We start from the raw sequence: 144,179 nt of genomic DNA, 5'->3' as shown, positions 1-144,179 counted from the left end.
TCCCAGAAAATAAACATCTTCAAGGAGTATCTATATTTTATTGCAATGCATTTATTTATTTATTTAATTTTTAGCACAAGCTATTGTAAAAGATAGATCATAACATTCATGCATAACTGGCTAAAAAAAGTAATGTTTAAATTTATTTCAACAATGAAATTTCCCTCTGTAACTTATGTAAGCTAATAAGATATAAATGTATTTCAAAAGACAATTCCCATATTACTGATTTCTATAGCCCTCTTTAGATTTTTTGTAATTATAGAGAGACTTTTGATAATAAACAATATATGAGTCCTTTCAAACAGATATTTTGAAAAAGCACTTCCATTCGCATTAAATAGTTTGATAGCACATTACAGTATATTTTTCTTGCTCTTTTTTTTTTAGATCATTGATTAGTATACAGATTGTGGGAATAAAGCTAAGGTTCTAAAAATGTGTTCAAAAATATTGTTTAATGCAAATTTATATGCAGGCTAGTTTACTTATTTTTAGAAAACTAGAATTACTTAATAAATCTTACTGTGATTTCAAGTGACCTAATAAGGAATTTAGATAAAAGCTTCTAGATAATTCTGATGCAGAGGATTTATAAGGCAAATCTTCTTACATGTAATTAACCATTATCTAGAGGTCCAATGTATTTTTTTCACTGATGAAAACTGGAAACAGTATCTTCTTTCCTCCTAGAAATCTTTAGTCTGATATTTATCATTTCTTTGAATTTGTTGAATGCACAATATTAATTAATATATTTGTAATATAATGATGTTTTAGACATCACTTACTGTCTGAACTATTTTCTTTTATCTCTAAGACTAACACTTTTGCCCAAATTGTGGGATACAAAGTAAAATATGATGGCTGTATATTCTTATTTTCCTAGAGTTAACATGTAGAATATTTGAAACAAATGAACAATACCTTTTGAAATAGGTATGAATTTTGAAGTATACAATTCTAATCTTTTTCCTGAAAGTCACAAGAACCATTTTGTAAAGCCAGCAAAATTTATTATTTTCTTTTCTTTCCCTAAGACTTTTCATTGCTTTATTTTTAGAAGCTTATTTTGGGCATGAGTAAGATAAAGGCAAAAATTTTAGATATGTAGCAGAGGAAGCAAATAAATTTGGGACAACTGTCTCTTAAAGAAAATAATGGTTAAGTTATTCTTGTTCAGACTTTTAGTTGGCTTCAAGGAGATTGACAAAGAAAAATGAATCATGCCTTTATGCTAAATGGCATAGCCTTGAGAGAGATAATTTGGATGAATCAAACCAAATAATCTAGCTTCACGATTTTATTTTTATTTTTTTTCCAAATATTTCTTTATTGAGAAAAATTTCACACCTCTGTGGCATAGTTATACTTAGCTAAAGTCACAAACACCTTTTAATTCGATTTTTATTTTTACTTAACTATTTTTTTTTCAATCAGGCAGAATTTCATCACTTCTCCATTTGATTGCTGTAAACATGTTATCATTGGGCATCATTCCAGAACCCCATGGCTAAGCCTAAGAATTCCCTTCCAGTCCCACTTCTAGGACACCTCCCTCAGAGTCACTTTCTTGATTTGAGCTGGATCCCAACAGATCAGGACTCATTTTTCTATTCCTCACAGCTGTCACCACCTGCTCTGTTTCCTGGGGTCCCTCCTCCACTTCATCCCACCCAAGACTGGCTGTGGTGTGATCTAGTTTGCTTGGTTACCCCCTTCCTTTTTGTCACTGAAAATAAGCATGGAGGCTGTACACAGAGGCAGCTGAGTATTGGGATGAATCTACCATTCATCCATCATACTTTCATTGTCAAAAATGTAGCCCTGCAGGACTTCCCCTTACAATCCATAATCCTGTATGTTTTTTTTCAATCTTTTCTACAAGTATTCACCTTTTCAGTGAGTACTGCTTTCCCCTGAGAAGCTGCTTACTGTATATACAAGGTTTGTGGCAAGAAAAAGTTAAATAAGCAACCAGAGAGGTTGTTGGTGACATCAAATGGGGTATTCCACCTGTACTCCCAGCACTGGGGAGGCTGAAGAGCAGGAGGATCTCACGTTTGACTGCACTGACCTTCTGTACCCATTTATAGTTCCCAAACTGGCCTCTGTAAGCATCTGAATTCTCCCTTTCTGTCTTAGTCCATGATTGCGAAGGTCATCCAATCATGACTATGAATTTCCTATGCACTCTTAAAAAAAGATTCCTACGTAGAGTAAGGAGTAGCCTGTTGGAGTCTTGGATTCCCTATGAATTAGAAGATCCATTGTGACAACCTCTTCCAAATGGGCTCTTTAAACTCTTCACATCATACATACTCCAAAGACTACTGGTAACCATCTATGGCCAAGATCTGTCTCCTTTAAGCTTCTTTGAATAATCTCACATAGAAGGTCCTTCGGTTCTAAGATCATGGAATTTAAGTCTTGGATTTCTCTTAGTTTTCCCCATTTAGGATTTAATTATTAGGAGTCTTATTTTATCTGATCTGGTGACTCCACAGAATGCTTCCTTTAGCAAGTTCCTTTGATCCAACAAAGAAATGAGATTAGGGTCCTTCAAGGCAGCGGCCGTGTTATATCTCTCTAATTCCCAATGCCAGAAAAGGAGCTTCTGAGAATATATGTGCACCATCAATTTTTAATGGTTGTGATTAGTTCTTTAAGAAATAACAGTAAATACCTTCATCCTTTTAGTAATGTGATAGGCTATAGTTAGCCTGTAAGGGAACAGCATGGTCAGTGACTATTGCTCTGGTTTCTGGAGCCATATTTCTTGTATTCAAATCCTTGCTCTGTCACTTTGTAACTATGAGACCTTGGTCATATTATTTAATTTTCTTTTTCTTTTTTTTTTTCTTTGGGTCTGGTTGTGGGGCCTGAACTCTGGGCCTGGGCTCTGTCCCTCAGGTCTTCAGCTCAAGGCTAGCGCTCTATCACTTGAGCCACAGCACCACTTCTGGCTTTTTTCTTTTTGCTTATGTGGTGCTCAGGAATTGAACCCAGGGCCTCATGCATGCAAGGCAAGTGCTGTACCACTGAGCCACCTTCCCAGCCCCATTATTTAATTTTCTTAGACCTCAGTTGCCTTGACAACAGTACTTACCTCTTAGGGTTGTTATAAAGATTAAGTGAGCTAACATTAATAATAAACTTAGAATTGTGTCTGCCACATTAAGCACAACACTTGTTAAACAGACAAAAAGCTTATTTTAAAATAGGTAGCTAATCTTTATATACCCTCCTAAGTAGTATTAAGATACAAAGCTGGGGGAAAATATTTTTATATAGCCCAGCCAGAGTTCCAGAATGAGTTTGGCTTATTAAGAATTGCTTGGGGAGCCAGGCACTGGTGGCCTACACCTATATTCCTAGCTACTCAGGAGGCTGAGATCTGAGGATCATGGTTCGAAGTCAGCCCAGTCAGGAAGTCTTGTGCTGTGACTCCTATCTCCAAGTAACCACTAGAAAACTGGAATGGAGCTGTGACTCAAAGTGGCTCAAAGCTAGCCTTGGGCAAAAAAGCTCAGGTAGAGTGTTCAAGCTCTGATTCAAGCCCCAAGACTGACAAAAGATAAAAACAAAAATAAAAATGATTGGGGGTAAAAAAATGTTTCAATTTCATCATTAATAAGAATCATCTAGTAGATAATTAAATGTGATGTGGGTTACTATGAAGTTTAGCAATGAGAACATTTTGTTTATACAAAATTTCTCCAAAGTGGAAATAGGTCATGTAAATAAAGATGGAAAGTGCATGTTTAAGTACAGTGGAAGCACTAAAATGTTAGGGGGTGAGTGAGAAAGAGAAAAGAGAGAGGGAGGGAGAGAGAGAGAAAGAAAGAAGAGAGAGAGAGAATATCTCACCATGCAGTACCTAGAAGTCTCTCTGTAGTTCAGGCTAGGTGCACATCCTTAAAAATGTCCTACCATTCAACTATTCAAAAGAATACATGGTCTGGAAAGGTGGCTCAGTGGTAGAGCGCTTGCCTTGCGTGTGTGAGGACTTGGATTCAATTCCTTAGCACCACATAAGCAGAGAAAGCCAGAAGTGGTGCTGAGGCTCAAGTGATAGAGCTAGCCTTGAGCTGAAGACCTGAGGGACAGCACCCAGGCCCAGAGTTCAAGCCCCACGACTGACCAAAAAAAAAAAAAAAAAAAAAGCCTGCTATACACACACACACACACACACACACACACACACACACACACACACACACACACACATATAATGCTTTTGGAACAGTTCTTTTAAATGAATCATATTCAAAATAAGATAATTGACTGGGAATGTGGCTTGCCTAGCAAGCGCTGGGTTCGAGTCCTCAGTACCATATAAATAGAAAAGGCTGGAAGTGGTGCTGTGGCTCAAGTGGTAGATTGCCAGCCTTGAGCACAGAAAGACTCAGGGACAGAGCTCAGGCCCTGAGTTAAAGTCCCAGGACTGGCACAAAAAAAACAAACAAAAAAAACCCATAAAAGCTGGATGTGGTGGTGCATGCACAAATTTACAACTTTGTCTTAAAAATTCAAGAATAGGGCTGGAAATGTGGCTTAGTGGTATAGCGCTTGCCCAGAATGCATAAAGCCTTGGGTTTGATTCCTTAATACCACATTAACAGAAAAATAGCTGGAAGTAGCTCTGTGGCTCAAGTGGTAGAGTGCTAGCCTTGAGCACAGAGAGGCTGCAGGGACGGTGTCCAGACCCTGAGTTCAAGCCCCAGGATTGGCAAAACAAACAAAAATCAAAAAATAATATCAAAAAGGTTGTGTGTGTGTGTGTGTGTGTGTGTGTGTGTGTGTTCCAGTACTGGAGCTTGAACTCAGGACCTGGATGTTATCCCTTCCTTAGCTTTTTTCCTCAAGGCTGGCATTCTACCACTTGGCCACTATTCTACTTCCAGCTTTTTGCTGGTTAATTGGAGATATCAGTCTCATGTGCTTTCCTGACTGCTCTGGCTTTCAACCAAGATCCTTAGATTCTAGCCTCCTGAGTAGCTACAGTTACAGGCATGACCCACAAACCCCTGGCTCAAAATGGCAATATCTTGACTCAAAAAGATATCTTTTTTTTTTTTAAAGCAAGGAAATATGTTCTAAGTAAAAGGCAATTTTATCTTTCCTTTCACTGCCTCTTTAAACCTTGGAGGAAATTTTGGGTGGGTGCCTTGTACCTTTTTTGGTCATCACTTAGATAATGAAAATCCCAGAACATTTCATTTCCAGTAATAGTTGCATTTCTGTAATCACATTGGCTGGTCCAGTGAAATACTTTAAACTAGACTCCTATATGAATTAGTGCTTGCTTTTCCCTGCAGCTCTGCTCTGCCTGGAGGAGGAGGAAAGAGCAGGTTGGAGGATGCTTCTTTTCTCAGCTTCTCCTCCCTGGTCTTCTTTCTGCTGCTTCTTTGGGAAAAGAAGAGGGCCAAGTAAAGGAAATTGTCTTACTTGATTGACAACCAGGAACCTTCTGTTGGTGCCTTGTAGAAGTAACAAGTTCAGATTCTTATTTTCGTCTTTGTATGGTTTTCTCAGAGATTCCCCCAATTGCAGTCACTGTGATGTGGTCCATGCTGTTCTCAGGAAAGCCACTTATACTCTTAACCCTAAGTCCATGTGTGGGTGTCCAAAGGACACCCACACATGTGCTTTCTGTTGGAGTCTCATGTCCCTACAGGCAGCCCAACTGAGAAATGTTCTTTTACAGCTCATTTCAGGCTGGCTTTTGCCCCTGGGTGCACTTGGCCCTCAAGCCAGTACAGCTTATTCCCAGAGAAGGCTGGCCTCTTTCCCTTCCTGCCTCTTCAGGCCAAAGCCATAGCTCACCACCTGATCATTCCCAAAGAACTCTCCAATGGTGGCAGATTTTATCCAGCTCTGCCCTAGAACTAGTTTTTTGAAGATTTGTCTTGAGGACACACACACACACACACACACACACACACACACACAAACACACACACACACACACACACACACACAAACATACACACACACACACACACACACACACAGAGGGTCAGCACAATCCAGTTTACAGAAAATTCTCCTCTTCTGACTTCAATAAAAAAATATTTTGCTCACAATATTGGCTAAGGTTCACAAAGCCAGCTTTGGATTCTTGCCATGGTAAGTCCTGTTGAGGAGGTAGCTACACTCTTTGGAATGTGTTTGTGCTTTCTATTGTTTCCTCTCACCATTTGAGACCGAAGTGGAAAGGAAGTCAGAAAAGGGTCTTACAACATCCTACTTCACTTATACATCTAGGGAGAACTTCTTTAAACCTAGTTGATAAATGAGCCACCTGCCTTTTAGGGACTGAGGGGCTGAAGAGAAGGCTATAAAGGGAGATATTTCATGGCATAGCTTCTTATAGCTTTTACATTTTATATCTTGTGCATTTGCTTCCTATTACATATATGTAATATAGTGTATATTATATATAATATAATATTTATAATCATCTTGTTCTAATTTGCTTCATCTTGCAAAGAGCAGAAGCAAATACAGAAAAAGATGGTGTGTGTGTGTGTGTGTGTGTGTGTGTGTGTGTGTGTGTGTGTGTGTGTGTTAGTACTGGGGCTTGAACTAAGGGCCTCATATTCTCCCTTAGCTTTTTTGCTCAAGGATGGAGCTCTATTATTATTATTTGAACCATATCTTCACTTCTGGATTTTTAGTGATTAATTGGAGATACAGCCTCTTGGATTTGTCTATCTAGGCTGGCTTTGAACCTCATTCTTTAGCTTAAGTCTCTTGAGTAGCTAGGATTATAGGAATGACCCTCTAATGATGCCCAGCTAAGATATTTGTTTTTTTTTTTTTTTGGGTCCGGTCATGGGGCCTGAACTCTGGGCCTGGGCGCTGTCCCTCAGCTCTTCAGCTCAAGGCTAGCGCTCTACCACTTGAGCCACAGCACCACTTCCGGCTTTTTTCTTTTTGCTTATGTGGTGCTGAGGAATCGAACCCAGGGCCTCGAGCATGCAAGGCAAGCGCTCTACCACTGAGCCACCTTCCCAGCCCAAGATATTTGGTTTTATTTGCTAATTAATTAAGTACCAGCACTGGGGATTGAAATCAGGGCCTGGACACTATTTCTTAGCTTTTTTTTGTTCAAGGCTTGTACTCTACCACTTGAGTCACAGCTCCACTTCTGGCTTTTTAGTGGTTAAGCAGAGATGAGACTCATGGATACTCCTGCCTGGGCTGGTTTCTAACCAAAATCCTCAGCTCAGCCTCCAGAGCAGCTAGAATAACAAGTGTGAACCCCTCTGGCACTCATGTAGGATATTTGTTTTACAATTAAACTCAAGGCAAGGAGTGAAAATGAAATCCTATTTTTTCAAGCTACAAAAAGCCTCTAAGTCTCCATGTATCTTACTTCTGTGCTCTTGGATTTGTTTTTGATTAAGTTATATTGTCTCCATTCTTTAGTGCTTATTTCTGCCTTGGTGTTGCTACCACACTGATAAATTCTATTCAATTCAGCTTTGCTAACACGGTTGAATAGGATTTTGAGTCACAAAGGTGCAAAAGGGGAAGGCAAACGAGAAGCCATCATAGGGCTATTGCTGAGCTCATGGACGATGAAGCAGGACCTTCACGGTCAGGTTCATTGTCATAGTACGCTCATGCTCCAGGAAGCCATCAGCAGGGCAGGAACACCTGCCAGCTTTTTGTCATGAGGGTATTTTGTGTCTCATTTTTTTTCAAGCTTTGAAAGTAAGTGTCAAAGATAAAGGAGTGCCTCCACAGTATTACATAACGGGTGACAGCTTTTGTTGCTGTCTACTTCTACCCTTGGGGTAGGACTACGTGTTTTTCTTTATTTCTTAGGAAAAAATCCATTCTACAAAACACTACAGGGAGATTTTGTACAGAAGATGGATTGGAAGATTACATCATATACCATACAATCAAATTGAATGAAAGTCTCATAAACGGTTCTGTTCTCCCCTTGAGTTCATCCAGAGGCACCCACTAGCCCTTCTCAGATAGCCTCCTCAGGCAGCCTTCTGAAGCCCGCTGGTTACAGTCAGCCTGCAGCCCCTAAGTTCTCTCCTTCAAACTCTGAACTCTCCTTTGTCTCCTAAAGAGCATTTTCAGCTCTCTTATCTCTTCAATTTTGCATCTGTTTCTCTGAACTTCTGAATGTAAAACACACACACACACACACACACACACACACACCCTTTTCTGGGCCTCAAGGTGTTAGTTCAGTGGTAGAATGTGTTCTTAGCATACCCTGGCTTCAGTCCACAGCACCAAAGAAACAAGTAAACAAAAACTTCCTTATCTCAAAAAAATTTTTTTCTGTCATATGACAAGAAATCAACCATAAATAAAAATAGAATCTAGATTTACACAACTGAATATGTTTGGTGTTACAAAGTCCTGGAATATTAGAGGTATGAGGTTAGGGATATAACTCAAGAGTAAAGTGGTTGCCTGGCTTGTATGAGTTCCTGGATTTGATAGCCAATAAAGAGGCCAGGCATGATGGTGTGCACCTGTAATCCCACCACACAGGATGGGAACACAGTAGGATTATCAGTATGAGGTCACTCTAATCCTAGGCAAGACTCTGTCAAAAAGATAAAGGAGGTTGGATGCTGGTGGCTCACACAGTGGGGCTTAAACTCTGGGCCTGGGTGCTATCCCTCAGCTCTTCAGCTCAAGGCTAGCACTCTACCACTTGAGCCACAGTGCCACTTCCAGTTTTCTGAGTGGTTTATTGGAGATAAGAGTCTCATGGACTTTCCTGCCCCGGCTGGCTTTGAACCCTGATCCTCAGATCTCAGCCTCCTGAGTAGCAAGGATGACAGGGTAAGCCACCAATGCCCAGCTGAAGCTCACATCTATTAATCCTAGCTACTCAGGAGACTGAGATATGAGAATAAAGGTTCAAAGCCAGGCCCAGTTAGACTGAACTCTAATCCCCAAGTAACCAGCAAAAATCTATAACTGGAGTTATGGTTCAAGAGATGGCGCACCAGCTGTGAACAAATAAGGCTCTGAATCCAAGCCTTAGTACTGGCATGAAAGCTACTATGGCCTTGATTTAACAAAGAACCTGAGACCTAGAATAAAAATCTAATAAAATCTACTAGTTATTCTCCAAAGTCTATTTCTCCTTCTCCAGCAGCAATGAGTTTAGTGTGGCTACATGACTAAACTCTCACCAATAGAATGGGAATAGAGGCCCCTTGCTTGAAAGGAAGGCGTTTGTTGATTTCTTCTGTTTGCTGCTTCTCTCTGGAGCTGGAAATTAGACTTCAGAGAGACACATTTGGCTCATTCAGCAAAAGGAATAAGTACTCTTACTTCATGGTTTGATAGCACCAGCATTACCAAGGAGCCCTAGAAGAAAGATGAATCAGCCTCTTTCCAGATACACTGCATCAGAGTCTAGAGTTTCATAATATGCTCAGAGAAGAACTGACCTAGAAGCTATCAGAGCCTTAAGATAGAAGGAATCAGTGTTCATTCTATCTTAGCCATTTTTTGTGTAGGAAAAGAGGAGATGAAATGCTCAGGACCTAACCCAAGGCCTTGCTTCAGCATTCTGTGCCATGGAACCACATTCCAGTTCCATTCTGACCACTTTGAACAATAGTTCAGTGGTATTAAGTACATTCAGATTGTTGTGAAACCATCACCACCAACTGTCTCCCAAATGCTTTTCATCTTGTACAATGGACACTTGAAACTCTATACTATTTAACAACAACTGCCCACTCTCCCCGAACCCAGCCCCTGGCAACTCCATTCTGCTTTCTACTTTGGGACTGTTAGGAGAGGAAAAGAAAACCCCTAACTTGTGTACTGCTCAGATTCCCCCCCTTTAGGACAAGCACTCGTTTCCTCAGCTGCTAAGAGTATTGGCAGGTGACAGCTTTAGCTGAGTCTCTCTCTAGACACTACCCTTCATGAAGAGATATCTGACCCCAAATCTTTCCAGAGTCAGTCAGTCAGTTGCAGCGAACCAAGGGATGCAGAGGTCAGTTCAAATACTGATCCCCTTGCCCCATCTTGGGGTAACTCCAAAGGACTATTGATGGACCCTTTCTTGAGTTACTGTGATTGCATTACAGTTTAACTTGTCCCTCTGTCTAAGATTACTACTTTTCTTCCTTCGTTGATTTTTCGTACCCTTGTCTTATCTGAGGGATAAGAGCTATTCACAGTAGGAAAACCTAGGACTCTAAAACTACTCTTTTCTTCCCACTTACCTCAATATCATCTCTAGCCTGTCAAGATAGTAAATCAAAAAAATATACATTTGAGGGCTGGAATGTGGCTTAGTGATAGAGTGCTTGCGTAGCATGCAGGAAACCCTGGGTTTGATTCCACAGTACCACATAAACAGAAAAAGCCAGAAGTGGCACTGTGGCTCAAATGGTAGAGTGCTAGCATCCCAGGACAGGCAAAAAAAAAAAAAAAATTGAGCTGAGTAATCTTAACAACTCAGAAGGTTGAGATATGAGAATCCCAGTTCAGAGCTAGCTCAGGCAGACAAAACCTTGAACCTTTTTATCTCCAATTAACTTGCGAAGAGCCAGAAGTGGAGGTGTGCCTCAAGTGGTAAAGCACCAGCCATGAGGAAGAAAACCAAGTAAGAACACAATTCCCTGAGTTCAAGCCCCAGTACCAGTACCCACACACAAAGAGGTATCATTAATGAAATCTAGCATGCATATATACTTTGTAACACACACATATATTAATCTTCTATTTTTATTTTTGTTCCAGTATTTGGCTTGAACTCAGCCTGAGTCTGTCTCTTAGATTTTTTTCCTCCAGGCTGGTGCTCTATCACTTGACTCACAGCTCCACTTTTGGCTTTTTGCTAGTTAATTGAACGTAAGTGTTTCACAGACTTTCGTATCTAAGCTAGCTTTGAAACATGATCATCAAATCTCAGCCTCCTGAGTAGTTTGCCAGGAGTAAGCCTCTGGCATGTGATTTCTTTCCATTTTTTTTTAACTCTATGTGTAACTATGTGGGTTTCACCTTCATTCACCTTCTTATATAGCAAGACAGCTGCCTCAGTTTCAGAACTAAGATCTTTGAATAGTTGTTTATAAAAACAGAGGAAGAGCAGTTTCTCTTCATGAGTTCCTTTTTTATCAGGAGAATAAAATCTTTTTCAGAGGAGACTCAACAGATTTTATTAGCAAGTCCCCCAAACAGTATTGGGTCCTGGCTCAGGTATAAGTGGAGTGATAACGGGCATTTGAATGGCTAGGTAATCATAATGAATAGCTGGCACTTGAAGTCCAATACCAAGATCTCTTGTCAGCACTTTGGTCCAAGTCAAGACAGTGTTTGCAGTCTGGAGCATTAAAGTTCTAGTGACTTACTGCTTCTTGGTCCTTTACTTGGTGATATAGCTTGACTCTGGAATATGCATTCTGGAATATTCCTGACTCTGCCAAATAGCAGCATGTAGTTACATTTCTTTATCACATACTGAACAAAAATCTCTGGCATTTGCAGAGCTTATTTTTTTATTTTAATTTTATTGTCAATGTGATGTACAGAAGGTTACAGTTATATAAGTAAGGTAGTGAGTACATTTCTTGTTGAATTTGTTACCCTCTCCCTCATTTTTCTCCCTCTTCCCTGCCCCAGAGCTTAAATTTTAACAGAAGCATATAAGCAATGTACAACAAAGTTAAATTTTGTAGTACTCAGAAGATGCTTTCTAGTAGAAAAATAGAGTATGGGAGATCTGGTATATTGGGAGGGTGAGGACACATCGCAGGACTGTTAGGGGAGCTTTATTGAGATGATGACATGTGTATTAAGACTTGAAGAAAATCAAAGAGTGAGCCATGTGAGCATACGAATCAGACTATTCCAGGCAGACAGAGAATCAGCTGCATCCTAAGCTAATATTACTGAAGCAGGAGAATGAAGGACGTTTTTATGGAAAAGTAATGAATGACATTAATGTGTCTGAAGAGAAGCCCAAGGATATTCATAATGTGGAACCTTGGTGGACAATCTTAACACTTGGGCTCGCTCTCTTTCTCTCTCTCTCTCTCTCTCTCTCTATACTGGGGCTTGAACTTGGGGCCTGTGTGCTGCGCACTCAAGGCTGGTTGTTTTACCACTTGAGCCATAGCTTTACTTCCAATTTATTTTGGTTGTTGATTGGAGATAAGAGTCTTGCAGACATTTCTGCCCAGACTGACTTTAAACCATGATCCTTAGATCTCAGACTCCTAAGTAGCTAGGATTCTTAGAGGCATGAGCCCTTGGTGCTATGATTTGTAGGTTGTTTTTTTTTTGTTGTTGTTGTTGTTTTTGGTCAGGGCCTGGTCACTATCCCTGAGCTTCTTTTGCTCAACGCTAGTACTCTACCACTTGAACTATAGCATCATTTCCAGCCTTTTCTGTTTATGTGGTACTGAGGAATTGAACTCAGCGCTTCATGCATGCTAGGCAAGCACTCTACCACTAAGCCACATTCCCAACCCTATAATTTTTTTTTTTAATTTTATTTTATTTTATTTGAGAACATACTGTACAGAGGGGTTACAATTACATGGGCAGGAAAATGCATACATTTCTTACCAAGCATTGCAGCCTCCTCCTTTGTTTACCCTTCACCTCCCTTCCCAGCCTCCCCCCTCCCCCCCACCCAATCATACCCCCCCCCCCACCGACATTGTAAAGCTGGTTTTGACATGACATTTTGTACTTCTCATTGTTGCAACAGGTCCACCTGAATCCTTAAACGACTTGTTTGTCCCCGTCTCCTCCACATGTTATACTGACATCAAATATAGTGAAAGCAGGGGTTACACTGTGGGGGAGGGACATACAAAGCAACAAAGAAATAATATTATAAATGCGTTAGAAACACATGCGTGAAAGAAACAAAAACATTAAAATACATATTTGAGGGTTCGTTTTCCTAACATCACATTCTCTGACTTTTTCCACTTGACTCAGGCATATACTAGATATTGCAAATAAGGGAAACCATGGGACCTATGTTTCTTTGGGCCTGGCTTACTTCACTTAATATAATTTTTTCCAAGCCTTTCCATTTCCTAACAAATGGGGCAATGTCATTCTTTCTGATGGAGGCATAGAATTCCATTGTGTATATATACCACATCTTCTTGATCCATTCATCTACTGAGGGGCATCTGCCAACCCTATAATTTTTTGTTGTTGTTGTTGGTCATGTGGCTTGAACTCTGGGCCTGAGCACTGTCCCTGAGATTTTCAGCTCAAGGCTAGAGCTCTACCTCTTGTACCACAGCACCACTTATATTGATTAATTGGAGATAAGAATCTCATGGCCTTTCCTGCCCTGGCTGGCTTTGAACCCTGATTCTCAGATCTCAGCCTCCTGAGTAGCTAGGATTATAAGTGTGAGCTACTGGCTCCCTGCATGATTTTTTGTTGATGTTTTTAAGGAACTTTTTTTTGTTGATTGGTTATTCTAGGAATTGAACCCATGGCTTTATGAATACTAGCACTATACCACTGATCTACACATCCGCAGCTCTTGGTTTGTTTAGGTATTTACTTATTCATTCATTTATTTAGAGATGGGCTCTCACATGTATTTAGAAATGTAGCCCAGGCTACTTCATGCCTGTGACCCTCCTACCCCCATCTCCTCAAAGCTGGGATGAGCCGGGCATCGGTGGCTCATGCCTGTAATCCTAACTACTCAGGAGGCTGAGATCTGTGGGATGTGGTTCAAAGCCAGCCCAGGCAGGAAAGTCTGTGAGACTCTTATCTCCAATAAACCACCAGAAAATCAGAAGTGGTGGTATGGCTCAACCGGTAGAGCACTCAGCTTCAGCTGAAGAGTGCAGGGACAGCGCCCAAGCCCAGAGTTCAAGCCCCAAGACTGACCAAAAAAAAAAAAAAAAACCCAAAAAACCAAAAACAAAATACTGGGATGAGAGGGCTTGGAATGTGGCTTTGTGGTAGAGTGTTTGTCTAGCAGGCATGAAGCCCTCGGTTCAATTCCTCAGTACTACATACACAGAAAAAGCTAGAAGTGGACCTGTGGCTCAAGTGGTAGAGTGCTATCCTTGAGCAAAAGACACTCAGGGACAGTGCCCAGGCCCTGAGCTCAAACCCTAGTACTGGCAAAAAAAAAAAAAAAAAAAAGACTGAGATGAGAAATACATGCCTCCCTATACCTAACATCATATCTGGTTGTTTTTTTTTTATTTCAGTGCTGGGTATCAAACCCAGGACCTTGTGTGTGTTAGGCAAGTACTTTACCACTGAGTCACATCCCTGTCCCAAGCTATATGATTTTAATGTTTCACACAGTGCATAGGTCTTGATTAAGGAAATAAATTGCATGGAAAAGCAATTTGAGTGTGTAATCTTACTACTATAATCTTACCTACTCAAGAGGCAGAAGAAGGAGAAACTCAGTTTGAGTAGGTAAAGATCAAGACTCCATCTGAAAAACAAAGGAAAAGCAAAATAAACAGAGGTTATAATTCAAGGTAACGTGTTTGTGTGAGGCCCTGAGTTCAATTTCCCAGTGTCTGTCGTTAAAAAAAAAATGTAAGCATCAATTCAATGCCTGGAAACTAAATGATAAATGACTAGGTACATGAACTATAATGACGATGATGATAATAACATTTCACCAATCTGAGGATACTCTCCCAATTTAACATGTGCTAGAAGTAAGTAAATCTTATCCCTTGAAACTCAGCTAAAACAAAGTCAAGTTTCTACTGCTCAACCTTGATTTTTATTTATAGCACTAACAATAACAGTGCCACTGTGAAGTAAAGGTTAAAATAAAGCCCCCACCATCTCACTATCTAACCATATGGTCTTTATTTTTCTACAAGTTTTCCGTTCTCTATTTTGTAAGTTAAAATAGTTGAATCATGACACATGTATACATATGTATCCTAGTTACTTCAAATAATATCATCCAACAAACTATCTTAATACACGGTTAATACATAGTTTCCACAATTATAATTCTTAGTAGCAGCAAAATTTTCCACGTTTACTTGTCTGCTTTCCTATTGTTGCTTATTTAGGTTGTTTTTAATGAATCATGATTGCAAGTAGGGCTGCAATCTCATACATTCATAATATTTTTCTGTCTAGAAACTACTGCCAAGAGCAGTATTTTGGGTCAAAAGGTATGAATATTTTTATAACTCTCAGTGCCTCATGCCAAAGTGTGGAAAAGTTTGTACTGATTTATAGGGTCAAAGGTTGGGGCTTTTCATAAGAAAAAAGAAAGCAAAGAGTAAAATCAAACACATCAAACTAGAGTCATTTAGAAAACAGATTTCCTAATACCATTTTAATGAAACTCTACCCTTAGAGGTTTTCAGCAGTTACAGTCTTTTTTAAATCTATTTGAGCTTCAGGTTACACTTAAATCTTAGCCAAAACGTTAGGACTGGAGTATTGTTGTCTACTTGTTACCTGTATTGAGAGTCGATTTCTTTTAAAGCCATTTTAAGCCATGAACTGGTGGCTCATACCTATAATCCTAGCTACTCAGGAGGCTGAGATCTGAGGATTGAGGTTTGAAGCCAGCCTGGGCAGGAAAGTCCATGAGACTCTTCTCTCCAATTAACCACCAAAAAGGTGGAAATGGAACTGTGAACTGTGACTCAAATGGTAGAGTACTAACCTTGAACAAAAAGGAGATAGCATCTAGGCCATATATTGAAAGGAAAAAAAAGACCCATATTTTCCTTTCCTTTCAATTTTTTACTGTTATTATAGAGGTGATGTGTAGAGGGGTTAGTCACATTTCTTTTTGGACAATGTCATCCCTTTCCTTGCCCTCTCCCAGTTTTTCCCTGCTGTCCTCACCCACAAGGTATATAGTTCGTTTCAACATAGTGTCTATGAGATGAGTAGCACCACTGCATCTGTTCAACCTTTGTCCCTCTGGTTCTGTGCCCCCTCTTACCCTCCCAAAGACAGATAATTGAACAAACAAGACAAAAAGAAAAGAAAACGAAAACAGCACCAAAGGAAAAAAACCCGTTGTTTCCATTTCTCAGATTCATTTCAATACATATTATTTTATATGATCAGAGGCAAATTGCGTCTTTGTGTTCCTCTCCTGAGATAATCCTCCTTTGGTCTCATGTGTGTGAATACCTACAGCCCTGTATAATGTATCATGTCCCAGTGTATTTTATTTTATTTTATTTTTTTGTTGGTCGTGGGGCTTGAACTCTGGGCCTGGGCGCTGTCCCTCAGCTCTTCAGCTCAAGGCGAGCACTCTACCACTTGAGCTACAGCGCCACTTCCATCCCAGAGTATTTTAGGTCTAACTTTTGCATAGGAGAGAAAATATGTGCTGTTTGTGTCTTTGAGCTTGGCTTTTCTTTTTATATTCTTAAAATTTTTTGTTATAAAGGTGAGATATAGAATGGTTACAGTCATATAAGTCAGGTAATGAGTATATTTCTTTTTGGACAGTATTACCCCTTCCCTCACCATATTTTTTTCCTCATATCATTTAAAAACTGTTTTAATTGTGTGTCTGAATCTAGCCATTATTTATTATTATTATTATTAGTAGTAGTAGTAGTAGCAGCAGCAGTAGTAGTAGTATATGGAGCTTGAACTAAGGGCCTCATACTCTTGCTGGTAATCTACCACCTGAGTCATACCTCTACTTCTATTGTTTTTTGCTGGTCAATTGGAAATAGTAGTCTCCTAGATTTATCTGCCTGAGCTTCAAACTAAGATTTTTAGACTTCAGCCTCCTGAGTAGCCAAGATTACAGGTGTGAGCTACTGTCATTCAATTCTAGCCTTTTTATTACACTAGGAGGTAACTTAATTTGTCCCCCCCCTTCCCATCCCTCCTCCTAGCTGAGGTGAGCTATTAAAAGAAATCTAAGATGTAGAATTAACTGGCCTTGGTGATTAACTATCTAATCTCCCTGCTTTCTGTAAGGGAGGAAAAACAGGTCTTCAGTGGGATATTGAAGTAAAATCTGACCAGCTGGTTCAGAGTGGGTTGGTTATATTCAGGAATAGCAGGAATAGATCTATCAATTTGGGACACAATAATAACCCAGTTAAATTCCCAATGTCTGTTCTTTCTTTTCCCTTCTCTTCCTTTCCCTTCTCATCCTTTTTTGATCAATTCGGTACTGAGGTTACTATTTGAGGTTGAGCTAAGTATACCTGGCTGGATGGAAGGAAATCCTAGCAGGAAAAACAGGTTTTGAGCGAGGTGGGTGTTGGAGCCGGAGCAAGGATGAAGATGGCATCCCCATGGATGTTAGCCTGGCTGGGGCTTCAGAAACTAAGGGGTGAACAAGAAGGAGCATAGTCAAAGTAATGTGGTTGCATGGATGTAAAGAAAACAATGCCATCTGCTGAAATTGTTTTAAGTAGAGGTAAGAGAGAGGGATAGAAGGGGTGAGAGGCTGGGATACATTATATATGATGGAAATGCACGATGAAGCCCTTCCTTGTGCAATTAATATATGCTAATAAACTGAGCAGGATCAGAAAGCACCTACTTGTGGGAAAGAATGATGGCAGACACGTAGTATATATATACATATGCATATGTATATATATACCTATACACACATGCGCATACACACACACACACACACACACACACACACACACACACACACACACATGCATGTGTGTGCTGGTGCTGGTGCTAGAACTCAAGGCCTCCAGCTCTCACTTGGCTTTTTCACTCAAAGGCCGGCACTCTACCATTTAAGGCACTCATCCACTTCCAGCTCTTTGGTGATTAATTGAAGTGTCTCATGTACTTTTTCGCCCTGGCTGGCTTTGAACTATGATCCTCAGATCTCAGCCTCTTGAGTGTTAGGATTACAGATGTGAGCCTCCAGTGCTTGGCTTAAACTTTATATTATAACTTCTTCTTTGTTTTATTTATTTTATTTTTGCTAGTCCTGGGACTTGAACTCAGGGCCTGAGCACTGTCTCTGAGCTTCTTTTGCTCAAGGTTAGTACTCTACCATTTTATCCAGAGTGCCACTTTCGGCCTTTTCTGTTTATGTGGTACTGAGAAATTGAATCCAGGACTTCATGCATGCTAGGCAAGCACTCTACCACTAAGCCATATTCTCAGCCCTATCTTATAGCTTCTTCTTCTTTAAATAATTTTTTTTATTGTGAGAATACTGTACAGAAGAGGGGTTACAGTTACATGAGCAAGGTAATGAGTACATTTTTTATCAAGCATTGTTGTTTGTTGTCTCCTCCTTTGCTTTTCCCCTCCCATCCCTTCCCTCCCATCTCCACAACTACACACTCCCCCCACTCCCACCTAAATTGTAAAGTTGGTTTTTTGACATAGCGTCTTGTACATCTCATTGTTACAATGGGTCATCTTATAACTTCTTATGAGTAAAAAAATAATTGTTTAGCTGGGTGCCAGTGGCTCACACCTGTATTCATAGCTACTCAGGAAGCTGATCTGAGGATAGCTGTTCAAAATCAACCCAGGCAGGAAAGGCCATGAAACTCCTATCTCCAATAAACCACTAGAAAACCGGAAGTGATGCTATGGCTTAAGTGGTAGAATGCTCGCCTTGAGCTGAAGAGGTAAGGGACAGTGCCCAGGCCCAGAGTTCAAGCTCCATGACTGACAAAAAAAAAAAAAATTGTTTGAGGGAAGAGTTTTTTGCTTAACTCTCCATTTCTGCCATAATATAATTTAAGTTGCTTTCAGTATTCCTAAGTAGACATTGTAAGTGCAAAGATAGGAGAAAAAATAAAAGAGACAATTTAAAAATCATACAACAATCTTTTTTAAAGTTGTACAATTTCCTCCCCTTTCCCCATTGATTATTTTGAGATAGGGTTTCACTTTTTGCCGGGGCACATGCCTCGGACCATGATCCTCCTATTTTATACTCTCCACAATAGCTTGGATGACAGGAATGTGCCGCTCTATCTCTTCTAGTGAGATGGAGTCCCTTGAGCAGGTCTGGAGCCACAATTCTGATCTCAGCCTTTTCAATAGCTATGATTACGGATATGAAGATAGTGCCTAGCTGCTTATCTTTTCTTTTCTCAAAGTTTGAAGACTTGAAAATAGTAGGCAGGCAGGGCTGCTTAAGGTTCTTGAGTAACCGCGGAATTCATTATCTGGAGTACTTTAACATCATATATTGTTAATATTCAAATTTTAAGTAACTTTCCATACTGACACTATACTTTTAGGCTTCAAGGAAGGAGTCAAGGCTTTCAGAAAAAGCAGTTTTAGCACCTGCTAGAATTTTAGCATACAGAGCTATCTCAGAACCTGATTTCTGCCACATACCACTCAGTATACATACACACACACACACACACACACACACACACACACACACACACACACACACACACACACACACAGAGTGCACTTATACATTTAGGATAAACCTATCATATAGGAGAGATACCTGATGAAAAAGGGAACTTAGGTTAAAAAGGGAACTTTGGGGAATGGTTAAATTTTGTTCTTTTTTTATAAAAAGCCCACAAAATTAGGTTTTAGTTTTCTTCTCTTTATTTTATTTGCAATGCCTAAAGTACCTAGGAGAGCTCTTGGCGCACAAAAGAATCAGTAAATACTTGTTGACTTAAAAAAAAAACTCACTTTGATATGCATCCTTAGAGACATATTTCCAGGTTCTGATTCCCTGTGGCATATGTAAAAATAGACCATGAACAAAATGTGTTGCAGAAAGAAACTTCTGGAATACAAAATGCTGGGTCATGCTCTTTTACCTTTTCTACCAATAACCACAGAATTACTACATACATGGAATGACAATTTCACCTTCTTTAATGCTTCCTATCACTCTGGTTAACGATGCATCAGTTTAAGGTACTTAAGTTTATAGTGTGTGAAAATAAGAGTTATTCCTTGAACCAAGAGTGGTAGTATATATTTGTAATCCCAGCAGGCTCAGGCAGGATCACAGGATCCAGGCTTGCCTGGGCTGCATAGTAAGAACTCTATTTCAAAAAAAAAGAAAAAGAAAAAAAGAACAAAAATATTTGTTTCTTGCTCATTAGTGTTTTTTTTTGTTTTTTTTTTTGGGGGTCTGGTCATGGGGCCTGAACTCTGGGTCTGGGCGCTGTCCCTCAGCTCTTCAGCTCAAAGCTAGCGCTCTACCACTTGAGCCACAGCGCCACTTCTGGCTTTTTTCTTTTTGCTTATGTGGTACTGAGGAATTGAACCCAGGGCCTCATGCTTGCAAGGCAAGCGCTCTACCACTGAGCCACCTTCCCAGCCCCTTATTAGTGTTTTCTTAAAAAAAAAAGGAAAAAAATTCCACAGAATCCAGGATCTAATAAATACAAAAGAAATATTTAGACATAAAATTCTGAGATAATTGTACACTGATTGGGACATTGCTTATTTGCATTTGTATTCATTATTCAATGATGTGGTTCTTTAAAGGCTTCTACTTTGACTAAGCATAATTTTCACTCAGAATAGAGAAAAGCATTTTGTATTTGCTTTCTGTCCAAACCTTCATTATTTTTATTTCCATAGCATTGTAGCTAAGAGACTAGACTCTGGCTTTGATTATCTTGTTTCAAGCTATGCCTTCGTTTCCTCCTTTCTATATAGGGATCATGTTCAAGTATAGAGTATTGCTCAGTAGTAGAGCCTAGATCCTGGAGGATCTGGGTTCCAGCCCCAGTATTTCAAACTAAATAAATATGAGCTGAGTACCAGTGATTCACATTTGTAATCCCAGTTACTCAGGAAGCTGAGATCTGAGAATCAATGTTCAAAAGCAACCCCGGTAAAAAACCCTTGAGACTCTTATCTCTAATTAACGACCCAAAAAATGGAAGTAGAGTTGTGGCTCAAGTAATAGAGTACCAGCATTGAGCAAAAAAGCTAAATGATAGTGCCCAGACCCTGAGTTCAAGCCAGTACTGGCACACACACACACACACACACACACACACACACACACACACACACACACATGCCCACACAAGCACACACAAGACCATCTATTTGCTAGGAGTATTCAACACATGGAAAATTATTTTCCAGATCTCAACTCTGAGCAAATATTTCACTTCTAGTGAATCATGGGAGTAACCTTCACTTCTACAAAGTACCTAGAGTGAGATGTGAGAAAGAACCACCTAGGCAAAATTTAGATCTGTGAACTGTGTTTATGGTTTAGGAATCTATTGTTAATTTGTACAACATGTTCTGATGGCAGAATGGCTTCCTAAATTTGAACTTGAACTTGACATGGAGAGAGGCAATCTGACACCTCTGTTGCAATCAGCCTATTTTCAACAGCCGAGAAGCAAACTGAAATAAAATGAATCTCAGAGTTTTTGGAAGGTTTATGACTGAGAGGATGATGTCATTTTTCCTTTCTGGTGCTTTTAAAACTCCATGAGGCCACTTGTGGGAGATGTGTACTTTAGTCCTAATGCACATGACAGGCAGAGAGATTGCACAGGGATGCTACAATACCCGAAACTGTTCCCTTTCTGATAAGAGCTGGAAATTTCTATTTTAAGTGGAGGCTCAGGAAGCAGTTCTGATAAATGTTTACTAAATTTGTTTAATTGCTATTGAATTATTTGTGTGTGTGTAGGGTCATAGGGGGGCTTGAACTCAGGGTCTTATGCTCTCACTTGACTTTTTTTGCTCATGGCTAGTACTCTACCATCTGAACCACACTCCCACTTTTTGCTTCAGTTACTTTTCAGATAGTATCTTGGGGGTTTTCCTGGGTGGGATTTGGACCAAGATCCTCTAACCTGAGCCTCTGTACCTGAGACCACAGAGAGGAACACTATGCCCAGCTTGTTGATTGAGAAAGGATCTTGCTCACATTTTGCTCAGGTTGGACTCTGGACTGTGATCCTCCTGTGATCTCTGCCTTCCAAGTAGCTTTGATTATAGGGGTAATATCACCATACCCTACTACGTATATATGTATAATTTATTTATTTGTTTTTTTGTCAGTTCTAGTACTTGAACTCAGGGCCTGAACACTCTCTCTGAGCCTCTTTGTGCTCAAGGCTAGCACTCTACCACTTGAACCAGAGTGCCACTTCCAGGTTTTTTTGTTTTTGTTGTTGTTGGTTGTGTGGCCTGAACTCTAGGCCTGGGCGCAGTCCCTCAGCTCTTAAGCTCAAGGCTAGCACTCTACCACTTGAGCCACAGCACCACTTCCAGCTTTTTCTGCTTATGTGGTACTGAGGAATCGAATCCAGGGCCTCATACATGCTAGGCAAGCACTCTACCACTGAGCCACATTCCCAGACCCACTTCCAGTTTTTGAGTAGTTAATTGGAGATAAGAGTCTCATGGGAACTTTTCTGTCTGGACTGGCTTCCAACTCTGATCCTCAGATCCTGAGTAGCTAGGATTATAGGTGTGAGCCACCAGCACCTGGCAGTAAATATAGTTTTAATATGCATATCTGAGTTCATATTCTCTGGGATGTAGAAACCAATGTAGAAGTGATTTAGATTTATTGTGGATAAAACCTGTGAAAGAAGCTCAGTGCCAGGGGCTCATGAATGTAATTTTTTTTTTTTGTCGGTCGTGGGGCTTGAACTCTGGGCCTGGGCGCTGTGCCTCAGCTCTTCAGCTCAAGGCGAGCCCTCTACCACTTGAGCTACAGCGCCACTTCTGGTTTTCTGGTGGTTTATTGGAGATAAGAGTCTCACAGTCTCTCCTGCCCGGGCTGGCTTTGAACCGCAATCCTCAGATCTCAGCCTCCTGAGTAGCTAGGATTACAGGCATGAGCCACCAGTGCCCGGCAAGTGAATGTAATTTTAACCACTCAGGAGCCTGAGAGTTGAGGATTATAGTTCAAAACAAGCCAGGGGAGGAAAGTCTATCAGACCACCAATAAAACCTATGGCATTTTTTTTTTTTTTTTTGTGGAACTTTGGCTCACGTGGTGGAGCACTAGCTTTGAGAGGATAAAGCTATGGGCCGGGCAGGTGGCTCAGTGGTAGAGCGCTTGCCTTGCATGTGTGAGGCCCTGGGTTCGATTCCTCAGGACCACAGACACAGAAAAAAGAGAGGATAAAGCTAAGGGGCAGCTCTCAGTCCAAAACAAAAACACTGGCACTGGCACCAAAACAAAAACAAAAACAAAAATCCCCGATAAAGATAGTAGACATAGAGAATGAAAGAAGGGAGAAGAAACCTTTAGACTGTGAGGAAGGGCCACAACCTGCGACTGAAGAGAGGGAAGAACTAAGAAGTGCACGCAAAGAGCTTTGGGCTGTGGAGTAACTTTGAGAAAGTCTTGGCCCATCTAATGGCAAGCTGCAATGCCAAGATGGCCTGGTTGTAGGCCCAGATTGTGCTTTGTCACTAGCTGGGAGCTGTCCAAGGAGAGTGTGCCTTGGATTTGAAGGCTGTAACAAATCCCAAAGTTTCCATAGCTAGAAAATGTCAGCTGACTGCACTCTTTGGCTACTGTTTTCTTGAGAGGATCTCTGAACAGAGTAATTCCATGGTGAATTACTAGTGTTTAACACTAGGAAGAAAACAGAATATCATATGAGTTGGATTTTGTCTATCCTTGACTAATGAGACACAAGTACTCTTTCACCAAATTTGCAGGTTTTGTTTGCTGACAAATGTTCAGATGGTCAGCTTCATACTTTCCCCCTCTGCTGTTTCTGGCCTTTCACTTTCTTTCTTTCCTTCCTTCCTTCCTTCTTTCCCTTCCTTTCTTCCTTCCTTTCTTTCTTCCCTCCCTCCCTCCTTCCCCCTCCCTCCCTTCCCCCTCCCCCTCTCTTTCTTTCTTTCTTTCTTCCTTCCTTCCTTCCTTCTTTCCTTTCTTTCTTTCTTTCTTTCCTTTTGTCAGTCATGGGGCTTGAACTCTGGGCCTGGGCGCTGTCCTTCAGCTCTTCAGCTCAAGGCTAGTGCTCTACCACTTGAACCACAGAGCCACTTCCAGCTTTTTCTGCTTATGTGGTGCTGAGGAATTGAACCTCGGGCCTCATGCATGCAAGGCAAGCACTCTACCAGTGAGCCACCTTCCTAGCCCCTCACTTGCTCATTTCTTATCTGACATCTATAACATAAGACAGTTGCTAAATGTTATTGGCAACACAATTTTGAAACAAGCTTCTCATTACAATAGCTTCAGATTTCTTGCAAATCAAAACTACACTAAGATTCCATCTCACTCCAAGCACAATGGCAATCATACAACAATAAATACTATCAAGTATATATTCAGGGAAGGGAACACTTAATACTAATGGTGGGAATGTAAGCTGTGATGGAAATCAGTATGAAGATTCCTCAAAAATCTAAAAATAGACCTACCTGTCGGATGACCCCACTATACACCACTCTTGGGCAGATATCCAAAGGAGAATAAATAAATAAACAAAATATACCTGTATATTCCTGCCTATTGCAGCACTATTCACAGTAGCCAAACTATGTGCTCATCTAAGTGCCCAACAACTCATGAATGCACAAAGAAAACCTGGTGTCTGTCTACCATGGAGTATTATTCAGCTATAAGGAAAAATGAAATTCTATAGTTTTCAGAAAATACATGGAATTGGAGACCATCATATTGAACAAGACAAACCAAGCTCAAAAAGCCAAATACTACATATTCTAGTTTATTTTTGGAATGTAGGCCTAAAATGATGATAATGAAGGTGATGATGACAATGATGATAATGGGATATGAGTGTTAAAAGGAGGGCTCTTTATAAGAGTATCAGCAGGAAGAAGGGAGTAGAAGGGGACGCTATAGAATAAACTGGATTGAAAATTATCATGTATATATCTATATATCACATACATATATACTAATTGCATTTGTATGTATCTGTTTACATGTGTATTTATCTCCAATTAACAAGCAAAAAGCTGGAAGTGGAAGCATGGTTCAAGTGATAGAGTGCCAGATTTGATCAGAAAAGCCATATGAAGTGAAGGAAGGGGTGATATTCTCCAAAAAGAAATGTACACCTAGTCTCCGGTGACTATAATCCTAGCTACTCAGGAGGCTGAGATCTGAGGATCACAGTTCAAAGCCAGACTAGGCAGGAAAGTCTGTAAGACTCTTATCTCCAATTAACCACCAGAAAACTGGAAATAGTGCTGTGGCTCAAGTGGTAGAGTGCTCACCTTGAGCTGAAGAGCTCTAGGATGGCACCCAAGCCCAGAGTTCAACCCCCATGACTGACCAAAAAAAAAAAGAAGAAGAAGAAAAAGAAAAGGGACTAGGAAGTTGGCTCAGTGGTAGAGTACTTGCCTCGAATGCATGAGGCCCTGGGTTCAATTCCTTAGCACCACATAAGCAGATAAAAGCCAGAAGTGGCGCTGGGGCTCAAGTGGTAAGGCACTAGCCTTGAGCTGAAGAGCTGAAGGACAGCGCCAGGTCCAGAGTTTAGCCCCTACAACTGACAAAAAAAAAAAAAAAAAAAGAATAAAAGAAATGTACTCATTTTCTAACTTATGAAACCATAACCTGTTTGTGCTTACCTTTATAATAACAATAAAAGTTAAACAAGAACAGGAAAAAGAAAAGCCATGTAAAAGCATAAGACCCTAGCTAGGCACCAGTGGTTCATGTCAGCAATCCTAGCTACTCAGGAGATTGAATTTGAGGACTGTGGTTCAGAGCCAGCCCAGGCAGGAAAGTCTGTGAGATGTTTTTAAATTTCCAATACATCAGTAAAAAGCTAGAAGTGGCTCTGTGTGACTAATGTGGTAGAGCACCAGCCTTGAATGAAAAAAATCAGTCTCTGAGTCCCTGATGCTTGTGCACGCATACCTTCTCTCCCCCCCCTTATCCCCCGAGTTTTATTTTCGATTGGCACATAGTAAGTGTACATATTTACATTCTATGGTGTGACATATCAATATACATATATAATGTGTAATAAAATAATTAAAATGGTAAATTTTATGTTATGGATACTTTACCTACCAAAACGATTAATTTGTATAGTATAAGAGCAATCAACAAAATACTCTCTTTTCTTGTTGCTGGTTCTGGGGCTTGAACTCAGTGCCTTGGCACTGTCCCTGAGCTTTATTACTCAAGGCTAACACTCTATCAATTGAGCCACAGCTCCACTTCTGACATTTTGGAAACTTTTTAGAAATAGGAGTCTTACAGACTTTCCTACCTGGGCTGATTTAAAACCATGATCCTCAGATCTCAGCTTCCTAAGAGATGGGATTATAGGGGTACACTACCGGTGCCTGGCCAACAAACATTCTTAAATATTAAATTCAAGGTAGCCGTGAATCCCTTATGAAAGCAACTATAAAACCCAGCCAAGGGCTGGGAAGGTGGCTCAGTGGTAGAGCACTTGCCTTGCAGGCATGAGGCCCTGGATTCGATTCCTCAGCACCACATAAACAAAAAGAAAAAAAAAGCCGGAAGTGGCACTGTGGCTCAAGTGGTAGAGCGCTAGTCTTGAGCTGAAGAGCTGAGGGACAGCACTCAGGCTCAGAGTTCAGGCCCCACAACCAGACCCAGGGGGGGAAAAAAACCCCCAGCCAATTGATAGATGAATACATTTGCAGCTCTTAAAGAGCTATTTTACCTAACATAAAGATATTTATTTATTTATTGTCCCTGACTGAAACTTGAACTTGGTATCTGTAGCTTGCTTTTGCTCATTGGCTGGTGCTCTATGACCTGGCTGTGCCTCCAATCCCCACAAAGATATTTAAAGCAAACCTTTAGAAATATTAATTGTAGGGGCTGGGAAGGTGGCTCAGTGGTAGAGCGCTTGCCTTGCATGCATGAGGCCCTGGGTTCGATTCCTCAGCACCACATAAGCAGAAAAGAAAAGCCGGAAGTGGGGCTGTGGCTCAAGTGGTAGAGCGCTAGCCTTGAGCTGAAGAGCTGAGGGACAGAGCTCAGGCCCAGAGTTCAGGCCCCACGACCGGACCCAAAAAAAAAAGAAAAAAAAGAAATATTAATTGTAAAATAGTTGTACAAAAGGATTTTAATTCAACATGTCAATTTATGAACACAATTTATCTTAATCAATGTCACTTTTCCCAATATTCTGGTGACCTTTTATGGTGGCAAACTAAATAATGTCTAAGACATTTAGTTTTCATCCTGTGACTCAGGATGAAAATACCTTTAAAAACCACAAAACATTTCTATACTCAGTGTTCACAAATTACTTGTTAGAATATTTTTCTATTTTGACAAGAAAGGAATAGCAAAAATGTCACATACTTAGTGGTGCCTCTATTCTGTGATTGGGAGGTTGGAGAACTCTTTTAAAAATGTTAACCTTTAGAAAGATATTTATCTACTTGCAAGGAACATAGCCCCCATGAGATTACCTGGCTTGTATCCTAATTTGTTGGATTTTTATCAAGTTTCCTGCCTATGCTTATGTACTCACACTTAATTAGTCATAATTCTTCTTTAGAAAAGCCTTGTTTTAAAAAAAAGCACGACCGTGGTATCTTTGGAATTTATAAATATCTAGTCTAGGATTTCCTTCAGCTCGTCATCTGTTTCCTTGTTTCAAAAGATGAAACAGAGCTGGGCTGTGTTTTAAAAATGTCAAATTTGTTTTGCAAATGCAGGAAAAGCAGCATTTCCTAATTTGCTTAGACTGGTGCCCACAGAATTTGAGATTATATTAGATGGGTACTGTTTTAGCAATGGGAGTGTGTGTGTGTGTGTGTGTGTGTGTGTGTGTGTGTGTGTATGTGTGCACCCCATAAATGGGCAATTCTTATATGTCAATTGAAAATAAAACTACATTTAACAAAAGAAAACAAAAAAATATAGAGTACTTGTGGCTCGTCCCTGTAATCCTAACTACTTAGGAGGCTGAGATCTGAGGTTGTAGTTTGAAGCCAGCTCAGGCAGGAAAGTCTGTGAGACCCTTATCTCCATTAAACCAACAAAAAGCCAGAGGTGGAAGTGTAGTTCAAGTGGTAGAGTTGCTAGTATTGAGCAAAAAAGCTAAGGGATAGTGCCCATGCCTTGAGTTCAAGCTCTAGTATCAGAGAAAGAGAGAAAGAAAGGAAGAAAGGAAGGAAAGGAAGGAAGGAAGGAAGGAAGGAAGGAAGGAAGGAAGGAAGGAAGGAAGGAAGGAAAGAAGGAAGGAAGAAAAGAAAGAAAGAAGGAAAGAAGGAAAGGAAGAGAGACAGAAAAAGAAAGAGAGAGAAAGAAAGAGAAAGGGAGGGAGGGTGGGAGGAAGGAAGGAAAGAAGGTAGGAAGGAAGGAACGAAGGAAGGAAGGAGATTAAAAAATCAACAGTGAGCCGGGCGCCGGTGGCTCACGCCTGTAATCCTAGCTACTCAGGAGGCTGAGATCTGAGGATCGAGGTTCAAAGCCAGCCTGGGCAGGAAAGACCGTGAGACTCCTATCTCCAATAAACCACCAGAAAACCGGAAGTGGCGCTGTAGCTTAAGTGGTAGAGTGCTCGCCTTGAGCTGAAGAGCTGAGGGACAGCGCCCAGGCCCAGAGTTCAAGCCCCATGACGGACAAAAAAAAAAAAAAAAAAATCAACAGTGGAGTGAACTTGATGGGTATGGCTACAGTCATATCCCAGTATTTGAGAGGTAGGAGGCAGGAGGCAGGAGGCAGGAAGATCTCTACCACAAGACTACTTTGGGCTACATATTGAGACTTTTTCTAGATAAACAAATGGCAGAAACTAATAATGGAAAGAGCTTGTTTTAAGTATATGTGTGTACATGGAGCCCTCAGTGTGAGCCATGCAGTGTGGGTTTTACCAGGGAATCCATATAGAAGGCAATTCATTTTTTAATCATTTCTGACCAGTAGACAGTGAACTAAAATGAACAGATGTGATTCTGCTAAATACATAGCTTCTCTTTGGGCCATTCATTTGCTTATTTCCCTTAAATAGGAATGGGATAATAAAATGTTTTTCTATTATTTAAATCCTGATGTCAAGATCCATTAATTAGTTTGATATTTTCTAAAACAACATTTTAGAAAATTTTAGTTGCCTGTCACATTTATACATCACAATTGTACTTATAAAAAACCAACAACCCCAAAACCAAAAATCCTCTCAGCTTGGTGCTAATAGCTCATGTCTACAATTCTAGCTACTCAGGAGGCTTAGATCTGAGGATCTTGGTTCAAAGCCAGCCCAGGCAAGAAAGCCTGTGAGACTCTTATTTTCAAATTAACCACTGTCAAGTTGAAAGTAGAGCTGTGGCTCAAGAGGTAAAGGGCCAGCCTTGAGCAATAAAGCTCAAGAAGAATCTCCAGGCCCTGAGTTCAAGCCCCAGGACCAGCACACACAACACACACACACACACACCCCAAAATAAAAAAAATGAAAATTCTTTGCATTACATATTAGCTCGCTTATTATATGTATATTTTTTCCTTGTAACATCTGTAATAACGAGCTACTTTTTTTCTTTTGAACCATTCTACAGCCCAGTCTAGCCTCAAAATCAAGATCCTCATGCCTTTGCCTCTTAAGTGCTGGGATTATAGGTATGTGCCATTATTCCTACCTGTGATCAAGGTCGTTATGAAGTGAGGTTTGGGGGTAGAACTCAGTGGGAGGTGAAGAATATGCATGGGTTTGATACCTGATACCAAACAACAATAATAAACGAGATAACAGCAGTAACAAAAAGATAATAAACTCTTTTCAAGTCTTAAGATATCGTGTCATGGTTTACTTGGCAGTAGTTTTTCTTTTGGGCTCATAAAAAACACTTATATCAGTGACATCTAACAGTAGGTGGTGAATGGCAGAGAAAAGAAGGGATCATGATAAAGACTTCACATAGATTGTCTACAAATTTTGTTCTGAGGTTGGTGTGTGCGTGCGTGCGTGCGTGCGTGCGTGCGTGTGTGTGTGTGTGTGTGTGTGTGTGTGTGTGTGCCAGTCCAGGGACTTCAACTCAGGGCTTAGGCCGTGTGCCAGTCCAGGGACTTCAACTCAGGGCTTAGGCCGTGTGCCAGTCCAGGGACTTCAACTCAGGGCTTAGGCCCTGTCCCTAAGCTTTTTGTTCAAGGCTAGCACTCTGCCACTACAGCTCTACTTTAGGCTTTTTGGTGATGAAGTGGAGATTAGAGAGTCTCACACTTGTTTGCCAGAACTGACTTTGGATTGCGATCCTCAGATCTCAGCCTTCTAAGTAAGTAAGATTACAGGCATGAGCTATTGGCACCCAGCACATTCTGAAGTTTAAAAAAAAACCAAACTTCATTTTTAGAAAAGTTTTACACTTCCAGAGAAAATTGAGCACAGAATACAGAAATTCTCATGTGCTGGGCCTTCCTGTCCTGTTTCCTGATATTAATATGGTACATTTTCCATAATTTATACAAGACCATTGATGCAGTATTATTAAATAGTTAATTAACTTAATTGATTCAAATTTTCTTAGTTTTTACCTAATGTCTTTTTCTGCTCTAGGATCTCAACTATAGTGCCACATTACCTTCATTCATCATGTCTTTTTAGGCTCCTCCCTGCTAGGAAAGCTTCTTAGACTTTCCTTGTTTTTCTTGGAATGTTTAGAGTACCATTAGTCAATTATTTTGTAGCATGTAACTTTATTGAAATTGGTTTGATATTTTTCTCATTATGGATTTTAGGTGGAAAAGCTCACAGAGGTAAGCTATCATTTTTACTATATTACATTAAGAATAGTGTCAACATGTTTTATGAATATTGATGCTTACCTGAGCATTGGCTAAGCTAGTGTTTATTAATTTTCTGCACCTTAAAGTTTCTTTTTCTATATCCCTTTCTCGATTCTGTACTTTTCAGAAGAAAGTCACTGTGGTGCCATGTGTTGGTGCTTATGCCTGTAATCCTAGCTACTCAGGAGAGTGATATCTGGAGGATCTTGATTCAAAGCAAATCTCAAAGCCGTCTGCTGGTGGCTCATGCCTATAATCCAGAGCTACTCAGGAGGCTGAGATCTGAGGATTGCAGTTCAAAGCCAGCCCAGGCAGGAAAGGGAAAGGCCATGAGACTCTTATCTCCAATAAACCACAAGAAAACCAGAAGTGACGCTGTGGCTCAAGTGGTAGAGCGCTAGCTTTGAGCTGAAGAGCTGAGGGGCAGTGCCCAGGCCCAGAGTTCAAGTCCTATGACCGACAAAAAAAAAACTAATATGACCAAAAAAAAAAAATCTTCAAGATTCTAATTAACTAGCAATATGCCAGACTAGGGCTGGGAAGGTGTGTAGAGTGCTTGCCTTGCATGCATGAGGCCCTAGGTTCAATTCCTCAACACTACATAAGCAGAAAAAAGCTGGAAGTGGCACTATGACTCAAGTGGTAGAGTGCTAGCCTTGAGCTGAAGAGCTGAAGGACAGAGCCCAGGCCCTGAATTCAGGCCCCACGACTGACAAAAATAAAAATAAAAATATATCTATATGCCAGACTAGAGGTAGTATGGCTCAAATGATAGAGCACCAGCTGTAAGCATGAATGCCTAGTAAGAGCATGAGGCTCTGAGCTCAAACCCCAGTACTAACACAAAAAGGAAAGTCACTATGGGTAGCCCACACTTAAGGAATGAAGGATTATGTTGTTCTTCCTTGGGGGCTGAGTATTCTATGTAAATTATTTGGAACATTTTTTTATATGACATTTGTCTTATCTTACCTGCTTATTTATTTATGTCAATCTAGACTTACAGATATTTTAATTATGAATAATAACTGTACAATGTACTATATTATACAATATGATTCTATAATGCTTTTGTATTACAGTGAAGAATTATGCTGATATTTCTTTTGTTGCTCACAACGCTTTGGAGCACTTTCTGGTCATCAAATTTATTATTGTGCTTTTGTGCTAGTAATGGGCCTTGAACCTAGAGCCTCGTGCTCTTGCTTTGCTTTTTTTCCTCCTCAATGTTGGCACTCTACCATTTAAGTCACACTTCTGCTTCTGGCTTTTTCTGGTTAATTGGAGATAAGAGCCTGTTGACTTTCCTGTGTGGGCTGGTATTGAACCCTGATACTCAGATCTCAGCCTCATGAGTAACTAGGATTGCAGGTGTGAGCGACTGATGCTCAGCTCCTCCTTTTTGTTTGCTTTTCCTCCTTGTCCTTTTCCTCCTTCTCTTCCTTTTTTCTTTCTTTTTTTTTTTTTTGGTGCCAGTCCTAGGGTTTGAATTCAGGGCCTGGGCACTGTCCTGAGCTTGTTTTGCTCAAGGCTAGCATTCTACCGTTTGAGAAACAGTGCCACTTCTGGCCTTTTCTGTTTATGTGGTACTGAGAAATCAAACCAGGGCTTCATGCATGCTAGGCAAGCACTCTACCACCACCAAGCCACATTCCCAGCCTCCGGTCTCCTCTTCTTTCTCCTCCACAACCTCCTCTTCTTCCTCTTCCTCCTCACAACCGGGTCTTACTATGCATCTCAGACTAGCCTTGTACTTAATATCCTTCTCTCTCAGGAAGCTGAGTGCTAGACTCCACTTTTTGAAGGGAGGAGTATAAAATAACTTCTGGGCATATTTTAAAAGGAATTCACTGGTTGATCAAATAGTATTTGTGGAATGGAGGAATGTCTAAGTTAGATTAAATACTCACTGGGGCTGCCTGTGTGGAACAGAGTGTGGGGAGACAAGAACAGAAGCAATGAGATTGATGATGATGATGGCAGCCAATATTTGTTTATTCTTTTTCAGTGTCAGACACTTCACAGCCATTAAGTCACTCAATATTCAGAATGACCGTTTGAAGTGTATATCATTTATTGTCTCCTTTGGCAGATGAGGAAACTAAACTATGGAGGCATGTAGTAACATTAGAACAAATGGAAAATGATGTGGAATTCCAGTTGACACCAGTTCTGACTGGGGAGATTTCTAGTCTCTTTCTTCTCTGATTGTGATCTCAACTCATAAAACACTTTGACATAAGATACTGCAAGATATTATAAGATATTAGTTGAGTATGATGTCTTCGCTATAAAAGAAAATGGACTCATAAACATATACTATAGTTTGCATGGTTATTCCAGTGATAGTAGAATGGAATACGACATTTTGTGTTTTATTTTTTTTTTTTTGTTAGTGGTGAGGCTTGAACCCTGGGCCTAGGCACTGTCCCTCAGCTCTTCAGCTCAAGGCGAGCACTCTACCACTTGAGCCACAGCACCACTTCCAGTTTTCTGATGGTTAATTGGAGATAAGAGTCTCATGGACTTTCCTGCCCGGGCTGGTTTTGAACAGTGACCCTAGGATTACAGGTGTAAGCCACTGGTGCCTGGCTCAACCTATTGTTTTATACTTTTCAATAATAGAAGTATATTGTTGTGGTGAAGAATAAATTACCTTTTTCATTTTGAGTGAAATTATTATGTCTTGTTACAACCTTCACATTATAATTTTCAGTATGCTCATTAAAGAAGAATGTATATTTAGGTTTGTAATACATTTCATTTAATTTTACTTTGACTTGATTATATTCTATTTAGGAAAATACATCATTTTTACCACATGCAACCTTATAGACCTTTTAAGCAATTTTTCCTCCTCCTCTTCATCCTCCTTTTTTTAATCTTTTTTCAATTATGTCCTTTTCCTATTAGAAAATGTATTGCTGTATTAATCCCAGTAGCAATCTTGGGATTAATGTTTCTTCTGTAATTTTGAAGCTATGAGTAGATGCCTAAGCTACAAAAAAAATACATTTGATGTTTTAAGACACAAAAGGGGGCTGGGAAGGTGGCTCAGTGGTAGAGTGTTTGCTTTGCATACATGAGGCCCTGGGTTCGATTCCTCAGCACCACAAAAGCAGAAAAAGCTGGAAGTGGTGTTGTGACTCAAGTGGTAGAGCCCTAGCCTTGAGCTGAAGAGCTGAGGGACAGCACCCAGGCCCAGAGTTCAGGCCCCACAACTAAAAAAAAAAAGAAACAAAAGGGCTGAGGATGTGGCTCAGTTGTACAGTGTTTGCCTAGAATACAGGAAACTCTAGGCTCATTCCCTACCATTGAAAGAAAAATAAAACAAAATCATGGTGTACCATAAAACTAGTCTAATGCCTATTTATTAACATGCATAACTATCACTTTATATATAACTAAAGCATATGGATAGCAAGCATTTGACATGAATACTATACTTATATTTATTGAGGATAAACCATGCATATTAGGGGTCAATTGGGGACAGGAGAAATGTGAACCTGACCATTCATTATTGGTCATTATTGACTATTAGTTGAGAGGAACCCAAATAGGGTTCTACAGTTTTTGGTTGGATGTAACTTCAGGATAGATTTTTGGTTTTCTGCATTTACTGCAAGACAATTCTCTCAGTGAAAAACACCTCCCCTTCCCCCCTGCCAATCCCCCCACCCTGCCCTGCCACCTTTTTTTGTGTGCTGGTCCTGGGGCTTGAATTTATGGCCTGAGCTCTGTCCCTGAGCTTCTTTTTGCTCAAGACTTTACCATTTCAGCCACAGTGCCACTTCTGGCCTTTTCTGAGTAGTTTACTGGATATAAGCTGTGGCTCAAGTGGTAGAGCACTCGCCTTGAGCTGAAGAGCTCTGCAGGTACAGCACCCAAGCCCAGAGTTCAAACCTCACAACCAATCAAAAAAAGAGAAAGAAACAAGAATCTCACAGATTTTCTTGCTCTGGATGGCTTAGAACTTGAATCCTCACATCTCAGCCTCCCGAGTACCTGGGATTACAGCTGTGAGCCACCAGCACCTAGCCCAAACTCCCCCTTTTAAGCCAAGTGTAGTGGTACAGATGTGTAAATCAGTACTCAGTAGACCAACCTGAGCTTACATAGTGCTGTCTCAAACAACTGAACAAAAAAACAAATCAACCACCTCTCTTTCAAAAAGAAACAAAAAACCCCAAACACCGAGTCATGGTGTATGTCCATAATCACTGCTATTTGGGAGATGGTGGAGACAGGAAGATTGAAAGTTTGAGGCCAGCCTGGGTAAACTTAGTGAGACCCTATCTTTTTTTTTTTGTTTTGTTTTTTTGTTTTTTTGGGGGGGGGGTCCCGTTGTGGGGCCTGAACTCTGGGCCTGGGCGCTGTCCCTCAGCTCTTCAGCTCAAGGCTAGCACTCTACCACTTGAGCCACAGAGCCACTTCTGGCTTTTCTCTTTTTGCTTATGTGGTGCTGAGGAATCGAACCCAGGGCCTCAGGCATGCAAGGAAAGCGCTCTACCACTGAGCCACCTTCCCAGCCCCGAGACCCTATCTTTTTTTTTTTTTTTTTGTCGGTCGTGGGGCTTGAACTCTGGGCCTGGGCGCTGTCCCTCAGCTCTTCAGCTCAAGGAGAGCGCTCTACCACTTGAGCTAGAGCGCCACTTCCGGTTTTCTGGTGGTTTATTGGAGATAGGAGTCTCACGGTCTCTCCTGCCCGGGCTGGCTTTGAACCGCAATCCTCAGATCTCAGCCTCCTGAGTAGCTAGGATTACAGGCGTGAGCCACCAGCGCCCGGCTTCGAGACCCTATCTTAAAAAAAAAAAAAAAAAAAAGAAAGGGGCTGGGAAGGTGGCTCAGTGGTAGAGCGCTTGCCTTGCATGCATGAGGCCCTGGGTTCAATTCCTCAGCACCACATAAGCAAAAAGAAAAAAAGAGAGAGAAGAATAAACAAAAGGGCAGGATAGGGTATGATTCTAGTGGTAGAGATAGCTTAAAAAGGAGATCCTTTATTCAATTTTTTTAAAAAAGCAAAACCAAACAAGGATAAGCGAGGCACTGGTAGCTCAAGCCTGTAATCCTAGCTACTTTGGAAACAGATCTAAGGATTATGGTTCAAAGCCAGCAAATGTTCATGAGACTATTTCCAATTAACCACAAAAAAGCCAGAAGTGAAGCTGTGGCTCAAGTAGTAGAGCAGTAGCCTTGAGCAAAAATGCTTAGGAACAGCACTCAGGCCCTGAATTCAAATCCCTGGACTGACATAAAGAAAGATTAATATCCCTTTTTAAGCATAAAATGGAAGTATTATACATTGATGGTGGAGTTGTTTTCTTTCCAAAGTTGATATTTCAGATATAAAATTGAATGCAGTAAAGGTGAGAAGAATTAATTCTGGGAAAGATTAATTCTTTCTCTTTAGAGGAGAGAGAAGAGGAAAGGCAGAAGCAGAAAGAAAAAATATAGTTGAAGGAAGATGAGTATTCTTTTTGTAATTCAGACTTTCCCCCTTTCATATTAGCTTTGGATTGAACAACAAAATCCTGAATATCTTCTCTAATAAACTTTTGATAAAATTATACTAAAATTATGTGTGTGTGTGTGTGTGTGTGTGTATGTGAGCTCAGGGCTGGAATTAAGGCTCTCCCTTAGCTTTTTTTGTTGTTGTTGTTGTTGTTTTGTTTTTTTGGGTCCAGTCGTGGGGCCTGAACTCTGGGCCTGGGCGCTGTCCCTCAGCTCTTCAGCTCAAAGCTAGCGCTCTACCACTTGAGCCACAGCGCCACTTCCGGCTTTTTTTTTTTTTTTGTACAGGAGTCTTTATTGTAGACTGGCTTTGATTATATCAAATATATATCAAGGTGTGGTATAGCTGAATGATAGGACATTTCATCTTTAGTTTTCTGATGAATCTTCCTATTGATTTCCATAGTGGTTGCCCTGGTTTATAGTCCTGCCAACAAGGTATAAAGGTTCTTATCCTGCCAACCTCCTCACCAACATTTGTTGTTTTCTTGATGTTAGGTTTTTAGGTAAGGGGTAGGTTTATTCAGTAGACCTGATGGGACCAGGCAAGGTTGGCACTCCACATGGCTGGGAAAGAGAGGAGAGAGAGAGGAAAGAGCTAGAGCAGAGAGAGAGCAGAGAGAGCTAGAAAAGAAGAGCAAGAGAGCATCTGGGCCTGGGCTAGGCCTTATGTAGGGTATGGGCGGGGAAAGGTGTGGCCACATCAAATTCAGATGTGACCTCAGCGGATGCAGATGTGACCTCTTCCAGGTGTCCCAGTTGCCTAGGTAACGCAGGTACTGGGTGGAGACTTTGCTGCGAGGAGGGTGGAGTCTGCTCGCCATCCAGGAGTGAATCTTACATTCCAGCCTTTTAATAATCTTGAAATAGGGCGAGGATTCTCTCTGGCTACTTCCTGCTGACAAGGGGTGTCGATAATAGGGTAAAAGGCTGGAATTTGGTCCCCTTCCAGAGAAGGCAGTGAGCAGCAGCTGTCCCTTGGTGGCGTGAGTCCTTAGGTGAAGTCTGGAGAAGTCTCATGAGCATTGAGGGGCTGGAAAAAAAATACTAAACAGCAAATAAATGGCAAGAGGAAGGACTTGGGCTGAAAATGTTGGTAGAAATGTCCCTAGCTACTTCTGACATCTGGCGACTAGGTAGAGAAGTCAGGTGACAAAGGCAAGAATATAAATTCCTGTTCAGTTAATAGGTAGACAGGTATAGACATTGGATGGGCAGGCTTCTTACTCCTACTGACCTCCCGGCTCTGGTTAATTTTGAAAGAGCAGGCACAAAGTAGCTGATGTGACATCATCTCCTCTTAGTCCTCTCCATGTTCCCTTGTTCCCCAGGCGCTCGTTGCTGGGATGGCTTGTCCCAGTTGGTATTCAAGATTTGAACTCAAGGCCTGGGCACTGTCCCTGAGCACTTCTGCTCAAGGCTAGCATTGAACCACTTTGAGTTATAGTACCACTTCCAGTGTTTGGCTGGTTAGAGATAAGAGTTTTGAGCCATGCTTCCAGCCTGGCTCTTTGCAGGTTAGTTGGGAGATGGAGTCTTAGGAATTTTTCAGCCCGGGGTTGGCTTTGAACTGCAATCTTTGCCACAAAAGCCCTTTATTATTTCCAATTAAGGCAACAAGGAGATCAAGTAGAATAAGTAGAGCTTACCTGCTCCTTATCAAGAACTGACCAACAAATATTCTGCAATAACAAAACTCATTAGATGTGATGAGAATTTTAGCATAGATATGCCCAGTAGTAGAATACACAACACAAAACAAAAAAGGCAAAACTCAAAACCTAAAATTTTGACAACGTTTAGACATCTTTGCTAACAAAGCACATCAGATGGTTGGGCCTCAGTTACTAGGGCCTGTGAAAAGAGCAACTTGTTAGCAAGGCACCTTAAAATAGACGGATGGAGTAGTAAACTTAGTGGAAGGTTAAGGGTCACATGGGGCCAAACCCTCAACCCACCACGTGGCCAAGATGGCGAATTCAAGATGGCGAAGAAAGCCTGAACAAATAGACCAAGCCTACATTGGCTAGCCTTTGAGAGGGAACCTAGAAGGGGGTCCCTGGGACCCAGCCTGAGTCGCACTCTTCAAGGCACAAGCCAAAAAGTTGTAGAAAAAAGGGTAGAAAGTTGGACATGAATGGCAGAGAGAGAGCAAAGAGAGCCTGAAATTAAACAAACTTCTGATCATTTACCATTGCAGTAGCAAAAACTGTGTACTTCTGAGAATGGCATAAAATTAGGCTCTCTGGCTTTCCAGGGAGCGCAGGAGGCATTTCAAAGGGGTTCCACAGCTCAGGCGTGATTTGCAGCACCCCATTAAATGAGTAGAGTCAGTCTGGTGAGTGAAGGAGAGCTGACCAGGTAGAAGCAACGTCCCGACTTCCCCCAGAGCCCTCTAGAGAGAAATGGCCAAGCCCCCAAAGCCAAGCGTCCTCTGCTTCAGAGGTGACCGGCCTTTCAGATAAAGGCCGTAGGAGCTCTCTGGCATGGCGTCACGTCTGGACAGAGACTGAGCAACAGAGAGCCGTAGAGTAGTTTCACTCACCAGAGTAGAGAAGTGGTGTGGACGTGGATGTGAAGGCAGCAATGGTATCGATGCGTTGATTCCGCCGTAGACAGACTGGTTCGCAAAAGGCCGTCAGAACTGTGGGTATTCCTCAGAGCAAAAAGGGAAGAACAAACAGAAAAAGAAAAAAGAGGAAAAAAACAGAATCCCAGCTATCCTGACTTTAAGCCTTTTATCCGAGTCACGGCACCATTTATGTTAGGTTTTTAGGTAAGGGGTAGGTTTATTCAGTAGAACTGATGGGAACAGGCAAGGTTGGCACTCCACGTGGCTGGGAAAGAGAGGAGAGAGAAAGGAAAGAGCTAGAGTAGAGAGAGCTAGAAAAGAAGAGCAAGAGAGCCACTTCCGGCTTTTTTCTTTTTGCTTATGTGGTGCTGAAGAATCGAACCCAGGGTTTAAGGTATGCAAGGCAAGCACTCTACCACTGAGCCACCTTCCCAGCCCTCTCCCTTAGCTTTTTAAGTCAAGACTGGCACTCTACCATCTGGGCCACACCTCCATTTCCAGAGTTCTGCTGGCTTAATGGAGATAAGAGTCTCTCAGATTTGTCTGCCTGGGCTAGATTTGAACCGTGGTCCTCAGATCTCAGCCTCTTGAGTAGCTAGAATTTTGGGCCTAAGTCACTGACCCTCAACCAAAATCATACATTCTATAACATTTAGAATCAGCTGACCTTTACATTGCTCTTATATCAGGTATGCAAGGTACTTTATATAATTTTCAACTTCCTTTAAATTTAGAATCATTATATAAATTAAAGGATGAGGTCTAACAAAATATAGATCACTAACAGAGCATTTGCCTAGTGTGTGTGAAGCTCCGGGTTCAATCTTCAACACTGCCAAAAGGAGAAACTAAAAGTGAAGGGAAAAGCTTTGGAAGTAGAGAAGTGTGTCCCAAGTCATACATTGAGACTTGTCTGATTTCTGGTGTCTTCTCATATTTCCTGGGAGGTCAAAGGAAGAGAGGAAATGGTGGTGCTGGTGGTTGCTGTGTAGGAGCGGACATGAATCAGGCTACAGAAACACCGATTTGCATGTTTAGATGATGCTTTTCTTTTTCTTTTTTTTTGGTCGGCCGTGGGGCTTGAACTCTGGGCCTGGGCGCTGTCCCTCAGCTCTTCAGCTCAAGGCGAGCACTCTACCACCAGGCGAGCTACAGCGCCACTTCCGGTTTTCTGGTGGTTTATTGGAGATAGGAGTCTCACGGTCTCTCCTGCCCGGGCTGGCTTTGAACCGCGATCCTCAGATCTCAGCCTCCTGAGTAGCTAGGATTACAGGCGTGAGCCACCAGTGCCCGGCTTAGATGATGCTTTTCTGACAGACGACAGGAAAGTGTGTTGCTTTCACAAAATTGGTACCTTTTTTTTTTGGTCAGTCCTGGGGCTTTTGAACTCTGGTCCTGGGTGCTGTCCCTCAGCTCTTCAGCTTAAGGAAAGTGTTCTACCATGTGAGCCACAGCCCCAGTTCTGCTTTTCTGGTGGTTTATTAGAGATAAGAGTCTCGGATCTCAGCCTCCTGAGTAGCTAGGATTACAAGCATGAGCCCCTGGTGCCTGGCATACTTAATGGTTTTTGTTGTTGTTGTTGTTGGCCAGTGGGGCTTGAACTCTAGGCCTGGGCACTGTCCCTGAGCTCTTCAGCTCAAGGCATGCTTTTTTCTTTTCTTTTTTCTTTCTTTTTTTTTTTTGGTCCGGTCATGGGGCCTGAACTCTGGGCCTGGGCGCTGTCCCTCAGCTCTTCAGCTCAAGGCTAGCACTCTACCACTTGAGCCACAGTGCCACTTCTGGCTTTTTTTTCTTTTTACTTATGTGGTTCTGGGGAATCAAACTCAGGGCCTCATGCACGCAAGGCAAGCACTCTACCACTGAGCCACCTTCCTAGCCCAAGGCATGCTTTTTTCTAAGATGAGTATTTTGATCATAGAAGGAGGCAGTTATTTCTCTACATGCCAAATGTCCAATGGAATGATATAGGGAATATTCTGGCAGCCAGAGCAGTTTGAAGAGAGTGTCTTTGAGCAAAGAAGGGACAAAATTTGATAGAGAGCCAAGTGACTGAGGCTCACACCTATAACCTTAGCTACTTAAGAGTTTGAGATCTGAGGCTCACAGTCTGAAACCAACTCAGGCCAAAATAACTGTGAAACTCTTATCTCCAGTTAACCAGCAAAAGCCTGGAAGTAGAGCTGTGGCTCTAGTGATGGAGCATTAGCCTTGAGCAAAAAAGCCCACAACCAATACACACACCACCACCACCACCACCACCACCACCACCACCACCACCACCACCACCACCACCACCATACCACCACCACCACTACCAAAAAAAAAACCATGAAAACCTAAACATAGAACTACCCTATGATCAGCCAGGTGCTGGTGGCTCACACCTGTAATCCTAGCTACTCAGGAGGCTGAGATCTGAGGATCTCGGTTCAAAGCCAGCCCAGGAAGGAAAGTTCGTGAGATTCTCTCTTTTTTTTTTTTTTGGGTCCGGTTGTAGGGCCTGAACTCTGGGCGTGGGTGCTGTCCCTCAGCTCTTCAGCTCAAGGCTAGCACTCTACCACTTGAACCACAGCGCCGCTTCCGGCTTTTTTCTTATGTGGTGCTGAGGAATCCAACCCAGGGCCTTGAGCATGCAAGGCAAGTGCTCTACCACTGATCCACCTTCCCAGCCCCTTCGTGAGACTCTTAGCTCCAATAAACCGCTAGAAAACTGGAAGTGGTGCTGTGGCTCAAGCGGTACAGCGTTCGCCTTGAGCTGAAGGGCACAAGCCCAGAGTTCAAGCCCCAGGACCCACCAAAAAAAAAAAAAAAAAGAACTACCCTATGATCCAGTGATACTACTCTTGGGAATTGAAAGCCAAGATACAGTAAAGCCACCAGCACAACCATGTTCATTGCTGTACTACTCACCATAGCCAAACTTTGGAAACAGCACAGATGCTCTTCAATGGATGAATGGATCAAGAAAATGTGATAATACTTGAGGTATGTTTGTGGGGGGTGAGATCATGAGGAGAGACTAGATGAATGAGAGATGAAAGGGGGAATGTAGTCATAACATTCAATGTATATTTGTAAAAAAGAAACTAGGAAACTTCAGGTGGGGTGGGGTTGGCAGAGATAAGGGAGAATGATGAAAGGGGTGACATTGATCAAGATGCATTGTACTTACAAACGGACATATTGTATTGTATCCTCTTTATAATAAAAAAGAAAAAAAATCTACATTATTTTGTTCTCTGAAAATCACTCAAAATTTAAAGTACTTTAAGATTTCATTGTAGAATGCTTTATCTTCCAATGCTATTGGTATTTTCTATCAAATATTAAATAATAAATAGAGTGCTTGCCTAGCATGCATGAAACCCTGGGTTTGATTCCTCAGTACCACATGAAAAAGAAAAGAAAAAGCTGGAAGTGGCACTGTGGCTCAAGTGGTAGAGTGCTAAGTTTGAGTTCAAGCCCCAGAACTGGCAAAAAAATAAAAATAAAATCAGAATTTATATATACTAGTCTTTGCAGCCTATGTAAATTAAAATTTAATTAAAGGTTCATCTCATTGGGCTTCTTTTTTTTTATTGTGAAAATACTGTACGGAGGGCTTACAATTACATGGGCAAGATAATGAGTACATTTCTTATTAAGCATTGTAGCCTCCTCCTTTGTTTCCCCTTCCCATCCCTTCCCGTCCTCCCCCCCTACCCAAACCTCCCGCCCCCCCCCCCCCCCCCATTGGGCTTCTTGTAAAAACAAAACAAAAAAAACTTGATAGAGATAGATGTTAAAAGGGGCATCGCACACAAAAAAGTATTCGGGAAGAAAGAGCACCAACCCAAAACTTCCAAATTTACCTAGTCCCTTGTGCTACCTTTTATAATCATCTTCAGGGCACACCTATCTTCAAATTCATCCACATTCACTTTCTGGGAGCAACCCCACTTTCCTTCCCCTAGGACAGCTGTGTTGTTCATATGCAATGTGGCGAATCATGATGGTACAGAAGATGGGATATTCACACATAGGTTTCTAGCTAGGTGTGGTGGTGTTCTCACCTGTAATGCTAGTTACTCAGGAGGCTGAAGCAAGAAGATCTAGACTTAAAGATCAGTCTGGGCTACAGAAGGAGATCTCGTCTCAGGAAAATAGGATTTCTGGAGTTGGGAAGGTGGCTCAGTGGTAGAGTGCTTGCTTTGCACACATGAGGCCCTGGGTTCGATTCATCCACACCACATAAGCAGAAAAAGCCAGAAGTGACACTGTAGCTAAAGTGGTAGAGCACTAGCCTTGAGTTAAAGAGCTCAGGGACAGCACCCAGGCCCAGAGTTTAGGCCCCACGACCTTAAAAAAAATTATTCTCCTTAAGGGTCTAGCAATATGTCATTACCTCTGAGGAATCTGTTAGCAGCTGAGGTTTTGTTGTAGTTGTAGCGTGTTGCCATTGTTCCCCAGCTGTGCATGACTGAACATGCCACTTCCGTTGGGTGAGCACAGCCCATCCTGGACGGACCTGGTGTACTTCCTTCTATGAGCTCTGAAAGAAGGAATGAAATATTTAAGACCTGAATGGACAGTTTGTATTGAACATAAAAGGACTGGAGCAGTTTCCTTAGCTCAACTATAGAGAGAGAAGCAGGAAGTTGGGGATAAATCAGAGAGTTCTTCTTAGGAACACAGGCAATCATTTTGATGAATCCGTGGGATGGACCTGGTGTATCCATTAGGGATTGGAACTGCATGGTCTTGGGTAAGTAATAAAACCTATGGGAGGTTATATTCTCACCTGATATTCTCTATTCCCTCATTTGTGAAGGTTATGAGACAGGATGAGCTTGGACAAATCTTCTCTGTTTAATTGTAAGTTTTTTTGGTTTGGTTTTTTTTTTTTTTTGATATGATGTCAATATGTAGCTCAGATTAACAGTGGACTTAGTGGACTTAGTCCTGTCTCTGCCTCCTGAGTGCTAAGAGTTCAGGCCTGTACCACCTTGCTTGTCTTTCCATGCATCATTTGAGTTCAAGACCTTGTATTCCTTCAGCTTTGCTTGCTCAGTTGATTCTTATCACTTGAGCCATGCCTCCAGCCCAGTTTTTTCAGTGACTTTTTTTTTTGCTTATGTGGTGCTGGGGAATCAAACCCAGGGCCTCATGCATGCAAGACAAGTGCTCTACCACTGAGCCACCTTCCCAGCCCTCCAGCCCAGTTTTTTGCTGGTCATTTTGAGATAGAGTCTCATGGACTTTTTTGCTTGGGATGGCCTTAAACCTTGACTCTCTAGAGCCCAGCCTATCTAGGATTATGCATCAGCCTACCTAAACTCCATGTATCATTTTAGGATATTATAAAATTCTCCCTTTTATTATTTTATTTTATTTTAGCCAGTCCTGGGGCTTGCACTCAGGGCCTGGGCACTGGTCCTGAGCGTCTTTAGCTCAAGACTAGTATTCTATCACTTGTGTCACAGGGCAACTTCTGGGTTTTTCTGTTTATGTGGTATTGAGGAATCGAACCCAGGGCTTCATGCATGCTAGGCAAGCACTCTACCACTAAGCCACATACCTAGCCTAAAAATTCTCCCTTTTTATAGATTAATGTTATGTTTGTCCTATCTTCTCAGGAACATAGTTTTCAACTTTAACTCTTCCTTTGGGGAATTATAATATTTTTTTCTTTTTATTTTTTTTTAAGGTTGTGGGTCTGGGCACTGTCCCTGAGCTCTTCAGCTCAAGGCAAGCCCACTACCACTTGAGCCACAGCACCACTTCCAGTTTTCTGGTGGTTAATTGGAGATAACGGTCTTTCCTGTCTGAGCTGGCTTTGGACCACGATCCTCCGATTTCAGTCTCCTTATTAGCTAGGATCACAGGCATGAACCACTAGCACCCGGCCTATAATCTTTTTTTTCCTACATATTTTATTAAAAGATTCAAAAATGTATTTAATGGAAATCTGAAATTTGGAGATTCTGCTGTGTGTGTGGGGGAGGAGCAAGGGGAGGGGGAGCATGCCAGTCCTGGGCAATGAACTTGGTTTGGGAACTGGTTAGTGGTCTACCACTTGAGCTACATCTCTACTTCTTGATGATTAATCAGAGATAAGGTCTCTTGGACTTTCCTTCCTGGGCCGGCTTTGAACCAAGATCCTCAGAACTCAAGCCCTTGGTAGCTAGGATTATAGACATGAGCTACTAGTACCCAACTCAGGAGTAGATGTTTAAGCCCAGGCAGCTTGCTTGAGTAAAAATCCAGTTAATACATAGTGTAAACTAGGACTTTCTGTGCTTAGTTCCTTCATCTGCAAAATGAGGATAGTAAGCCTTATCTCTGTGTTATTAGATAAAATAAACTGTGTTGTATTATTCAATAAAAGCACCAAGAAGAGTGACTGGCTTATAGTAGGAGATAAAAAGAAATACTGTGATTAAATAAACACCGCTTAGAACTGGGATGTTTAAGCCTGGCACTGGTGACTCATGCCTGTAATCCTAGCTACTCCAGAGGCTGAGATCTAAGGATCAACGTTGAAAGCCAGCCCAAGCAGGAATGTTCCCATTAGACTCTGGTCTCCAATTAACCATCAGAAAACCTGAAGTGTAGCTCAAAGTGATAGAGTGCTAGCCTTGAGCAAAAAGAGCTAAGGGACAGTACCCAGACCCAGAGTTCAAGCCCCACAACCAACAGACAGACAGACAGACAGACACAGACACACACACATACAAGAACTGGGGTGTTGGGCTGGGAAGATGGCTCAGTGGTAGAGCGCTTGCCTTGCATGCCTGAGGCCCTGGGTTTGATTCCTCAGCACCACATAAGCAAAGAGAAAAAAGCCGGAAGTGGAACTGTGGCTCAAGTGGTAGAGCGCTAGCCTTGAGCTGAAGAGCTGAGGGATAGCGCCCAGGCCCAGAGTTCAGGCCCCATGACTGGACTCAAAAAAAAAAAAAAAAAAAAAAAGAACTGGGATGCTTAATAAAAAACCATGTTGGAGGCCTCATATGCATGGTAGCTTGGAGGCAGAGAACTGGAGGATTACAGTTCAAGGTCAGCCAGGGCAAAAAGTTGATGAGACTCCATCTCCTAAAAACCTGCTAAATTGAGATTTTTGAAACTGTGGACTATTATTATTATTATTATTATTGGATTCGGTCGTGGGGCCTGAACTCTGGGCCTGGGCGCTGTCCCTCAGCTCTTCAGCTCAAGGCTAGTGCTCTACCACTTGGGCCACAGGGCCACTTCCAGCTTTTTTCTTTCTGCTTAAGTGGTGCTGAGGAATCGAACCCAGGGCTTCATGCATGCAAGGCAAGCGCTCTACCACTGAGCCACCTTCCCAGCCTCTATTACTATTTTTATCTGTATTAATTAGTATAGTTTTTTTTTGGGGGGGGTAGAGGGGGTTGGCCAGTCCTAGAGCTTGAACTACTGAATTTCACTGGGCACTATCCCTGAGCTCCTTTTGCTCAAGCCTCGTACTATACCACTTGAGCCACAACTCTACTTCTGGCTTTTTCTGTTTATGTGGTACTGAGGAATCAAACCCAGGGCTTCATGCGTGCTAGACAAGCATGCTATCACTAAGCCACATTCCCAGTCCTTTGTGTGTGTGTGTGTGTGTGTGTGTGTGTGTGTGTGTGTGTGTGTGTGTGTGTGTGTGTGTGTGTGTGTGTGTGTGTTTTAAGGAAGAGAAGCAGATTTCTGGGCGGCAAAGAGTTAATCTTTGCAGTTTTTGCAGCAGGCAAGAACATGATGTAAATGTGGGTAGGATCTGCTCCCTTTTGCATGATTTTTTCCCCCTTGTTCCTTAGCCTCAGATATACAAACTGGCTCTCCAGAGGAGGGGGTTTATTTGCATAAGGAAGCCAGAAGCCCACTAGTGAACTTTTTCTGCCTGATTTGAACTCCATTGTACCTCAATGGCAAGAAATAATACCTAAGATCTACAGGGAGAAAAATGGAGCCCCTACCTCCTTCAGTCCTCAACTTCCTTGAGAATGATGAGTATGGGTTGGTGACTCAGGCTTTGACACAGTTCCAAGGTTTTTCTGGAAACTGCAATGCTTTGGCCAGAAGCATCAGTATAATCTTAAGGCTATGGAGGACCATTTCTCTATACTGACATCAGTGTGCAGAACAGTACAGATATGAACTCAGGGTGAGTGGCCTCCCCTGGACAGAGTAGGTGTGGGGGAGAGAGGAGTGCTCAGGGATTGAGACTTTACATGTGAGTGATCTCAAACAATGGTGACTTGCTTGTGGCTGGGGTTTATAGAGAACTTTTGCTTCCACAAATGTCAGGCAAAAATTCTTTGAAGGCCTGGGAAAGTGGCTCAGTGGTAGAGCGCTTGCCTTGCATGCATGAGGCCCTGAGTTCAATTTCTCAGCACCACATAAGCAGAAAAAGCAGGAAGTGGTGCTGTGGCTCAAGTGGTAGAGCACTAACCTTGAGCTGAATTGTGAGGGATTGCGTCCAGGCCCAGGGTTCAGGCCCCAGGACTGGCAAAAAGAAAAAAAAAAAAAGAAAGAAAAGAAAAAATTCTTTGGGACAACGGAGACAGAAAATATATATCATATCAAAACGCATTGTACTTCAGTTGACGTTGAATTAAAACTCCTTTGTATAACTGTTTAGATCTAATAAAAAAAATGTATATATATTCATAACACCTAAGATGATAGTAGTCCTGTTGAGAGTAAGGCTGCGGAAGGAAGTAGAGTTACTCAGGCGCCTAAGGAGGAATGTGACTGGGTGAACATGGCAGGAGCAAGGAGGGAGAAAATAATGAGGGTCTTACATACTGCTTTAGGTGACTCACTCTGTGGTTTTTTGCTTTCACTCTGAAGGAGGTTAGCCATTGCTGGAAGGAAAATTTGAATAAGACAGAAAAATAAAAGCCAAGGAAATAAATTTTACTCATGGTTTTCTCAACCAAAGGAAGTTGGCCCTTCCTTAAAGCCTTCCCTAGCTTCCTGAGCCATAGGACAAGAGCTTACATTTCAGTCCCATCCTGTCATTCTTCACTCCACTGCTTTGACTTGTCTCATCCTCATTAACAGCTGTCTCAGGGCCTCAAAGTTTCTATTCTCCATTGCCTTTTTTTCTTGTATGGTGTTTGCATATGTATATATATATATATATATATATATATATATTTTTTTTTTTTTTCTTTTTTTCCCTGCTTCAGTTCTCTTTTTCTCTCTCCTGCTGATTGAAATCCACGCTTGAACTCAGGGCCTTGTGTTCTTGCCTGGGTATTTTCCACTCAAGGCTGGTGTTCTACCACTTGAGCCATACTTTCACTTTCTGCTTTTTGTCTTCACTTCCAGCTTTGTGTCTGCAGGGACTGGCTTTGAATCTTGATTCTCTGCCTGTTGGGTAGCTAAGATTACAGCTGGTGAGCCACCATTATCCCATATTTAACTCATCTGTCTGTTCAGTTCTCTTATCTGTTTGAGCTCATTCCTATACATTTTTCATACCGAATCTTTCACTCATCCTTCATTCATTCAGCCCCTGAATAGAGGATTAAAAAAAAAAAAGAATGCTCTCTACTTTTGTGGTGCTTTCGGATTAGTGGTAGAGGTAGATGTTAATCAAATCACCACAAAATGAAAGTAAAATTACAACTGGGTAAATGCTATTAAAGCAATGGGAATTTGACTTTGGGAAGTTGAAAATTTCCTCCCTAAGTAAGTGAATTAATTAAGTTCTGAGGATGAGGAGTGAGCCAGGCTTTCTATAGATTCCCTATTTTCCATTGCATTAGATCTTACTCTTTTATTCATTTATCATTGTTCTCCTCCTCTTCCTCTTCCTCTACTTCTTCCTTCTTCAGCAGTGTAACTAAATGTCCATCAGATGTATCTCCAGAGAGTATAGGCCTATTTTTCCCCCATTATCTTCTCAGAATGTAGCACAAGGGCTGGTGAATATTTAAATGATTGTTTGAGACAGGATTTCACCATGTTGAGCAGGGTTTTGAAGTCATTTGGAAATGGAAACAAGGTTTTTTTTCTTTGTTGTTTTTCTTTTTTCTTTTTTGTCTTGTTTGTCCATTTATCTATCTTTGGCAGAGTAAGGGGAGCCACAGGGAGGGTGGACAAATGTAGCAGTGGTACTCACTAGACACTATGTTGAAAATGAATTATTACAACTTGTGAGAGGGTACAGGAGGAAAAAACTGGGAGAGGGAGGGGGTGACATTGTTGGAAAAGAAGTGCACTCATTACCTGACCTGTAACCTCTCTGTACATCATCTTTATAATAAAAAATAAAAAGTAAAAGTTTCATTAATTAAAAACATAATAAAGATATAGTACATACTATGTATTAAAAGTTATTTGGATGCTTATATTCAGAATGGAGTTGTAAAGGAAGAGAGTAGCGGTGAAGAGCTTAGGAAACAATAGTTTAACATGGAGGAGAGGGTTGGGAATGTGGCTTTGTGATAGAGTGCTTGCCTAGCATGCATGAAGCCCTGGATTTGATTCCTCAGTACCACATTATCAGAAAAAACTGGAAGTGGTGCTGTGGCTCAAGTGGTAGAGTGCTAGTCTTGAGCAAAAGAAGCTCAGGGACAGTGGTGCCCAGGCCCTGAGTTCAAGCTCCAGGACTGGCAGAAAAAAAAAAAAAAGAAAAGCCAGGTGCTGGCTTTCCTAGTTACTCAGGAAGGTGACATCTGAGGATTGAGGTTCAAAACCAGGCTGGGCAGGAAAGTCCGTGAGACTCTTATCTCCAATTAACCACCAGAAAACCGAAAGTGGTGCTGTGGCTCAAGTGGTAGAGCACTTGCCTTCAGCTGAAGAGCTGAGGGACAGCCCAGGTCCAGAGTTCAAAAAAAAAAAAAGAAAAAAAGAAAAAAGAGTCCACTTACTAAGAATGTATGCACTATTTTTTGGCTACAAGCAATGTAACTTTTTATTTATTTTTTGGGTCTGGTCCTGGGGCCTGAACTCTGGGCCTGGGCGCTGTTCCTCAGCTCTTCAGCTCAAGGCTAGCGCTCTACCACTTGAGCCACAGCGCCACTTCCGGCTTTTTTCTTTTTGCTTATGTGGTGCTGAGGAATTGAACCCAGGGCCTCATGCATGCAAGGCAAGCACTCTACTACTGAGCCACCTTTCCAGCCCCAAGCAATGTAACTTCTAAAAATAAAAATGGAAGACTACCCTCCTAGAATTTATAGTGAAGGGAGCATTGTAATGTATAGTAGTAGAAAGGGGAAAAATAAGCATCTTTACTTCCTTTCAAGTTTTTTATAAATGTAGCAATGCCACAAATATGAAAGATAGAAGCCATCCATTAGAAGGTATAAGCAATGTTTGCAGAAAATCTAAAATGCTAAGTTCTAGTGGAACATTTTCCCTGTTTCATACTTTTGGGTCGGTCATGGGGCTTGAACTCTGGGACTGGGTGCTGTCCCTCAGCTCTTCAGCTCAAGGTGAGTTCTCTACCGCTTGAGCCACAGCACCATTTCTAGTTTTCTGGTGGTGAATTGGAAATAAGAGTCTCTCGGACTTTCCTGCCAGGGCTGGCTTTGGACTGTGATCCTCAGATCTCTGCCTCCTGAGTAGCTAGGATTACAAGCCTGAGCCACCAGTGCCTGGCATAATAGACTTTTTTTTTCCTTTTTCTTTCTTTTTTTTTGTCGGTTGTGGGGCCTGAACTCTGGGCCTTGGTGCTGTCCCTCAGCTCTTCAGCTCAAGGCTAGCACTCTACCATTTGGGCCACAGTGCCACTTCCTGCTTTTTCTGCTTATGTGGTGCTAAGGAATTGAACCCAGGGCCTCACGCATGCAAGGCAAGCACTCTACCACTGAGCCACCTCCCCAGCCCATAATAGACTTTTTTGTTGTAACTTTTTTGAGTAATAATTTTATTCTTTGATTCTCCTTTTTTTTTTTTTTTTTTAACTCAAAAAGCAACTAAATCCTAAATAGCAACGGCTGCTATGATGCTGTCTCTTGAAAAAGTCATTATTTGATTTCTCAACTGGTTATCTTTCCTACCTGGAAGAAAACACCTTCATTGAAAATCAGCTTCAGGGCATAGTCAAACTTTTTGGCTTTTCAAAGATTTACCCCCAAACAGGCTTTTTTTTTTTTTCCTTCTTCAGTTTGAAAAGCGTCAGATTCTGAAAGGGTGGGAACTCTCTGGACAACAAGTTACCACTCCCTTTGCCCTGGCCCAGATGCTGCAATAGAAAATGTCTGGAGATGAGTACATTTGAGGTAAACTCAATTATCTTGTGAAGATTAAGAAGGCAGCAGGAGGGCACTTCCAATTCCTGAGAGGAGGGTGCTTGGGGTTGTCAAAAGCTTAGAAAGACATCAGTTCAGAACAAAAGTAGCCCAGCTAACCCAAAACAGGTTTGCGGCAGGGTGCATGGCTTGGAGAGTCAGTTGCTTCCTAGGAAGTGGCGGAGAGAGAGAGGGAGTGGAGAGGAAGCCTTCGTTCCCTAGCTTTGGTCACAGCGCTAAACTTCTCTGAACTCCTGCCTTAGGGTAGGTGTTTAGAGCAAAGTCCATCAAGGTTCTTTCATCTCAAATTCTACGGTTCTATGCTTACGTGGGCTGAAATGGGCCATTCTGTTGATTTCCTAGTCTCCAGGAGCGAGGAAACTAGCCTTTGAGGGCCGAACTAACTTGATGGAGAGCGATCCACGCAGAGGTGGGTTTGGGGTTACGGAGGTGCGCGTGGGGACATTTCTCACGGGGATCGTTCTGCTTTCTTTAACGGGCGCTGACCACCGTTTTGGGATGATTTTAGGATAAGATGGTTCATTTGATCAAGCAATTGCCCCTTTCCTTTGCCCTTCAACCATAACAAAACCTTGCCAAGTTGCCGATCCTAAAGGAGTGGGGGAGGAGCATCATTATTATTAATTATTATTGTTTACTGAGGGATCTAAAAAGGCCTGTCAAATCTGCTTCCGTATTGTCATCCTGTTTCGGGGGTGCTAGAGCTTCTCAATTTCTTTTTTTCTTTTCCGAGTGGGCCTCCTCGAGTGAGGTTCCGCTGAGCCACGGGGTGCTGACGGATGTCGTTTTCCCGGGAGGGACGCGGTGATTCCCCCGGGTGGGATCCGCACCCACCACCGCCCGGCCGCCCGCCGGGCAGGCCGTGAGCGTCAAGTCCGGGGCGCGGCTGCGGGCGGACCCCGGGGTGGGGCTTCGCCGAGGCGGCGCGGCCGGAGCGGAGCGGGGCCGCCGAGGCTCGGCGCGCTGCGCGGCCGGGCGGGCGGTGGCGCTGCGGAGGCGGCGGCCGAGGCCCAGGCCGGCGGGCGCGGAGGAGGGGCCCGAGATTGGGGCGGCCGGCGGCAGCTGCCTGGGTGACGACAGCCGGCAGCGCGGCGCCCTGAGACCCCCTAGCCGCGCGGCCCCGGCGTCGCCGGCTCTCCGGCTGTCTTCCCTTTCCCTCCCCTCTCCGCCCCCAGCGGATTAGGAATGGGCCCCAACGGCTGCGGGGCCCGCGTCCCGCGCCGCCCGTAGGCCCCAGTGCGGAGGCCGGCCGGGCGGCCTGGCACTCCCGCCCCCATTCCCGGCCCCCGGAGTCAAGCGGTCCCCACCCCAGAGCCTCGGGAAGGAAGATGAGGCAGACAGGCCCGGCGTCCGGCAGCCAGAGCAGTAGCAGCAGCAGTCGGGGGAGGGTGTTTCGCTGTTTCCTCTCAGCCGCCAGGGCAAGATGGCAGCGGCCACAGAGAGGGGCTGAGCCCGGGTTGGGTGGTGCCGCCTGCTGAAGCGCCTGGCTCCCTGTCTCCGGCACGGCCCCGCGATCCGCCCCGGACATGCTCAGGGCTGCGGCCGCCCGACGAGTGGAGAGCGCGGGCCTCTAGGAAGGTAAGAGAGTCGGGCGGGGGGCACCGCCATCCGGGTGTGGGGCGGCGGGAGGAGGGCTCGGCCCAGGTCGCGGGTTCGCGGGCCCAGACTGGGCTGCCCGGAGCGGGGGCCCGGACCCTCCTCCGCATCCCCGGCGTCGCCGTGTAATTCTTTTCCGCTTTAGTTCCCCTGTGTGTCTGTGTCGGGGCCCGGGCGGCTCCCGCGAGGCCCGCGCCGCGCCGAGGCCCGAGGGCCGCGGGGTAGCCGCGCGTGCTTCCCGTGCGCGGTGGCGCAGCCTCCGGGAAGCCGCCTTGGCCCAGCCCTGGCGCGGCGGTGCCGGCCTCCCTCCCCCGCCAAGGTTGCGCAAGGCCTCTTCCCGGCAACCGAAGTTTTGTTTAGTCCCACCGGGTGTGTGCGGGTGGTGGTGTGTGGTGTGAGGTGGTGGTGGGGCGGCCCTCAGGCTCCCCCCCCCCCCCCCCCCCCCCCCCGCCGCCCTAGGCCGTCACTACGGAGACCTCTTTGCCTTTGATGAAGGGGAACCAACACAAACACGCCGCCCGGCACGCCCTGGGGGGCGCCGCGCCCGGAGTCGGCCCGCGCCTCGGGGCTCCGTGGGGGCCCCCGTCAGCAGCGGCGCGGAGCGGCGGGTTTGGAGGGTGTCAACTCCGGGGACGTGCGTGCGTGTGATTGTTGGGGAGGAGAAATGTGATCCGAGGCTCCGCGTCCCCAGCGGCGGCGAGAGGAAAGGCGTGGCGGCCGCGCGGCGGGGCTGTTGCCGGGCTTCTCGCGTTACGGTGGTGGTGCTGGTGCTGCTGGTGGCGGCGGCGGCCGCGGCGGTCGGCTGGATCCCGCTTTCCCTCCGCCGCCCCGGGAGAACGCGCAGAAGAAGGGACTTGGGAGGAGAATGTCTGTGTTCCCGTCGGGGGGCAGACGGCCCTGTTAACATGGTACGTGGGCTCTCGGGGAAGCCTGTTGTTTCCTCAGTGTTATCTGGGCTGGAGGATTTGCGCCAAAGGGTGTGTGCGTAAAAATTACCTTGGACCGATGACAGAGGAGTCACAACACGTTCAGTCCTTGAACCGTGTTGTCACAACCGGCCTCTTTGCAGGCCTGCTGGGGAATTTATTTTCATTCCACCTGTCAGCTCGCTGCGCCGAGGGGAGCTTCTGGTCGGCGGCAGCGGCGGCGGGAGCAGCAATGGTCCGGCTTGGTTCTCTTGTCCAGAGACAGGGAGGGAAAAGTTAGCTTTGGTTAAGCCAGCCAGTGCTTGGGAGATGAGCTGGATGTTTCTTCTCTTTTTCTGTTTTCGAGTTGAGATCTAGCTTTGGGGAGTGGAAGTAACTTGTTTTCAAACCAGTTCAGTTAATTTCAAGGTTTTAGTTTGCTGGATGCTTTGAAAATGTCTGATCAGAGTTATTACTAGTCGTAGTATTATTATTTTTTTAAAACGAATACCTTTTAGCAGGATCGATGAGGTTTTGTTTACCAAAACTTCATTCACAGGAAGCCTCCATTCACATTTTAATATTTCAGAAGCACGGGCATGTCTCGCCATATGTTTGATAAGTCTAGATTCTGCTTATGTTTGCAAGTGCGGTGCTAATTTTATACAATGAGCAACGATAAGTTTAGATAGATAGGTCATGATTAAGCTTCGTATTTTAGGCAAACAAAATATGATTGACCTTTTAAAAAATTGTTTCCAGTTTTATTGATTCTTTAGTGCCTTCAACCCTCTTACCAACGATTGAAATTGAACCAGCCAGTCCAGTTTATTTTTAAATCAACAAGATATGTACACATATATATTTTTTGGTATATGTATGGCTGTATTAATAAAGTATAGGATACTCTTGTGATATATAATGCTTATCTAGTGCAGTGTTTATTTTCTGCAGTATTTTGATTTCAATTTGTAAAAGTAGAGATGTGCAGAAATAACTTGATATTTTTTGACTATTTTTTAATTTTGGGGAACATAAAAATTTCTTTGGTCCTCATCTCCACTCTAGGGAGTACATTTTCTAAAAAAGACTGTATTTGTGGAAACCCATAGATTAAAAACCTATGTTTTGAACAGGTAAGATGAGCTTGATGCCTAGAACAGAACTGGCCATTAAATGTTTCAAATTTATATTTGGACATTGCTGACTACTGTAGCTAAACATACATATTAGGCAAGCAGATCATAACATGGTGAGACAGCTTATTGTCATAGCCCTTTTTCCATTGAACTAGTCATTATCTTGTTTATGAACCAGTCACTGGCTTCTGGACATGAGGTTTTTAGAGTCACATTAAAGGGGATGGTTTCTATGAGATAATTCTGGTAAACATGCTAGAAAAGAAGCTATAGGTCATACTGTTTGAATCTTTTGGAAGTTCTTTCATGGAATGCCACAAAAAAGTTCAGATTAACAAGATATTGCTGTGGCAAGTATGGCTTTGACACAAATAGGTATTTATTTCATTCTAGGATTGAAGGTGTTTCTGTGTGTGTGTGTGTGTGTGTGTGTGTGTGTGACAGAGCGAACAAGCAAGTGCTAGCACGCAGAGAGCACGTGCTAGCTTGAACTGAGGGCCAGAGCACTGTCTCTGAGCTTCTTTTTGCTCAAGACTAGTACTCTACCAACTGAGGCATGGCACTTCTGTTTTTTTTTGGTATTTACGTGGAGGTAAGTCTCATTGACTTTCCTGCCCTAGCTGGCTTCCACGCTCAGTCCTCAGATCTCAGCTCCCTGAGTAGCTAAGATTACAGGTATGAGCCACTGGGGCTGGGCTGAAGGTGATTTTTGAAACTTCAGAAAGCAACAGCTAGCTGTCAAAGGAACTTGATGGTGGAACTTCTATTTTTACGTATTTGATACATGAATACTGAAGGCTTATGAAAAGAGGAAAGGAAAAATGTAAACTTCCTGATGTGGAATTAATGTTTCCCAAATCTGATTCATATTCATTTAAGTGGAATACTTCTTTTTCACCTGAATGTTAAGATGACTTACTGCTTTTGACATTTTTGATAGGAAGAGTTAGCTTATTAAGTGCTGTTGTCATTGCAGCAGGTCATCCAGCATGACGGTAAGGTAGAGCAGATTGTCTTGCATGAAAATGTACTTTCCATTGCATCGTCACCAGAGTTTGGATATGAAAAGATATCTTGGCAATATTTAAATTTAATGATGTTATAAGGAACATTGAAACTCTCCATATTTAGAATATCCTTTTGTGTGCCATGTGCCGGTGACTCATGCCTGTAATCCTAGCTACTCAGGAGGCTGAGATCTGAGGATCATGGTTCAAAGCCAGCCCAGGCAGGAAAGTCCGTGATACTCTTGTCGAAAATGTTGAGATGACCATTGTGGTATGCAAAGTATTTCTGAAGACGAACTGTTGGAATTCCATTAAAATAGATGAATCTTATCAGTATTACTTCTCTCTGAGGGAACTTTGAGAACAGCTTTTACTGAAAGCTTTATCATTGGCAGCTTTTGTTTATAATAAATATATAAGTAAAAGTATGTTAAGTGTTTTACTTGTCTTGAATGTAGCTGCTTAAAAGACATATTCTTCTCTAGTACCTTTAATCACTTAATGTGACTTGAGTAAGGATATGAATGTGTGTGTGTGTATGTATTTAGAGCAGAAATTTGACTTGGTGATATTTTTAGGATCAAGCATTATGTGGTCAACTTATGGGCTCAGTTGATAACTTGGGGCCATATGTCACTAAATAAAGGAAACAACACATTGCCTAAATACTGAGACACCACACCACTGTTAAGTTCCAGTTCTAGATCTTCTGCTCTTCTTCCTTGTGTGGCATTAAAAGAAATGGATGGGGGGGGGGGGTGTCTGGGAAAGTTGCTCAGTGGTAGAGTGCTTGCCTTGTATGCATGAGGCCCTGGGTTCCATTTCCTCAGCACCATATAAGCATAAAAAGCCGGAAGTGGCACTGTGGCTCAAGTGGTAGAGGGCTAAACTTGAGCTGAAGAGATACTGGACAGTGCTCAGGCCCAGAGTTCAGGCCCCATGACCAAAAAAAAAAGGATGAGTATTGACAATATTATATCTTAGGTTGGTTCTTATTTAGACACTAAGTAGGTTTACTTCGTCTTCTATAAATAATGTCAATTTCAGTACTTTAGAAATCTTTTTTCAAACAAGAAGTCTTTGAAAGGAAAAAAGGACAGTATCTTTTTTTAAATCTTAAATGTAATTTGTTACTTTGAACTAAATTTTTCTAATTTTCTAAAAGTGAAAATTTTCACTTCTGTAAGATAGGAAAATTGGGAACTAGAGGGGGAAGAGTTGGGTGTAATTGGATTTGATAGAACAAAATCTATTGACTTAAGAGTCTAAGTGGAGACCGAGTGAACTCTGTTTTAGACTTATAATTATAGTTATATATATAGTTGTGTGTGTGTGTGTATACATAGTTAGCAAGGAATTTTAGTAGTTGAAGGAAGTTTGAGAATAATCTGCTGAGGCCTGCTAATGGCGTGTCTTGAGGGGTAACATCTTTATCTGAGTGCCTTGCACCTGGCTAGGCAGATGTTCTACCTCTAGAGCCATGACTCCAGCCACCCTTTGACTGCCATTTTTAAATTCCTCTCTTTCCTTCCTTTCTCTTTGTATCTTTAATTTTTTCAATCTAAAAGATTAAAAATGTTTTTCCTTATTATTTTGCATTAGTTATGTAGGGACAGATTTCATTGTGATATTTCCACCATATTTATAATATATTCCAGTCTTACCTCATCTAACCCCATCAATCACTCTCCCTTACCCTTTTTTTTTGGTCGGTCATGGGGCTTGAACTCTGGGCCTGAGCACTGTCCCTCAGCTCTTCAGCTCAAGGCAAGCACCCTACTGTTTAAGCCACAGCGCCACTTCCGGTTTTCTAGTGTTTTATTGGAGATAAGAGTCTCATGGACTTCCTGCCCAGGTTGGCTTTGAACTGCGATCCTCAGATCTCAGCCTCCTGAGTAGCTAGGATTACAGGTGTGAGTCACCAGCACCCGGCTCCCTTACCCTCTTTCTAGAACAGTTTGACCAGGTTTCATTGTCCTATTGCACATGCAGACCATCTACTTTCACCTTGTTCATCCTCTTTCATCCTCATGAACCCCTTCTCCACAGTACGACTGTCCCCCCCACAAAGCATGTTTCTCTTAGCAGACTTTTTTTAAAAATGTAGTTTGTAGGTCAGATAAACTTTCCATGTACTTAAGAAAATTTATTACAGACCTAACCTGAAATCAGAAGTCTAAAGAGCATAGAGAATATTACTATGAAGTGAGTTTGACATACAGAATTCACACTTTGTTTTTGGACATCTTTAAAACTTAGATACATGTAATATTGAATCTAGGTTATAGCTTCCTCTTTCCCTCCCTTCCCCACTGCCTCCCTCCCTCTTCCCTCCCTACCTCCTTTCCTTCTTCCCTCCCTTCTTCTCTTTCTCTTTAGGGATAGGGGGTCTTACTATGTAGTCAAGTGTGGTCTCAAACTTCAGATCCTCCTTGAGCTTACAGGTGGGCATCCCCACAGCTTCTCAAATTATTCATTAAAACTCGGACTTCTGATATCTATCACACTATTTGCTTCTGAGAAAAACATCTATTTTGAGAGAAGAGGGCCTTATACATGATAAGCATACATTTTCCCACTGAGCTACACCCACTCCAGCTGAAAAATACGCCCTTTTTAAAAAGACTAGATTTCCAAGTTCATTTTACCTTTACATATTCTTTGCTGGTAGACTTGTTTCATCCTCTACCAATGTATGTATATGTAATGTTGCAAAACCACCTAAGAAAAAATGATGTAAGCATAGCATTTTCATAGGAAATAATTAAGCCAATCATGTAGTATACACATGTAATCCCAGTATTTGGGAGGCTAAGATGGGAGGAACTCAAATTCAAGGCTGGGCTGGGCTGTATAGGGAGACCCAGTTTTAGAAAAAGAAAATGTCTGTAATCCTAGCTATTCTGGAGAGTGAATCGGAGTTTTGCAGTTTGAAGTCAGCCTGGGCAGGAAAAGTCCATGAGATTCTCTTACCTTCAGTGAACCAACAAAAAGCTGGAAGTGGAGCTATGGCCGAGTAGGTAGAGCCCTAGCCTTGAGCATAAAAAAAGCCATTGACTATCCCAAGACCCCAAGTTCAGGCCTTGAGACTGGAACATACACGCACCCCCACTCCCCATTATTTTATGTTTTGGTGGGCTTGGGTGCTGTCCCTGTGCTCTTCAGCTCAAGGTGAGTGCTCTATCACCTGAGCCACAGCTCCACTTCGTTTTCTAGTAGTTTATTGGAGATAAGAGCCTCACAGACTTTCCTTCCCTGGACTGGCTTTGAACTGTGATCCTCAGATCTCAGCCTCCTGAGTAGACAGGCGTGAGCCACCGTTGCCCAGCACATCACCTTGAGGTTACATATTTTCCATTGTTCCTTTTTGTGTTTCCCCTCTGTCCAGTTGGGATGTCACTATATTGCCTAGGCTGGTTTCCTAACTCCTGAGCTCAAGTACTCTTCGTATCTCTGCCTTCTGAGCTCCTGCTCTCTGTGTAGTGTCAAAAAATCATTTACAAATATGAGCAGCAATTTTATCAATTTATTTTTGTGACAAACTTCACCAAAGTTAATCAGTTTGATAGTCCATTTACCATATAGGAGCATTATATGTTAATTTAAATCATGTCTCCCAGGTATGATTAATAATGCAGTTCTATTGTTCCCATGTTTTCTCCCTCCACTCCCTTCCAGCTCACAGCTGGCACTACCACTTGAGTCATGCTTCTAGTCTGGCATTTAGCTGGTTAGTTGGAGATAAGAATCTCTCCGAGGGAGCTGGGAAGGTGCCTCAGTGGTAGAGCGCTTGCCTTGCATGCCTGAGGCCCTGGGTTCGATTCCTCAGCACCACATACGCAAAAAGAAAAAAGCCAGAAGTGTCGCTGTAGCTCAAGTGGTAGAGCGCTAGCCTTGAGCTGAAGAGCTGAGGGACAGCGCCCAGGCCCAGAGTTCAGGCCCCATGACCGGACCAAAAAATAATAATAAGAATCTCTCCGACTTTTCAGACTGGGTTGAGCCATGATCCTCAGAGCTAAGCTTTCTGAGTAGCTAGGATTACAAGCATGAGCTACTGGCAACTGGTTTGTGGTACACATAGAAAATTTCTACAACTTATTATTAGTAATTATCTTTAGTTGCATAAAGGGGTTTTAAGGGCTGGGATTGTGGCTTAGTGGTAGAGTGCTTGCCTAGCATTCATGAAGCCCTGAGTTCCATTCCTTAGTACCACATAAACAGCAAAAGCCTGAAGTGATGCTGTGGCTCAAATGGTAGGTAGAGTGCTAATCTTGAGCAGAGACAGGCTCAGGAACAGTGCCCAGGCCCTGAGTTCAAGCTCCAGGACTGGCAACCCCCCTGAAACAACACCCCCCCCCAAAAAAACCCCCAAAACCAACAAATAAAAGGGGTTTTAATTAAAAATGTCAACTTAATGTGTGCGACACATTTTTAGTAATGAAAGTAATGCAGGTATCTGCTGGTGTAGACTACTGTAATAAACTTCAAGGATCATCTCAAGACTCTCATTTACCTTTAACCATTTGTGACATTTACTTTTTGCATAATGTCTTAAGTGATAGTTTTAGAAGGCCAATTTAACCAGGCTTACACAGCACCCAATAGAGGTTTCACTAAAAGGAAGCACTTTTACTCTTTTTAGCTTTCATTCTGCTTCCAAAAAACATGTAGGAATTGAAGGTGAAGTTTGTAATAGAAGCAGACTGCTGCTCCTTTTCTGTCTAGTCTATAGGTTTATATCCCCTAAGATGCATGATAGACATTGAGAAATCAAATATATTATAAAAGTAGTGAAGCCAGGTGCTGGTGGCTCATGCCTGTAATCCTGAAGCTACCCAGAGGCTAAGATCTGAGGATCACGGTTTGAAGCCAGCCCCAGCAGGAAACTCTGTGAGACTCTTATCTCCAATAAACTACTCAGTAAACTACTCAAAAAAGGTGGAAGTGACCCTGTGGCTAGAGTACTAGCCTTGAGCAAAAAAAGAAGTGCCCGGGTGGAGTTCAGTCCCAGAACTGGGCAGAACAAAAGGCAAATACAGACAACTGTACTTCTTTACCTATGAACCTTTTCTTTATTGAGTAGTTGGCATTTATGTGATCCAGGGCTTGTGAATGTGTCATAATCACATTTGACTTCTCAGAACTCTGCTTTGTTCCCAACTCCTCCACTTCTAGCAGAGGGCTGTTTCCTGTGTGGGTCAGTGGCATGGTGATGTGCCAGATTTCCCACTCCCTATCTCTGAACTGAATGCGTATGGTGCATACTTTGTGCTTTCACTCCACTCTCAAGGAAAGAAATGGCTTATCAACCATTCAGTTCTCCATTTGGGTTACAACCTGAATTGGTTTTTCAGCATCTTCAGTTTTTCTAAGAACTTCACATTCCCACTTTCTCCTGGCTCTTTTTCTTCCCTTTTTGTTGTTGTTGTCTTTTTAAAAACATCTCTAGTGTCTGGGATCTTAAGCAGCCATCTTTTGGTGGCTTTCAAGTCCCTGGCCCCATTATTTCCATCTATTGTTTTTTCTAAATCATTTGTCCAGTGTAGTCCATATCATTGTGGTGAAATTACTTCCATTAAGCTGCCCATTGGTTTTATTGTTTATTTCTTTGGTTGACTCCCATCAGTGTCCCCTGCCTAATTGTAGACTTTCAACCACAACTGTATTTGGAACTGCTGTTGATCTGTGTATTGCTTTCCCCCACCCCTACACCACAAACTGATTATCTAATTTCTAAATTTATTCCATTGTCAGTATTTTCCATCTGCTATCCTTGTTTCTCTTAGGTTGTTTTTTGAAACTTAAAAATTTGGAAAAATATTTGTTGAATAAAATCTGTACTGCATTTGTGAAGTAAAATCAGCAATATTTATCATTATCAATTCCCCTTTCTGGGAATCCATGCTAAAGAAATTAAAAATGTACAAAAGCTGGGGCTGGAAGGTGGCTCAGTGGTAGAGCGCTTGCCTTGCATGCCTGAGGCCCTGGGTTTGATTCCTCAGCACCACATAAGCAAAAAGAAAAAAGCCGGAAAGTGGCGCTGTGGCTCAAGTAGAAGAGCGCTAGCCTTGAGCTGAAGAGGTGAGGGACAGCACCTAGGCCCAGAGTTCAGGCCCCACGACTGGACCCTCTCTCCCCCCCAAAAAAAGTACAAAAGCTATATGAAAATGTTTATTACAACTTCAGTGAAAAAAAATTGGCTGAGCGCCACTGGTTTATGCCTGTAATCTTAGCTTCTCAGGAGGCTGAGATTTGAGGATTGTGGTTCAGAGCCAGCCTAAGCAGGAAAGTCTGTGAGGCTCTTCCAGTCAATCATAGAAAAAGCCAGAGTGTTGCTGTGACTTGTCCGGTAGAGTGCTAGCCTTGAGCAAAGAGGGACAGCGCCCAAGCCCCAAGTTCAAGTCTCAGGAATGGCAAAAAAAAAAAAGGAAAAGCTGCAGTTCAGTGAATTATGAAATGTTCATAGAGTAAAATTTTCTCCTGCTATTTAAAGTAAAAAAGATATTCTGGCTGGGCGCTGGTGGCTTACGCCTGTAATCCTACTACTCAGGAGGCTGAGATATGAGGATCGTGGCTCAAAGCCAGCCCAGGCATGAAAGTCGGTGAGACTCTTACCTCCAATAAACCACCAGAAAACCGGAAGTGGCACTGTGGCTCAAGTGGTAGAGTGCTGGCCCTTGAGCTGAAGAGTTGAGGGACAGCGCCCAGGCCCAGAGTTCAAGCCCCAGGACCTACAAGAAAAAAAAAAATGTTCTATAAAAGAACTAAATTGGTATGTCAAGTTGTTAATGTATTTTGAATGTAAGCATGTAATGATGTGTACACTAAAATAATTGAATTAACTGGTTCTTGTGCCTGAAACACTTCATAATTTTATAGTAATTGCTTTAAAGATTGTTGTACTGAAATTTAATCCCTTTCTTGTGTGACTGATGTATATACTTTTTCATGATTTCATAGAAAAGTATTTTAAAATTTTACAAGTATACCCATTTTAGCAGTTTATTTCCAGGTAATGATAATGGTTTAATGGTAGTTTTTAGTTTTCAAGGTTATGTAAATAAGTTACATTTGAAATGTTAGTGTGATAAACATTGTAATGAAATAACTGGCATATTTATGTGTAGTTAATATGTAATCATTATTTTCATATCTGAGATTCTACACAGCTTCATGTGCAAATGCCTGATTAAAAAATGATATGAAGTTAGTTCTGGACCTTAAAGTTTTAGTTATTTAAAAACAGATTTTTAATCAGTAAACTAAACCCACTCTGCAGCCATTTCTAGTCACTTGAGTAAGCCTATTTTTCCTTATTTTAGTCCATGGAACCAAATGCTGGCCTTAATTTTGAACTTAAAAATATCTTAGGTATAGTTATTTACATAACTTCAAGCTGAGTTAAACTTTCAAAATATCTTTTTTCTACCTTTTTTATTTTTATTTTTCTTGCTGGTCCTGGAGCTTGAACTCAGGGCCTAGGCACTGTCCTTGAGCCTCTCTATGCTCAAGGCTAGCACTCTACCACTTGAGCCACAGTGCCACTTCCGACTTTTTCTGTTTATGTGGTACTAAGGAATTGAACCCAGGGCTTCATGCATTCTGGGCAAGCACTTTACCACTAAGCCACATTCCCAGCCTCTCTACCTTATATGTTGTATATGTATCTATGTTGTATATGTTCTAATGTATCTCATCCAGATACATTAGAAGTAGCATATTTTTCTTAACATTTTATAGTAGTGGTATATGTAATTTTAATAACATGCTTTGGCAGTGTGGCTTTTATAACATTCAATGAAAAAACTAAGTTTTTTTTCTGAGGTATACAGAAGAAGAAAAAAGTAGTTTATATTACCTTTGTAAGATCAGTTTGAAGTCTTAGAGTAGAGTTTATTATAAGCTGCCTAACAGTGGGTCACATGTTGGGGTGGGAAGGTGGCTCAGTGGTAGAGTGCTTGCCTTGCATGCATGAAGCCCTGGGTTTGATTCCTCAGCAGAAAAAGCCAGAAATGGCTCTGTGGCTCAAGTGGTAGAATGCTAGCCTTGAGCTGAAGAGCTGAGGGACAGTGCCCAGGCCCAGAGTTCAGGCCCCACGACGGACAAAAAAAAAAAAAAAGTTAATTATTAGAGGAAGTCACAGTGAAACGGGAGGAGTTCTAATAGATTTCTAAGAATTCTATGTTCTTCCTCTGAGTTACTGTTTTGAGAAGCTGCTTGTTTTCTTTCCTCTTTAGGTCTCTGAGCAATATATTTTTCTTCTTTAACTTTATATAAATCTCTATCCTGTCCACTTCCTCAAATTTGTCAAGAGAATAAGACACATTTGTATTTTTAAAAAATTTGTTTTTTTCTTAATGTATTCATTTCTGTTTTTCCTGTTGTTGGATTTTATACTAAAGTTTCCTGAAGCCATTGTTAAAAGGCCACTTTAAGTTGATGAAATACCTGTGACTGCTGATTGAACTTTTACAGTTTCTATCTTAGGAAGATTTCTAAAAGTATTTCATTAAATATCTTAAAAAGTATTTAAATACACTGGTGTGGGACTGAGAATGCTTGCCTACCATGCTTAGGCCCTTTATACCTTGATCCTGGGATAGACCGCTAGTATATATACTTCATGAACTAAAACGCATAAACAAAATCAAACAAAAAGTTCCAAACTCTTTGAATTTAACATTGTTGTAAGATACCATGTGGAATCTTAACAGAATTTGGAAAGTATAAATTGTTTTCCAGTTAAACTCTGGAAGTCTCAAAATATTCTTAATGAAGCTTTTGAAAAACTGAAAATACTATAATCAGATACATGCTGTAAATATTTATCTTTTTATCTTTTTACAAACAGTTCTATTTGTTTTGGGGGAGTGTCAACCACTTTCATTTAACTGCTTTTTAGCCTCTGAATTCTTACTGTACATATTAGCACATAATTCTCTTTCAGTTCTGTAGTGTTAAGACACTGGGGAACATAAAATGGAATGTTAAATTTGTTCAGAGTAGAGTAGCCCTTTGCAAGTGTTCATTTGAATTTCTTACAAAATTTATTTCTCAACAGAATAGTAGTGGACATTTTGTCAAATTATTATTTCTGCCAGTATTAGGGCTTGAGCTCAAAAGTTTGGGCACTGCTCTTGAGTTCTTTTGTTCAAAGCTGGCACTCTACCACTTGAGCCACATCTTCACTTAGGCTCTTTGGTGGTCAGTTGGAGATAAGAGCCTCACACATTTTTCAGCCTGAGTTGACTTTGAACCTTGATCTTCAGATCTCAGACTCATGAGTAGTTAGGATTATAGGCATGAGCCACTGCTACTCAGCTGATCAAATTATTATTGTTATTATTATTTATTTTTTGTTGGTCGTGAGGCTTGAACTCTGGGCTTGGGCGCTGTCCCTGAGATCTTCAGCTCAAGGCAAGTGCTGTAGCACTTGAGCCACAGTGCTGCTTCTGGGTTTTCTGGTGGTTAATTGTAGATGAGAGTCTCACGACTTTCCTGCCCAGGCAGGCTTTGAACCATGATCCTCGTATCTCAGCCTCCTGAGTAGCTAGGATTACAGGTATGAGCCACCAATATCTGGCTTATTTGCTAATCTTAAATTTACCTCAAGAGAGAGCTCCAAGTGTATTTATCTCTAGCCAATTTGTCAGTATACCATTTCTAATTTTATATAGCTTTAAAAAAGGTGAATTATTATTTTAGTAAGAGTTGTCTTTTTCTAGACTTGTTAAAATACAAGTAATGTATGTAATGCATTGTAATGGTAGGGTGATTTCTAGCACCTTTGAAATGTCCAGCAGATCATTTTCTGTTCCAAAAGTTGGAACATTTTGCTAAGTCAGATGAAGCTTGTTATTTAACATGCTGATTGTGTTATAGTCAACACATTCTCTAGATGCTTTGCTAACAATACAACTGGAAAATACCCAAGTCTTTACTATTTTCAAATAAATGTTTTATAGGCACTTCAGATAGTAGGTTCAATCAATGGAAAGTGAAAATTATTTACTATTTATACTAGGTTATTTAGAGTATCCTGCTTTTTATTTCTAAGAAGACATGCTTTATTTTTTGTAAATACACTTTAAGTAATTGAGAAATAATGAATAGGCACTTTTTATTGTCTAATATTATTAATCATCTAGACTTTAACTTCTACTTATAGACCCTTGACTAGAGCAGTGCTATGGTTCTCTGTATTTTCAAGAATGAAAAGCTTTTAATTGTCAAATTTATTTAGATCGCATAATAAAATCCTACTTTTAGTTTCTCTTGTTTGAAGAAGTTACATACTAACCAGAAGCTCTCTGGGCCTTGGTGCTGTCCCTCAGCTATTCAGCTCAAGGTGAGTGCTCTACCACTTGAGCTACAGTGCTGGTTTTCTGGTGGTTTATTGGAGATAAGAGTTTCATGGACTTTCCTGCCTGGGCTGTTTTGAACCTCGATCCTCAGATCTCAGCCTCCTGAGTAGCTAGGATTACAGGCATGAGCCACTGGCACCCAGCTAATGCTTTTACTTTTTAAGCTTTAAAATAATTTTAAAAAGTATTTACTTGTGTCAGTACTGGGGCTTGAACTAAGGGCTTTTTGCTCAGCTTTTCACTTATCTGCACAGCTCCACTTTTGGCTTTTTGGTATTTGATTGGAGATGAGAGTCTCATGGACTTTCCCTGCCTAAGCTGGCGCTCTTGAGGTAGCTAGGATTACAGGTGTGTGCCACCAACTCCTGATTATTTATTAAGTGCCAGTCCTGTAGCTTGAATTCAAGGTTAGTATTCTACCAATGGAGCTACATATTTTCTTCTAGGTTTTTGGTGGTTATTTATTTTTTATTTTTGGGTCCAGTCGTGGGGCCTGAACTCTGGGCCTGGGCGCTGTCCCTCAGCTCTTCAGCTCAAGGCTAGCTAGCGCTCTACCACTTAAGCCATAGCGCCACTGCCGGCTTTTTTCTTTTTGCTTATGTGGTGCTGAGGAATCGAACCCAGGGCCTCATGCATGCAAGGCAAGCGCTCTATCACTGAGCCACCTTCCTAGCGTTTTTGGTGGTTAATTGGAGATGAGAGTCTCATGGACTTTGCTGACATAGCTGGATTTAAACTGATCTGATCCTCAGATCTCAGTCTCCTTAGTATCTAGGGTAATAGGCCTGAGCCACCCATGCCCAGCTTTGTTTTCTTTTCTTTTTTTCTTTTTTTATTGTAAAGATACTGTACAGAGGGGTTGCAGTTACATGAGTAAGGTAATGAGTTCATTTCCTATCAAGCATTGTTACCCCCTCTGTTTTTCCCCTCCCATCCTTTCCCTCTCTACCTCTCCAACTTCCCTGGTCTCCCCCTTTGGCCCTCCCCCCCTTGTAAAGTTCATTTCAACACAGTGTCTTGTATGTCTCATTGTTACATAGTGGGTCAACCTATATCCTTGTTTCAGCATTTTGTTATTTCCCTTCCCCTCCCCAAATTAGAAAAATGTATATATAAGACCTAGGGCACCAGAATCAAATACAGGGACAATAGGGGTTATACCATGGGGGAAGAACATACAAAAGAAAGTACAGTAAAAACAACTGAGACAAAGAAAAAAACTCTGTGTCCTCATCTTGGGGTTCATTTTGCTTAGCATCATGTTATATGGTCATATGTACATAGCTTTTGACCTTTTCTGCTTGTCTGGCAAGATTATCCTAGACTTATAGTAGTTACTACAAATAAGGGAAACCATGGGACCTGTTTCTTTAGGTCTGGCATACTTCATTTAATGTAATTTTTTCCCCCAAGTCTTTCCATTTCCTAACAAATGGGACGTGTCATTCTTTCTGATGGAGGCATAGAATTCATCTGTCTGTCTGTCTGTCTGTCTGTCTGTCTGTCTGTCTGTCTGTCTGTCTATATCTATGCATACACACATATATCACATTTTCTTGATCCATTCATCCATCTACTGAGGGGCATCTGGGTTGGTTCCATATCTTAGCTCTGATGAATAATGCTGTGATAAATAAACATAGTTGTGCTGGTAGGACATAGCTAGCAAAACCAATAGAAAGCCCACGGATTGGGAGAAGATTTTCATGAGCCATATAACAGACAAGGACCTCATATCTAAAATATACTTAGAATTCAAAAAATTAAATCTCCCAACAACAAATCCTCAAAGAAACAACCACCCAATAATAAGTGGGCTAAAGACTTAAAAGAGAGACTTCTCTGAAGAGGAAATAAGAATGGCCAATAGACACATGAAGAAATGTTCAACTTCTCTGGCCATAAAAGAAATGCAAATCAAAACAACATTGAGATACCACCTCACCCCAGTTAGAATGGCTATAATCAAGAAATGTAATAACAACAGATGCTGGAGGAGTTGTGGCCAAAAGAGAACCTTACGCATTGTTGGTGGGAGTGTAAACTTGTTCAGCCACTTTGGAAGGCAGTATGGAGGTTCCTCAAAGACTCCACATAGAGCTCCCCTATGACCTACCAATCCCACTTTTGGGCATTTGTTTTGTTTTCAAATAATCCTTTCAAATTATAAAAAGCATTTTTGACTTATGGACTATACAAAAATAGGCTGGGTCAATTTTGGCCAACTGTAATTTGTGGGTTCCTGTTCTAACCAAACCAAACTATTTCACTATTCTCCACTCTTATATAGGCTGTTGGTTTTTACTGATATCATCTCCTACACAGCAGATATATTTCCTTTCACCTCCAAAACGTAAAGGGATAGATGAACCTGTTTCTGAATTCTGAATACTTTTCTGTCTCTGTAGGACACACATGCATCATCCTTTTTTTTTTTTTTAATATGTGCTACTAGGATTTGAACTCAGGGCCTTGTACTTACTCATTCTACTTGGCTTCACAGGCATATTTCCAGCCCTGCTTTTTCAGGCTATTTTAGAGATAACCAAAGTTTCTGTTATGACTGTCCTGGAACTGCTGCATCTCAGCCACCTGAGTAGCTTAGATTACAGGCATGAGCTACTGGCATAGGGCAACATCCCCTTTTCTTCCTGCTCTGTGCTTTCTTCATCCTTATGTAGTTATATGTGTACATGTGTAGTTATGTGTATACCTATGTTTGCCTCGTGCTAGAAAGGAGCCCACTGTGAAAAAAATTTCTTTCTAGCTCTTCCTGTTCCCCAAATGTTTTTTGTTTCTGTTTTTTTGTTTTTTTGTCTTGGGGCTTGAACTCTGGGCTTGGGCGCTGTCCTTGTGCTCTTCAGCTCAAGGCGAGTGCTCTACCACTTGAGCCACAGCACCACTTCCGGTTTTCTAGTGGTTTATTGGAGATAAGAGTCTCACGAACTTTCCTGCCTGGGCTGGCTTTGAACTGCGATCCTCAGATCTCAGCCTCCTGAGTAGCTAGGATTACAGGCGTGAGCCATCGGCAACTGGTAGCACAGTACCATTTTTTTTTTTTTTTTTTTTTTTTTGTCGGTTTGGGGCTTGAACTCTGGGCTTGGGCACTGTCCTTGAGCTCTTCAGCTCAAGGTGCGTGCTCTACCACTTGAGCCACAGCACCACTTCCAGTTTTCTGGAGGTTAGAGATAAGAGTTTCTCACAGCCTTTCCTGTCCCGGCTGGCTTTGAACTGCCTCCTGAGTAGCTTGGATTATAGGCCTGAGCCCCTTGAGCCCAGACCCAAATGTATTTGTGATTTGCATTGAAAAGTCTCTCTCTCTCTCTCTCTCTCTCTCTCTCATGTGTTGCTAGAGAGAAAACCAGTGACTTGGCCATACTATGCAAGTCAAATGCTCTGCCACTGAGCCTGTCTGCCTGCCTGCCTGCCTCCTTCGTTCCTTCCTTCCATCCTTCCTTCCATCCTTCCTTTTGTTTATTCATTCATTCTTGGGACATAGTGCAGTACCAGCATACACACACAAAAGAGGTTATTCCTATTTACCAGTAGAGTCTAACTCATTAAAAAAATTAATATAATTTCTGACTGAAATTATAGCAAGGAATAGAAATCAATTTTATTTTAGTTTATAAAAGATAAACTAAATTTCTCACTTTTTTTCTTTTCTTTCCTGCGTGTTTCTTATTTCCATACATGTTATTCTGCCTTTACCTCATACTTACTATATACCAAGAAACCTGGCACTGGAACTACAGTATATAGTCAGCCTTCTGTATCTGTATATTCTACATTCATAGATTCAACAAACTGGGGATCCAGTAGTTGAAAAAAATTTTGCAGGGGCTGGGAAGGTGGCTCAGTGATAAAGTGCTTGCCTTGCATGCTTGAGGCCCTGGGTTCGATTCCTCAGCACCCATAAGCAAAAAAAAAAAGCCGGAAGTGGTGCTGTGGCTCAAGTGGTAGAGTGCTAGCCTTGAGCTGAAGAGCTGAGGGGCAGCGCCCAGGCTCAGAGTTCAGGCCCATGACCTGACCCCCCCCCCCCCAAAAAAAATTTTTTTTTGCATTTGTACTAAACTTATATAGACTGTTTTCCCATTATTATTCTCTAAGCAGTATCATATGGCAAATATTTACATATTGTTAGCATTATAATAGTGTAAGTAATCTAGAGATGATCTCAAGTATACAGGAGGTTGTGTGAAGGGTTATATGCAAATATACCATGTTATATAAAGGACTTAGATATCCACTGGATTTGGGGTATCCTTAAGATATTCTGGTACCAATCCCCTTTAGATTCTGAAAGAAGATTGTATAGTTTATTTCTTCTTATCATAAACTGTACTTTACAACAAATGACACATAGTCTTCAATAACTTTTTTTTTTGTTCAGTAGTTTTTGACAATTATGACCTGTTAATGCAATGTGATATTCAACATTTAGGAAGTATTCTTGCCCTGTACATTTAAACTGAATATAATTGCAAGAGAAAATATCAGAAGCTGGGCACTGGTGGCTCATGCCTGTAATCCTAGGCACTCAGGAGGCTGAAATCTGAGGATCCCAGTTCAAAGCCAGCTAGGGCAGGAAAATCCACGGGACTCCTTATCTCTAATTAACTACCAGAAAAGTGGAAGTGGTACTGTGGCTAAAGTGGTAGAGCTCTCACCTTGAGCTGAAGAGCTCAGGTACAACACCCAGGCCCAGAGTTCAAACTCCAGTACTGGAAAAAAAAAAAAAAAGGTTCTGGGACAGTTTCTAGGCCCTGAGTCCAGCTCCATGAGTAGAACATACACATGTACACATTAAAAAAAAAAAACCAGGAGAGATTCAAATTGTGGGACATTCTAACACAACCAAACCAAACACAATTCTTCAAAAAAATGTTAGGGCTAAGAAAGACAACAACAACAAAAAAGACAGAAAGGGGTTAAAGAGTAAGAAACATGACATACAGGCTATCATAAGCGGACAGCCACATGCAGTTTTCTCACCCTGGATTAGAAACATGAAATATCCATCCAGGAATGACAAGGACTGGTCATGTGCACATGGCTTGTATTAAACACTACAAACCAATCAATGCTAACATAAATGAATGCCATAGAAAAGACACAGTGATGTGAGAGAATGACTTGTACTTCAGAATCACATGCTGAAATACTAGGAAGAAAGTGATTAAAAAAATACCTTCCAGGTAGATGATCTCAAAGTGTACATGAATGCATACCTATGCACATTTGTGTAATGTTTATATATGGGTGTATCTGCGTGTAAGAAAGAAAATGGGTCAAAAGGTAATGAAATGGTGAATCAAGTTGAAAAAAAGTATTTCAAAAAGAGCAAATGACACAACAGCATCATGCTTATGTATGTAACACCATCATGTTTAAATATGTAATTTCAGTTAATCCATTCTGCTGTACTTTTATCAGTTCTGATACATACTCCACCCTTCTTTTTGGGCATTTTTGAAATGCATGCACATTAAAATCAGTGATCTCTTTTGCAGTTGTTTTTCTTTTTTCTTTCTGATGTGTGTGGCATGTAAATATATGATAATTTTTATACGCCACACTTGTCTTACAGTTTTCATTTCATGGATAAATGACAATATCAAGTCATTTTTCTGATAATTACATTATTTCAAAGTTTTATTACGTCCAGCAGTACTATGGAGAATATTATTTTTCTTGCTTCTATGCAAGAAGAAGAATCCTGTAAGCAAGGGTTGTGTTTTGTTAAGAATTCTGTCTTATATGGGGCTGGGAAGGTGGCTCAGTGGTAGAGCCCTTGCCTTGCATGCTTGAGGCCCTGAGTTCGATTCCTCAGCACCACATAAGCAAAAAGAAAAAAGCCGGAAGTGGTGCTGTGGCTCAAGTGGTAGAGCGCTAGCCTTGAGCTGAAGAGCTGAGGGACAGCGCCCAGACCCAGAGTTCAGGCCCCACGACCGGACCCCCCCCCAAAAAAAAAAAAAAAAAAAAAAGAATTCTGACTTATAGACACATCTGCCTTCAGCTTTGCTTTCTAAAGTGATTCTACTTTTTGCTATTATATGAGTATCTGTTAGTCTACTCTTAATTCACTTTAGGTGTTATTCTGCTTTTGTCAGTTGTAAAATGACAGTAAAATGTCATTTTTAATTTATAGCTCCTTTGTTTTTCTTTATTACTTACTAGTAGGATTTTATTTTTATTTTTATTTTTTTGGTGCTGGTAATTGGGATTGAACTTGGGGCCCTCTGACTCTCTTGGCTTTTTCATTCAAGGCTGGCATTTACCATTTGAGTCACACCTCCACTTTTGACTTTTTGCTGGTTAATTGGAGATAAAGAGTCTCTTGGAATTGTTTGCCTGGGCTAGGTTTGAACTGCAACCCTCAGATCTCAACCTCCTGAATAACTAGGATTGTAGGCATTAGTCACCAGCACCCAGCTTCAATTTTTTGAATAGGTCTTTTGATTTTTATTTCTTTTTTTTTTTTGTGACTCACCTGTTTATATCATCTTCATGTTTTTTTGCTGTGTTTTGCTGAGCATAATGTGACTATATGTATATGTATATGTATATATATGTATATATATGTATATATACATATACATATACATTTTTTTTTTGTTTTGGTGGGTCATGGGCTTGAACTCGGCTTGGGTGCTGTCCCTGCGCTCTTCAGCTCAATGTGAGCGCTCTACCGCTTGAGCCACAGTGCCAATTCCAGTGACTATATATTTTGTTGGTTATGTGAGTTGCAAATGTCTTTCTGTGGCTTTTTTTTTTTTTTTTTTTTTGGGGTCCGGTCATGGGGCCTGAACTCTGGGCCTGGGCACTGTCACTCAGCTCTTCAGCTCAAGGCTAGTGCTCTACCACTTGAGCCACAATGCCACTTCCGGCTTTTTTCTTTTTGCTTATGTGGTGCTGAGGAATCGAACCCAGGGCCTCATGCATGCAAGGCAAGTGCTCTACCACTGAGCCACCTTCCCAGCCCCTCTGTGGCTTATTTTTATTTCCGATCTTATTCCTTTTGTGTGTGTGTGTGTGTGCATATGTGCTGAATCTGGGGCTTGAACTCAGGGCCTGGGCAGTGTCCCTGAGCTTTTTTTGCTAAAGGTTAGTGCTCATTTTTATTCATATTGGATGAATCAAAGCTAGAAATTTTAATAAAGTAAAATTAGTCAACTTTTTGCTCTCACTGTGCTTTTTTTCCTCTTATTTGAAGGAAAAACTTCCAAAAATTGATGATTAATTTGTTGAGTATAGCATCATTTTAAGCTGGATGCAGTAAAAAACAAAGCATTACACAGGGTTGATTCCAATTTTTTTTTCTTTTTTTGTAGTTAGTCTTTGGGGCAGAAAGTTGGAAATCTCATTGGTGAAGAGTTTTAATCTTATATATTTGTCCTTTTGAAGGAAATTCTAGCACTCCAGTGGAGAATAAATTAGCACACATGGGTGTGAAACCTTTCAAAGCAAGGGACAAATACAGCATAAAATCCTCTTGATGGATTCACATAGAATGTGGCCATTCTGTGAGTACAGTTTGGGGAATCACTAACTAGGCAGCCAATTTGCCACTTGCTTTTTTTTTTTAGTCAACTTCTTCCATCTTTTTGGTGGGCTTAGAGTGAATTGGGCAACAATAATGAAGTAAATAGCCAACAATTCAGACGTGATAAAATAGAAAGTAGCTATATGTATTTTAACTTTATTGTTTATAATGACAAAGAAAAAAGTGAAGTTGGGCACCAGTGGCTTACACCTGTAAGCCTAGCTTTCCAGGGGGCTGAGATCTGAGGATTGTGGTTGGAAGCCAGCCCCTGTAGGACTGTCCGTGAGACTCTTACTTCCAATAAACTACTTTAAAAAGCCAGAAGTAATGTTATGGCTCAGTTGGTAGAGTGCCAACCTTGAGCAAAAGAAGCTCAGGGAGAGTGCCCAGTGCCTAGAGTGTAAGCTCCAGGACTGGCAAAAAAAGGGAAAAAATGGATTGAATTATGAGAAAGCTGACTTGTTTGTTAGAAAAATCTGCATACAAAAATTGATTTACAAAGAAGTTACTATTGGATTTAATCTCCCATTTGTTTAATTGTTTTTTTTTTGGCTCGGTCATGGGGCCTGAACTCTGGGCCTGGGCACTGTCCCTGAGCTCTTCAGCTCAAGGCTAGCGCTCTATCACTTGAGCCACAGCGCCACTTCCGGCTTTTTTCTTTTTGCTTATGTGGTGCTGGGGAATCGAACGCAGGGCCTCATGCATGCAAGGCAAGCGCTCTACCTTCCCAGCCCCATTGAGCCACCTTCCCAGCCCTCCATTTGTTTAATAAAATAACAATATATATTTTGTCACAGATTAGAAGTTTAGGTTTCAATGAAAGTTGTTTTCTAATCTTTCCAGTGAGGGAATTTTAAACCTTAACCTTAACTCTAAGAATTATGCCAAACATCTTTGTTTGGTAAAGATAGAATTAAAACAGTGTCAAAACACTATTTGATAATATCCCCTGTGGATATAGCAAAGAGATTGAAGTGAATGAAATTTAACAATATTGATGATCACTTATTCATTTGAAAAGTAACTTGAAAATTAGGCTAGATAGCTGAAACTTAAACTTCAGCCTAAATATTAAGCTTTGCTTAAAAATTTTTTTTTTTTTTTTAAGAAAGTAAGAGCCGGGGCACTGGTGGCTCACGCCTGTTGTTCTACTCAGGAGGCTGAGATCTGAGGATCGAGGTTCAAAGCTAGCCCAGGCAGGAAGGTATGTGAGACTCTTATCTCCAGTTAACCACCACAAAACCAGAAGTGGGACTGTGGCTCAAAGTGGTAGAATACTAGATTTGAGCTGAAGATCTCAGGGACAGCACCCACGCTCAGAGTCCAAGCCATACAACTGACCAAAAAAAAAAAAAAAAAGAAAGAAAGATAGGATCTTGATACATATTCCAGGAAGCTTTGGAACTTATGATCCTCCTGCTGCAACCTCCTGAGTGTTGGGATTACATACTTGTATGTGTCACCATACCCCACTTAATAGTCTTAACAATTTCTCCATTTCTTTTCAAGCATGGGCTAAAAGAACTGAAGTGACATCTGTAATGATTTGAGAATGCGAGCTAATATGAATTAGTTTTAGTTGTAGTGGTTAATATTTTTCCTCAGTAACTCAAATGCAAGATCTTTTTAGGCTGGACAGTAAGCACTGAATATTAGTGTAGCAATGCTGATGAAGAATTAGAGATGTCCCTTCATGTCTGTTAGGATAGCTGTTAGAAAAGAAGAAATATGGAGAAAGACATGGATCAAAGATGCATTGTCTTCACAAGTTGCTTTGTTGAATGGCAACTCCTTTGTCTGACAATGAAAAAAACATATTTTAAAAGGAAATAGTTGTGGAGAAATGAGAATCTTTGTGGGAATGTAGAATGGCAGAACTGTAATGGAAAACTGATATGGTGGTGATACAGAACATTTGAAATTACCAGCAATTCTACTTCTAGGTATGGATACAAAAGCTATACTTGTACCTATGTGCATAGTGTAGAAGCAACCCAAGTGTCCATAAATGTATAAACAAAATGTAGTGCATACTTGCTATCAAATACCGTTTAGCCTTACAAAGGAAGAAAATCCCTTCACATACTACAACTTGAATGAACCTTATGGTAAGGCACAAAAGGCAAATATTGTATGAGTGTAGTTATATAAATTGTACCTAGACTAGTCATAGTCGATGAACAGAATATAGTGATTGCTATAGGAGAGAAGATAGGGAATTACTGTTTAGTGCGTACAGTTTGACTAATGAGAGGGATGTGAGAATGATGGTGATGCTCACACAACATTGTGAATGGACTTCATGCCACGGAATAGAACACTTAAAAATAGTGTAAAGGCAAATTAAAAAAATTTTTGTGTTATATATACACATAACCATATTTTTCAAAAAGGAGAAGATATGAAAAGTAGAGATTTAGACAAGTAGAGGAAAACTGAGCAAGGAAAATGCATGACATCACTGCTTTTTATTATTGAATCTCTTTGTCATGTCAGAGTATATTTAATAAAAAAGCCCTATTCCATACCAGAATTTGACAGAAAATAATTCAGAAATTTCATATTAAGTAATAAATTGACTACATTAGTAAAGCATCTCTATCCCCTTTCAGAAAGCTAGATATTATGTGTAATAAAACATGAGGATGATAAATGAGTATGGTGACACGTGTCTGGGTTCTTGTAACTTGGGAGGCTAAGCAGGAGAGTTGAAAGAGGCCATCCTAGGGCTATGTGGACAGAACCTGTTTCCCCAATGCCAAAACAACAGCAAAAAAGACATATACATTTTACTATATCTAACAGTGGTCAGACACGGGATTGTGGGTGTCACTATTGGTTACATTGCTGGTTTGATCAGTGTGAAAAGATGAGAACCTTTGGAGAGGGATCAGATGGGATTTAGCGTTTACAGAGGGAAAGGGTAAACTTATGTGATAGTCCATTTGATTTCTACCACAAAACTTGGACTGAGTAATTTATTAAAAAAAGTTTATTGGGCATACTTTTGTACCTGGAAAAAGATCTAAGCTCAAGGCAACAGCAGATTCAGTGTCTAGTGAAGGCTTTCTCTCTACTTCAAAGATGTATCTACCTTCTAGCTATGATTTCAACATGTAGAAGGGGTAACAAGCTCCCTGAGATAATTCTCTCTCTCTTTCTCTTTCTCTCTCTCTTAATTTTTTTTAATTTTAGGAACAGGGTCTTGATATATAGCCAAAGTCTGGCTTTGTTAGATTACAGGTGTGAGCTACCACTACCATCACCAAAGCCTGTCTGCCACCACCCTACCTCTAGTGTACTAGGATTTGAACTTGGCTTCAGTCATGCTCAACTTGCTTGTTCTACCAACTAAGCCATGTTTCTAGCCTAGCTTTTTGCTGTTCTTTTATTTTTTTAAAGGTCCAGATCAGAATTTGGACTCGGTACCTGTGCTTTTGCTCAGAGGCTAGCACCCCACCAACTGAACCATGCTTCCAACCCCTTTTGCTGTTTTTGTTTTTTTCTTCTTCCAGTCCTGGAGCGTGAACTCAGGGCCTGAGCACTGTCCCTAAGCTTCTTTGCTCAAGGCTAGTGCTCTACCACTTGAGCCATATCTCCACTTCTGGCTTTTTGGTGGTTAATTGGAGATAATCTCAGGGACTTCTCTGCCTGTGCTAGCTTTCACCATGATCCTAAGATCTCAGCCTTCTCAGTAGCTAGGATTACAGATGTGAGCCAGCTACCAGTCCCTGGTTTGCTGGTATGCTTGCCTAGGCTGCCTTCAAACTAATCCTCGGGATCCTGGCCTCCAAAGTAGATTAGGAAAGTCTTTTTTTTTTTTTTTTTTTTTTGCATTCCAGTCCTGGACTTGAACTCAGGGCCTGGGAGATATCCCTGAGCTTCTTTTGCTTAAGTGTAAGAGCCTCACAGTCTTTCCTGCCTGAGCTGCCTTGGAACTGCAGTCCTCAGATCTCAGTCTCCTGAGTAACTGATTACAGGCTGAGAGCCACTGTGTCTGAAAGGCCTCTTTTATAAGAGCATCTTTCCTGTTAACAGGGAAGGAGCTCTTGTGACCTAGTTACCGCCTAAAGACCTCACTTCTAAGTATCATCATCTTGGAAGTTGGGTTTCAACATAGAAATTTTGAGAGGACACAAACATTTAGCATATATCAGGTTGAAGTACCTGAAATAATTAAACTCAAGGACTAGACGCTTAATGGTTACCCTAGTAAGAGTCTTTACTATACTCTTGAGTAATATTTTATAGGCAGTCCTAGCTTCCTAAGGGATGGTATTTCAAAACTAACTTCCTTAGTTGATAAGAACAAATGACAAAGGCATGAATAATGTAGCTGCAGAGTGTAACACAGTATATATTGCAATGAAAAAGAATAGAAAATAATACTGTACCAAAACAGTATTTTGGTCTCTACCTTCAGGCTTTAGTAATTCCTGTACATAATAGCACAGTATATAATTCATAAACACTGTGCATAAGATAGTCTTATATGCTTATTAGTTTATCTGATGGAGAGGGTAAGAGATGCAGAAGACTTAATACCTTAATGTGGCAGGGAATGTCAGTAATCAAGTTAATTAGTAATTTACATTTTGTCTTTGCAATCTATTATAACTGTTTATAGCATATCACCTCTACCTTTTTCAGATGTCTGGGAATGTGTGATATGTATATCTATCTATATTTATTTTAATTTTGTTGTTGTGGGGCTTGAGCTCTGGGCCTGGGCACTGTCCCTGTGCTCTTCAGCTCAAGGCAAGCTCTCTACCACTTGAACCATAGTGCCACTTCTGGTTTTCTGAGTGGTTTATTGGAGATAAGAATCTCACAGAGTTTCCTGCCCAGGCTGGATTAGAACCGTGATCCTTAGATCTCAGCCTCCTGAGTGGCTAGTATTACAGGTGTGAGACACCCGTGCCCAGTTTAATTTCCATTATTATTATTATTATAAAGATGATATACAGAGGGGTTATAGTTACATAAGGCAGGTAAAGAGTACATTTCTTTTTGGACAATGTTACCCCTTCCCTCGCTCTCTCACAATTTATATTTTAAAATTTCCTTTTGAGATTAGTCATTCAGAGCACGAGGATTGAAAATTAGTTGATGAGTGATGACTTTTTCTAAGCTTCCTTTAGTTGGCCTAGAATGGGTCCTTGGGTTGGTTGGTTGTCTTTCTAGCTTGGCATGTTGGGAAAGAAAAGACAGGAAGAGGAGGATTCAGAAATTACAGTATTACTTTCTTTAATTTCTCTTAATCACTTGCCTGTACCTCAGTGATAATTCAGATTACACCTTAATTTCCCATGGAATGGAAGGAAACAGTGTGCATTAATTCTAGTCCCTATTTTTTTTTTTTTGACATGAGGTCTCTGAATTGTACAAAGTAGGTTTCACATTTTAGTGAGAGTCAGAATGACCATAGGAGCTTGTTTTTTTTTTTTTTTTTTTTTGGGTCCAGGTGTGGGGCCTGAACTCTGGGCCTGGGCGCTGTCCCTCAGCTCTTCAGCTCAAGGCTAGCGCTCTACCACTTGAGCCACAGCACCACTTCCAGCTTTTTTCTTTTTGCTTATGTGGTGCTGAGGAATCGAACTCAGGGCCTCAGGCATGCAAGGCAAGTGCTTTACCACTGAGCCAACTTCCCAGCCCGACCATAGGAGCTTGTATATACTTGGACCTCATCACATACCTACAGAATCAGAATTGAGTTTAAATTGTGTTTATTTAACTCTGGTCAGTCATGGGGCTGGAACTCTCGGCCTGGGTGCTGTCCCTGAGATCTTCACTTAAGGATAGCATTCTACCACTTGAACCATAGCACCATTTCTGGTTTTCTGGTGGCTTATTAGAGATAAGAGTCTCACAGACTTTCCTGCCTTGGCTGGCTTTGAACTTCAATCCTCAGATCTAAGCCTCCTGAGTAGCTAGGATTACAGGTGTTAGTCATCCTGCGCCCGGCTACCACTGTCTATTTTTTTTAAAAATAATTTTGAACTGAGCCCTGTGTCTTCTCTGCTAAATATAAAATTTTTGTGATGATTCAGAATTTAGAAGAGGAGCCAGGCATGCTAGTTCATGCCTATAATCCTCGTTGGGAGGATTGTGGTTTGAGGTCTGCCTGAGCAAAAAAGCTTTTGTAAGACCTCATCTTAGCCAGTAAAAATTTGGATGTGCTTGTTTGTGCCACTTATTCCAACCATATGAGAAATGTCAACAAAAACAATTGAAGTCCAGGTGAAAAGTGAACTGCTATTTGAAAAATTACAATAGCACAAAAAGGGCTGGAGGTACTTTGCCTAGCAAGCACAAGGCCAAAACTTTGAACAAATAAGTGTTCATGATAAATCACGATGTACCATGAAGAACGAATCTTTTATTTCTCCAGTAGTTTCTTCATTCTTCTTACAATTTCATTAAGTATCTACAGATTCTCAGTGCTTATACAAATGTATATGTATATATCTTTAAAAATATTGTAGAGCACGTTTGTCAGAATCTTATATTTTATACAACAATATTTTCAGAATCAGTTTATAAAAGTGAAAAAATATTACTGTTTATTTACTTTTGTATTAGTGGCCCGGAGCCCTAGGCTTGCTACGCAAACATTCTTACCATTTGAGCCAAATCTTTTACTCTAAAAATTTTATTTCTGAGATTGGTTTCAATAACTCTGCCCAGGGCCTGGTCTTGTACTTGTAAACTTTCCTTCACTTCTTGCAATCCTTTTGGTCCTGAGTCCTTGGGATTACAAATATGTTCCACCATGTCTGACAAAGAAATGGTGTGAAGCAACCACCATTTATTAGACAGGCCCATTGAATCCAGTGGTGACTGTGGGAATGATGTCTTCTCTTGGCGCTGTCATTTCTAGAGAAACTCAAAAGAATGATTCAATGGCTGAGGGCAAGAACAGTGGCTGGAGGATCCTTCCTTAAACTTTTGTCACTGTCAGGGAAAGCTCGAGGACCATGTGAGCTGCTGTGAGCACCCATGCATGGTCCTTTCTCATACCCTTGGCTTCCTCAGAGCATTTGTCATGCTTGTCACATGGTAGCTCAGGGCTGCAAACACTGGTGTGTAAGCAACAAGGCAAGTGTGTTCTTCTGACCTGGCCTCTTGGAAATCACAATGTTAACCTTGTCTGGAGGTTCACAGCCTGTCCTGAGCCCTGCCACGGCTGGAGTGGATCAGCAATCCTTACTGCAAAACTGATAGGGTCAAAATAACTTTCAATTCCCAGTAAAGGGAGTTTGGAAATGATCCCACATTTCAGTTGAGAAATGAAGAAGCTGGCCTAGAAACTGTCTAAAACTTTCCCATGGTACACAGCAGGTGGGCTAGAGTAATGGGAAGTGGGGGTTTGGCATCGGGCTCAGCGTCCAGCTCAGGTCATTGTACAGACAGAGTCTTGGTCAGAGAAGCAGTTTGTGTTAGTTAGCTACTGCCATGATGACATGTTTAACAAAAGTGCTGTGATTTATAAAAGTCATTCTTGGGGCTGGGAAGATGGCTCAGTGGTAGAGCGCTTGCCTTGCATATATGAGGCCCTGGGTTCGATTCCTCAGCACCACATAAGCAAAAAGAATAAAAGCTGGAAGTGGCGCTGTGGCTCAAGTGGTAGAATGCTAATCTTGAGCTGAAGAGCTGAGGGACAGCGCTCAGGCCCAGAGTTTAGGCCCCAGGACCGGACACCCCCCCCCCCCCCCCCCAAAAAAAAAAAAAAAAAGTCATTCTCGCCACTCATGTGTCTGTAGTCTGTGAGGCTGTTAATCTATGGGAACTCTGGCTATTGCTGGGACCACTAAGACTTCCTTTTTTGGGGGGGTGGGGGTCCGGTCGTGGGGCCTGAACTCTGGGCATGGGCGGCGCTGTCCCTCAGCTCTTCAGCTCAAGGCTAGCACTCTACCACTTGAGCCACAGCACCACTTCCAGCTTTTTTCTTTTTGCTTATGTGGTGCTGAGGAATCGAACCCAGGGCCTCATGCATTCAAGGCAAGCGCTCTACCACTGAGCCACTTCCCAGCCCCACCACTAAGACTTCTGTGGGTACAGAGTCACCAGAGTTTCTGGGTGACAGAGGTAGGGATTACATGATGTTACCACAAACCAAGGAAGGAAAAAAGGACTGGCAGCTGTTGGGCCCTTGTAGCAAATCTGATGTGTCATCACAGGATCCTTCTGCCCATATGGGGAAGTCTTAATATTCCTGCCTTCTTCATCCCCCCGGACAGAGCTCTCTCCTCACACCTGAAGAGCCATACTAAGGATGTCTACTAATGATGTCAACAAGGATGCGGTTCTTCCCATCTTTATGCTCTGCCAATTTTTTGTGCTTGATTATTATTATTATCCTAAGGTTTTAAGAAGGCCACTACATTGCAAATTAATGTGACTTTTCTTTTTGTTGTTGCTTTTTTTTTCCTATATAGGGAAGGGAGTCTTATAGCCCAGCTTGGCCTTGATCTTGTAATCTGTCTGACTCAGACCCCTGAATGCTGGGCATAATTTTTTTTTTGGGGTCCGGTCGTGGAGCCTGAACTGTGGGCCTAGGCGCTGTCCCTCAGCTCTTCAGCTCAAGGCTAGCGCTCTACCACTTGAGCCACAGCGCCACTTCCGGCATTTTTCTTTTTGCTTATGTGGTGCTGAGGAATTGAACCTAGGGCCTCATGCATGCAAGGCAAGCGCTCTACCACTGAGCCACCTTCCCAGCCCTCTGGGCATAATTATAGGCATGTTCCATCATGTCCAACTCAAAATTCACTATTCCTCAGTGCTATATTTAAGGCAGGAAGAAAAAGATCATTCTAATTCTCTTCTGAAAAATTACTTTGTTAAAACTTAGTATACAATTTAATATTGTGACATTTCTGTACATACGCACATTTACTTTGAACAAATTCATCCAATTTTCGTTCTTTTGAAATAATGCAGATTAACAGCTGTAGCTGTTACAAAAATATTTTATCTGTGAGTTTTATTAACTGTCTTTCTGTGTCTATCGGTGGTATATAAGTAGTTTAAAAATTAGGACAATCAGAGTAGTGTTTGTTTGTTTACTTATTTATTTGAGGTGGGTTCCAGGTTGACCTAGAACTAAATTCTCCTATCTCTGCCTCCCAAGTGCTGGGATTACAGGTGTCCACTACCATACCTGCTGCAATGCTAAGTAATTGAGCGTAAGATTGGGTGACCCACAAAAGTGCATTAGTTTGATGAGTTTAATATATTTAGAAAGGGTGTTTGGTGGAGTTACATTTCAGTGGCTTACTGCTGTAATCCTAGGTACTCATCCTACTGGAAGACAGGTTCAAAAGCCTATGCAGAAAAATCAAATACAAGACCCAGGTGCTGTCCCTTAGTTTTTTTTTTGCTTAAGACTGACATTCTTCCACTTGAGCCATAGCTCCATTTCTGGCATTTTGTTGTTCAATTGTTGCAAAGACTTTTCTGCCACAGCTGGCTTTGAACAATGGTTCTCAGTCTCAGTCTTCTGAGTAGCTAAGATTATAGGTGGAAGCTACTGGTGACTGGCTTTGATTTTTTTTTTTTTTTTTTAAGACAAATTATGCCTTTAATGTCAAATGTAGGGTGTTTAGCTTTCCTTTTTTTTTTTTTTTTTTTTTAATCACATCTTAGCTTTATGATGGTGCTGATTGCTCAGTCCTTCTGAGCGTTAATTTTCTTAGTAGCAAATTGAGAGATATTGCTATTATTAAATAAAATATCATAAAGCATTTGTCACACTGTTGCATGGTTAATACTCCTTAGGTGCTAGCTCTTATTTCTAGTAGATATTATATGTTGTGGTGGTAATATGTTGTTTCTAGGCTAGAGTTGATCTTAGTGACTTAGAAAAATAAAGACTACACAGTTAATATAATATATAATTTAGTGAAGAATAAAGTTGTCTTGAATTCAACCATTTTAAGAGTTGTTGAACAACAGCTCTATCTACTAAATACTTTGAATCTGATATAATGTGAAAGATATAAAAAATGTACATTACAATGTAATGCATGCAATGAGAAAAATATAGACACTGCTTTGAGGGCTCTGAAGGCCCTGTTCTTTCTGGAGGATAAATGGTGAGTCTTGAACAAGAATAAAGGGCCTTACTTTGCTCGCATTCAAATTGTTCAAGGTAGATCTGCAGAAGCACATAAATAGAACATTATGAAAGTTCCTGTATCATGGTTGTCTACTTATTTTTATTTATTTATTTATTTATTTTTTGGGTCGGGTTGTGGGGCCTGAACTTTGGCCTGGGTGCTGTCTCTCAGCTCTTCAGCTCAAGGCTAGCGCTCTATCACTTGAGCCACAGCGCCACTTCCAGCTTTTTTTCTTTTTGCTTATGTGGTGCTGAGGAATTGAACCCAGGGCCTCATGCATGCAAGGCAAGCGCTCTACCACTGAGCCACCTTCCCAACCCGGTTGTCTACTTATTTTTATAATTGAGTATTTGCATAAAGATTTTCCTATTAGGGTAATTCCAAGTTTCTTTTGTATGAGTATAGAACATGGGATATTAAAGTGAGGATTCTAGAAAATGGCTAGTTAGACATAGGTTTATGAGTGATAGAGCATGTAGTTGGATTAGATGGCAGATTGAGTACCTGTGTGGCTCATTTTAATAGGTTTCTTTTTTCATGCTGTGGTACTGAGAATTTATTGTTACTGTGTGACCTGTTACACAGGTCAGCAGTTGCTGGATTTCATGCTATATAAATTTTAAGCTCAATAAATAAAATTAATAGGGAAGAAAATCAAGTATGCTGGTAGAAGCATTAAATCTTTTTTCATATCTATGTTAAATTGGGATAAAATACCTTTTACAAAATTGTTATGCATTTAATGGTAACATGTAGTTAGAATGTATGCTATTTTACCCACATTAACCTCAACTCCTTTATGGATTCAGGGCTAAAATACAGAGAATGTCATTTAGTTTGGGAACTTAGAATGATTTCAAATATAACCTATTTTTCAAATATAGGTATAACCTACTTTTCAAAAATAAGTGAACTAAGGTCTGTTGTTTGGAGAATGTCTTAAAAAATATCCACATAATAAAAATTTAGGAAAAGAGGCAACATACGGGTTACTGGGTAGAAAGTTACTAAGTTGTCTTTGTTGTATAATAAATGCTCTTTTAGATCAAAGGATAACCAGGTACCATTGTTAATGCCTGATATACTAGGTACTCAGGAGCCTGAGATCTAGGAATCAAGGTTTGAAGCCAGGCCCAGGCAGGAAAATATGAGACTCCTTTCTCCAATTAACCACAAAGCCTGAAGTGGAATTATGTCTCAGGTAGCCTTGAGCAAAAGAGCTCAGGGACAGCATCCAAGCCCTAAGTTCAAGGCCCAGTACTAGCACCCCTCCCCCCCCAAAAAAATCAAAGGATAATATATTAGCAGGTAGAATGTAGGATCAGCTGTTCATAAAATGTCATCCTTTTTCTATTTATTTATTATTTGGGTTCAGTCGTGGGGCCTGAACTCTGGGCCTGAGTGCTGTCTCTCAGCTTTTCAGCTCAAGGCTAGCGCTCTACCACTTGAGCCACAGCGCCACTTCCAGCTTTTTTCTTTTTGCTTATGTGGTGCTGCGGAATCGAACCCAGGGCCTCATGCATGCAAGGCAAGTGCTCTACCACTGAGCTACCTTCCAGCTCCTTTTTCATTTTAAAACAGGAAGTTTAGCCGGGCGCTGGTCGCTCATGCCTGCAATCCTAGCTACTCAGGAGGCTGAGTTCTGATGATCCTGGTTGAAAGCCAGCCTGGGCATGAAAGTCTGTGAGACTCTTTATTTCCAATAAACCATTGAGAAAACAGGAAGTGGTGCTGTGGCTCAAGTGGTAGAGTGCTAGCCTTGAGCTGGAGAGCTGAGGGGCAGCACCCAGGCCCAGAGTTCAGGCCCCACGACCAACAAAACACACACACGCACGCACGCACGCACGCACGCACACACACGAAGTTATGTTGTCTAAGGCAATTATTCAGCTCTAGGCTTAAGGAATCTGATGATAAACTTTATATAATGTATATTTTACGTCTTTATTGGTTCATAATTTTTTTCTTTTTTCTTTTTTGGGGTTTGAACTCAGAGCTTAGAACTTGCTAGGCAGTGCTCTACTACTTGAGTCATGCTTCTAGCTTGTTTCATAGATTTTCCTTTTTTTCCCCTTCATTTTATTTATTTATTTATTTATTATTGTGAAAATACTGTACAGAGGGGTTACAATTACATGGGTAAGATAATGAGCACATTTCTTATCAAGCATTGTAGCCTTCTCCTTTGTTTCCCCTTCCCATCCCTTCATATCCTCCCCCACCCCCCTATTTATTTATTTTAAAATGTAGCCCAGTCTAACCTTGACCTCTCAATACACCTATCTCCATTTTTACCTCCTGAGGACTGGGGATACAGGTGTTATCACATCTGACCAGAACGCATTATTTTTTTACCGCATGTCTCCAGGGGGAAATATTTAATGGAATTGTTATTTGTTTTACCAAGTTATGAATTTGCCCCTGAATGTTTCTTGTTGAGATTTAAATTTGAGGATTTTTTTCCTTTATTTTTTTGACTAATATTTGCTTTTCATCTCTTGTAGGTATGGCCTCACAAGTCTTGGTCTACCCACCATACGTTTATCAAACTCAGTCAAGTGCCTTTTGTAGTGTGAAGAAACTCAAAGTAGAGCCAAGCAGTTGTGTTTTCCAGGAAAGAAACTATCCACGGACCTATGTGAATGGTAGAAACTTTGGAAATTCTCATCCTCTCACAAAGGGTAGTGCTTTTCAGACAAAGATACCATTTAATAGACCTCGAGGACACAGTTTTTCATTGCAGACAAGTGCTGTTGTTTTCAAAAACACTGCAGGTGCTACAAAGGTCATAGCAGCTCCAGTGCAGCAAGCCTCAGTAGAGGTACCTCAGATTGGGGCGTGGCGACACAGGTTACATTTCCTAGAGGGCCCCCAGCGATGTGGATTGAAGCGCAAGAGTGAGGAATTGGATAATCATAGCAACGCAATGCAGATTGTCGATGAACTGTCCATACTTCCTGCAATGTTGCAAACCAACATGGGAAATCCAGTGACAGTTGTGACAGCTACCACAGGATCAAAACAGAATTGTACCACTGGAGAAGGTGACTATCAGTTAGTACAACACGAAGTCTTATGTTCCATAAAGAACACGTATGAAGTCCTTGATTTTCTGGGTCGAGGCACTTTTGGTCAGGTTGTTAAGTGCTGGAAAAGAGGGACAAATGAAATTGTAGCAATCAAAATTTTGAAGAATCACCCTTCTTATGCTCGTCAAGGTCAAATAGAAGTGAGCATATTGGCAAGGCTCAGCACTGAAAATGCTGATGAATATAACTTCGTACGAGCTTATGAATGCTTTCAGCACCGTAACCATACTTGCTTAGTCTTTGAGATGCTGGAACAAAACTTGTATGATTTTCTGAAACAAAATAAATTCAGTCCTCTGCCACTAAAAGTGATTCGGCCCATTCTTCAACAAGTAGCCACTGCACTGAAAAAATTGAAAAGTCTCGGGTTAATTCATGCTGACCTCAAACCAGAGAATATTATGTTGGTGGATCCTGTTCGGCAGCCCTACAGGGTTAAAGTAATAGACTTTGGGTCGGCTAGTCATGTATCAAAGACTGTTTGTTCAACATACCTACAATCCCGGTACTACAGGTAGGTGACAGTTAACTTTTGGCTATTTAATAAACGTTGATTTTGCTAAATGAGGTATTTTGTGTGTATATATAGTGAAGAAAAGAGCCATTTAGGCCTGAAGTTTTAAAATGATTTGAAAAATGGAGGCATAAAATTGGCTCAAGGACAATAGAAATCACTACTTCGTGGCTAAAGATATCTGACCATTTGAAGACAAAGGAATGCTATTGATTGATGATCAAATGCAAGTCTAAATGTTGGAAAAGTTTTTATAGCAATTTCTGTATTTACCTTTGGTCATCTCAGCACTTGGGAGTTTAAAGACATGTAAATGAACATTTAGAAAAATTCTGTTATTGTAATTAGTGGTTTTAGGATTTAAATGTATTTATATAACTCCCATGAAAATAGATATGTATATGCTTAATTTATTTATTTTTCACCTCTACATACTTTGGTATTGGTTCTATGGGAGAGTTTGTCAGGGATTTAAAAATTTTTTAATTTACCTGGGGCTTGAACTCAGGACCAAGACACTGTCCTTGAGTTCTTTTGCTCAAGGCTAATGCTTTATCACTTGAACCACAGCCTCACTTCCTTGTAGGGGGAATTTGAAGAAGAAAATAGTTTCCATGTAAATGTTGATACATGCCATGATGAGTGGAACACTAACCTGGAGTACTGTAGTTTGAGAGGCTAGCTGATGGTTACCAACATTCAAAATAGCAAAGATTTCTTTGTGAGTATGATTATTTTTTCTTTGTGTGCTGGTCTTAGGCTTAAACTTAGGGCCGGAGCTGTCCCTGAACTTTTTTGCTCAAGGTTAGCACTCTACCACTTGATCCACAGCTCTGCTTCTGGACTTCTGGTAGTTAATTTTTATTGTTAGAGTCTCACAGACTTTTCATTCCTGGACAGGCTTTGAAATGGTGATCCTCAATTCTGAATAGATAGAATTGCTGGCATGATTCACCTGTGCCCACTATGAAAAGTTTTAAAATTTGTAGTTGCATAATTTAAATGTTTTACCTCATTATTTGCTTACTTTTCTGAAGTTAACTTATTTTCATTTCAGCTTGAATGAATTTATGGTCTGGTATATTCTACAGAGCAGTAATGGTAACAGTCTTGAGCTCTGATAAGTTACTAGACAGAGTAGGACATGCCCAGCGTATAGCTAGAACTTGTTAGAACAAAAGAGGTAGTTATTTTCTGTTCATTTGGCTTTGTTTGCATTATTTCTGATTATGCCCATTAGCTTTCTTGCAAGTATATCCTAAAGTACCTTGGACAAAGTAAAGGAGAAATTAATTAGCAAAAATTGCATACATAAGCCAGGTGCTGGTGGCTTATGCCTGTAATCCTAGCTACTCAGGAGGTTGAGATCTGAAGATCATGGTTCAAAGCCAGTCCGGGCAGGAAAGTCTGTGAGGCTCTTATCTCCAATAAACCACTAGAAAACCGGAAGTGGCTCTGTGACTTAAGTGGTAGAGCGCTTGCCTTGAGCTGAAGAGCGCAGGGACAATGTTCAAGCCCTGAGTTCAAGCCCCACGACCAACCAAAAAAAAAAAATTGCATACATACATGCTCTACTATCAAAAGATTGTCAGAAGGAATCTTATGTCACCTAGTGATAATTACCTTTGTTAAAATATATTAGGAATTAGCAATATTGTGAGACTTACTCCTATTATATTTTGGATGGCATAGTTTTTAATATAAGAGAGCTAGATACTATTTTAAAACTTTTGATAGCTTAAAAAGTAACTTGCTGTTGTAGTAGGGTAGCAGATCTTATTTAATTTCACACAATTAGATTTAGTTGATTTCTCTGCTCCTGACATTATTTTTCAGTTTAACAAAGCATAAAGATCAGCTTTTTAGTTGATTTTTTTTTTGGAAAATTCATTTTAAAATCTTCTTTTCTTCCTTGTACATTATAGATCGAGTCTTGAGAGCTTTTCGCGGTTGGCTAGTGTATTACATAAACTCCCAGCTTCAGCTGCTTGGACCTATATTTAGTTTCCTTGTTAGTAAATGACTTCACTTTATTTGGGTTCCACATTATTCTCCATATCAGATTTTAGCACTGTGGTATCCCTAGCCATTATTGATACCTTTTGGTTGAGAGTTAAAACAAAAAACCCTTATTTAATTATTTTTGTGCTTGAAAATATCAGTTGGCTTATTAAGTATTTCACTATTGTTTGCTCTTTACGTTTAGAATCCTGCCATTTGTCTTTGCTTATGACTCTGTTACTTTTAAGTCTGATTAGGTAATAAGCCAAAATGTCTTGTATTTTCTTTTCATTCTTTGTTAAAAAGATATTGTATGTTTGAATGAAGGCAGGAAGTAGAAATGTACCAAATGGAGTATTTTCAAGATCAGCCCAGTAGGAACCCATACCCCAGTTTCCAGGGTTCATGTGTTTCTCTGAACTGTGTAACACAAATGTAGTAGGGATATCTTAAAATAGACAGGGGAGAGGCCAGAAATTGTTGACTACTATAGATGGTGAGGCTGTCTAGCTCTTGCAGTGATAGAAGCCAGAAGTACATGCTAAGGGCATTGATTTGCTCAAGGTCAGCATGTTCTAAATTCAGCTGCTTGACTATGGTTTCTGTCAGGAACACGTAGGGCTTGTGAATGCATAAAAGGTTTCAGTAGCAGAAGGTGCTCTATTTATGAGGTGTGGTGGGAACATTTGGGTCATGAATCCCTCTCTCTGTCTTTTTTAATGTACAATTTTAGTCTATGGTTCTGAGGCATTATAGAGCACAGAGACAAGAAAGTGGGCTGGAAAATACCCTATTAAGCAGTCATATTCTCTTCTTCCTCACTGTTCTTCCTCACTGCTTTAGCATTAACTGTTATTGAACTAAAATATGCTTTCCACAGTGGAGGCTGTAGCTCAGTGGTAGAGCCCTTGCCTAACCTGCCCAAGACTCTGGAACAACAGCAGAAACAAAAGACAGAGAGCTTCCTGTGTATGCCTATGAAAGCCACAAAAAAGTATGGAATGTTGAACAGTTTATTTAGTTTTTATTTAAGGCATACTAATTCTTCTTTAAGCCAGAATAGCAAAGGAGAGGCCTCTGTAACAAAATTAAGGCCCACAGAAAGACCCAGAAAAATAATCCGTCTTTTATATGAGGTACTCCATAATAGAGCATCTTTTGTTTTCTTTTTTTCAAAGCACTGTCACTTAAATTTCCTATTTTGTTTTTCATTTCTTCTTTTTGGAGTCAAGGTCTCATTACATTCCTGCGGCAGGTTTTGAACTCAGGTTCTGTGTGTGTGTGTGTCTATGTGTGTGGGGACTGGTTCTGGGGCTTGAATGACTAGGCAGTGTCCCTGAGCTTTTTGCTCTACTACTTAAGCCACTTTTGGCCTTTTGATGATTAGAGATCAGTCTCAGGGGCTTTGCTGGGGGGTAGGGCTGGCCTTGAACAGAGATGCTCAGATCTCAGGAAACATTTTTTGCTCTTATTGCTTGTATTCCAATGTTATATCCAAGAAATAATTGCTAAATAATGTCATGAATCTTTCTCCCTGTAGTTTTTTTAAAGTTTTTGGGAAAGAAATAACACTTGCAATTGAAAGCAAGCCATTCTTAGGGTAAGAAAGACTTTTTACCCCAGCACAAGTTTTTATTGTTGTAAAGGGGATTAGAATGTTAAGTCGATCTTGGACCAGCCAGGAGAACCTTGTCCTGAGGTTGGGGGAGGTTCATAAGTCACATTGACCTCTAAGGCTTGGCTTACTGGCCTTTTGTAAGCTAGAGATTTTATTCTTCTAGGAATGACTTCCTGACCTACCATAGACTGGAATGCAGCCTTTCATTAGAACATAAAAAAAAAACCCTATCTTGTCACATTCTATGATGTTAGTGGGCTACTTAGGCTGGTCATCTGTGAGTTGGAAGATTACAGTGTTTATCTCTCAATAACCTTTTGATCTTTCCTTTCCTTTTAGCTTCCCTTTGCATTTCCCCATCACTCACCTTAACTGCTACCCATCATTCCCTCCTCAAATTTTCTTTTATTTTTTTAGTACTGGGGTTTGAACTCATGACCTTAAATTTGCTAATCAGGCCCTTTCCCAACTGGGCCATTACCACCAAGTGTGTGTGTGTGTGTGTGTGTGTGTGAGTCTGTGTGTGTGTGTCTGTGTGTCTGTCTGTGTGTGTATGTCTGTGTGTGTGTGTGTGTGTGTGTGTGTCTGTGTGTCTGTATCTCATGGGGCCTGAACTCTGGGCCTGGGTACTGTCTCTCTGCTCTTCAGCTCAAGGCTAGTGCTCTACCACTTGAGCCATAGTGCCACTTCTGGCTTTTTCTGCTTATGTGATGCTAAGGAATCGAACCCAGGGCCTCATGCATGCAAGGCAAGCACTCTACCACTGAGCCATCTTCCTAGCCCTGTGTGTGTTTTAAAAACACAAAATGTTAGGTAGGCTTCTGTAATCCTAGGTATTCAAGAGGTAGAGATCCAAATGATCACAGTTCAAAATCAGCCCAGGCAGCAAAGTCTACCTATTTCCATCTCTGCATAGTGAAATGCTATACTAGAGGCAACCGTGCCAGAGTTTAATACCCAAGACTGGTGCATGCACACGTATGTGCACACTCTCCTGCCAAAAATTAAAAAGGATTTGATATCATTAGATCTTGGATCCATTTTGACTTAATTTTTGTTTATAGTACTAAGATAAAGATACAAGTTCCATTCTTCTCTTCCTGAATATCCAGTTTTCCAAACACTTAGAGAAGAAACTATTCTTTCTGTATATGGTAGCTTTGTACCATCTGTACATACACTCAAGAGTTTTTCTGTTTTTTTTTTTTTAAATTCTGTCTTTATGTTAGCAGTGTACTGTTTTGATGATTGCAGCTTTGTAATAGATTTTTAAATTAGATTTTTAAATCAGGAAGCTTGAGCTATTAAAACTTTTTCTTCCTTTTTAAAATTGTTTTGGTTACTTGGGGGTCTCTTGATTTTTTTTGGTCAGTAGTGGGGCTTGAATTCTGGTCCTGGGTGCTGCCCCTCAGCTCTTCAGCTCAAGGTTAGTGCCCTATCTACCACTTGTGCCACAATGCCACTTCCAGTTTTTCTGGTTGTTTATTGGAGATAAGAGTCTCACAGACTTTCCTGCCCAGGCTGGCTTTGAACCATGGTCCTCAGATCGCTTCTTCCTGAGAAGCTAGGATTACAGGTGTGAGCCACCGATCCCCTTCCTTCCTTCCTTCCACCCTTCTTTCCTCTCTTCCTCTCTTCCTCTCCTACCTTTTTGTGTATGTACATTTGAATTTTTGAGTCAGAGTCTTGCTATGTATGCCAGATTGGTTTTGAATTGGATATCACAGCCTCAGCCTCCTGAGTGCTGCTGGTTGCAGGTTTGAGCTGGCTTCCCCTTGATGTTTTTATGCTTATAATCACCTCCCTTCCCATTTGATCTCACGATTGAGAACTTTAATAGTAAGAACTTTAGTGGTAATTATTACTATATGTCAGATTTTTAAGAATGTAGCTTGACCAATATGTCTGTAAATTGTACCACCGTACCTGATTTGTTTTGGGCTTGAAATGCTCCTGGCATTACAGGCTTGAGTCATTGAGTCCAGCCCCAGATTATGCTTTATAGTAGTAGCCCAACACTATTGCTCAGCCTTGCCTTGAAGTCTATTTAGTAATTACTAGTGCTTTCCTTTTGAAACTGACTCCTATCCATGAACTTTTAAGGTATGTAGTATAAGTATCCTAAATATTTTATGTCAATGTTATGTCAATGTATTGAAGAAATATGTTTTGGTGGTATTGAGGTTTGAACTCAGAGCCTTATCTTTCCTAGGCAAGACTTGTACCACTTGAGCCATAATCCCAGCCCAGAGATTTCTTTAACTTTAACTTTTGTACATTAATGGATTAAAGTCAGTACTATTACTGGTATGGCATTAAGTTATATGACTTGGAGTAATGTATAAGTGCTCAGTAAACATTATTTGTCAAGTATAGGACAAATGCATTTTTAAAAGCTTGGTCATAAAATGAGTTTAATTTTGTACATTGTAGCTGTAAAATACAGAACAAATATAATGATGCCAATGTAAACCAGACTGACCTGTCATTTTACCAAGTTCGGAAAGCTGTGTTCTAAAGTGGCTTATTCTTGTTTGTTAGGTCTTTTTGTTCTATTGAATGAAAGTCTTTAATCTCAAATGTTACCAGTATTTTCCTTGAGCTATAAGTAACCTTGTTGTATATAGCCTCAAATGTACTCTGCAATAGAGTGTCACTATGTCATAGAGTAGAAAATAGTCTTAACCTCATACACCTCACAGCATTTGTGCCTATTTGGTTCTGAGTCTTCAACATCTTCCTTACAATGGAATTCAGCACCCAGTATTATTATCAGTGTGTGTGTTACCACAGAAGAGTGCCAGTTCAGTGGCCAGTGAATAATTTAGCTATCAGCTAATGCTGTGAGATTGTATTACTTAGGAGAGAGAATTTAATATGTGTTAAACATTTACATTAAAAAGAGCAAATGTTTCCTTTGTGAGAGAATACTGAATTACAAAAATAATGAATATACATATCTAAAAACCAGTGTACTCAATTGCAATTATTTGATTTAGTTTTTTTTGTTGGTTGTGGGGCTTGAATGGTTTAAATACTTCTTAACTTATGAAGGTTAAAAAATTAATAATAGACAAGAATATATAGTAAAATAGAAATGACTTCTCCTTTATCTTTTTGGTACCATTTTATAATTTCACAAACTATTTTGAATGTTTTAATCCTCTCATGTAATGTTCTGATAAGGCTATATAGAATCTTTTTGTATGATCCTGAATACTTAAAAGGCACACTCTTTTATTTGTTTATTTATTTTTCCCGGTCATGGGACTTGAACTCTGGGCCTTGGCGCTGTCCCTTAGCTCTTCAGCTGAGGGCTGAAGTGCCACAGTGCCACTTCTGGTTTTCTGGTGGCTTATTGGCGATAGGAGTTTCATGGACTTTCCTGCCCAGGCTTGCTTTGAACTCGATCCCCAGATCTCAGCCCCCTTAGTAGCTAGGATTACAGGCGTGAGCCACCAGCACCAAAAGGCACATCTAGAGTGAAAGTTAAGTCAAAAAGTACATGTATTTTACTGCTAGATACTGGCAAATTTCTTTCCAGAACATGGACCATTAAGTTTGCAATCTTTTTTTTTGTTTTAGTTAATTTTATTTTTTTGTTTATGTGGTACTTCATGCATGTAGGGCCTCATGCATGCAAGACCACTCTACCACTAACCCACATTCCTAGCCCTCCAGTTTACAGTCTTAGTAGTACATAAAAATACTTTTTTTTTCCCACAAAGAAATTTCTGCATTTTCAGATAATTGGCTTTGAAGAGATAAATAACTTGTAGATCACTTTTCTCTGTTGAATTATTGATAAATATTTTTTAATGTGGAGATTGACAACAATATAAACTAAAAAAATACATTTATTGACTGCTTAGTTGCAGTCACTGTGCTAGAGAATACACAATTCCCCTTTCTCCTTATAATAATCATAATAAGCAATAATGTCAGCTTCATCCTTTTTAAGAAATGAGATTCAGGCATGTGAAGCAGCTTGTCCTATGGTATACAACTAACCTTGAAGAACTTTGATTTGAGTTCAGTTGTACCTCTTCAAACCGTACTCTCCACAGGGATTTTCTCTTTATCTTATTGACAAGGCCTCTTATCCTTTGGCAAGGCCTCTAATAACTTGATAATTACCCAATATATTGGATTTTTTTGCTGTATATATGCATGCATGCATATAAAGTATAAATATATGTATTCAAGGCCTTACCATTTAACACCATAAACACTTCATTTTATTGAAACTTTTTAAAATTTAATTGAAATTTGCTTTTTATTTCTTCTAGAACAGAACACCATACCCTCAAGTTTCTTTTTCACTTCTGTGATAAGCTTCCCTATTCTCTTCCTAAAGGAATTTTTTCTCCATTTATTCTGGGCTCTTTTCTCACTGAATACTAGTTCCTTTTTGGAGATCTTATTTTCTTTTCTTTTTTTTTTTTCGGGTCTTGGGGTTTGAACTTAGGGCCTGGGCTTTGTCCCTCAGCCTCTTTGTGCTCAGGACTAGTGCTCTACCCCTTGAACCACAGCACCACTGAGAAATCGAACCCAGGGCTTCATGAATGCTAGGCAAGCACTTTACCACTAAGCCATATTCCCAGCCCTCTATTATTACTTTTGATTTTGTAAGTGAAATTTTCTTCTTGAGTCTTTATTATGAATGTGTTGAAGTACACCTGATTTCATGTTCTGTAATTTCATTGGCATAGTAATCTGTAAATGATAATTTAAGAACTATCATTTTACTACAGTGTTCTTTACCTTCAGTTGTTGGTATGAATATAATTTTCAGTAAATGTCACAAACTAATGACTTTTAGATGCCTAATTGCAATGGTGTCAAGATTATGGCATGGGGGCTGGGAATGTGGCATAGTGGTAGAGTGCTTGCCTGCATGCATGAAGCCCTGGCTTTGATTCCTCAGTACCACATAAACAGAAAAAGCTGGAAATGACGCTGTGGCTCAAGTGGTAGATCGCTAGCCTTGAGCACAGAGAGACAAAGGGACAGAGCCCAGGTCCTGAGTTCAAGCCCCAGGACTGGCACACACACACACACACACACACACACACACACACACACACACACACACACACACACACACACACACACACACACACACACACACACACACACACACACACACACACACACACACACACACACACACACACACACACACACACACACACACACACACACACACACACACACACACACACACGGCATGTTCTTGGCCTTGCAGAAAAGAGTTGTATGCCATGGGAAAATGTGGCAATGTTAATTTTTAAAAATATTTCAGGGCTTAAAAAAAAGTATGAATACTTTGTTTCCTTGCTCAGGAAGCATTTGCTAACTTTCAGTAGGCTTTACAGCACATTGCTGATAACTTGAGTCCAGTATCTCCTGTGACGTAAGGCATTTTCAAATTCTTCAGTCTCTGAGGTAGCAAGAGATTGTATTTTGTAGCCAAATGCTCTCTGGCACTGAGTATGATACGTGTTTATGCTTTATCTCCTCCTTCAAGGCTAAGTTAATCAGCAGTTTCTAAAGATAAAACATTTGTATTAAGACTCTTGTGATACAGAAACAAATAATTTTAGATTTTTAAAATATTTTAGAGAACATTTATGTAAGACATTTGGTCTAACTTCATAGAAGCAACTGAAACCTAATGTGCAAAACTGAGAATTGGCATACTAACATTACTAATTCTCTTATTCTTCATTTGCGTTTTTTGTGGTTGTGCTTGATTTTGAATCTAAGGATATAGAGGCCCACCTTATTAGCAGATTTATTGCACACTGTTTTGACCAAGTGCTGTCAAAACAAATGAACAAAATTTCCAAACAAAAAATTTAAATTCCTGTGGCAAATTATGTAGCTCTGTTGTTGGAGAGAAATTCAGAGTCCCGTTATGTTGACTTGTACATAAATTGCTGTATGATAGGATGAGTGTTTACTTGCTCATATTTTTTTTGAGAATCTGCTTTTCCAGAAGCAGATGGTGCCCTAAAATAAAGGTGAAAATGAATGTGCTCAATTGAAGTGATAAAGTAACAATTTGAAATTTGTTGACTACTTCAAGTTTTTAGTAAAAGTTATGAAGAAAAGATGAATCAAGCATCTGCACTACAGTGCTGAACTTTATGCATCCTGAGCATGAGTGACTTTTCTTCAGTAGCCATCTCATTGGAACTATGTACCAGAAGATAGCAAGGGCCCCCTGTAGTTTCTTTGAAAATGGTAAAATGTAACTATAAAAGATGACAAGCCATGATTGTAAGTAAAATATCATTTTCTAGATGCTGGTGGCTCCTAGCTACTTAGGAGTCTGAGATCTGAGGATTGTGGTTCAGAGCCAGCCCAGGCAAGAAAGTCCTTAAGACGTATTTCTAACTAACCAATAGAAAAAACCCCAAAAACAAACAAAAATACATGGACCTGTGGCTTCAAGTGGTGTAGAGCATTAGCCCTGAGCAACAAAGCTCAGGGCCAGAGCCCAGAACTGAGTTAAGAAATTTATTTTTGAACAATATGGTGGTGAAGTTGGATACCATTAAAATAGTATATGTTTAAATTTGTAGAACATTTCTTTATTATAAATTCTTTTTCCTTCGCACATAACAAACCCTTTCAGAGAGAATCCCATTGAATTTGTAACAAGGTTCTGGTACCCCAGTATTTGGGGTATAATGGTATTTATTTTCAAGTCTTGTAAGAAAACTTTATACTTGGAGCTGGGATTGTGGCTTAGTGATAGAGTGCTTGCCTAGCATGCATTCTGAAGCACTCGGTTAGATTCTTTAGTACTACATAAGCAGAAAAAGCTGGAAATGATGCTATAGCTCAAGTGGTAGAGTGTTAGCCTTGAGCAAAAGAAGCTCAGGGACAGTGCCCAGGCCCTGAGTTCAAGCCCCAGAACTGTCAAAAGAAAAAGAAAAAGAAAAGAAAACTTTATAGTTGATAGTTATTCATGAGGCATATATACCCTATTTTCAAACAGGATAAAACAATGAAACAATATAATTATATCTGATGGTGTTAAGTAATGTCAGGTAACTAATTATCATATTTATGCTCATAATTCTAGTACTCCTATATTGTATTAGCTGGAACCAGTTCTTAACCTTTCTGAGCCTCAGTTTACTTATCTGTGAAATGATGATAATAGCTACCTCAAAAGTTGTTTGAGACTAAATCCATAATACAAGTATAGCAGCACTTCATATAAAGTAGGTGCTATAAGAAGAATGACATGATACGATGATACTCTTCCTTTGGTAATTGTTTTCCTGGTGGCTTTCTTTTGGTACATGGGTTTTTGCTGTTCTTCAGGGCTGAATCTTGGACAGCCTACAAAATATAGTTGAATTTGTATGAATAAAAAATAGTACGGGCTGGGAAGGTGCCTCAGAGGTAGAGTGCTTGCATGCATGAGGCCCTGGGTTTGATTCCTCAGCACCACATAAGCAAAAAGAAAAAAGCCGGAAGTGGTGCTGTGGCTCAAGTGGTAGAGCGCTAGCCTGGAGCTGAAGAGCTCTGAGGGACAGTGCCCAGGACCAGAGTTCAGGCCCCACGACTGGACCCCACCCCCCCCCCCCAAAAAAAAAATAGTGCACTTTTTTGTGTGTATGTGCTATCCCTGAGCTCTTTTGCTCAAGGCTAGTGCTCTACCACTTGAGCCACAGCTCCACTTGGAGTTTCTTGGTGGTTAATTGGAGATAAGAGTCTCAAAGACTCTCCTGCCTGTGCTGGCTTTAGACCCTGTTCCTCGGGTTGCAGCTAGGATTATAGGAATGACCCGCCTGTTGCACTCTGCTCCCTTTTTTTTTTCCTTTTTTTAAGGCAGAGTCTTTACTGTGTTGCCAGTTGCAGTACTACTGCTTTTTCCTCTTACGTGGTGTGTACAGGTGTGTACACCATACGGGCTTATTGCACCCTATTTTTTTGTGTGAGCTCTTTTACCAGAGTACTAGGTAGTTTATAATATACAGCTTGATATTCAGTATACAGCTTGATACATCTTTATAATGTGAGCACACTTATATAACTACTACTGATATCAAGTTTATTAACTGCATTCTACTTTTATGAAGTGCCATTTGTCTATTTGGCTATGTGTGTGGTTGTCCTTTTCTAGTTGGTGTGTGTGTGTGTGTGTGTGTGTGTGTGTGTGTGTGTGTGTGTGTGTGTGTGTGTGTAGATGTTTTATGCCTTGCTCTTTCACTCTTAAAGCTATCTTATATGGCTACAGTATTAATCATTTATGTCCTTGAATTCATAGTTCTTTCTCTCTCCCTCCTGGAGAATTCATAGTTCTCCCCTCCCACCCCCCTCCTGGCTTTCCCTCCTCCCTTTTCCTCTCATTCTCTCTTCCCTATCCTTCTCCTTTCTTCTGTCCTCCCTTTTCTTCCCCATCTCCTCTCTTTTCCCCTCCCCATCTCCCCTCTGTTCCTTTTTATTCCTCTCTCTTTTTATTTCCAGTACTGAGGCTTGAACTCAGGTCCTGGGCATTGTCCCTTAGTTTTTTTTTTTTATTAATGCTAGCACTTTACCACTTGAGACACACCTCTACTTCCTGCTTTTTGGTGGTTAGTTGGAGATTAGAATCTCAGATTTTCCTGACCAGGCTGGCTTTGAACCTTGATCTTCAGGTCTCAGCCTCTTGAGTAGCTAGGATTACAGGTGTGAGCACCTGGCACCTGACATCTGGCTGGCTGTTTTCCTCTCCCTCTCCCTCTCTTTTCTTCCCTTCTTCCCTTCCTTCCTCCCTCCCTCCCTCCCTCCCTCCCTTCCTCCCTTCCCTCTTCCTTCCTTCCTTCCTTTCCTCTTTCCCTCCTTCCCTTCCTTCCATCGCTCCTTCCTTCCCTCCCTTCCTCCCTCCCTCCCTCCCTTCCTCCTTCCCTCCCTCCCTCCCTTCTTTCCTTCCTTCCTTCCTTCCTTCCTCCCTTCCTTCCTTCCCTCTCTTCCTCCCTCCTTTTCTTGTCTTGTATGGTGGTATTAGAGGTTTAAACTCAGGGCCTCATTTGCCATGTTCTGCCATTTGGCTCAAGGACTTCTTTTAATTGAGCACCATTTATTATTCCTCTGCAAGATAATAATGCATTTGTTATAAGTCACGTGACTTTATTGTGGTTTGTTATCACTTTGTATCTTCTGCCAGTATCTCTGTGTTATTACCATAATTGATAATGTAGATCTTCCTGCTTATTTTTCAAATATTTGATTCTGGACCTTTGTACTTTTAGATGTATTTTAGATTCTGTCAACAAAAACATTTCTTTTCTTTTCTTTTTATATTTTTTATTGTGAAAATACTGTACAGAGGGGTTACAATTACATGGGCAAGATAATGAGTACATTTCTTATCAAGCATGGTAGCCTCCTCCTTTGTTATCCCTTCCCAGCCTCCCCCCCCTGCCAAAAACATTTATTTTCAAGGTATATTTCCTCCTAATTATGCTCTGCGTTCTTTTTCTCAGCACTATAATGATGTCACTTTGAGGTTTTTTTTTTTTTTTATTTCTTTAGAAAACTATTTTCTTGGGCTGGGAAGGTGGCTCAGTGGTAGAGCGCTTGCCTTGCATGCTTGAGGCCCTGGGTTCGATTCCTCAGCACCACATAAGCAAAAAAGAAAAAAGCCGGAAGTGGCACTGTGACTCAAGTGGTAGAGTGATTGCCTTGAGCTGAAGAGCTGAGGGACAGCGCCCAGGCCCAGAGTTCAGGCCCCACAACCGGACCCAACCAAACAAACAAACAAAAAGAAAACTATTTTCTTTGGTTGATGGCACTGTGCCCATGTAATGATTAATGCCCACAGGGTTCCCATGTTTAAGGATTTGTGTTTGTCTGTTTAAGCAGTTCACTCTAATAATGTTTGGTTTGGTGTGTGTGTGGGGGGGGGCGGGGAGATGATTCTGCTTAAGGTTTATAGAGCTTATTGAATCTGTTAATACAGTTTTAGAAACTGCACATTATCTCTGCAAGTATTTATTTACTTTTGTGTTTGGGGTTTGTTTTTTTGAGATTGTCTTAAATGTACCCAGGCTGTCCTTGAACTCATGATCCTCTTGTCGCAGCCTACTAAAAAGAAAAAAAAAACCCAAAAAAAACCAAGGTACTTGAAAGGATTTTGCAGTTAATATACCTGTTATACTCATGCCTACTATTTGGATCCAGTAGTTAACATTTTGCTACGCTTGCTCATCATGTACTTCCCTTGGTTTATCAGTCCATCTTTATTTCCTAATGCACTTTAGGATAAGTTGAAGATATCAGCCCAGTCTACCACTACGCACGTCAGCATGCTTATCATGATCGTGCTCAATTTTTATTTATGGCTCCGCTGTGGGTTTTGTTGTTCCCTCTAAAACTTCTGTTGTAGTTGAATCCCTATTATGAGATACTAAAAAGTGGCACCGGGGATAGGTATGACAGCACATGCCTGTAATTTCAGCTTCTTCTGCAGAAGTAGGAGGTTCAGAGGCCAGCTTAGGGCAAAAACATGATACCTTATCTGAAAAAGAAACCAACGTGGGGTAACACTTTTGCCTAGTGAGTGTCCCAGCACTGAGGAAAAAACAAAATGGGGATGGTTAGAATCTTTAATTAAGGCTCTGCTCTTTTGATGAATGGATTAATAGGGTCATCTCAACAGTGAGGGCTGTTATAGAATCCAGTTTGGCTAGGTCTCTCAAATCTGTGTCTCTCCCTGATGCCCTGGGCAGCTTTGGACTAAAACTGTGGTATTGTGTTATTACCAACAGAAAATGGGACTAAAATATGCTTTTTTTTTTTTTTTAAGCTCTCTTCCCTTCCATTCTTTCCCCTTCCCTTCTTTCTTTTATGCTGGTCCTGGGGCTTGAACCTCAGGACCTAGGCGCTGTCCCTGAGCTGCTTTTGCTCAAGGCTAGCACTCTTTGGTCACTCGAGTCACAGCTTTACTTCCAGCTTTTTGGTATTTTATTTGAGGTCAGAATTTCACAGACTTGGGCTGGTAAGGTGGCTGAGTGGTAGAGTGCTTGTCTTGCGTACATGAGGCCCTGGGTTTGATTCCTCAGCACCACATAAGCAGAAAAAGCTGGAAGTGGAAAAAGCTGTGGCTCAAGTGGTAGTGCGCTAGCCTTGAGCTGAAGAGCTGAGGGGACAGCGCCCAGGCCCAGAGTTCAGGCCCCACACTGACACACAAAAAAAGAATTTCACACTTTCTGGCTGGTTTCAAACTCACATCCTCAGATCTCAGCTTTCCTAGTTTCTTGGATTTTAGGCATGAGCTACCAGCAAGGGGGGGGGGGGGAACCCTTTTTAAAATTAGCTTATTATCTTAAGGTTCTTGTTTCATGATTTCAAGAGATGGATAATTGTGGGAATGTTTTTATTGATCTCTTTCCCTTTTGAATCTTGGCATTTGATTATAAGAAAAATGCTTGAGCTGTGCTCATCAATATGGTAGCTGCTAACCAGTCTCTTGTGACTGTTAAGGTATAAAGAAAATAAATTGAACATGTCCTTAGCCACATCAGTGACATCTGAAATGCTTAGTAGCCACATATACAGGTGGGTGGTACAGATAGACATTTCTATTGGTGCAGAAAGATCTCTGGATGGGGGTGTACCTGGGACTTCAGTGATAATCTTTTTCCTGGGAGAATTCGTGTTTTGGAAGTAGATAGATCACATTATCTGAAGAAACGGGCCTGGTTCAGCTTTCCTTGTTCCTAAAGTATAACATTTTGTGATTTGGGTTGAAAAACATGGGGGTATACCCAGGCCTATGGCAGGTTCTGAACTGCAGGGTTTTTTGTTTTGTTTTGTTTTGTTTTCTGAGATGAGTGGGAGACAGCTTCAGCCTCCAGGTCACTGCTTTCTGTTTAGTCTTTGTATCTCTCTGTCAATTGCCCACTACCTCAGGAAATGTAAAGCTCACCTTAACCTAAGTTTTCTCTTTGTAGTGGGACTTTCTTCCCTCCCTCCCTCCCTCCCTCCCTCCCTCCCTCCCTCCCTCCCTCCCTCCCTCCCTTCTTTCCTCCCTCCCTCCCTCCCTTCCTTCCTTCCTTCCTTCCTTCCTTCCTTCCTTCCTTCCTTCCTTCCTTCCTTCCTTCCTTCCTTCCTTCCTTCCTTCCCTTCCTCCCTCCCTCCCTCCCTTCTCCCCCTTCTCCTTCTCTTTCTTCATTGTGTGCCAATCCTGCAGCTTGAACTTAGGATCTGGGCCCTGTCCCTGAGCTTTTTGCTGGAGGCTAGCACTTTACCACTTGTATCACACCTCCACTTTGGGCCTTTTAGAAGTTCATTGGAGATAACAATTTCATGGACATCCCTGTCCCAGCTGACTTTGAGCCAAGATCCTCAGATCTCAGCCTACTCAGTAGCTAGGATTAGAGGCATGAGCTACTGGCACTCAGCTCCATTTCCTTTTTAAGTTTTGTTTTGCTTTTTATTAGCCTATATTAGTTGTATGGGGTGGATCGATTTTGTCTCAGTGTTATTTCCATGCATGCAGAGTTCACGCCTATCAAACTCTTCCTTGCCCCCATCTCTTCCTTCTTAAAACAGTTTCAACAGTTTATCAATGGTAGTTCTCTTTTCATCCATGCCTACAAAGTACTTCAGCCACATTCACCCCCCCCATCTTCTGTCCCTCTCCGTTTGTCAGAATATTACTAAATATATTCGAAAGATATCTGGTATCTGAAAATTTTTTTAAATTATTATTTGTTGGGATTAATGGTTCTGATACAGGAAATTATGTACTATGGTAGATTTAGAGGGATTTAAATTTTGCATGTTCCCTTAAGTCACAATAGTCTAGTTTCAGAAATTGCTTAATGTAGTTGACTGTTTTGTAGGTTATCAAATACCTGACAGTTTCACTTAAAATGTGCATTAAAACTATGTTTTTGGGGGAGCATTGTGTCTAGTTGACTATTTTGTTTCCCTCGAATACTTCCATAGGGATTGGATGATACAAAAAACCAAATGAAAGGCGCTCCTGGTCTTTAAGGTCCTGTTCCCTCTTAATAGAGGAGATAGAACAAAGATGTAAATATTTTCAGGGCTGTTTGTGTGGAGGTCATCCTTTATTTCTTATAAGGTTTATGTTTTAGGCCTAAGCTTTTTTGTGTCACTATTTTATTAACACTGGGGAGATAATTCCAGTACTCTTACTTTCTGATGTGATTTTTGTTGTTGGTGGTGGTTGTTGGGCTTGAACTCTGGGCCTGGGCGCTGTTCTTCAGATCTTCAGCTCAAGGCTAGTGCTCTACCACTTGAGCCACAGCACCACTTCCGTGCTTTTTTTTTTAGTGGTTTATTGGAGATTAGAGTTTCACGGACTTTACTGCCCTGGTTGGCTTTGAACCGCAATCCTCGATCTCAGCCTCCTGAGTAGCTAGGATTAAAGGCATGAACCGTCAACACCCGGCATCCAATGGTGATTTTTGGTTAAGAGAGTAATGCCAAATGTTCTTTATTGTCACAATTGCCTGGAAAGGCAAGTATATCCCTGTCTTAGTCTATTTTGGGTTTCTATAACACAATATCTGAGATAAGCATTCAATAAGTAATGAGGCTTATTTGGTGCATAGTTCTAGTGATTGGATGGTAGCCACAAACCCCATGGCATCAGCATCTTGGAATGGGTCCCTATTTTATGAGGCACAACATGTCAGTACGTAGGAAGGAGCTCAGTCTTATACACAAGGGGACACAGTCACTAGACTGAAGGACCAGCAATTTTACCTGACAGAATTGGCATTTAAATTCAGTTTTCTGTAATTCTGAAGACTAATTAACTGATCATATTGTAAGTATTAAAAGATGCTATTTGAAATTAATGGTAGGCATATTTCCTGCTATTACCTTTTTAAAAATGAAGCGTACAGTTGTATCACTCCTAAGTAGTCTGCTGAAAATTTGGCATTTTCCTTTTTTTTTTTTTTTTTTTTTTGTCGGTTGTGGGCTTGAACTTGGGGCCTGGGTACTGACCCTGAGCTCTTTTGTCCAAGGCTATCACTCTATCACTTTGAGTCACAATGCCACTTCTGGTTTTCTGGTGGCAATTGGAGATTAGAGTCTCACAGACTTTCCTGCCTGTTCTGGCCTTGAACCTTTGTCCTCAGATATCAGCCTCCTGAGTAGCTAGGATTACAGGCATGAGCCACCAGTTCCTGGACCTTTATTCTTTTCTCTTTCTTTTTTTATGTGTGTGCCAATGCTGGGGCTTGAATCCATTGCTTGGGTGCTACCCCTGAGGTTTTTTGTTTTTCAGTGCTAGTAATCAAATCCAGGACTGTGCACAGTTTAGAAAGTGTTTCGCCTCCAAGCTATATGCTTACCAAGTATGAAACATTTAACAGACTGACTCAATATTTTTTGTTACTGACAATCATAAATTTAGAAAATTAAGTCATTTATTGCAGTATGATAATTTTTGTTGTTTGAGTTAGTCTAAACATACTTTATAGATTATAAGTTTCTATTGATGTTTTATTAATAATATAATTTTAGGGGCTGGGAAAGTGGCTCAGTGGTAGAGCACTTGCCTTGCATGCATGAGGCCCTGGGTTCGATTCCTCAGCACCACATAAGCAAAAAGAAAAAAGCCGGAAGTGGCGCTGTGGCTCAAGTGGTAGAGCGCTAGCCTTGAGCTGAAGAGCTGAAGGACAGCGCCCAGGCCCAGAGTTCAAGCCCCACGACTGGAACCCCCCCCCCCCCCCAAAAATAATATAATTTTAAATATAAAGAACAGTATGAATAGATGAGCTACATTATATCCACAATGTATGTGTGTATACATATAACCATTCATACCTTCTACTAAGATATAAATATCCAATAGAATGTAAACCAAGATATAAAGAACAGACACAACCTCAGTTGCCAACATTTTTCCTTTATTTTCAGATACTTTTCATATTTCCCTACCAATCCAGCCCTTTATTTCTTTTTGGATATTTGTTAATAATTTTCTCACAGTTTTCCACCCACAAGAATTTTGAGTGCTTCTGGGCTGGGAAGGTGGTTCGGTGGTAGAGCAGGAATGAGGCCCTGGGTTCAATTCCTCAGCACCACATAAGCAAAAAGAAAAAAGCCGGAAGTGGCACTGTGGCTCAAGTGGTAGAGCGCTAGCCTTGAGCTGAAGAGCTGAGGGACAGCGCCCAGGCCCAGAGTTCAGGCCCCACGACTGGACTCCCCCCCCCCCCCCCCCCAAAAAAAAAAAAAAAAAAAAGAATTTTGAGTTCTTGGTAGATATAAGCTGCGAGTCCTATTTGTAAACTTATGTTAATAAACGCCTACTTTATAAAACATTAACTATTGATAAGTCACAGATACCCTATAGTTTTGGGATATTATACTATCAAATGTACAATGAATACTGTCTGTTTTCTATTGTCCTCTACCTCTCAGGTTTTAAATTTATTGGGCTTTGAAAATATTTATTATTGCTTCTTTCTCCTGAGTGCTTTGATCTAGATCAATGTCTTGTCCACTTAAAAGATTGTCATTGCAATAAGGAATTTTTTTTTTTTTTTTTTGGGTCGGTCGTGGGGCTTGAACTCTGGGCCTGGGTGCTGTCCCTCAGCTCTTCAGCTCAAGGCTAGTGCTCTACCACTTGAGCTACAGCGCCACTTCCGGTTTTCTGGTGGTTTATTGGAGATAAAAGTCTCACAGTCTCTCCTGCCTGGGCTGGCTTTGAACCGCGATCCTCAGATCTCAGCCTCCTGAGTAGCTAGGATTACAGGCGTGAGCCACCAGTGCCCGGCGCAATAAGGAATTTTTAATTGTGATATTTTTAGCCTACATGCATACATTTGAATAAGGGTCTGTTGTAAGGGTTGGGGTGCTAGTGTCTCCTGCCTGTCTATTCTACTACTCTGGAGGCTGAGATCTGAGGATCACCCATTCAAAGCCAGTCCTGGCAGTTCATTAGACTCATCTCCAATTAGCCACCAGAAAACTGGAAGTGGAGCTATGGCTTAAAATGGTAGAGCCACTAGCCTTTAGCAAAAGAGCTCAGGGACAATACCCAGGTTCTGAGTTCAGTACCCACAACTGACCCAAAAAACCCAAAAAGTGCCTGTACTTTATACTTCATTGTGTTATTAGATAGTTGCACGTATAGTCATAAAAGCAATGTCCAGTATTCTGTAGTGATGTTTTTTTCCCTTACAGCAACAATTTTTTTTTTTATTATTTGGCAATATTCATGAGTTGGGGTTGTAGCTCAGTGCTAAGAGTGTTTGCCTCCCATGTTGCAAGCTCCTGGGTTTGATCCGCTGCACTGCAAAAAGAAACAAAATAAGCCAAATTTATAGCTTGAAAAAGAAAATATGTGTGTAAGCAATTATCCTTTTTAGAATACATTGTTTGGTTTTTTTTGTATCATTCAACAGTAGAGGTTAAACAATTCTGTTAAACCAGCCAGGTGCTAGTGGCTCACCTCTAAGTCTAGCCACTCAAGAGGTTGAGAACTGAGGAGCAGGGTTTGAATCTAGCCTAGGCAAAAAAGTGTGTGTGACTCTTATTTCTAATTAAGTACCCAAAAGTCAGAAGTAAAGGTGTGGCTCAAGTAGTAGAGTGCCAGCCTTGGGTGACAAAACCAAAAGTGAGCATGAGATTCCTGAATTCAAGCCCCAGTACTGCAAACATACACAAAATAATCTGTTAAACCAACATCTGTTTTACATTAAATGTATTTTTGAAATAAAATATTACAGAAATTTTTCATTTTGTAGGGCCAGGGATATGTTTCCGGGCCGCCTCTCAGATACAGTCTCTCTCTTTGGTGGTAAAAAAGACCTGTAAAAGCTGACTGCAATCGTCTCAAGTGGGCTGATGAGTAAAGAGAATAGTGTCAAGCAAACAAATTAAATCCTGAGGTTTCTCAGAAAAGGGGGCATTTTGGGTGTGCCAATTGTATAGATCACTGGTAGAAAATGGCCAATATTGGAGTTGCTGTTGACCATCAGCATCCACAGGACCTACGGCGCGTAAGGAAAAACAGCTGCACTAGAAGGGGGGTTGATCCCATTGCATCGTCGAGTGACTGGCCCCTTAGAAACTTTAAGGGCAGGTGCCGAGGGTTCTATAGCTCCCTCCTCCCCTTGATCCTTCTCAGGTTCTGCAAAAGGAACCTAGGAAGGAGAGTACGGGGGAGGAAACATTTCTTCTTCCAAGTTATCTCCCTGAAAAACTGGGGGGTACCTTTTCTTTTCCTCTTTTTTAGTTTCTTTTTGTAAGTCTAGGGGGCCAGATGGAGTGGTGCCCGTGGTTTCCAGTCCCGTCAGTCGTACAGTCCAAATAACAATAAACAGTACAAACAGAACACACACAGGCCTGACAGTTACGAAAAAAAAGGTCACGAAGTGGAGATCTCCCAAATTGGTCCCTGACTCCTGTCACGGAGGGGTTCCCACGCCCCACAGCAGTAGGAGCAGACCCACAGTAGGCGAGTTGGGCCTCGGTTAGGAGGCCTTCTTGGTCAGTTCCTGACCAACACCGAACCGACCCCACCCCACAATTCACACAGCGGGGTTCCAAGGACCCTTGCTCCACAAGAGGATCTGGGACCACCTCCCAGTTCCTCCAGGGTTGTCGTGCAATCGCGTCTGCTTCGACAACCCTTTATGAATCTGAGGGGCCGTCCTCACAAAGGAAAACGAAAGTAAAACAGACAAATGACAGGACAAGACAAATTAACAAAGAAGACAGCGCTGTTTTACCTTTGGAGCCTGAGGTCTCGGGGGTCTTTGGGGGGATCCCGGACGAGCCCCCACTAATATGTTAGTCTAGGTTGCAGGACCCCCACCAAGAAGACCACCGAGAGTCAGACTCTAGAGTTGTTTTAAGGTTTTATTTAAACGGGCTGCAGCTGGAGCCTCGTCCTACACTCTGACACAGCGGAGCCCAGGAGGAGAGCCCCAAGCTAAACATTTGCAGAGGTTATAAAGGCACACAACCAACCAGGTGTTTGGATTTTGTTGCTCTGCTAGAAACAAGCAACAAGTGGTCACTGCCTCAAAACTTAAACCCTTCATGATGATTGGTAATAACAATTTGGAAACTAATGGAGTTATGCAGAATTTAGCTAACTAAAAATTTTGTCTTTTTGTTGTAGTTTTGGTGCCAGTCCTGGGGCTTGAACCTCAGGCCCTGGGGCTGTGGAACTGAGCTTAAGGCTAGAATGCTCTACCACTTGAGCCACAGCTCTACTTCCAACTTTTATAGGAGCAGTTTATTGGAGATAAGAGTCTCAGGGACAGCCAGGTGTCTGTGGCTCACACCTGTAATTCTAGCTACTTAAGAGGCTGAGATCTGAGGATGGGGGTTCGAAGCCATCCTGGGCAGGATAGTCTGTGAGACTCTTATTCCCCAGTAAACTACTCGGAAAAACCAGAAGTGGCTCTGTGGCTCAAGCGGTAGAGGGCTACCCTTTAACAAAAGAAGCTTAGGGACAGGGCCAGGCCCTGAGTTTAAGCCTGGGACCAGTGCCCCCGGCCCCCTTCCCCCCCAAAATAGTCTCAGGAACTTTACAACCTGGACTGACATTGATCCTTGAACTCAGTCTCCTGAGTTGCTAGAACTACAGGTGTGAGCCATTGGCACCTGAAATTTTTTTCTTTTTCTTTTTTTTATATAGTTTATTATATAGTTTAGAAGCAATCAAATATTGTAGAAATGTGTACCCTTCCTCCTCCTTGCCAGGTTGATTTTTCATTGTTAATCATCAACATAAAACCTCTTTATTTCTCACTCTAGAATTCCTGTTCTTGTAAAAACACATTGTTCTGTGCCTTCATTTGTAACCTCCTACCTTAGTTCTTCAGGGTGTTTTGACAGTATTAGGTTTATTATTGATGTTGAGTTGACACTGTCTGGTTGGCTTCTAGATGGACATACCCACTTGCTTTCTATTGGCTTTCTTTGTGAAAAGGTCTAATGTCATCTTATCAGTATCTTAGTTTCTCCCATCCTGAGAGTCTTTTAACTGTCAGGTAGCCATAGAATGTCTGTGTATTTAATGTGAAAGATTTCTTATGACAAAATCATGAAAAGGGATCATTAAAATGTGAGTTACACTTCTTAATGTGAGTATATTTATATTTTATATTTTGAGATTAGATTGAAAGTCTACAGTGCTACACTTAAGGAGAAAAAGAATACATTAATGGTACATATAGTGTCTGGAGTAGGAGAACTTCCAATAAAAGTCCAGTATTTTAGTAATGCTAAAATTTATTTATTTTAGTGTGGAACAGTTAAAAGCATGGATTCTAAAAGCAGTAAAGATGAATCTGAGTCCTAGGCTCACTTGTTATGAGCTGTGTGACCTTATTACAAGTTACTTATTCCTTGTCTGTGTTTTTCATCTGTTCAAAACATTTGTATGGGCTGCGTGTGGTGGAGAACTGCTATAATCTGAGCTGAGACACCCAGACAAAAGGATCATTGGTCAAGGTCAGCCTGTCTCAATAAATAAACAAACTGGGCTGGATGGTTCTCAGCTACAGCCCCAGCCACATTACTGATGCAGATGGGAGGATCACAGTTCTATCTGAAAAATAACTAAAGCACAAAGGGGTGTGATTTAAGTGGAAGTGCTTTTTCAAGGTTGCAGCTCAAATCCTAGTACCATCAAGGAGGGAAAATCTGTATAACTATAAAATAAACTAATATTTCATATAAAGTTCTTAAAAAATCTTCCTTGGTTCATAGTTATACTAAGTACTTGATGTTATTTTATTGCATATTTCTAAAAAGATTAGTATGTAATGAAAAATAGGCTCAAAAAAAGGACACCAAAATTCATTCTCCTCTCTCCCTCTCTTTCTTTATTTCTTTTTTCTTTCTTCTGTCCTAGAAGGCTAAGGACTGGTTAATAATAAAAGGTATGTAATAACAGGTGGCTTCTTATGTTATAGAACCATTAGAAACAGAGGTCAGCTAGTATTTTCCTTCTTTGTAAAAAATAAAATGAGAGCATAACTTAATTGAGTGCTAAAAATGACTTCTGGGTCAATTTCCAGGTTTTGTTAAGTTTGGCTCTCTGTGTTTTCTGAGTCAGACAGTTTTATAATTTGGGGTGATATGGTATAGAGAGAAAAAGGATGATGAAGCATTTCCCACTGCTTGGAGGGTATTTTGTGGCAGTGCATTTGTTACCTGTTGCTGAGCGACAGTTCCAAAACTTAGTTGTTTCAGGAACAATAGTTTATTATTTCTCGTAATTCATTGAGCTGGCTGTACTCAACCCAGGGCTGCTTCTATTTTACATGAGAACATTTTGTTTATCTGATTTTTTATCTTGGACCAGAAGAACAATGCAGTAATATGTTTTTAGAACATTTTCTGTAAATGAGATAATTAATGCATTGAAAGTTATTTCCATGATACCTGGACCTGTATATAAAGTGCACAGAATCATACCTACTATTATTATGTATTCATAAAATATTTCAGTTTCCTAAATGCAAAATGGTTAAAATTGAAGGTTAAGCTTATATGTTTATTTCAACAGATGTTTTCTTAGGAATCCTGAGTGAATGAATGTAAGCTAACAGTTTTTTGTAATCACAGTAATGAGTACTCACAATATGCCAAGATTTGGGATTACTAAAGTTTGCTGCATCTCTCTGGTAGCTATACCCTGTCAAAAGTAAAGAGAAGCCAGGTGCTGGTGGCTCAGACCTGTAATCTTAGCTACTTGAGTAGCTAGAGGCTGGGATCTGAGGATTGAGGTTCAGAGCCATATTTGGCAGGAAAGGCTGAAAGACTTTATCTCCACTAAACTACCAAAAAAAGCTGGAAGTGGAACTGTGGTTCAAGTGATAGAGCACTAGTGTTAAGCACAAAAGCTCAGAAACAGAGCCCAGTTCTTGAGGTCAAGCCCCAGGATGGGGACACACACACACACACACACACACACACACACACACACACACACACACACACACACACACACACACACACACACACACACACACACACACACACACACACACACACACACACACACACACACACACACACACACACACACACACACACACACACGCATGTTCTCTACTAAACACCAAGAGAAGTATGGATGACTGTACATTTTCAGGCTTATTGAGTGACAAAACCATCAGCTTGCCATCTCAGAAACTTATTTGTTCACTGCATTTGATGTGACTAGATTTGGGTTGTTCTAGTACTAACTTTACAGAGAAGCTGATATGTATAGTGTTAGGCTTCTTGTATTACCTTTGAAAAACGAACTTAGGTAGACTAGGTATTCATGTTGGTTTTGTCATTGTCTGTACGAAGGAAAACTCAAGTTGGGAGTTTATATATTATGGTCTGTCTTTTCTCTCCTGCCTTCTCTACTGCCTCTCTGCTACTGCAAGCACTGTACTACTAAGCCAAATCCCCAAACCAGTATTTTCTTGTTGAATGTGAAATCAGGACACCAATTCATAGTTTTATGGCATTTGCAAGGATAGTAAGGTACTATATTATAAGAATGTATTTAGTTAAAACTGGACATACTGAATTCCTGAACTGAGATACCTTTTTTCCTAACTGGGTTGAATTTCTTTTGCTAGTAATTAAACATTTTGACCCAAACCAAGTATGTGAAAATAGAGTAAAGCAAATGAAGATGGCTTTAATAGTCATCTTTTGAAGTATCTGCTGTGAATATTTCTGCTACTCTAGCAGAAGTTTTATAAACTCTGTACAGTTCTGGCTACTTAAGAAATTTTTATTCTAACTTCAAATTTTAAATGTTAAGCTGTGTTTTGTATCAGTGTTTCAAGATCTTAGGGAAATAGAAGTCTTTCTGCCTCTGTCTCTCAAATGGAATGATTATAGGAGTGAGCTACCATGCCAATCTGTCTTTTTTCCCTTTGGTATATAGTCTTTCTTTTCTTTTTTGTTTTTCGTTTTGGTTGGTCGTGGGCCTGAACCCTGGGCCTGGGCATTGTCCCTGGGATCTTCAGCTCAAGGTTAGTGCTCTACCACTTGAGCCACAGCGCCACTTCCAGCCTTTTCTGCTTATGTGGTGCTGAGGAATTGAACCCAGGGCCTCATGCCTGTGAGGCAAGCACTCTACCACTGAGCCACTTTCCCAGCTCTTCCCTTTGGTATATATTAACTGTACAAGACAATGGTTTTATATATGTATATAATTTACTAGGATCCTATTCACTCTCCCCCTCCTTCTGTGGTTTCCTTCCTTTTTCAACATAGTCTCTATTGTAAGTAATGCTGCTATAAAACACATGGAATCTTGAATATTAATTCAGGGCTAACTATCTGTTTACTCTAGTAATTGTTTTCTTTGATATGAAGAATTCCTCTTTTTTGGTGCTCATTCTGGGGCTTGAACTCAGGGCTTGGGTACTATTTCTGAGCTTTTTTGCTCAAGGCTAGTACTCTTAACACGTGAGCCACAACTCCACTTCTGGCTTTGCGGTAATTAATTGGAGATAAGAGTCTTTTGGACTTTGCTGCTCTGGCTGGCTTCAAACTGCGATCCTTAGATCTCCGCCGCCTGAGTAGCTAAGGTTTTAGACATGAGCCACCAGTGCCTGGTCCCAAGCTTTATAATTTGAGGAAATCTCACTTGTCTATGCTGCTGCTGTTTGCTGAGAGAGTCCTATCAGAAAGTTGTTACCAATGTCTTTATCTTGAAGTGTTTCCCTTAGTAGTTTCAATGTTTCATGTCTTCCATTCTGGTATTTGATCCATTTTTGAATTAAAAAAATTTTTTTTTGACTGGGGCTTAAATTGTTGTTGTCCCTGAGCTTCTTTTACTCAAGGTGAGTGCTTTACCATTTGAGCCACAGGGCCACTTCCAGCTTTTTGAATAGTTTATTGGAGATAAGAGTCTCACAGAGTTTCTTGCCTAGGCAAGCTTCAAATCATAATTCCCCAGATCTCAGCCTCCTATAAGCTTGTATTAGAGGCATGAGCCACCAGCCCCAGTGGTTTTTTGTTTTGTTTTGTTTTTTGTTTTTGTCTTTTGAATTTTTTTATACAGGGTAAGAGATAAAAGAACCAGTCTCAGCCTTCTATATGTGGATAATCAGTTTTCTCGCATCACTTTGTGTGTGTGTCTGCGTGTGTCTGCGTGTGTCTGCGTGTGTCTGCGTGTGTCTGTGTCGGTCATGGGGCTTGAACTCTGGGCTTGGGTGCTATCTGTGTGCTCTTCAGCTCAAGGCTAGTGCTCTACTGCTTGAGCCACAGCACCACTTCCAGTTTTCTAGTGGTTTATTGGAGATGAGTCTCATGAAGTTTGCTTCCCCAGGCTGGATTTGAACCATGATCCTCAGATCTCAGCTTCCTGAGTAGCTAGGATTATAGGTGTGAGCCACCGGTGCCCAGCTTCAGCATCACTTTTTTTTTTTTTTTTTTTTTGGTCCGGTTGTGTGGCCTGAACTCTGGACCTGGGCGCTGTCCCTCAGCTTTTCAGCTCAAGGCTAGCGCTCTACCACTTGAGCCACAGCACCACTTCTGGCTTTTTTCTTTTTGCTTATGTGGTGCTGAGGAATTGAACCCAGGGCCTCAGGCATGCAAGGCAAGCGCTCTACCACTGAGCCACCTTCCCAGCCCCAGCATCACTTTTTAAAGATACTGTCTTCAGTATATGTTTGGCATCAAGAATCAGATAGCTATAGTTGCTTGAGCCTTTTTCTGGATCCTCAATTTTGTTCCATTGGTCTATGTCTGTTTTTGTGCTATTTATTTTTGGTTCTATGGCTCTATAGTATAATTTGAAATAAAGTATTGTAATTTTTCTAATGTTTTTCCCTTTGCTCAGGTTTGCTTTGCTATTTGTGATCTTTGTGCTTCCATATGAATGTTAGCTTTTTTCCTCCCTGTGGTAATGACATATTCATGGTATACAGAGCCTTTTAAGTACTAAAATGCTTTTTAATTGTTTTGCTTTGACCAATGTTTAAAACAGTATATGGAACTTGATTTTTGTTTCTATTGAATGAGTAATGGGCTTTAATTATGTGAATATTTATTATTAATGTTATTATTTTATTCTGACCTGCTTTTAGCTCTTTAGATATTTATTTTGTTTTCCTTTGGTCTTATCCCTAACCATCTGTTTTTTCAGTTCTGTTGTTGATACCGTAGTTGATGTATTTATTAGTAGTTTTGCCAGTTTTCTTTTTTTTTGGGTTCGGTCATGGGGCCTGAACTCTGGGCATGGGCGCTGTCCCTCAGCTTTTCAGCTCAAGGCTAGCGCTCTACCACTTGAGCCACAGCGCCACTTCCGGCTTTTTTCTTTTTGCTTATGTGGTGCTGAGGAATCGAACCCAGAGCCTCTGGCATACAAGGCATGCACTCTACTACTGAGCCACCTTCCCAGCCCTTTGCCAGTTTTCTTTCTTATGGTTTTGCCAGTTTATTTCTAATCAGCTATAGTCTGAAAGATAAGAGCTAGAGTTTTATTTTTAAGTGTTCTATTAATGAAACCTTATAAAGGAAAAGGATTACAGTGAAGAGACTTCACCATCGTGATATTGTATCTTTTCACTTTCATTTTGGATTATGGTTAGGCTTCACAGTTTGCGAGTCAACTTTATGTGAGTAGAAAGTGGTTCCTTTTTAAAATTTTAGAATTCTTTTAAGAATTTCAAGTGGAATCAGATAATTTTCAGTGAAAACCACCTTAATTAATTTTTTTTTTTTAATTTCAGAGCTCCAGAGATTATATTGGGGTTGCCGTTTTGTGAAGCCATAGACATGTGGTCATTGGGATGTGTGATTGCAGAATTGTTCCTTGGATGGCCACTCTACCCTGGAGCCTTGGAGTATGATCAGGTACTAGAACTGTCACGGTAATCTTGTTGAATTGCTAGAAAGCAAATAATATTCGGAAATGCCTGACCCTAAGGTATTCAAAATATTTACTCTTCATGAAGTACAAAACCTGAGATTTTAAGCAATAAAATGTAAACTCTTTTGGTTTACTCTATCTATCTATCTATCTATCTATCTATCTATCTATCTATCTATCTATCTATCTATCTATCATCTATCTATCTATCTATCCATCCATCCATCCATCCATCCATCCATCCATCCATCCATCCATCCATCCATCCATCCATCCATCCATCCATCCATCCATCCATCTATCTATCTCCTAAAACATGCCATAAAATTTGGTCTAAATTTTGCATGAAATTTGGTCTTAAATCAGCAACCATTATTGATGGTAAGTATTTTACTTACTAGAACTTTGTTTTGTTTTGTTTTTGGTGGGTCAAGGGCTTGAACTCTGGGCCTGGGCGCTGTCCCTCAGCTCTTCAGCTCAAGGCGCTCTACAGCTTGAGCCACAGTGTCACTTCCAGTTTTCTGGAGGTTAATTAGAGATAAGAGTCTCACAGATTTTTCTGCCTGGTCTGGCTTTGAAGCTCGATCCTCAGATCTCAGCCTCCTGAGTAGCTAGGTTTACAGGCATGAGCTACCAGTGCCCAGCACTTACTAGAACTTTTATTAGTCTTTTCTGCCTTTTTAAAAATGCTGCTGAAAGACTCGTTTTGTATTATTTAATGATTTTTCAGTAGGATGCAGAAATTTACCTTATAAATATACTTTTCCAACTTTTTTTTTTTTTTTTTTTTTGCCAGTCCTGGGCTTGAACTCAGGGCCCAGGTGCTGTCCCTTGGCTTTTGTGCTGGAGGCTAGCGCACTACCACTTGAGCTACATTTCCACTTCCAGCTTTTGGGTAGTTAATTGGAGATTCGAGTCTCTTGCTTTCCTGGGTTGTCTTTAAACAGAGATCCTCAGATTGCAGCCACCCAAGTAGGTAGGAATACAGGTGCAAATCACTGATACCTGGCCCAACATACTTTTTTTTTTTAAAATACTTTTCCAAACATACTTTTCCTTTCTAACCTGATAGACAATATTGTTATCTAGCATCTTGATTTTTTAATATAAGATTATTGTTTTGAGAAATTGTCTTCTTTATTCATTATTATTTTAATGCTTCTGTGTTTTAAAGGAAAATGTTAGTGAAAATCAACAATGTTAGGTGGGTGCACGTGGCACCATCTTCCTGACTCAGCTTCTCTCAGATGCTGGGATTATAAGTATGCGCCAGCACACTTCACTAATTTTAAGCAAGAGGGGAGGGAAAAACAAAGAAAAAGAAACAGCATTTTAAAACACAGGTGAAATAATCTTATAGTATGCTGTGAATTCTAATTTTCCGAGCTTAGTTTCAAGACTTAGATTTTCTTCTTCTTTTTTTTTTTTTTGAGGCTTGAACTCTGGGCCTGGGCATTGTCCCTGAGCTCTTCAGTTCAAGGCAAGCACTCTACCACTTGAGCCACAGTGCCACTCCTGGTTTTCTGGTGGTTTATTGGAGATAAGAGTCTCATGAACTTTGTCCTGCTGGGGCTGGCTTTGTACTTTGAGCCTCAGATCTCAGCCTCCTGAGTAGCTAAGTTACAGGTATGAGCCACCAGCGCCTGGCCTAGATTTTCTTCTTCTTCTTCTTCTTCTTTTTTAAAAAAATTTTTTTTTTGGGTCCAGTCGTGGGGCCTGAACTCTGGGCCTAGGCGCTGCCCCTCAGCTCTTCAGCTCAAGGCTAGCTCTACCATTTGAGCCACAGCGCCACTTCCGGCTTTTTTCTTTTTGCTTATGTGGTGCTGAGGAATCGAACCCAGAGCCTCATGCATGCAAGGCAAGCGCTCTACCACTGAGCCACCTTCCCAGCCCCTAGATTTTCTTCTTGAGATGACTAAAATGTGCTTAATACTACTTATTATATTAGATGTTATTATTGGCACGATCTTATATTATCCTGTAGTGACTTTACCCATGAACCTTCTGTTTTAGGTCACATTTTCTATAGTTTCTATGCTTCCTCCTGCATGTTTAGGATAACATTTGGAAAAATTCCCCAACAACCCCCTCTTCCTTTAGCTTTTTACTCAAAACTGATGCAGATATTAAGACGATTGTTAGTTCTAAAACAGTTGCTAATCTAATCATTCCTGTAATCCCTTGGTTGCAGAAATACTGAGGCTAGTCAACTGTTAGAAGTACATTTTACGGCCCTGGCACTGGTGGCTCATGCCTGTAATCCTAGCTACCCAGAAGGCTGAGCTGAGGATCATGGTTGGAAGCCCAGGCAGGAAAGGCCATGAATCTCTTATCTCCAATTAACCACCTAAAAACTGGAAGTGCAGCTGTTGCTCAAAGTGGTAAAGTGCTAGCCTTGAGCAAAAAAGCTCAAGGATAGTGTGGAGGCTTTGGGTTCAAGCCTCCATACCCCCAGTACCAAAATATTAAAAAGAAATATGCTTTGTGGATCACCAGTTAATGTATTCTTGTGTCATGGAGTAGGACACCATCTAGTGGCAGTTCAAGTTTACTTAATATTGTGCTTTGGATTTGGACTCCACAATTCTTGGACAACTGATATTGATTAGGACTATAAAGGACTACAGAGATTATCTGTTATCTTATTATATAGAGAAGAGAAAACTCAGACACCTCTCCTCCCTTGTCAAATGGATGGATATGAATGAATTATAATAGCAATTTTAAAGATAAAAGCCCTGACCAAACCCCAATTTTCCTAAATTCTGTAATCGACAGTAAAAGACAAAAAACCAAACTAAACCCTTGGGCCAAGTGTTATGTGGTATATATTAATATTTTCAGAAATGTATTATAGGGGCTGGGAAGGTGGCTCAGTGGTAGAGCGCTTGTCTTGCATGCATGAGGCCCTGGGTTCAATTCCTTAGCACCACATAAGCAAAAAGAAAAATGCCAGAAGTGGCGCTGTGGCTCAAGTGGTAGAGCGCTAGCCTTGAGCTGAAGAGCTGAGGGACAGCACCCAGGCCCAGATTTCAGGCCCCACGACCAGACCCCCCCACCCTCCAAAAAAAGTGTATTATAAAGTGATTGAAAAAAATCACTATCATATAGCATCAATAGTTTTTATTCAGGGTTTCAAAATATTTACTTTCTTAAGTACATTCTTCTTACTCAGAAACTTTGGTCTTACCAAAATTTTATTTTATTTTTTGGTCGGTCATGGGGCTTGAACTCTGGGCTTGGGTGCTGTCCCTGCCCTCTTCAGCTCAAGGTGAGCACTCTACCGATTGAGCCACAGTGCCACTTCTGGTTTTCTAGTTGTTTTTATTGGAGATAAGAGTCTCATGGGCTTTCCTACCCTGGCTGGCTTTGAACCGTGATCCTCAGATCTCAGCCTCCTGAGTAGCTAGGATTACAGGCATGAGCCACCAGCGCCTGGCTAAATGTCTATTTTTAAGATAAAGGTGCACTCTATTTATAATTCTCTTTAATATTTTCTTTGAGTCCTAAACTATTGGGATCATGCTTTTTGCATCCATTAATGTGTGTGGTAGAGCTCCTGATTAGCATGTAAGGGAATTTCTGGGGGTGCATCGAGGGTTAAGGGTGTTCATGTATTTTAAAACTATTAATGTGGGCCAGGCACGGGGGCTCATACATACCTGTAATCCGAGCTACTGAAGAGGCTGAAATACGAGGATCACAGTTCAAAGACAATCCCAAGAAATTCAGTGAGCCTTTTATCAACAATGAACTTCCAAATAGAAATAGAGCTATGGTTCAAGTAGTAGAGCACTAACGTTGAGCAGAAAAGCTCAGAAACAGTGTCCAGGCCCTGGATTCAAGCCCCAGGGCTGGTAAAAACAAAACTATTAAGTATTTTCTCCATCTCCTTAGATTATAATTACCTCACTTAGGATGTGATAGGATCACCAAATAGGATATCCCTCATCTGTTCTCTATTCCAGTTATCAGCTTTGACATTCCAGATAGGACATTGACACCATTCATTTATTTATATCTACATTCGGTTTTGCTTTTGAAATTTCTTTTGATTTTTTTTAAAATTAATTTTTGGGGGCCATGTTTGTTTATATATAGTAAATCCTCAAAATATGGTATATTTACTGTTTAAAGACGGGACCCAGCTAACTTGGGAAAATTCATTTAAACTTTAGTACCTAGCAGTTCTATATTTTATACCTTCATAGTAGCTTCAAAATAATACACATCTGAAATAGACAGATGTAAAGAAAAATAGTAAGAGAAATTTTAGCATATTTCCTTCTATAATTAATAAAACAAAGAAAATCAATGAGTATAGAAGTTTTGAACACATGATTAAGTTGATATATTCACTAAGTTCTTAAGAGTTATATATTAAAAATCAAATTTAAATCAGTAGGAAAAAATGTTCAGATCATTTTAACTTTGTTATTTGTATTTCAACCTTTTCATGATCATCATCACTGTTTCTGAGGACTTCCTTTTTGAATTTTTCTTGACAGCTAGGTACTGACTATATTAAACATTTATCATGACACATTTCATGTGCATTTTATTTGTACACACACTTACACGTGTATGTGAAGGACCTACTGATACTCAATAACTCAATAACTCCAATGTTGATTGTAGATATATTGTCTTAAAACTACATATAGTACTTAGCTTATTTATTTTTTATTTTATTTTATTTTTTTTTGGGCCCTGTTGTGGGGCCTGAACTCTGGGCCTGGGCGCTGTCCCTCAGCTCTTCAGCTTAAGGCTAGCGCTCTACCACTTGAGCCCCAGTACCACTTCCGGCTTTTTTCTTTTTGCTTATATGGTGCTGAGGAATCAAACCCAGGGCCTCATGCATGCAAGGCAAGCGCTCTGCCACTGAGCCACCTTCCCAGCCTCTTAGCTTATTTTTAACCAGAAAATATCAAAAGTATTCTATGGAATTAAATAGTACTTTTATAGTGGCTGGACAGTATTTACTTGACAAATGTTGATTGGAGGTTAAACTTACCAACTTGGTCAGTGTTGGTTTGAGTTTAAATAGAGTCTAAAAATATGAATTTATATTTATGTTCTATTTCATAATTTCAAGTTTTATGTAATAAAAAGTTCAAGCCAAAAATGGCTAGATCAGAAGTATCTTTGTTCAAGGCTAGCTCAAAAAAATTACGAGACTCCTGTCCCCAACCACCCCCTTTCCCCAGCCCCGCAACCAAAAAAAAGTTGGGTATGGTTGCATGCACCCACCATCAGCTATGTTGGAAGAGTACACAGAAGAATCATGGTCCAGGCAGCCTGGGCAAAAAGCAAGACCCTACTCCAAAAATAACTAAAGCAAAAAGGGCTGGAGGCATGGCTCAAGTAGTAGACTACCTGTGAAAGCCCTGGGTTCAAACCCTAGTACCACTAAAAAAAATAAATAAATAAAGGATGGAAGGAAAAGAAAGGAGGGGGTGGGGGGAAGGAGAAAGCAGAAAGGGGAGAAAGCTGGATGAAATAAGAGCACATTTAATTTATATGTGTGGGCTATTAAAACAACGGGAATGGAACTACAAAGTGACTTGGTTTCTTTTGTTAAAACTTTTAATTGTTACTAAAAAGGTGAAGCACAGGGTGGGTACAGTTATATAAGTCAGGTAAAGAGTACATTTCTTTTTGGACAAAGTCACTCCTTCCCTACTCTGTCCCAGTTTTCCCCTCTTATCCCCATCCACAAGTTGTATAGTTCATTTTCAACATAGTGTCCAGTGAGTACCATTGCTGCATTTGTTTACCTTTTATTGACTTTTTTTTTTTGTATTTGAAGTTGTAGGTGCTTTTAGATTCAAGGCAACACTGGAAGAATTGTTAGGCATGGGCAGAACTTACCTGTGGTGCTGGACCAACAGTGGGACTTACTGTTTTTCATATGATTTTGTTTTTTTTTTTAGCCAGTCCTGGGGCTTGAACTCAGGGCGTGGTCACTGTCCCTCAGCTTCTTTTTGCTCTACCACTTATGCCACAGTGTTATTTCTGGCTTTTTCTGTTTATGTGGTACTGAGGAAATGAACCCAGGGCTTCATGCTGCTAGGCAAGCACTCTACCACTAAGCCACATTCCCAGCCCCAATGGTTCTGTTTTGAGCCTAAGTCCCTATGCAATTTCTGTATGGTTAGGTTGTACAGCATCAAGTTCCTGTAACCCTTCAGCTCATGCTCCAACACTGATTGGTATTTCTTACTTCATGTTTCTGATACTGTAACCCTGCTTTGTGTAGCTTATTTTTGGTTGTGCTCACGGAGCCAGTTTATGAATGATACCCTTATGAGTTGAGTACCTCTCCACTCTTTAACCAGGGAAGAAAGGGGAGGGAAAGGCCAGTCAGGTCTCATAATAAGGATTTTGGATACAACATGTTCTCTTCAAAACTGAAAGGGCATCATGACCAATATAAAGTCAGGGCTTACTTGCCATTTTGTTTTATTTTTCAGGAACATTGTTCTGTGCTCTGTGGCCTTTTAGCTTGGTTATTTTCTTCACTGTGGCACTTGATTGCTTAATTGAAAATCGTGTGCTTAAGTACTTGTTTTACTGAATTGCATGCTTTCAAAGATTACCATCATAGTTTTTCATGTGCATTCCTAAGCATCTTAGCCACTGTGTGTTTGTTCAAATGGCTTTCCTATATATGGTGCAGTAGTATCTAAGTACTGAACCGTTAATACTTTTCTTCCCATTCTCTTGTTTCCTTAAAATATGGAATTTAGTTATTTAGGGGGTGGTAGTGGGGGAAATGGACAACACTTCAGTGAAATAAAGCTAATTTGTAATGAGATTTGAGTTGTTGCTTAATTTAAAATCAGGGATACACAGTTCCTTTTGGAGGAGGATATGAAGAAGGAGGAAAAGAAGAGGGTAATGGAGATGAATATAATGAAAGTATTTATACAGATATGTATGAACATACAACAACAAAACATATTGAAGTTCTTCCAAGAGGTGGAAGGGAGAGGATGATAGAGGGGTGTGATTGGGGAGATGCATTGTATACATGCATGGAAACATCACAGCGAAACCCATTTGTACTAATAGAATGCTAATTTTTACTAATATATGCCCATAAGAGGAAAAAAAAGACTATGTTGTAAAGGGGCTCACAATCTAGTGATAAAACAAGTGGCCGGGCACCGGTGGCTCACGCCTGTAATCCTAGCTACTCAGGAGGCTGAGATCTGAGGATTGCAGTTCGAAGCCTTTCGGGGCAGGAAAGGCCATGAGGTTCTATATTTCCAGTAGACCACCAGAAAACTGGAAGTGGCTCTGTGGCTCAAGTGATAGAGCACTAGCCTTGAGCTGAAGAGCTGAGGAACAGCGCCCAGGCCCAGAATTCAAGCCCCACAACTGACAAAAAAAGATAATTGTATTATAAGTGCATTAAAATTGTTATGTTCTAGCCAAGTGCTGATGGCCAATGCCCTGTAAGTCCTTGCTGTTCTTTTTTTTTTTTTTTTTTTGCTATGGGGGAATAGTTTTTATGCTCTCAATGTCTTGATATAATGCAAAGGGGTGTAATTGCCTTTGCTTGTTATAAGAAGATTCTCTTTTCCTCCCTTGTGCTTGTTTGAACTAAGAGCCTTGGACTTGCTTGCTTGGTTCACTTGCCTGGCTAATGAGCTTTCACTTAAGCTACACCTCCAGCTTGGCTCTTTTGGAGATGGAGCCTTATGAAGTTTTTTTCCCAGGCTGACTCTGAACTTTGATCCCTTGGATATCAGCCTCCTGAGTAGCTGGCATTATATGTGTGAGACCCTGGCACCTGGCTGAAAAAAGAAGATTCTTGATCTTGGTCTTTTATTTTTTTTTGATACAGAGTTTTGCTAATAGCTCAAGTTGTCTTCAAAATTTGAATCCTTCTGTCTCTGTCTTCCTAGTGCTGTAATTATAAGTGTATGCTTTGAACTGGATCTTTTTGTTTTTTTGTCTTGTCGGTTATGGGGCTTGAACTCTGGGCTTTGATGCTGTCCCTGTGCTCTTCAGCTCAAGGCAAGCTCTCTACCACTTGAACCACAGTGCCACTTCCAGTTTTCTAATGGTTTATTGGAGATAAGAGTCTCACAGACTTTCCTCCCTGGGCTGGCTTTGAACCATGATCTTCAGATCTCAACCTCCTGAGTAGCTAGGATTACAGGCGTGAGCCACCAGCACCCGGGTTGAACTGGATCTTGAAAGAGGATTGGTAAAAGCTTAACATTGATTTGGTGAAGAGGGGACATAAGTTAATAAGAAGTTAGCAATCTAAAAAAGAGAAGCAGGGCCATACAACGTTTATCAGCTGCTGGATGGGCCTAAAGGACAAGAGAATATAAAAGGGCAGGAAGAGGAAGTGGAGGTTTGGCTGAAGTTGTAGAGCACTAGCCATAAGTAGAAAAGTCAAGCAAGAGTATGAGGACCTGAGTTCAAGCCTTAATACTGGCACAAAAACAAACAAACAAAAGAACAAGGAAGAGATAGTGAGTGTGGGCGTGTGGGTGTATATATCATGATTTGATTTTTTTTTTGCCAGTCCTGGATCTTGAACTCAGGACCAGGGCATTGTCCTTGAGTCTCTCTGTTCTCAAGGCTAGCGCTCTACCACTTGAGCCACAGTGCCACTTCCAGCTTTTTCTGTATGTAGTGCCGAGGAATCGAACCCAGGGCTAGGCAAGCACTCTACCACTGAGCCACATTCCCAGCCCATGATTTGATGTTTGAAATTGATGATGTCGGCACTGAGTGATTGTAGGTACAGGAAAGTAACAATCAGATGTATATTTTTCAAAAATGCTTGGTAGCAGCGAGAGTAATGAGTTGAGAGGTTAAGTAGAGGTTAAGTAGGTATTAGGGAGGACTGGAGGCAAACAATGAAATCCCTCGTTTAATGGAACTTAGATGCTATTGGGGTGGAGTAAGAAAATAGAAAGTAAAAGGAAATGATACTAGAGAGTGAAAAGCATGATGGAAAAAAAAGCAACCAGGAGGTCTGGGGTTATTGAGAAAGGGCAGAGCTTGTTCTCGTGTAATTGGCTTTGGAGGTCTTGTATATAAGGTAACAGTTGAACCCAGAGCTGAAGGAAGTGAGAAAACCAAGTGCATACTTGGGAGTAGATGTACCTGGTAGAGGAAACATGAAGTTTAGCGGTTCTGAGGCTGGAGGATTTGTTTGTTTGTTTGCTTATGTTGTGGGGCTTGAATTCCGGGCCTTGGTGTTCTCTCTTAAGTTTTGCTGAAGACTAGTGCTCTACCACTTTAAGCAACAGGTCCACTTCCAGGTTTTGGTGGCGAATTGGAGATCATTTTCATGATGCTCAGATCTCAGCCTCTTGAGTAGCTAGGATTACAGGTGTGAGCCACCAGCGCTGGACAGCTGGAGGATTTAATATGTTCCCTGAGAGAGCTCATTCATAACTGTGTCTCTTCCTCAATAGGCACAGCTTCCATAGGCTACTGACTCATAGCATCTCATCTTTCTGAGTCTCCATTGGTAATTCATCCAGGCTATCAATCTAAACCCCTCTGGAATGTACTGCTCTGCTCTTTTCAGACAACTGTGTTTCTACTCTGGCCGCATCCCCTCACCCATCCTTAAATGTTACCTTTAGTTGCTAATTTTATCCCCTCATACTTCTTTCTCCCTTAGTAAATCTCTGTTTACTTTGAATGTATGAATATTCTCTCTTTAGTTTTCTCATTTACATGCATTATGACTTTAGTATAAATTGAGTTTTTCTCGAAGAACTCTGACTGCAGTTATTTTTAAGGATGCATTTTTGTTTTGCTTAAATATGCATTTTATTTTGGTACTTTAAGCCCTGTATAATTGTTTTCTTATATAATTATAATTGTTTATTTATAATTATGATTGTTTTCCCACTAGGTTATAAATTTATTTAGGGCATATATGACCTTTTTTCATTCCTGATCTAACATCTAACATAGTATCTGATCTAAGTGTTTAATTAATGTCTATCATATTAAAGGATAAACTGTTTTTTGAATTATTTTTCAGATTCGATACATTTCTCAGACTCAAGGTTTGCCAGGAGAACAGTTGTTAAATGTGGGTACAAAGTCCACAAGATTTTTTTGCAGAGAAACAGATATGTCTCATTCTGGTTGGAGATTAAAGGTAATTCATTAAAAAGGCAATATTTAGAAAGCTTCATATGCATGGTTAATCCCCTTCCATGCCTGCCTTTATTTTGTTACATTTCATCCTTTTGAATTTTGGTTTTTGACCCTCTGTCAGAAGAAAATTCAAGTAATTTAGCTCATTCTCTAACCTAACAATATAATTAAATCATCTTTAGTTTTTTTAAACTTTTATGTGTATAATAACATTTGTGCTGTGTTTTCTCCACTCATTTCTGCATCACTAAGCTTTATAGGCAAACGACTGAATCTATCCGCTTCTTACCTATACTAAGTTGGCAAGACTTTGGGGATGGGGGAGCAGTAAATCCTCAGCAATTAACTTTTAATTAGTTTTTTTTTTTTTTTTTTGTCATGGGACCTGAACTCTGGGCCTGGGTACTGTCCCTCAGCTCTTCAGCTCAAGGCTAGTGCTCTACCACTTGAACCACAGCACCACTTCCAGCTTTTTCTGCTTATATGGTGCTGAGGAATCGAACCCAGGGCTTCATGCATGCAAGGCAAGCACTCTACTACTGAGCCACCTTTTCAAGCCCCTTAATTAGTTTTGTTGTTGTTGTTGTTGTTTTGAGACAAGGTATTGCTCTATAACCCAGGTGTCTTTAAACTGGAGATCTTCCACCTCAGCCTCCTGATTGCTGGGAGTACAGGCTTGGAATACCATTCTTTGCACTGCTCTTTCACTTTGCATAAAACACACATTTGCTAGTTATTCTTGTGTTAGAGTTCTTAATATTAGACTAAGCATATATGCTAAGATTAAAAAGTAGAAATTTAGAAATAATAATATGTGATTTTTTTCTTTGATACATATAATAAGACACTGGAAGAACATGAAACAGAGACAGGAATGAAGTCTAAAGAAGCCAGAAAGTACATATTCAATAGTCTGGATGATATAGTGCATGTGAGTATTGTTGTCACATTTTTAGTCTTGTGTGCTTAAGATGATAGAACTTGAATGCCAAGAATTCCAAAACATGTAACTCATCTTCTAAATGGAATAGAGTGCTTGCTGTTTTTAAGTCGTCCAAATGAGATTGGTTCGAAGTTTTCAGCCTTTCAGAAGATAAACAGCATTTGTCTTTGTGTTTTTTTTCTTTTTTTAATTTACCTGTCTTGTTAGATAATAAAACATGATATTCTTTAAAAGGAAAATTCCTAGAAAGCTGCTTTTCCCTATGTCTTCTTACAATTGGGTATTTGTTTAATTAAAAAAGAAATTCTCCCTGCTTTGAATTTGGCATATCAAAATACCTTGAGGATTTGTTAACTTCAGTTGTTCTTTGCTTCAAGGGAATTGTATTTGCCTGTTATTTTCTGTATTTAAAAAAAACAACTAATTTTATCATACCTATATTCTGGCTCATTTTTATTCTGTGTGTTGACATGTTGACTTCTTTTTTTTTTTTTTCATGTTTTTTTTTTTTTTTTTTTTCATGTTGACTTCTTAGGTGAACACAGTGATGGATTTGGAAGGAAGTGATCTTTTGGCTGAGAAAGCTGATAGAAGAGAATTTGTTAGTCTGTTGAAGAAAATGTTGCTGATTGATGCAGATTTAAGAATTACTCCAGCTGAGACACTGAACCATCCTTTTGTTAATATGAAGCATCTTCTAGATTTCCCTCATAGCAACCAGTATGTTATTTTATGTCTTTGATATTGCTGCTTCTTTTTTTTGTCCAAACAAACTCAGTACAGGATGTTTTCTCTTATTGGCCGGTACTTTACCAGCTTAGTAAAGTCTCTAGCCCCTTGTATTGCTTCTTGAAAAGTTATAGTATAGGTCTATAGAAAATCAGTATGTTGTAAAAATGACTTTCCTTCATTAAAGTTAGATAAACTGAATAAAACAAGATGGGGCTAACAATCTCTTAAATGACAGAATAAAACTAGACCATAATCTGAATGTTAGCCCCAGTGGTTTGCTTTTACATGACTTTCCTCCTTAAAAAGCAAAGGCATATAAAACAAAGTATAAACAATTTTCCCTCGGAGGTCACATTTCAGTTTCTACAGGCCTTGGAGTGAATCCTTTTTGAGTGAGTCCTACAAATTCCATATTCTGTTTCCCTCCGTGCCATTTGCTTTTTCTTCCTCTTTCTTCCCTGCATCTGGAAGGAAAAGAAGTCTTTGTTGTTGTTGTTGTTTTGTTTTGTGCTCAAATTCTGAAGGCTGAACCGATCAAAATTTCCTTGGCAAATCTTCCAAATTTTTTGAGTTCCAAACCTTTTTTTTTCCTAACAGTTATCCTGGGATTTGAACTCTGGGCCAGGTTCTGTCCCTGAGCTTTTTTTGCTCAAGGCTAGCACTCTCCACTTGAGCCACAGCTCCACTTCTAGCTTTTTTTTGGTGCTTAATTGAACAGAAGTCTCTTGAACTTTCCTATCCTGGCTGGCTTTGAACCTCTGTCCCCAGATCTCAATCTCCTAAGTAGCTAGGATTATAGACATGAGCCTGGCTTCAAACTTCTTTTTTTGTAGGATGAAAAACCTGAACAACTCTAGTTTCTAGTTTTAAAAACACTAAATGAGGAAGTCATAGGTATGAACTTCAAACGTTGATCATCTGGATCTTTCATAGCTTCTTGAATAGTTAGATTCACCAACGTGAGCCACTGGTGCCAACGAGGTTTGACCTTTTTTCTTTTTTTAATTATTATTAATAAGTTTTTTTTTATTGTGAAAATACCATACGGAGGGGTTACAATTACATGAGCAAGATAATAAGTACATTTCTTAAAAAGCATTGTTGCCTCCTCCTTGGTTTCCCCTTACCATCCTTGCCCTCCCCCAGCCCCCCTCTGGGGGTCAAAGTTGTAAAGTTCATTTTTTGACATAACATCTTGTACATCTCATTGTTACAATGGGTCCACCTGTAACCCTATTTAAGCAATTTGTTTTTTTGACTTTTTTTTTCTTTTTTGAGAAAGGGCCCCTGCTGGCCTGGAACTTATAAATGTCCAAATAATTTTTATTTTGCTAGTGTATGTTAACTTCAAATACAATACCTTTTCTTTTGCAGTGTAAAGGCCTGTTTTCATATTATGGATATTTGTAAATCCCACCCAAATTCATGTGACACAAATAATCACAATAAAACTTCACTTTTAAGACCAGTTGCTTCAAGTAGTGCTGCTACTCTACCAGCAAATTTTACTAAAATTGGAACATTAAGAAGTCAGGTAAGAATTTAACTGCTGTTAGTAATTTATTCTCTTAAAAAAAACAAAATGGTAGCTCATTGCTCTTGAGTTATACAAGTGTCATGTTGTGTAGCTAGATGGTACAGAACAGGAGAGGAATTGGTATGGCTGATTTTTTAAATCTCAAACAATTGGAACATGGCTGCTAAAGTTAATTATTCCTCTTTTCTCATCTAAGTTTCTTACTCTGCCCTTGGTGCTCTAACTGTACCAAAAGTAAATTCATAGAATCAATTTTTAAATTTTAGTTTGGCCAAATTTTGTTTTTAATTTTCTGGACCTATTTTACGTGTAGAATTATAGTTTGAGAAATGCATGTGGATTCTGTTTATCCAGCCTATGTTATAGCAGTTGAAGGACTGTTTTGTATAATTTGTGGAACATTGCTTGTTTCAGGCATTGACCACGTCTGCTCATTCAGTTGTGCACCATGGAATACCTCTGCAAGCAGGAACTGCACAGTTTGGGTGTGGTGATGCTTTTCAGCAGACCTTGATTATCTGTCCCCCAGCTATTCAAGGTATTCTTTCATTACATGGCACTTTGAATTTAGGCATGTGTTACTCTCCAGTTAACCAGAAAAAGCTGGAAGTGGAGGTGTGGTTCAAGTGGTAGGTTGCCAGCCTTGAGTGCAAAAGCTAAGGGAGAGAATGAGGCCAATACTGGCACAGAAACAGAAAAAAAGATAAAATAAATAAGACAAAGTTAACTATTTAGGATTAGTACTCATGTAGTAAAAAAATATATATACATATATAGTTTTTCAGTCAGAAAAGAGGAATTGTATTTTTTTTTCTTATAACAGTGAAATGTTAACATCACTTTCATCTAAAAACTGATTGTGTTATATAACCATAGCCATGTGTTACAGTGTTTTGTGCAGTGACAAGCTGCATGTATGACAATGGGACCTTTGGATTATTTTGCCTAGTGATGTGCAAGTCAACTTAGTTTGTGTAATTGTGCTCTGTATTCATGTGATTAATGAAATTACCTAAGGACTTTTTACCAACTATCCCTAATCATTAATCTCAAGTGATTGTGTTTAAGTAATTCTACCAGTCCATATTGAAGGTGATTGGTATAATAATCTGGAATTGTGACATAGAGAATTTTATTTGTTTGTGCTTGAACTCATGACTTTGAGCACTTACTGATGCTCTGCCACTGAGCCACATCTTTAGGGAATTTAGTTAATTGCTTTTTTTTTCTTCTGTTGGTTGTGGGGTTTGATCTCAGTCTTGAACACTGTCCCTGAGCTCTTTAAGCACAAAATCAAGACTCTACCACTTTGAGCCACAGCTCCACTTCTTGTTTTCTGCTGGTTATTTGGAGATAAGCGTCTCGTGGACTTTCCTGCCTAGGCTGGCTATGAAAACCACGATTCTAAGAGTTCAGCCTGCTGGGTAGCTAGGATTACAGGCATAAGCCACCAGTGCCCAGCTAATTGCTTTTGTAAAAGCATAATTAACACATTAATTGTATCAAGGGATTTCATTTTGACATGTCCATATATGCATACTTGTTCATTGCTTCCTGCTCTTGGGTAGATACCCTAAAATCTTGTTAGTCAAAGCTTTATATGGTGGATTTGATACCACTTTGCTGTCTCAAAGTTCAATATTGTACAAAGTTCAATATTGTAAGCCAGTGTTCATGAGGTACTTTGTGATGTGTTGAAGAGAAATATTAATGTTATCAGGATTAACATGGTGACTATTTTCTGATCTTTCTAGCAGATATGTGAAATGGTAAAATATTTGTTTTGGAATTCCAGCAGGTTGCTTAGGAATATTAGTCCATTAGGAATATTATTAGGAATTATTAGGAATATTAGTCCAGTGTACTATAATGGGCAAATTTTGTTATATCATCAAAGTAGGCAGAGTAGGTTACTTTTTTCTTTTCTTTTTTAGAGGTTGAAATATGATAGCAAGTACAAGTGTAGCAAATATATGAGCCATTCAAAAATTCAGAAGTCCCCAAATTTCCATTCCTTATGTAAGCCATCATGTTTATTGAATTGTGAAATGTAATGTATTTCCCCTTTTGGTGACAAGAGTATGAGATCCTGATGCACTTTCAAAGAAAGTGTAGAGAGTTTTTGTATGAAAGGAAAGATGGGCTAGGTTTTCAGAATTTTAAGCCCATTTCACCTTTCCAGGTGAACTATCTGAAAATAAAATAAGCCTATAGTAGCAAATTACAAAGGGAAATAAGGGCTGAGTATAGTGGTTCATGCCTGTAATCCTAGATAATTGGGAGATAGATTGGAAGAATTACACTTTGAGACCAGCCCAGTCAAAAATTTCAAGAGGTCCATCTCAACCAACAAAAAGCTGGGTATCATGACTCACTTCTATATCCTTAGTTACTTGGGAAACATAGCTAAGAAGGATGTCTTGCTATAAAGACAAGAACCCTATTGGAAAATAACTTAAAAAATAAAGAGCACCAGCTTGTCAGGGAGGGGCATAACTTAAATGATAGAGCATATACCTAAAAAGTATATGGCCCTAAGTTCAAACCCAGTGCTTCCAAAAAAGTAAAAGAGGAAGTGAAATGTTTCAAGAATAGTAAATGATTCAGCTTCTTAGTTCATACTGTGAAACAAAACAGTTTGGGGAATGATGTACTTCCAAGTGTATAGGAAGAACCTCACTATCCTCATAGATTCCTTTGTTCATGTTATGAAAGTTTTATGTAGGAAGTGGATATAATCGCCACCAGAATAAAGCATTTCTTTACATTTAATATAAATAATCTTAGAAGTTAAATCAGAAGGCGATAGTTATTCTCCTGCTGAATAGCTGTTCTGTTTTCATAGGTATTCCTGCAGCACATGGCAAGCCTACGAGTTACTCCATAAGGGTAGACAATACAGTGCCACTTGTCACTCAGGCCCCAGCTGTGCAGCCCCTGCAGCTCCGACCAGGAGTTCTCTCACAGGTTGGTTGTGATTCTTTTTTTTTTTTTTATTTAAATTTTGTATATATGCTGTTTTCCTTACACATTTATAGAGGTACTGATTATATACTGGGTTTGAGGGCTGCTGAGAAGTAATGAAAGTGATAGATGGGAAGTCAATCCTTTTTATAGGGTATGGCATTTAGCTTTTGAGTTATATCATTTGTAACTTAGTCATTTCTGTGTGATTGGTTTGTTCTGACAGCAGACTTGGTCTGGTAGAACTCAGCAGATGCTGGTACCTGCCTGGCAACAAGTAACACCCATGGCTCCTGCTGCTGCGACATTAACTTCTGATGGTGTGGCTGGTTCACAAAGACTTGGAGACTGGGGGTGAGTTCAAAATGAAAGTACTTCTTTGTGAACAGTCTGCAGTGTTGATGTTGATAAACAAAAGATGCAATCTTTCTGAATTTTCTCCCTAGGAAAATGATTTCTCACAGCAATCACTACAACTCAGTGTTGCCACAACCTCTTCTAACCAATCAGATAACTTTATCGGCCCCTCAGCCTATCAGTGTGGGTATTGCACATGTTGTCTGGCCCCAGCCTGCCACAACTAAGAAAAACAAACTATGCCAGAACAGGTTGGTCTGATTAGTACTTTAATTTTACTCTGCATTTTAAAAATTAGTCTTTAAAGTGAGTTTTGCATGCTATGCTAAAGGGTTGCTCTGTTGTAATCAAAATGACCTCTTCAATAGCTTTGTTACAAACACTAAGCGAGCTCCCTTCTCAATTTCTCAGAGGTATTTTGGTAAAACTTATGGAATGGGAGCCAGGAAGAGAGGAAATAAATGCTTTCAGTTGGTAAGATTGTCTTTATTGCCCTTTTGCTTTATTACCTATCTTTAATGTAGTATTTGTAGACATTCAGATATTACCAAAAAAAATGCTCATTTAAATGTATGTAAGTGCAATATACAGTGATACTCTTAGAGATAATAACTTCTATTTTACAAAAACTCATGATATATCACTTACTTATATACATGAACTCAAAAGAAGGTTTACATTATTTAGTTTACTGAAAAGATACCTTAGAAAAGTCATTTCTATATTTGGATTATAGAAGTCACAAATTATTCCTTTGGTTGCAGGAGTAATTCATTGCAGAACACCAATATTCCACACTCAGCATTTATTTCTCCAAAGATAGTAAATGAGAAAGATGTCGAACAAGTAAGTTGTGTAGAAACACAGGACAATCATAACTCAGAAGGAGAGGCAAGAAGTTGCTGTGAAACGTCTGTCAGACAGGACTCTGATTCATCACTCTCAGATAAACAGCGGCAAGCCATCATCATCGCTGACTCCCCGAGTCCTGCTGTGAGTGTGATCACTATTAGCAGTGACACCGATGAGGAAGAGGCGTCTCCCAGACATTCACTCAGAGAGTAAGTGCCAGATGCGCATGCTCAGGAGGGTTGGCTCTTTGGAGTGCAAGAAGATGACTTTTGGAGACTTGCTCCTTGTCACTGTTCTTTGGAGTAAAACATTCAAATGAGATAAGATAATCAAGTTCTGTGTAGAGAGGACTTATAATATTAGGCGTAATTGAGCATTTTGCCTTTATTTGTAAGCTTTAAATTTTGGTCCATGTAGCACATTCTAAATTTTTTTTTTTTATCTTTGAATCAGGATTGTAAATTTTGGCCACTTTGAGAGTATTTCCTCATTTGTGACTTTATTTTTCCCTTCTGTCTTCCACTAGATGCAAAGGTAGTCTAGATTGTGAAGCTTGCCAGAGCACTTTGAACATTGACCGGATGTGTTCGCTAAGTAGTCCTGATAGTACTTTGAGCACCAGCTCCTCAGGGCAGTCTAGCCCATCGCCTTGCAAGAGGCCAAACAGGTAAAAGAATTTCATAGTCACACACACACACACACACACACACACACACGCACGCACGCACGCACGCACACACACGCACACACACACACACACATGTAAACTAAACAGCAAGTCTAATAAGAGCCCATGCTTTCTTTTTGTTGTATGTAAATTAATAAATGTCTGCCAACTTCCTATTGCCTCTCCCCCCCCCCCCCACACACACACACCTTGCTCTCTCTTTCCAGCTCCCTCTTGTTTCTGATCTTAAGGGCTTGAACTCAGGGCCTGGGAACTATCACTGAACTTTTGTGCTCAAGGCTAGTGCCCATGCTGGCTTTAAACTGTAATCCTCAGATCTCTGCTTCTTCAGTAGCTAGGATTACAGATGTGAGTCACTGGTGCCTGGCTTTTTTTTTCTGTCTTTCTTTTTTTTTTTGTACCAGTCTGGGGCTTGAACTCATTGCCTCACATTCTCCCTTAGCTTTTCCATTCAAGGCTGGTGTACTACCACATGAGCCACAGTTTCCCTTAAAGCTTTTGGCTGCTTAATTGGAGATAAGAGAGAATCTCAGAAACTTTTTTTTTTTTTTTTTTTTTGGGTCCAGTCGTGGGGCCTGAACTCTGGGCCTGGGTGCTGTTCTTCAGCTCTTCAGCTCAAGGCTAGCGCTCTACCACTTGAGCCACAGTGTCACTTCGGCTTTTTTCATTTTGCTTATGTGGTGCTGAGGAATCGAACCCAGGGCCTCATGCATGCAAAGCAAGTGATCTACCAATGACCCACCTTCCCAGCCCCCTCAGGAACTTTTATTGCTTGAGCTAGCTTTGAATTGCAATCCTCAGATAGCTATAATTACAGGTGTGAGCCACCAGCCTCAATCTGTGTTTTCTCTCTAGAACACAATTTCTGAACGAAACCAGTTTTTGTAAAGAGTGTGTGTGTGTGTGTGTGTGTGTGTGTTTGTGTGTGTAAGTAATTGCGTGCGTATTTGTGTTGGTACTAGGGCTTGAACTCAGGGCCTGGGTGTTGTTTCTGAACTGTTTTGCTCAAGGATAGCTAGTGCTCTACCACTTGAGTCTCAGTTTCACTTCCAATTATGGTTAATTGGAGATAAGAGTCTCATGGACTTTCCTGCCTGAGCTGGCTTTGAACTGGGATCCTCAGGTCTCAGCCTTCTGAGTAGTGAGGATTACAAGATGAGACTCTGGTGCCTGGTTTAGATTTGGGTTTTTATAGTAATTTTCTTTATTGTTGTAACAATGGTCTACTTGAAAAATTTAAGTCTAAGAAATTACTTTTAAAGAGACATCAATTTTTTTGAAAAAATGAAAATCAACAATATTTGAGAAAAAATCCATTAGAAAAAATACGATAAAATAAATATGACATACTACATAATAAGTTTCATAAACTATTATGAATAGGTTAGTTAAAAAGGAACAAAAATGAGGAATCATCTGCTTAAAGGAATTTTTAAAAAGTGTTCTTAGATATGTCTGTGTGTCTATTTGTATATATAGAAGTTGATTTTAACTATGGGACTGTTTGAGGGGGTAACGTGAGGGAGAAAGAGAATGATTGTCTAATATAAAAATACATTGTGTCTGAAGATGGCATGAGAAACATTGCTGAAAGCTATAAAACATGAGAGTGGATAGAGAGGCTAGGGAAAGAGAGCAATAGAGAGGATTATTCTGACTTAAATGCAATATATGTACATGCAAAGTAGCAGTTGGACCTCTTGGTACAGTTAATATATACTAAAAAAAAAATGACCAGGGAGTAACACAGGCTTTGTTGTGGAGTGCATATCAAGTGGGAAGGGGAGAGTGAATGGTAGGGTAAATGTAAATGAGGGTAAATGTAGTCAACTTGAGCTCACAAACTACTATTACGACTTAAATTTTGAGTAATAACATATACTCTAGCAAAATAAAGAATATTTTTGTAAAAAAATACTGATTAACCCATTGTCTATAGTGTAATCATATTTTCTTGTCTACCTTCCTTTTAGCCAAAGGTTTACATTTTCATTTTAGTACTAAGCTTCTCCTACATTATGATGTGCTAGCACATTGAAACAAGCCCTGACAATGCACTTTTGTGTGTGTATCAGTACTGGGGTTTGAACTCAGGACCTCCTGCTTAGTCTTTTTGCTCAATGCTGGCATTCTATCACTTGAGCCACCCCAGGTCCTTCACTTCTGGCTTTTTGCTGGTTAACTGGAAAGTCTAGGATTTGTCTTCCCAAGCTGGTTTTGAAGCCAAGTCCTCAGATATCAACCACCTGAGTAGCTAAGATTACAGTCATGAGCCACTGGTTCCCAACATGAGATGCAGTTTTTTTGTTTGTTTGTTTGTTTTTAGTTTGTAGAAATACTTTTCTTAATTGGGCACCAGTGTCTCACACCTAGCTACTCAGAAAGGTTGATATCTGAGGTCAAGGTTCAAAGCCAGCCCCGGCAGGAAAGTCCTTGCAATTTATCTCCAATAAACCACCAGAAAACCGGAACTGGCCCTGTAGCTCAGGTGGTAGAGTACTAGCCTTGAGCTGAAGAATTTGGAGACAGTGCTCAGTCCCAGAGTTCAAGCCCCATGACCAACAAAAAACAAAAACCAACAAAAACCCAAACCCTTTTCTTACTGACAACAATCTTTAAAAGACTTTTAAGAGTTAATTTTATATATTTTTCTTCTGTTTTTCCTTAGGTAATATGTATTAAATACTTAATAGACTAACTTCTGTGGGAAATATGAAGAAATTTTACTACACCCTCTTATAAGTTCTTGTAATGTTGGTTAGAATGTAATATATACATAATACAATATATATTAATATAAAATATTAGTATAAAAATAACAAAACGTTACATATAAGATTCTTCAAGTTGTTAATTATTAAGTGAGTGATTAAAATAGGTAATAAGATGGAAATAAAGAGCAGGATCTTGTTGGGACCTGAAAAGATGAGGAGAAGAAAAAGTTGGGACTGGCTAGATCTGTTTATTCAAAGGCAAGGAGGATTTTTCAGAAAGGCACAAATATTAACCTTAGAACTCTGAAATTTCCAGGTCACATACTTGTTATGTGCTTGTACATTTTATGTAAGTTATCTAGAACAGTACTTCTTTTTGAATAAAGCTCTTACCGGTTTGCTGAAGACAGAATATAATGTTTGCAAAAATATCCTTCATAAAAATACTTTTTTGTAGTATGTCGGATGAAGAACAAGAAAGTGGTTGTGATACTGTGGATGGCTCTCCAACCTCAGACTCCTCCGGGCACGACAGTCCATTTGCAGAGAGTAGTTTTGTGGAGGACACCCATCAAAACACAGAACTGGTTAATAATACCTCTGCTGACACAGAAACCAAGCCAGCTGTTTGTACTGTTGTGGTACCACCAATGGGGATAGACAGTGGATTAAATGCAGAAGAGCATATGGCAAACCCAGGTAAATCTGTCATATGAAAAACATCTCCTGATATCATTCAATGCTTTTAAGTCACATAGTTTTAAATTAAAACTTAAGGTCCTCAGATCACTTATATAAAATACCTAAAGGCTTTTGCAATTTTCAGTAGAGAAGAAATAAGCACCCACTCTAATACTTTGTTTCATTATTGACAGAGTCTACATGCCAGCCATTACTAAAAGGACGATCTGCCCCGGGAAGATTAAATCAGCCTCCTGCAGTGGGAAATCGTCAGCAAAAATTGACATCAGCATTCCAGCAGCAGCATTTGAACTTCAGTCAGGTGTGTTGGTTTGTGACTCTTACCAGTCTTTGGGAGTCATGTATACCAGTTGTTTTTTCACTAAGAGGAGAAAAGATTACTATAGGTAGTCTGAATAATATTTTCCTTTATCCAAGTGATTAATGAGATCCTTACCTAATAGGATAATTAGCAAAGTTTCCACAGAACTTATAAATTCTTAGGTTCTCTAATTCTCTTAGAGAATTGCAACCATACACTAAAGGATTGGTGGCTTGCTTCCTTGTTTAGGTCAGGAAGCTTGGAACTTGCTATGTAACCCAGGCTGGTCTTAAACTTGATCCTCCTGCCTCAGCTTCCCAAATGCTAGAATTACAGGCATGCACAGCAGCATACCTTGCATGGTGGCTATACTTCTTATGTGTTAGTAGGGGGAATCATTTGATATGTGTTAGCAGGGTGATCATCCACTGTTGAATGCTGTGCTTGCTCAACAAATGTATTTCACTAGAGGAAAGAAAAGGTAACAGTTAGCACTGTTAGAGCTGGCTTCAAAATCTTTACTTTGCCAAGTACTATATATACTACTATAGCCAAATCTCTTCAACATATCTGGAATTAATGGAAATCATGGTTATATCATGAGATTGTTTAATAAAGTTACATAATAGTTTATCATAGAAACTTAATAACATTCAAAATATAAACTGTTAGCTTTACATAAATAAATGCTATATAAATGGTAGCTGTTAGCAGTGAAACAGACAAGAATGGTACGAGCAGTAGTAGTGGCAGTGTTAACATTGTAGTAACATGTTGTAATAACTTATTAAATTGTCATATCCACTGTGAGTAAGTCTTTTATAACCTTTATAAAGTTTCCTTTTATCTTATAAAATGTTATTCAGTCAGCTTTTTCTTTGTGATTAGGTTCAGCATTTTGGATCTGGGCATCAAGAATGGAATGGAAACTTTGGACATCGAAGACAGCAAACTTATATCCCTACTAGTGTTACCAGTAATCCATTCACTCTTTCTCATGGAAGTCCTAACCACACAGCAGTACATGCCCATCTGGCTGGAAGTACACACCTTGGAGGACAGCCCACTCTACTTCCATACCCATCATCAGCTACCCTCAGTAGTGCTGCACCAGTGGCTCACCTTTTAGCCTCTCCATGTACCTCAAGACCTATGTTACAGCATCCAACTTACAATATCTCCCATCCCAGTGGCATAGTTCACCAAGTCCCTGTGGGCATAAATCCCCGTCTGTTACCATCCCCAACCATTCATCAGACTCAATATAAACCAATCTTCCCACCACATTCTTACATCGCAGCATCACCTGCGTATGCTGGATTTCCACTGAGTCCAACAAAGCTCAGCCAGTATCCATATATGTGAAAAGTCGAAACAGTATATATTGAGGAAGCTCAATGATACAAACATTTGATTAAAAAAATAAAAACATGGTATTTAATAAATATTAGCCATGGCACAAGAAAATTATTTTTGAATCATGTAGACTTGGGTGCAATTTAAACAACTTTGAGCTTTAAAAAAAATCTCACTTTTAATGTGTTTTGCACATTTGGTATAACTTGTCTTTGGTCATGTTATCTTCTTATGTAGTAACTCTAGACAGGTGACTTATGGGAGCAGAAGTCCAGTTTTGCTCCTGCTATTTTTTATAAAATTGCCTTCTAACTAGTGCAAGACACGTCCACATTTGGGAAGCCATTCTGTGTACAGACTTAGAGCAACTGATGCACATATGTCAGAATTACAGCATACAAGTGAATTGTATTATCTGTGTCTTAGTGTATAAATGTTGGGTCACTTAACCTAAGAAATTGAGCTATTGTTCTTTACATTTGCATGTGTCTTTTGCATGGGCAAAATGTTGCCTAGACTTTGCTCTTAATGTTGTTCTAATAATCTCAGCTGCATTGTAAACCGTTTCCACACATAGTGCCTTAAATATTTGAGGTTGTTAATGTTATTACCTATCTATAAATGTTGAGGACTGCAGCACTTAAAATCCAGACCTACTCTTTAGTTTTCTTTTGATAGAGTAATGTTCACTTTTGGTTTTGTGTGGTATGATTTCAGGTGGTAGCTGTTTTTTCCTTATTAAGGGGGCAGCATGTTTGCTATAGAAGAAATCTGCTGTCTGATTTTTTCAGAATGATCTAGCTTCAAGAAAAGCAAGCAGCTAGTAGTGCTTAAGAGAAATTGATTCAGTATCTAATGGATAGTTGATAACTGTCACAGCACAGCATTTTATATACTGTTAAGTGAAACAGCAATACAATCTAAGTTTATTTTGGGAGTGTTTGCTGTACAATTGGACTTGATGAAATGTTTAGAGGTGAAGTAGGCATGACTTTGAATAGATAATGAAAGAAAATGCGAAATGCTCATTGATTCATGATGTGGTTTCATCTTAGCTTGGGCAAACCATGCAGTATTTAATAAATAGTAGCAGAATATTTACTATTGAAGCTTGAAAAGATGTGAGTTCTTTGTGTGCAATTTTTCATTTATGCATGTGAGAGGGTTTCGTTTTTTGGTTATTTTTTAAAAGTATTTTTACATTATAGTACTTGTTTTGCTTGTTGGTGGTGTTTGCTTATTTAATACATTCCGTCAGGGACAGAAATTACATGCTTTTTTTCCTAGGAAGTGTGTCTTGGGTTTTTCCCTTCCTTCCCCCACCTTGGTGGTGATGGTGGTGATGTTTAAATGAAGTTGCTTTTACAGCACCAAAGACTTAATCATCCATTTCTTATATAAAAGGTAGCTAACTTTTTTGCATAGACCTCAAGTATATTGTAGTGTAGAGGTGGGATTTAAGGAAAGGTATTAAACTGAGGCTTTGTTTTAGCTTACAGGCAAGTAATAAATTGTATCATTTATCTTGAATGTATCATAGATAAGCTGCTATATAACGATTGCCACTTCAGATAGCTGTGAAATTAGATGATTAACTAGTTGTTATTTAGCCTTCTAATTTCTGTATAAATCTAACTACATGAAATAGAAGTTGGGGTTTTGATTTTTTACTTTGCTTTTCTGTTTGGAGTGTCATTGTAACTACTGTATTGTAAATGATGGAAAATAATTGCATATGTTATTTTGGGGTGTGTTTTTGCATCAGTATTTTATCTCTTAATGTTTGTGCTCATCACTGCATATAAAATCTTGGATGTATCAGTGTAACTTAATTTTTTATTTTCATACTGGCATTGTAGACACTTGAGAAAGCTGTATCTTGCAGGCTTGACTTAACTTTTTTTTCCTTAAAAATCTGGAATATAATCTTACAGCATTTACTGGAATAAACAGTACAAAGCATTTGGGTGTAAAACTCTTCAAATGTTTTGGATTTACAGCATTTCTTTAGTAAATGAATTGTATACCACTAATACAGCATTGACGATAAGCTAATAATGGATAAACTTTTCTTTACTCCATTAACACAAAGCAGTGTTTTATTTAATAATCATCGATGGAATAAATGTGCCTGAAATTGATTTTAAAAATCACAGTATTAGATCATAAAATAAAAACCAGCAGTACATTTTTAGTCACACTGAAAATGAAGGACTTAATTTTCCCCATGTTTCAGTGTTTTTAGTAATCAATTCTATGCATTTTATATAAACAGAAAACATATAACACATAAAAAAGAGTAGGCTAAGATTAATTTAGAAGATGATTTACACATGACACATTTATGGAATCACTATTTGAGTAACTTTACGGCCCTCCACAGCCTTCTAATTTTATTTATATGGTCTAGCAGATTACTGGTATCTGCTCTCTTCTTGGAAAAGAATCAATGCTGCCAATGGATGTTTCAGAAATACTAAGTGAAAAAGATCGATCAGCTCACAACAGGTACAAAGCTGGCGCCATGTGCTTTTTGTTCAGGGCTGTTTGCTACCTTGAAATGAGGTATTTTCTGCATTTCAGTTCCAAGACTGAGTAGTCTTGTTAAAGTGACCATAAATGGTAAAGGTTAACATTCTCATACTACAACTGTAATGCTTGTTAAAGGCATATGCTACTCTTAATTAATTGCAATCATGGACTTTATTTTTAATGTGCTTAAACATTTCAAACTTCAAAATCTTGCTGAAGATTAAACTTCACACTGACAAACACATCTGGATCTATGCCATCTTTAGACCATTTTAATCCATTATCTTTGGTTTTAATGCTTTCTTAAATAAAACACTGCATGAATTTTAAGCTGCATATTTGCATACTATTTTAATTTGCAAATGATTTTTATCAATTCTGATTTTTAGATTATTTTCCTTCAGGGTATTTAATTAAATATGCTTCTATATAAGCAAAACCTTTTGTTTTAAAAATCTTTACTGCTAAGTTTAAACTTGGTTTGTGTTAAGTACAAGTTAAATCATACACTGCAAGGTGTAGAAAGATTTGTTTTAATGAACCCAGTAATATAGATTTGATTACTAAGTTTGAACTGTTAGCTGTTCAACAATTTTAGACTTGTGGCTTTCTTTGATTTGTTTGTTTTTGCTCTTACTTTTATGCTACACTAGTTTGCCATGTAGCAATTGCACTGTGCAATATTACAATAAGGACTGGGAAAATTTTTATGGATGTAATGTCTATTACAGTTTGCGATAGTATTTCTCTCTAGTTCTCAGTGATTTAAATGTGACCAAGCCTTCTGTACTTTGTCACAAAAAGCGGGTTTTCCAGGTGACTATTTTGGTGAGTGTCAAAATAAGAATTTATGGTGTATTACTGTTGATTCACTTTGAATTAAAATATATATATTGCAGCAAACAGCTTGTTGACTTTTTCTTTTCATTCCAGTACTCTTATTTAACTCTCAGAGCCACCTTGTGAGAGTGTGTCATTAGTTTGTTCTATGAATAAGGGCATCAGCACAAAACATGTGGGTAACTTGCCCAAAGTCTCTAGAGAATATTAATCTGAAATGTGAACCAGTTTATTGAACCCTAACTCATATCTTTTCTACCCATTCTTTTTACACTGGAGTCTTCCACATAGTGCCGGAAATACCTGCAAAGAAAGGATGACCGCTGTTCGTTTTCCTTCAATGTTAGGTTTTCTCAAATATTTTCAAGGGAACTATTTTTGTTTAATATGCGTAGATACAGAGGAAATTCATATGAATTTAAAAAATATGAAACATTCAAAAAACGTAGTTGTAGTGGGCCCAATTTCAGTTTTTTTTTTTTATTGTGAAAATACAGAGGGGTTACAATTACATGGGCAAGATACTGAGTACATTTCTTATCAAGCATTGTAGCCTCCTCCTTTGTTTCCCCTTCCCATCCCATCTTCCCCCGGCCCCCCCCACCCAACCCTTCTCACCCCCCCCACCACCAAAGTTGTAAAGTTCGTTTTCAACATATGACTTGTACGTCTCATTGTTGCAATGGGTCCACCTGTATCCCTATTTAAATGATTTGTTTTTTCCCTTCCCCTCCACAAATTATAACAACATCAAATACAGTAAAAGCAGGGGTTATACTGTGGGGGAGGGACATACAAAGAAATAATCTTATAAATGCGTTAGAAACAGTCACATGAAAGAAAAAAGCATTTTATGTTTTTGAATAGACCTCATACTTTAAGAAACTATCAGTGGGAAAGTTTGAAGGGGGAACATTCTGCCAGAACATGATTAGAGGGTTGCTGTTTGATGCTGAGCATCAAATCCTGGGCCTCATACATGCCATAAGCCAGCACATACCAGTGACTATATTTAATCTCCCCCCCCTACTCCCATCTCCCTCCCCATAATTGAAGTGTAAAAGATGAAGTCTTTAGTGTTTGACTTCCTTAATTCAATATTTTCTTTGTGAGATTCTTCTGTCTTGTGTACAGTTACATTTAACTCACGATTGTATAGTATTTTGTTCATACAATTTTTGTTTTATGATCAGTTAACTATTTTCTATTTTTTAGGTATTATGAGTTGTGCTGTTATGAATATTCTTGTCCATTATCCCCCCCCCCCCCCCCCCGGGTTGGTCATGGCTTGAACTCTGGGACTGGGTGCTGTCCCTCAGCTCTTCAGCTCAAGGCTAGCACTCTTACCATTTGAGCCACAGTGCCACTTGCAGCTTTTTCTATTTATGTGGTGCTGAGGAATCAAACCCAGGGCCTCATTCATGTGAAGCAAGTACTCTACCACTGAGCCACCTTCCCAGCCCGGTCCATTATCTTTTGATGAACATAGGAATGCATTTCCTTATGTTATAACGTGGGTATGGAGTTACTAGTGATCACAAGGTTTCACTTCATTCAGTACTATTGAACAGTGTTCCAAAATACAGGTGTTAATTTGCACCTAACAATGTATGAGAGTTCTGGATGCCATATTCTCACAAAAATGTTTTTTGCTTTGTTTTGGTTTGTCTTTTTGTCTTTTGCTTCAGTCATTGTTGTGAGGATGAGTTCATAAATCATAAAACGAGCACATGTGCCTGTACTAGAGCTTGACCTTGGAGTCTTGTGCCCTTACTTAGTTTTTATTTTTCCTCAAGG

General features: G+C 40.4%; 1 protein-coding gene across 5 annotated transcripts; it reads left to right on the top strand.

The window, feature by feature from the left end:
- The first annotated feature begins 52,040 nt into the window (after window positions 1-52,040).
- Hipk3 (homeodomain interacting protein kinase 3) lies at window positions 52,041-142,445 on the top strand. 5 transcript variants are annotated; one of them, XM_042691695.1, is made up of 17 exons: window positions 52,041-52,561; window positions 86,160-87,258; window positions 115,579-115,702; window positions 125,746-125,865; window positions 126,709-126,795; window positions 127,343-127,527; window positions 128,914-129,073; window positions 129,491-129,614; window positions 131,922-132,043; window positions 132,270-132,394; window positions 132,487-132,648; window positions 132,809-132,871; window positions 133,162-133,458; window positions 133,776-133,916; window positions 137,109-137,350; window positions 137,527-137,654; window positions 138,543-142,445. In XM_042691695.1, exons 2-17 carry the CDS (start codon window positions 86,162-86,164, stop codon window positions 139,017-139,019), a joined length of 3,654 nt encoding a protein of 1,217 aa, XP_042547629.1. In that variant the 5' UTR covers window positions 52,041-52,561; window positions 86,160-86,161; the 3' UTR covers window positions 139,020-142,445. The 5 variants fall into 5 exon arrangements, with proteins under 5 accessions (XP_042547629.1, XP_042547628.1, XP_042547631.1 ...); XM_042691694.1 differs by having other exon boundaries at window positions 132,267-132,394; XM_042691697.1 differs by lacking the exon at window positions 132,809-132,871.
- Window positions 142,446-144,179: the final 1,734 nt, after the last annotated feature.

This window comes from Dipodomys spectabilis, unplaced genomic scaffold (genome assembly GCF_019054845.1).
Source record: "Dipodomys spectabilis isolate Male_0828 unplaced genomic scaffold, ASM1905484v1 ptg000145l, whole genome shotgun sequence".
NCBI lineage: Eukaryota > Metazoa > Chordata > Mammalia > Rodentia > Heteromyidae > Dipodomys > Dipodomys spectabilis.
This window is presented reverse-complemented; position numbering and strand designations above follow the sequence as displayed.

Coding starts and splice junctions, on each gene's coding strand:
- Hipk3 (XM_042691694.1), top strand. CDS start 86,162: ATGGCCTCACAAGTCTTGGTCTACCCACCATACGTTTATCAAACTCAG. Junction 125,866..126,708: donor ATTCTGGTTGGAGATTAAAG/GTAATTCATTAA, acceptor ACATATAATAAG/ACACTGGAAGAACATGAAAC. Junction 129,074..129,490: donor TTGGAACATTAAGAAGTCAG/GTAAGAATTTAA, acceptor TGCTTGTTTCAG/GCATTGACCACGTCTGCTCA.